Raw genomic sequence first — 144,179 nt, 5'->3', positions numbered from 1 at the left:
GGGGTCCCTGCTGCGACTCTTAACAAGATGGCATTCTCCGAGGTCACAGAGGTTGGCAGAGTTCGTGTCTACTTTTAAGGGACGTGAAACTCTACTCACGGTTTTCTAACAGTTATCTAATTGGATTAGGTCTCAAAGAGGCCCCCTTTTTCATCCCTGGCTTTTGTCCATTCACCTCAGTGCCGAATGGAGCTTAGAGGGCTCCAGACACTAAGGAGGACAAGCGATGGATTAGGCGAGGTATCCTGACCAATTAAGATGAGGCCAGGTGTCGTGCTGATTGCGGGAAAATTGAGACCTCAGCCTGAATTGTATCTTATTCCCCACTCACTGCCCCGCAACCACTCATTTGCCTCTCCGCCACACACTGCTTTCCTTGCTTCCCCTCCCCTCTCTCTCTTTTCTCCCTTTCCACCTCTGCGAAAGTAACCCGAGCTGCCTTCCCTTGACCTTACTCTTCCGCGGAGAGTTAATCAGATCCACCTGGAGCTCCCCAGGGCTCTGTTAGCGGCTGGCTCAGCTAGCAACAGCTGATCCAAGCTGGAATCCCTGGGGCAAACGCTGCAGGCCTGGCACCCAACATACGCTGACTCAGGATCAACCGGGGAGATTTCCCAACTGATGGTTCATTGAACCTCGAGCTGAATCACCAGCTAGCCACGGGAAGTGTGGAGTGAGAGCTTGTGTGTGTGTGTGTGTGTGTGTGTGTGTGTGTGTGTGTTTGTGGGTGTGTGTGTGTGTTTGCAAGTCAGTTAGTTAGTTTAGTCTAATCCACATGGGATTACAAGACCTTGCTGCATGTCAAACAGCAAAAATATAGAATATTTTGGTCGCATAGATACATTTATCATTCCTGTCTCACAAAATGGTGTATGAGTAACACATGGCAATTATTTAAGTCATTTTGTGTGGTATACTGAATTTAGTTGCATCGTGCTTTCAACTGTAAACGCATCCGCATCAGTTACACACATTAGATGTAAGGACACATAGTATAAAGATGGAAAATTCAGTGGGAGGGGAGATGGATGGGTTCAACAGACACAGGACTTTAACCCAGGAGATGTTTTTTTTGTTTGTGTTTTGGGTTGATTTGAATTGATAACGTCCTTATTTTGAGCCAAACCACAATTTAATTTCCTAACCTTAACCATCTAGTTTTGTTGCCTAAACTGAAGTTTTGCTTGAATTCACAAAACTACAACCGTGGTAAAGTGTCATAGTTTGGCGTTCATAGAGTGAAAACGGCTCCTGAAAGAGTCTGTATGTGACAAGTTGTAAATGCGATCAGGATGTAAAAAAATGGCATCCAAGAAGCATGAAATGCATTACAGAACATGGTGGTCACATTGACATTATACATAATTGTTATGTACAATCATGTATGTACCAACCAAATAGGCTATGAAGACAGAAAAAAACTGCTTTTGAAACAACCCTAATTTGTATCATAATTTTCCAGGCTTCCTCCAAGTTGCATATTTACTTAAATCAGCTACATTCAGCATTCACAAGGTGACCAGAAACATGACTCTAAATAAATCCCAAATGTTGCTCAGCATCTGCTGGATGTGTAAAAAGGCAACTGCTTGCTAACAAGTTCACCATAGCAACTTAAAAGGTGACGTCAGTGTTGTGTTTACAGCTTGTTTCCACTGCCTCCAAGAAATCACTTATTGCGGTTTTTAATCTTTTATATTGTAATTGTGCAAATGTTTCTCAACATTTAAGATGCTAGGTACTGCATGTGCAACAAGGCCTTGAACATGAGTCATAACCTTACCAAAACACCCAACCCTATGGTCTCTATAGGAGAAACAGTAAACCTCTAACACCTTATTGTTTCATTTTAAATATGTAGCACTGTACACAGGCAAATATAAATCAAAGAGAATGATTCATGTATAGTTCATATACAAGCTTTTGCGTTACACACTTTCTACAATGGCAAAGGCACCAGCTCACTAACATCCCAGTCAAACAACTGTCAGGTGCAAACAACCCCATATTCTATAATACGTTACAATGATTCCCTTAACTATTTATCAAAAAAAGCAATAATAACAAGAGCTATTTTCATATCATTTGGAGCATTAAATTATTTTAATATAGCTGAAGGCCAACTGAAATGGAAACGGAAACATGTAGATCCAGTCCATTATGCATTGTTAAACGTTGATCTATGGTTTAATATTTGCTTCCCAACAGCAATGACAATGTGTTATTACCTTGACAGAGGGCCATAATGTGTGCTGACGTGCCGGTGATTATTTAAATAAGCTACGACAATAAATACGGCGCCACATGATCCAGGAATATGAGCCTCAAGGAGAAAATGTGCAGAAGGGGGAGTAAAGCCTAAATTTGGAGCTGAGGATATCTAAGGTGGAGATTGAAAAATATCAATGAGGTGCATTGGAAAACCAGGTTATTGTTATACTATCATTAGGTTCAAGAATAATGTATAATGTAAAAGGAAACTATATGCATTAATGTAATATTTCCTAACCTGCAAGAATAACATGTTACAGCAAGCAAAATTTTGATTAACTTTGTTGTCAACATGGAAATCACTAGCCCTATATGCTTAAGGCCTAAGGAGCTCATACATTGTTTAATCCCCCCAGCTGGGCTGCAGTGTCTCTATCTCTCTCTCTATATATATATGCATAAGTCTCTTGTAAATAGTTACAGTAACTAAATCAACTTCACATTGTTGCTAAAAGTTTCAAAAGTGTCTGTGTTACTGTCATGTGTCCTCAGAGCAGTGGGCATCCACATCCGCGAGGGACGCACATGTTTCAACTTAACTAAGGCTGCAAAAGTATTCGTTTGACAGAGACACAGTAAGTAGCAAATCATCAGCCAAAACAAACATAAAAGCCTCTTGCCAAACACCAACTGTTATGAAAGGCAGCAGATAGCGAGAGCATGCTGGCATCCGCAGCAATTAGAGGAGAAGGGTTAGGGAGGACTCCTCCTGTCCCAGACTTGCACGCCCGCTCCCACACCTGTTTCTGCTCCTCGTCCAAAGCAAAGAGAGAGAGAGAGAGAGAGAGAGAGAGAGAGAGAGAGAGAGAGAGAGAGAGAGAGAGAGAGAGAGGAAGGGAGAGAGAGGCTGGTTACTTTGTCGCTGTGCCACCTTACACCAGCATCATCTAATGAGATTAGATGGTTCACTAATGAGCTCTACAGTGAGGAGAGTCAACTGTGAAGTGAAGGTCAGAAATTTCATCATCCAAATGTGCTGTTGGACTTCAGGAGTCATTAACTAATAACAAACAAATGATTTAAAGGAGCCATCGATGGTATATTTGTTGGCCCCTTGATACTTTCTCCCTTCTCTCTCTGTTTTTTGTGTCCTAAGTACGGAGAGTAAAATCAAAACACTGAGTTGCACCACTTTTACAAGCCAAAATTTACACGTCACAAGCATGTTTTTCGATAGCAAGCCGAACACGTACAAACAAATTCAGTAGATACTATGACTGCAAAGGTATCAATGCATTTATTGCACATTAATAATGAAACTGTGGAACCAATGACAAATATAAGCATGTTGGATTCATTATGGTCCTTTGAGAGGGCTCACTATCTGCAGAGAAGGACTGGAAGCTTTTCCAAAAACTTTTTTACTTCTTTTTTTCCTCCTTGTTCTTACCTGGATGGCCCAGTGGTGAGGTAAGCGTCACTAGAACCTTTAATAATGTGCTGACACAAAGTCATACATGTTTAACCAGGTAATAGAAGGCTGTGAAATAATGATCCATACTGGCCTTCAAGACAAGGTATTAATCTCCAGCATCCTTTTGCCCCTTTCCTCTGCCACTTCATTCAGCGGGGGTTAAAACAGATTGACCTCCCTTCAAATAAAATTAATTGTTTTTGGTATTCATTTTATTTGCTACAGAGAAAAGCTGCAATGCTGGTGAAATGTTTACCCATATGTCAGCATTTCCAGTTATTGGCACACAACTAGATGTTTGCATTTTCTTTTCTTTTTTTTTATCCCGGAAGGATTTCTTATTATGTGTAATACCCTGTTAACCGTTGATAAGAATAAATTTCCTTTTAGCAATATCAGGAAGATGTAATCAACATGCAATTTGCTTAAGTGCACAAAACTATCATTTTTGTTAGCACTGCATATTTGCTGAAGAAATATTGCATGCCAGAGTGTATTAACACAAGGAGGATGCCATGCATCTTCGCATCAGACCTGAGAGATCTTGTCACCACTATCTCCTGTAATCTGTTTAATACTGTTTATGTCTGTCCAAATTGAACATGTGGTAAGGAATGACTAATGTCAGTCTCATAATTTAGTCATAATACTCTGTACCCTATAGGGGCCATCTATGGATGTTCAGTCCATGAGTGCACTGCATGAATAGTGATCCATTCACCCCTCACCTTTAAAAAGCCCTGATGGCAAGCCCCATTCAGCTGCAACCGCTCTATCAAGCCCATACCATCCTTCAGATAAAACAATAAAGATCCAATGTGGACACCTGTGTGTGTGTGTGTGTGTGTGTGTGTGTGTGTGTGTGTGTGTGTGTGTGTGTGTGTGTGTGTGTTTAGAGCTAGTTCCTGTGAGGATGATCTCACTGACCCACGTGCTGAAGGAGAAAGAAAAAGAGAGCGCTCGAGGTGATGACTTCTCCACTCACTTAGAGAACTTTGACTTATGAGGTGCACTGCATTTAGCCAAGCTAATGCAAGTGAGGGCTGTGCCATTAACCTCGGGAAGAGAGGCAGGCCTAGGCAGTATGATGCATTCAGATTGGCAGAGGACAATATTTCACCATGACAGGCATTACCAATGAATAATTAAGTGTTTAATATAATGATCTAGAGAGAGAGAGAAAGGAAAGAAAGAGAAAGACAGAGACATAGTGGAGAAAATGGTAATTCCACAATTCATTGCCCTTAAAACCTATCTGGCATTATTACCCTGCAGCATTGCATGGGGGAGAGGGCTTTTGTTGAAACAAATAGGTTTTTGATGGCTCCGCCAGAGTAGTAACGGTTATTAGGTTTGAGAACTCTTTCATGATGGAAGTGGTATCCTGCCGAGCGGAGATCATGAAATTTTAAGTGGGGAATTTACAGCAGAAAGACTGCGGGACAGTGAGGCCGTCTGGGCCATGCCTGGGGACACATGTGTTTTGGTGAAGCATAATGCTGGTCTAATGTCACCTCAAATAAATAGTTAACAAGCTGGAGATACTTGTGCTTGTTGGAACTGCAGCCTGGCAAAAAAAAACATATCTTCTTTCTTTTATTTTTATGAGAAAAATTTGGGTTTAAAAGAAGTGACAAGGCAGCTGGGAGTGATGAAATACATCAACAACAGGGCCAAATCTAACTCTAACAAAACTACATCAAGAAGCAGAGCCTGTGAGGGAAGTTGTTCAATAAAATGGGATTAATAGAAAACCAAAAAAGATGCTGAGAGAAAGCAAAACTGCTCAGGCTCCTTCAGTAAGATTGGCATTGTGTCACTGCAGATATTGTACACCATGCACTTTAAAAAAAAAGAAAAGTAAAAGATGTAAAAGTTTTTCAGTTCTCAAGATTCTTCGAGGAGTGACTTAAATCAGTGACCATGGACCTTCCATCATCCTTTTCATAAATTATTACACAACTTCACAGTGGATTTTTTAATCGGTTACAGATTTTCTTTTTAATATGAACACATATGTTAAATAAACATGTTTTTATGTTTTTGGAAATTTGGACATTAGCAGCCATCTGAAATATTATCACTCTTTTGAATGGTCAGTGTTTATCAGCCTCATAGATATGGGTTAGAAGGGGCCTGCTACACCTGCCTGTAGTTTCAGAAGGCCGTTATCATCTATTCACATGGCAACTGTTTCTGTTAGCTTGTTCAACTCTGCTTTACTTTTGACTTTTTGGGTTCCCATTTTTTATTAAAAAACAAAGTAATGTTACTTAGTTAGGTTCAGGCAACAAAACTACTTGCTTAGGTTTACGAGAAGATTGTGTTTTGGGTTAAATTCTAACGTTCGTGATGCTACATTATTTAAAAAAAAGGTAACACTGACTTGATGCTGGACACAAACACCAGTCTCCCAGGTGAAAGTCCTGAATTTGTTTGACTGTTCCATCACCCCAACCTTCCTTCATATGCAGAGTTTCACTTTATAGTACTGCCTACCATTGTCATTCTTCATGCTACATAATTTTACAGCGCTGCGGTCGGACAGTTGCTCTGAGTATCAAATATTGACGTGGATGGGTGATCCAGCTTACTGAGCCAACAAGGAAATAGAGTAGGGCCTCATACCGCCTCATATGGCAGCGATAACAACTGATAACACCCATTCAATCGGCTGATAACATTCAAAGCAGGTGCAAACAGAAGGGTGCTAATACAAATCTATCTATCTGTGACCTTGGAAATTTTGGAGTTGTTAACATTACAATTACAAAAAGTAATTGGAGTTTTTGATGCAACAGATGCTTTTCCAGTTTAAATCCAGCAAAGATATTCTACAAACAGCATCACCTCGGCTTTAAAAATGCAAATAAGGCTGTTCCAACAATTGTGCCAGGAAAACAAAAAAAATGTGGAGCAGAATACCTCCAGTGCGGCCTTGGTGTATTTGCAACATACACTAATTGATTTCAACATGTTTCCTCTACCTCTAACAAAAACAGATAATACTAAGTGGCCAAACTTCTCAATCAATGTTGTCCTCTAAAAGTGAGCCAAGGACTACATTCACACATTAGCATGATTCACAGTCCGCCCACGGCTTCCAAACACAGTCTTACATGTCTCCAAATGCCCAACAGAGAGCTAATTTCACTCCTCACACTGGTGACCTTTGGCATCATATATATGTAGTGCTTGTTGCCTGTATGACAGATTCCCATGCATATTCATACCTACATATGGCCTGCCAGAATGAAGCCTGTCTTCGTCCTGCAGACTCTGTGGAGCACATGAGGCAGTTCATTACTGAGTGTTCTCAATTTGGTCCAGTCGAACCCTCAGGATTTATTGTGTGTGTCTGTAAAGGGCTGGTTGTGGTAGGATAATTCTTGGTTGTATGTATGTATGTGTGTGTGTGTGTGTGTGTGTGTGTGTGTGTGTGTGTGTGTGTGTGTGTGTGTGTGTGTGTGAATGGGATGTAACCATGTGTTTTGTTGTGGGTTACTGGGGAGAGTAGGATTGTGCTGGAAAAAAGGGGGGTATAAATGTGTGTTTGTGTGTTCTGTGTGTGGTAGAAGTGATGGAGGCGGTGGGAAGTGTGCATGTAAATGGTGGGGGTGGTCCATGCCTGTGTTTGTGCATGTGCTCATGTCTTTGAGCGGTGTGTGGGAGTGTGCTTGTGTGTGTTGTGGCACACGCTCACAGGCTTCTCTTGTTTGTGAGGTGAGAAGAGAGAAAAGTGAAGTCCCTCAGCATGCCTCCACCTCCTCTTGCTCCATCTGCCCATTTCGCTCAGTTCTCCATAAATTAAAAACGCTCTACATCTGCTTTGGGGTACATTGTTAGTTGTGTGCATTTGGTGGTTACTCTGTTTATGAAAAATTAAACACTTTTCTGCATTCGATTACCCCCCCCCCCTCCCCCCAACTCCCGAAAGCCCTTCTGCAGCAAACATGACAGAGGCCCATGCTTCACCCCAACACACCGAGAAGACGACCAGAATCTCCACCTACAGGAGTGAGGAGCATCTCAAGGAAAGTGAAAGGGAAAAAAGTAATTAACATCTGTTCATGGTAATAGTAAGCACATGTGTGAAGACTGGAAATGCCATTCAGCATTGGCATACTATTTTCACAGCAGTAATCTACCACAGCAAAAAAAACAGTTTGATAAACACTGACAACAAAATCAAGTGTTCTACATGTGTTGGTATATTTCTCTGAGCTGTGGTTTCACATGCACATATGAAAGTAAGATGGCAAAAGAGCAAACAAATGTTCATGTTAACTCAATAAAGAATGAAGGGGGGTGGGGTCTGCAAAACAGCAACAACTGTTAAAATGAAAAGAAGTGCTGCCACTATTTCACTTCAACTGCCAATTATACAGTCCCCCATGTGCTGCCAATTTCCCAAATGTGCACTTGTTTCCTTCCCCTAAATGGATTCACTGACGAAAGGACTGGCCTAATGTAATATGCTTTTTGTCGTAAGTCATCGCGTCTGAATGCAAGAAGATGTGTAGATGCAGACGAATGGACATTTTAAGGGACAATGTAGATAATTGGGACAAAAGGGACCGCAGGATGGACCCTCGGAGCAGCCAGTCTTGAGTGGAATAATGAGTGTAATCAGAGGTTGTGGTCACAGTGTTGCCCTATACAGAACACCCGGGCCACTGGGGAGAACCTGTGTTTGTCTTTGACATCAACACACGTGGCTCCAGGGCAGTCATATTTGGCCATGGTTTGGTAACTGTGAGCCTTGTGGCAAAACAGGTGTAGCGGGCCGACGAGGCCATCAATCTCTCACCGCCCCGTCTCTGTAGGATTCAGGGTTAATTATCGTCAAATAAGCCATTAAGGAGAAGGATGGAAGCACAGAGGATGAGGGGATGCTAACCTTGGCGGGAGGGGGGACAGCTGGATGTTTGCGGTAGGTTAAGTTGGCTTTGTTTGTGTTGCTAAGGTACTGATTGTAACTTGGTCATGTGTTTAAAATTGAAACATTATGTTTTCTGACAAAAATAATTGGCAAAAAATATTGTACCACAAGACAAAAGAATAACAGTGTATTTGTATACTATATTCTACACACAACACACAGTTTACTAAATTGGGCCACACCATTAAAGCTTTGGAAGTTACTGTATAGTCACAAGCATTAATATTAACTCGCAATGTTAACGAAAGTTAAAAATAATTTGTGTATCAACCCTGTGATTTGTTTCAAAATGTATTGGGTTATTCCTTAGCCTATGCTACATCCTCCCACCAAGGTTCATGAAAATCGGGCCAGTAGTTTTTCTGTAATTCTGCTGACAAACAGACAAACACAAACAAATAAAACAAATATAACAACCAACCAACCAACCAAACCGAAATCATAACTTTCTTGGCGGAGGGAATAACTGCCAAAAATTACCGCTTTTTGTATTAATATATACATACATGGAGCAATGCCTATGTTTCAGAGTTAGTAGTAGCCATGCAGTCTAGAATGAGTAGGGAATATCTGATTGAGCTAACCTAACCAATGCTAAGTCATAAGGATAATGTTTTGTAATTTGAGGTACATTTAGTTATATTTGTGAAACGTCATTTAAAAATATTTCCAGTTTATGTCGGTATTAAATAGCTTTTTGAGTGTCAGTCCAATGTGATGACCATATTCTATATAACATGTTACTCTTCAGTCCGAATGGGTCTAATTTTATTATCATAACTATTATAAGCTAACGTTTTAAGTTAGCTACATAACAGTTGACAGTTGCTGGGTCTAGGCTAGGTTTGAACTTACAAAGAGCTGGGGCATTTGGATCGTAGTGAGTCTGCAGAACAGACGCTTCGATCACTTTTGTCCAGGAGTAGCCTACGATGATAAACTGTAGAATAATATGACCACTGTGCTCAGGTTACCAGGAGGGAACACATGCTCAGGTAAAAAGTAATGACTGAAAGAATCAAAGGTTTGAGTCTATGTTAGAATTATATAGATTCATATCTATATAACACCCTCATAAAGTGCTCCTTTTTATTGCAGTGCCCCTTTAGTCTTAACAGTATCCATCTCATTGTGGATTACTTCATAATGCATAAATGGAAAATGCCATTAGGGTTTCTTTTCATACTCTTAACATATTAATTGGCATTGCAGCGAATGTGGGACCATACAGTAAATTGTATCCGGTAAAGTCAGCGACACCTGACCTATTGAAAATTTTACAGTGTACTTATACCTTCATTTATCTACTCAATGTGCCCATGAATATTTAAAGTTGACAAGTAAACCCCAGCTGACCTGCAGGATGGAGCCTGACCAGCGCTGTCAAAGTGAGGCAGCATGAATGCACCCACGCAATAACACTCATCAAAAAACCTGAAACAAAACCCCCTCCCCCTCCCACCTCTACACAAAATAGGCACAAAGGCATAAGAGCTCTGTCACAATGTCACACGGTCACAGTGACACAGCCAGTGTGTCAGGCACATCACATATGTGTCATGTTTATGGGGGCATCGGCAGACGTGGTTTGTGTTTTGTGTATGTAAATGTTTGGGCAGGGTCAAAGTTAATGCATGTCAGTATCCTGCTTCACCTTGGTTTGGTGATGCAGGGCAGAATGTGTATGGGGGTAGCAACACTAAAACTGAATACTGAACACTGTAAAATCATGTTGCATAAAAACAGCACCATACTGTGTGTTACAGCTAAGTTGGTTACACATTTGCGAAAATGACATACATGTAAGTGTAGGTATAAAAATTAGTTGCGTGTCATTTTTTATTATAAAGCAGGTCGAGGTGCTATATATATATACTTTGAAAGTATCAGAAAAAACTCCATTTCCATATGGTAGTGATGTCACAACTGTGCTATATATATTAGAAAGTGCAGCTACAGTGCCGTTAAAGTCATTCCCTGTCTCCAATGATGATGCAGAGACACAAAGAGGGCAGATGCAAAAGACTAGGAAACACTGACCAATCAGAGCAGACAGGGCTTTTTTCAAGAGGGGGGCTTAAAAACACAGGCGGGGTTAATATGGGTATATTCAAAGGGCCAGTATGTACCGTGATTTTTGTACATTTAAGCATGTGAACATGTCCTCGTAGAAACCCAAGATATAAATAAAAACATTTAAAGGTTCCCTTCAAAGCATTTATAATCAATATTTTCATATTAACATTGGATCACATGACTACTCATATGTGATATATCAAACACCAAATGGCAGACAGACACAGCTAGCTGGTGAACATAGCCGAGCGCTTAGTCGCTAAAGAGCCAGATATTTCCCTCATGTCTAGGTCCAGGTCCAAGCCCCCCCTGCAACTTGGACCTGGCATCCTGCAGAAGGGATGAAATCCGGACCCCGGGTCCATGGGTACGATGCAAGTCGCAGCTTGAACGCAGCACAGATTGTAGTTTTAAAAAGAAAGTGTAGGTATTTGAATTAATGATAATAATAATGCATACATTACGCAATTTTGCATAACAGCCCCAGCTTGTGGTCGACAGATAGACGATAGACAGATTTTGCACAGACCCTCAGTGCGGCATGGGAAATAACATTTCCAAGTTACCGTGCATTCACACCAAAGAAATGGAGGCGATTAAATCGCCTTGAACACGAGTATCGCGTCGCTTGCTCACATTTTTCACATTTTTTATTAACGCTTCATTCGGGTCTATCATAGGTAGCAGCCAAGACAGCTAGCTAACTGAAGCTAACCCCCGGCTCAGCCTACACTGCTGTTGTGCTAAATGGAAGTAATGCTAGTGCTAAGGGATATGAATGTTTCTAAAAAGAACAGAAATTAGCTCTCAGAGGAAGTGTGTGGCTCTTAAAAGAGCCATTGTGTTGTAGTGAGATCAGGCCATCAGTGATTTAACCTCCAAAGCTGTACAGGTGCTGCCCGATCTCCTCCTCAGCTTCACTCTTCACTGACAGCTTTCTTCTTCTTCTTCTGGATTTCCGGCAGACTAGATGCCTAAAGGCACTTCGCACCCATCCATAGTTCATAGTTATATCCATTATATTATATCCATAGGAACAGTCTGGTTTCCCCCAAGGACTGCAACAATAGCGGCTTTGGTGAGCCCGGTGAGCCCCTGGATGTCTCACGGAGAACTTTGATGGTGCTTACCGCAATCTCAACACTGATTGGCTGTGACATAGCTTCACGCGATGTCGCTTGAAAAGTTCAAATTTTTAAACTTCAAGCGACAGACGCGATCACGCATCATCGCTGCATCACATCGCTCTTATCGCTCAGAGCGCGTCACTGAAGCAACATCGCTTGTCATCACGTCATTTACATTGATTTTGGTTAGATGTTAGTCAGAGAAACTACTTCACAGTAACGCACCACTTCCTGTTTTGACTACAGTGTACAGAGTATTTCCTCTATAACCTCCACATTGTTTGGATTATAGAATTCCTTTGATAACTTTTGATCGTAGGGTTATAAAGATTATGTGTGCAAAATTTCGTGCTGATGGGACTCGGCCTAGGACGAGTTCGCAAAAGTAGGTTTTTAATATTTTTGGCATGGTTTGTGTATTATTCAATTTTGTGTAACAGCACTAAATAATGCTCCATGGACCTCAAATTTTGCACAGAGCCTGAAGTTCTATGGAGAACTACCAATCCGAGTTTAATGTTAATTGGAATTCCTAGACAAACAACCAAGTCCAGTTGCTTTTGACTTAAATTTCTTTGGGGATAATGATGACCTTGACGAATGAGAATATTCACAGGTTAATTGGACACTTCCTGTTTTGACTACAACATACAGGAAGTTCTTCCTTTATAACTCACACATGTTTTGGACTTTTACAATTATTTTGATAACTTTCGATCAAGATGATCAAAGCGTAATTCCTGAAAAGTTTCGTGGTGACCTAAATTTGTCATATACGATGTGGAAGTTAGAGGCCAAAAAGCCTTTTCCTTGATTATAGCACCACCTTGTAGTGGACATGTGTCACCTTTGGTGTGTTCTGTGGGGACAATATTAATATACCTCCCCTGAAAGTTTTGTTTCCATAACTTGTACGATTAATGCTCTAGTATGAGTAGTTTTCAAAACAGCACCATCTACTGGCTGATCGTCATATTTTTCTCAAAGCCTCAGACAAGGATCAGAAACTATTGTTCTAAGTTTCTTCTTAATCCGACTTATAATTGCTAAGATATGGTGAATCCTGCATAACAGCGCCACCAAGTGGTTTGTTGGTCAAATTTTGTAGCAGGCCTAAGTAAGACATAGGAAAATAGATTCCCAAGTTTTGTGCTGATCCGACACAATTTGGAGAAGATATGCAGCACTTCCTGTTTTGACTGTAATCTACAGAAAGTTGCTCCTGTATAACTTCCGCATTAATAAGAGTATCAAAATTCTTTTGAGAATTTTTGATCAGGACCTTCCAAACATTACGTGTACCAAGTTTCATCTTGATCGGACATTCGGCAGGTTTTCCATATATCGCAGTCCTGTGGAAAAAAAAGTCAAAGCGGAAATGGGTTGGGCTATATCCCGAGATCTATGTAGGTTCAGGGAACACCTGTATGTAAGAATTTTGAATGTGCAAGGTACGATGGGGGAGTAACAGGCAAAAAATGCGTTCAACTTAATTATAGCACCACCTGATGGTTAACATGTCTTATTTTTAGAGTCTGCCGTACATGCAGGGTTCTTTCAAGTTTCACCTCACTAACTTTTATGGTGTAGGCTGCAGTATGACCCACACTGCTGCTTGCATCGCATGGCCCCCTGCCCCCTTTGGCTTGTACCCCTTACTATGTCAGTGTTAGGGCGCACTCTCACTGTCCGTCCGTACCGTGCCCTGTGCTTTAGGGTACTTGCCCCCCCCTCCCTCTCCACCAGCGGGCCAGGCCTGTTTGTACTCACACTGCCTGGGCCTCGCGCTAATGCTTCTTGCCTGTCCATACGTCATCACGCCGTAACACGTCACACGCATTGACTGAAGTCATTGGATGCGTTGCTTTGTTTACAATCTTTCCATAGACCTCGGAGTTTTTGTGCGTCTTGTCGACTGTTTTTGAATATTTTCATCCGACCAAATTTGCAGTAAACACTCCACCTCCGCATCACACTGATGTGAACCTTTCGCCGCCATTGTTTTAAATGACGTGCTCGTACACGTGCGTATGCTCGTGCTCGTACATGTGATAACGTGTTTTACAAAAGCCCACCTCTCCCAAGCGGTCTGTGGCCAGCAAGCGTGCAACAGCTAGGCGCTGTGCAGTTGCACTCACTCTGTTCAAACAAAACAGGCTTTACCCTTTAAAACCTGTTTGGGCACGGTACGGAAGGACAGTGTGAGTGCGACCTAAGTGTTTACAGCTCGTTTCTCCTGCCCCCAAGTGGCCATCAGTTCATGCGGGGTTCACATTAATCAACTTGCTGAATCTTTGATGACATAACAATTGTTGGGTGAAGATACTGGCAAACATTTTATTAGGCTAAAGTAGTGAAAATTTAAACTGACACATTGCAACACTAATAATGTATAGAGTTCAACCAGTGTCTCCCTGGTATCAAACTCATAAGCTATATGTGATGTGATCTCACACTTACAGCATGCCGTATTCCCTGACATATCTCCATATATACAGCGTACATGTAATAACCATTACATTATGCTAGACTGACCAGGCTGATTTAAGAGATCTCTTTGCAAAGTGCCCATGCTGTCACCTTATTTTCATCTCCAACCCTGTATTAGTGCATTTGTCCCCTGGATATGGGTTATACAGTAGTCTTGGTTTTTAATGACGTAAATAATGCAGTAATTCCAGGAATTAAGCAGTCTTCTCCAGATGTCAGCTTCCTTACTTCCATATCCAGTATGAGCCACAGTGTCTATAGGTCAGATTACTTTTTGAAATGGTATGAAATATAAATGAACCAAAGCTTTTTCTATTCCTCCAATCACTTTCTTATATTTTTATCACAGTGGCCGCGAGGATAGAGGGGGAATGACTTCTTATTTTAATCATATTGTCTTACCCTCAGGTTAGACCTTCCATTTTGCATACCAGAAAAAAATGGCATTGAAGGAGAGCCTTGATATACTCTAAGTGTTAAATATATGTAGAAAGTATTTCACTTATTCATGCTTCAGTGGGGCATTATGTCAAATGTGAACCTATCAATCAAAAGGAAAGAAAAAAGAAGACAACCCAGTTGAAATCTTGCTCAAATGTCTTCATGTCTGTCAACAAGTGTGTGTGAAACTTTCAAACTGATTTTACCCAGGTGTGAACTCTATTACCTTAAAGCATCTCAAGCATTCATGATGCAGCAATTTAGTGCAAAAACATTCTCTCTAAATCGTGTCACACTTTGACATTCTCATTATTTTCAGGCCCAAACCCAAGTTGCAATTTATGAAAAATGTGTCTGGTTAGGGATCTATCATTTCGGCAATCACTGTTGTATCATTTCCTCAAACATGCATCTCATCTGAAGGTCTGTAGACAGTACCTGGGCCGGTATTCCAAGATACACTATTATTTTGCACAAACGGTGATCTCCACAGGCAATCCGCATCTAGCTGTGGAGTGCGTTTGCCATATGGGAATAGAAATCAGACACCTGTCGTGCGACGGGAGTTTCTTTTTTTTTTTCTACAACAGCTACCAAGCAGTCAGGCATATCAAAGCGGCAAACTGAAAATGCCTCCTTGGGGAAGAGAGAAAGTTAGGTTGTAAAATAGGAAAGGTATTATGGTTGTCAGGCATTGGGGACTAATATAACATTCCTCCTTGTTGCCTCCATCATCACTGACATCTGGGACAGTAATCATAAATGGGTATACTTCTCTAAATACTTCTACAGTATATTACTCTGTCAGTTTTCTTTCAGGTACAGAGCATCTGTTGAATAGTGAAAAAAGAAATAGGCATCTCTCAAAAACATTAAAAAATAGATCTTTCTGATGACTCTAAGTTTCTTGGACATACATACACATTGTATTTTATCTAAATTGGATTATTCTTTTTGTACAAAAAAAAACAAAAAAACAAATCAAATCACAGATTGTGGCAGCTGTTTAGGGATATACATGTATTGACCTATTTCGTTTTCCTTATCTTTCTACATTCCCCTTTTTAAAATCTGTTAAAGGCAGCAGGGTGACAGCGAGTTTGAGCTACCAACAGTTATGATCGGTTTGTTGTCTAAATGTCTTCCCAGAAGATTGTTTCAAATGTAGGATTCCATGTCCTGGGGGAAATAACAGCAGTTGTGAATGCCATATTGACGATGTTCTTTTTCCAAGGTATTTTCACCATGAGATCTGGATCCACTTTAAAGCAGAAGGGAAAAAAATGATGTCGTAGGGTCACAGAATTGAATCCATGGAAACTGAACACATAGATCATGTGAAGACCATATTAAGAAAGACAGCAGTGTGACTTTTACAGCACAAATGCTCCAAAACACAAGACAAAGAGAAATGAAAAAATACATTTAACAAAATATAATTCTGCATCACTGGGTTGGATTATTAATTGATCAATTTTTACATGCAAAATAAATATATTTTTAATATTTTCAAAATTCCTCCATTTTCTTTTCCTATAAAACGTAAATAATATTTTCGATGACTCATCTTGAATACCACTTGACCGCTTCTTTGTAGTTGGCAGACCAAATTCATTACCAGCCACGACAATGACGCCCATGTGGCAAAATGGGGTCCTGGAGACACCTACTATAGTGGGAACTACAGGTGGTTTTAGGTATTTTGCCAGGTGTTTACATGTCTGTCTGTCTGTCTGTCTGTCTGTCTCTGTCTGTGGCCAGATACAGTCACAAAACTTCACAGGTTTGCAGTTGAAATAAAAGTGAAAACTGAGTTCAATGGTAGGTGTGGTTCTAGCACAGGCACCTGAAGTAGAGGGGTAGGGAGTAGGGAAGGGGCATTTGCCCCACCAATTTACCCTGGCCTGATTTGGCAATATGGCTGGTGTGATCCCCGTTTGAGATGGTCTCTAGTTAAATGTTGTTAACATTTCCAAAGAATGTGGTTGAGGTCTCATTAATTCCTTTAAACAAGATGTGAACTACAGAGGATCAAGGGGGAGCTTGGCAACTTTTAATACGACATGAGCTCCCCTCAAAACATGATTTTTTTTCAAATTTGGGGATCTCTAAAATATTTTGCCATGCATTTCTATTTTTCTGTATTTCCATCGTCACTGATCATGCACAAAATGATTGATGTTTTATATGAGGGTGAATCATCACCAATTCACTCTAACAGATACCAGCACACATGCTATTCTTACCTTTACCATAGAAGTGTGGCTGCGCAAAATAATAATAATAATAATCACTCACTAAAAAGAAAAGAAAAATCCCACTCTAGTCAGTTTGATTCTGATTCGTGTAGGGAGGATACAGATGAGGTGGGGGAATGGATGGGTCAAACAAATACAGCACTTTCACCCAGGAGACCACTGTTTGTGTCCCATGTGAAATCAAAAGTCAACACTCACTTGTTATAAGTTACGTACATAAATTACATGACAAACAAACATTACTTATTTCAACCCAAACCATGATCTTTTTTTAAAACATAAGAAAGAAGCTTTTTTTTTTGTTGTTGATTCAAAAAACTGCAACTGTTTCACAACATGTGCCTGCTGCCGATACAAGGACATGTAATCTGCGAGAAAAATACAAATCCCTCAAAACTTAATTGAGAATGCAGTTTATTGTATGCTAAAGTTATTTTTAGGAAACAGGATTGCTATAAAATACAGTACATATATTTGAATAAAAAATAACACTTTGAAAGGAGGCATTCTGCACAATGAGTACTTTCACTACTTTTATACATTTTGCTGACAACATTTCTGTATTATTATAAAGTTACATGTTGAATTCAGGACTGTTACTTGGAATTTATTTTTTAAAGACAATTATATTTTTACTTTTACTTGAGTAAAGGATGGGAGTACTTCTTCCGTTGCTGCTAGTCCACAAGTTAGAAATCCATTAATTCTGCAGCATTTACATTGCCTATATTACATATATGCTATTAATTCTTGTTGAGTGTCTTATGCAAATTCCATCTGCTCTTATCTCTTCGACTTCATTAATCTACGGTTGCATCCATCCTGTCCTACTTCTTGTTCAAGCTGGGGCTTGATACTCTTCATTAACTGAACCTTTTTCCAGGGGATATTTAATCTCAACGTGAGTCAGGTCAAGAAGGACCACACAGCCGGAGATTCTGATTCTAATCATGTAGAGGAGGACAACATACAACCATACTTGTTTAATTGGCTCATATACCCATGTTGAGCAGGTGCTGATAACATCCCACATGTGCTGTTTTTCATAAGCCCGTGGCTCCTCCACCATCGCCCTCCTCGTGCCCAAGAGAAGCGAAGAGGGCAAGTAAATGGATGGTCTGCTTGAGATATCCTCTGTGTAATTTCACCCTGTACGTTTGAGGCTTTTTAGTTGCTTCATTTGGAGGACCCTTCCCTCCCTCCCCCTCCACTCCACACATACACTATTATATTAAAAACATTATTAATATTCACCAGAAATTACTAAAGAGAGCGGGAGAGGGTTGCCACATCCAGATGGATGCCTCTTAAATCTGTCTTCAATTAGTCTCCACTAACTTACATCTTCCAGTTGAATTCTGATTAGCTGATCTGGCAATTTACTCAGCCTGGCAGGAGAGCACTTGGTCCCCCTACTGAGTGCAACCTAGCTGCTTTTGAGTATTGTGAACCTTTGATCAGTGCCCCCTTATTACACATAAAAGCCAATACCATTAAATTCTGCATTGCCTCATCTCCTTGTCCACAGCACTTTCCCCTCTTCTGTATCAAAGATCATAGGCTCATGTAATGACAAAAAAAATAATCCAGTCATCTGTAAAAGTAAAGCAGATGATGATACCTTTTAGTTAATATATCTCACATCTCCCCAGTGCGATTATGAACCTGTGGCCCGTGTTCTGTCTCTGTAGCTAGCTACTTCCCTCTTGTGGCCAACCAGGACACTGAGACGCCTGAGACGCTGACTGAGGTCAACATGTTCACTTCCCTCCTTCTTGCATTTTTTAAAGCAAGAAGAAGGAGATTAGAAATGTGTATAACACAACAACAACTGACATTCATCTTCAGTGCCAGCTACATGCTCCTTTCTCCCTCTACCCCCCTCTATGTAGAAAGTGGCTCGCCAGGGGAGCTAAACCCTTTCCATTAACATATATAGTCTTTATTTAAATCTCATTCACTTTTCCATCCATTTAGAAGAGTAATGCCGGCAGGTTACAGTGATGGCATTGTGTGAGGCCCTGATTGAGCTTCAATCTGATCATTTTATTTGATTGTGAGGTAAACAATATCATGATGGATAAGATCTCATTACAATAGGAAAGTGAGAGTTTAATTTCCTGTACATGTTCCATCTTTATTAATGTCATAGGCAGCAGGTCGTCAATTGCATTACGGGCCTTGATACCCTGGCAAGGCATCCTGCTTGACACAAACGAGGCCAGCGAGGCAGTTAAGAGGTCTTACATTTGGCACAACCCTGCAGCCAATTTCGATTTGCTTTTTTGGCATTAATACTGCCTCTTACAGTGTAGAAATCTTTACAACTTTGTGTATAAAAATAGATGGCAGAGCATTAAGTGTAATGCCATTTAATTAATCGACACTAGTGCTGTCTCTTCCTGATGTCTTGATATGGTGCCAGAGTGGCAAGAGACCCACTGGTGTAGAAACAGCACACTTGTTGTTTGTCAATAAGGACACTACAGAAGAAGACAGTGACACCACCCATCCAGTGATAGAAAGAATGCAGGGAAAACTAACTTCAATAATAAACCTGTCAACACTCCAATCTGAATACCCAGGAGCCACAACTGTCTTAACTTTCCTCCCTTGGTGATAGTCATCATTGCGGACACTCTTGAGAGACGGCATCTCATATGTCAGGGACGTGCACACACACACACGCACGTGCACACACACACACACACACACACACACTCACACACACACACACACGCACACACACACGCACACACACAGCCCCCCTCATCACATCTTCTCTATTTGTCCCATTATATCCTTAACACAGTCTAAAATACCTCTGTTGCTCCAGGAAGGGATCTGTGAAGAGTTGAGGGCTGTTGAGGTGTGTGCGTGTATGTGTGTGTTGTGTGTGCACGTACATAAGTGTGCCATCAGTAGCTTCATTACTAGCACCGGCTTCTGCTTGTGCCTGTCGCCAAGACTCTAAGACAGCCTTGTTTGTTTCCCCTTCTGTAATCCTCAGTTGAGGTTTGACGTGCAGCGTGGAGCCTTAGCTGTGTTACCCACAGGCCTCTGGGAGCAGAAGCGCCGTGGCGTGTACCAGGAAAGGAAAGAGAGAGACGCATAGGAGACTTACACCCCCTGCACCTGATCATTACCATGCTAAATTTATATTGATTGCCGTAGCTTAAGAGCTAAATGTGAGTTATTCCCCCGATACGGCCCCCCTGTAGGATCTGTAGTGGTGGGCTGCTGGTAATCCAGAGAAACCACAACATGTGCACTGTGTTTGTCCATAGATATGCAGCACACATTATACAATGCCAGGGAGCATTTATGTAAACCTGACCACCCCTTCCAGTGGTGATTTTTAAATGACGGGTTGCTCTTGGATTTCACATTACATCCGACCCTGCATGCAGAAACTTACACAGGGAAGGGGCTGTCCTGGAGGGGCAGGCAGCGGCCGCTTCTTCAAGACGTTCCCAGCTTTTCCTGCCCTTGCTCTGCTGGATAAAGTTGTGTATTTGTGGTGTCTCTCCTCCTGCAGGCAGCTTTCATCACACATATGCATATGTGCTTGCCCTTGACATTATCATCAGCAGATTTGTGCTAGTGGCCCCGAGGTAAGGTTGAAATACTGCTGAGGCTTCTGAGAGAGTGGCCCGCTTTAGAGAGAGTGTCCAAGGGCTAAATCTGCACGCAGAGACGGAGGCAGAGGAAGGGAAAAAGCTCAGTAACTGAACCTAACAGAGTGCCCCTCAGGGGACAGCAGTAATTAAACAGTGATTAAATTAAGGGGCAATGCGGGCAAAACGCAGACTGATTGACACTCTGCTGGCTCCTCTCTCTCTTTCTTCCTCCCCCTGTCTCCCTATCTCGCTCGCTCTTTCTCTCTCTCTCTTTTTCTCTCTGCGGGTTCAGCTCTGTCGTGGAGCATTGGTTTCTATTGACCTCCAATTACTCACCCACTCTGAATTCTTCAAGGTCCAATTTTCGAAAAACAATTTTCTTAACTGTGTTAACAGCATGGATCACTGCACATTTCTTTCTGAAAAGGCTGAGCTGCAGGACTGGAACATATAAGATGAGCAAAGGGGTAAGAAAAACACTTAAATGCATGGTGCTTTCCAGTACTGTCAATGTTAACTTCAGATAAACTCACAAACTACAATCAATCTAGCGTTGTGCCCAGTACTATCAGTCTTTACTACGGACAGACTCACAAAAGTACAATCACAAGAAGCTGCCGGTGAGTCAGAAACCGCACTCATGCGGAATCCAAAGCGCGTCTCCCATTTTTCGAGCTTGTAGCCGGGCAGCTTTAGAAGTGCCTTATCAAATACTCTCCTCGGGGTGGTGGGTGGGGATGCTATAAATTACCTTTGGCGACTCCTTAAACCCAGAGCAAACAGACAGACAGAAGAGCTGAGCAACAGCAATAAAACGAGCTTTAACAAAACAATCAGACAAGCCGAGACACTGAAATTGCCTTCCTCCAAATCTGAAATTCTCTGCACGTTTCTGGCTTACCCTGGTTGCCACATTGCCCCAGGTCTTCAGGCCCTTGTATAGATTTTTATAAACCAGGTCTTGTGCTTATGAAAATACATACTGAGGGCCCTTAAACAATCTGTTAAGTCTTCTGATATTGAAGAAGGTCCTCTTAGTGTGTAATACAAATTCAAATAAGTGTATGGAGATGGATTACGGGGCAGACAAAGAACAGGGGCCTATTTTAGAGGATGAGTTCAAGATGACAGGTATTGATTAAGTGTTCAATGAGAGCACGACTATGAAAGGCCATCCACCACACAGCTCATGAAAGAATCATATAGCTCATACACAAGGCACTCAGCAAACATACAGGCGTGGAGTGTAGGCGTGAGCACATTCAAGCTTGTCATACCGTGCGCAAAATAGTTGACAACCTGCTTGGTTTTCTGTGGTCAAAACTCATTAAAAAATTATATTTAACTTTTCTTATGTGTTTCGAAAGCCTGTAAAGTACCTATATGTCTGAGGGAAGCAGACATCAGCGGCAAGCAGATGAGTGTGATTTCGTGGATGTGGCTTTTCCCCAGTAAGACAGAAGTGATTCCTTATTCCAGAATCCATTATTCTTCGGTTTGAACGGCGCAGTTTGACACCACACATTCCTTTACTCCTGACACTGGCATTGGAGGGGAAAAAGAGGAAGGATGTTTCCAAAGATAACATGTGAATTTAATTTCTTGGTGAAACAGCGGAACTGGAAGACTTAGCCCTCCCGAGCATAAATTGTGCAGTCGATGTTGTCAGGGTTTGTGATGATGCCATGCGAAGACAGCCGTAATCGCAACAGCACTGCCAGCCTGACCCACCTCATCATCCTTGACATTTAGCTCTCTTTCCCCTCCTGGCAGTAAACAAATGTTTTAACCATGATTTGCATCAGTGTAGTTAGAGGAAATGCAGTGACACAAAGTGTGGAAAACTTCTGAGAAAGGCAGAGAAATACAACGAAAGAGGGGGGAGTGAAAAGAGGAAAAGGAGTGAGAAGAAAAAAACGAGATAAGGGGAAATGGAAAACAGACTAAGAGGGAGAGAGTAGAGCAGCAGGGAGAGAGGTCTGGCCAGACTGCCACCTAACAGGGGGTATCTGAGACTAATCTCTAAGGAAAGCTGTCAGGTCTCTGCAGACAATGTTCTGATGGAGACTAAGGCAATAAATGCTTCTTAAAGCCATCATAAATATGCAGCTTTGTACCTAACAGTCAAAGCTCAGACCCAGGTCCGAGCTCATTATCCTTCGTCTGTACTGGCAGGTGTGCATGCCAAGTTACAGGCAGGACCACTAAAAGCCCCTTAACGTTAGCCTCAGTGGGACATGTGGCTCGCTCCTGGGACTAGAAAGGAGGCTCATCAAATCAAGACGCTGTTGAAAAAAGAAAAATCTATACTTCACTTGGTTAAATTTTGAATGCACTCAAACAAACTATAATTGTTCAATGAGCAGTAAGACTTTCAGAGTGAAAACCCAAACATTAAGTATGTATGGTGTCTATTTTTTCCATTACTGTATGGAGCTATATGTGCTTTAAAGGTGGATCATATGAATAATCAAACAGCATAGAAACATCTCCAGTTAAATCAAATATGTCAGAAAGGAGCATTTCACAGACCCGTCATCCAAATATTTTCAATATACAATTTGAGATCCATGAATAGCATTGACAAAAGGCACATTTGACTTGATTACCTCTTGACATTTTCCTCCGTGAATGAAGGCAAGGAGTAGATATGGCAATCACTGCGCTGACATAGTGTAAATAAATAAATATGCTCATTTATCCTGGTCTTCAGATAAAGACATAAGGGCACATAAACGCATGAATGGACAACGTCTCTCGGCATTCAGCAGGACCCTGCCTGCCTGTCTGTCTGTAGAGGCTGACAGTACAGCGGCGTGCCCTTCATTATCACCGGGTAATGCTCATCACAACAGCCGTGGCTTTTCTCCATAAAAACCCCAAGTCTCACTCACAATGAGAAATAGGGGAGATAAGGTGCAGGAGACCATTTCTCTTGACATTCACGACGGCAAACTCATCAGTCATGCTGTCAAAGGCACTGGTCCTGGCTAGTTTGGGATTTATGAGAAATAATGATGGGTCGAAAATAGCGGGTAAGGGCTTTGCTTTTACCTTTGGTTTGGGAGTGTTGTGTATTGAGGCACGCTCTGCATAAAACCCAATTTCTTTTGTCAGTGACCCTTGCACCGATATCACATCCAATCTCACCATGTTTTGGAGCTTTACCTAGGCCTGTTTGAGTTGCCGCTGACATTTCTGCCTCACGTGATAAAAGAGTACGCCGTCAATACGTTTATTTTAAAAGAGAGTGCATCACCAGGAGCATTAAGAATGGATTCCACTCCCTTTGATTCACAGAAGTGAGGGCCAAGGCCTCTGTGCTGCTAATAAACACACTTTAAATGATCTAAAGAAAAGCAAACTTCTCTGACTAAAGAACACTAACGTGGACCTGTCCTCTCCTGGACCCTATCTGCAAAGTGGGACGACTACAACAATAATAGCATGTGTCAAACACACACATTTTCTCTTCAAACTAGTGACAGGCAGTGACAGATGCTCCCAGTGCAATTCTCGTTGTAAACAGACACACTACCATTCATGTCGGAGCAGTTATTGTGATGTACCACAGGGTCTATAAATTTAACGTAAATTATTAATTCCAAAGTCATTTGAAAGTGGATTTGAATATTGTTGCAAGGGCAACATGGCTGAATTATATAGAACAAGTGTACAACTACAGATTATAGTCAGTAGGACTTTTAATGGGATCCCTATGGGACCACACTGCGGGGATGTCCTCAAGCGCCAAATTATTAGTCAATTTCAGATTATCAAGTTTATTAATTACTATTCTTAATATATCTTATGAGAGTGCCAGGAGATATAGCCTAACTACCTAAAAGCTGCAAATGAAATGCTCGACATACATTTACATTAAATATATTAATGAAACACTAGATTGGCTGAGCGTGTTGCCCGCCTTTACTTGAAAGTTCACGCACCAAAATGAAGGCGCACCTGCTAATATTCAAAGTGCAACATTGCTTATAACCAAAGTGTTATGTGAAATTACTGGACATGAGAGTTTGGGGGCAATTTTGATTCAAGTATGTGAATGAGACCTCTTAAAGCTCAAGGGTACTTGGATCTGTGTGGAAATTAAGCCATGAGATTGTAGCTGAGGGGATGGTGGATTGACAGCGACATTAGCCCCTCGGCCCCTCTGCTGTATCACAATATGGCTCTGTAAAATAGATAGACAGGAATAGCAAATTAAATCTTCTTCATAGTAGCAAGGAATGTACAGGCAGGTTGGTTTGAACCTGCAGGCCTGCGCAAGTGCAGGACATGGAGGGTGGTGTTTTTAGTGGGATAAAATGAAGTGGCTCTGAAGTGTTTTGGTTAATGGTTATACTCCAACCAACTTCATGCACTGCCATATTTATATCAATTTGAAAAGGAGATCCTTCACAATGCCTTCTGGCCTATTCCTGAAACAAGTTTGTAGGTCATGTTCCATTCTTTGCTGTTAATTTGGATGGGTCTATTAAATTCATTACATTACGGACTTACTCAGTGACAACAGAGTGAGAAAACCCTCGTAGCTCTGACTCTGAGAGCACTCTGAGCAGCTAGCTATTGTTGTGGCTTTGTTGATGGTTTTCTTACTGGCTGTTTATTTTTTTCCTCTCCGGGTTCAGCGACACCACATTGCTTCGCCTTATAGACTAACCTTAATGTAGACAAAGCCAAGTTGGCAAATCTTTGCACAAGCAACATGCATGCACGCACACAGTTTTAAAAGAAGGGGGTACACGGAGGGAACCAGGGCGTTTTTCAATGCATTTAGATGAGACCTTTAACAAAGGTCCCTAATGCAGATATCAATGAACCAAGGGACTGGGCCATTGGAGCGAAATTGGCTGACGGAGGGATGTCACCCCTGTGCATGAAAAATGATGGATCCCATTTGTAAACTTCTCCTCTACCCTACTACCCCTCCTCTACTCCTCTACCCCTGCACACGGACACATACAACCCCCCATCATCAGATTCTTCTCCACTGGTTATTAAACAAGGAAGCAAACCTATGACTTTTCTGACAAATAACAAGTGGTCTGGTAAAATTGGCACTTTACTGGCCATTTCATCCGACTGTCAGGGAGCCCACAGAGGACCTGTGAGATTTCAGTGATGACAGAATAGATTACCATCATGGACTTTGTTTTTCATCTTCCTTTCATTTTCCATACTATCCTCCAAGGACATCAACAAAATGAAACCAATATCTATGAACCTACAAACAAACAACTGTAGCATTTCAAAATATTAGATTTTGTGTGTTGGATTGGACAATGTACTGTTTCTTTTCACTCACTCCATGGTTGTGCTTGATTTTAGAGGCAAAGGCAATACCTAAATCCATCTAATTCAGATGAACAGACTGCTGCATTACAACATGTACCCTAAAATAAAATAGATTTATGCGTCGTATCTAAAACCTCTGACTTTTTGAAAGCGTGGGGCTAAGGTCTGAAGGCAAACACCAACACAGGGCCATGCATAATACAACAATTTAGAGAGCTTGCAGAAATCATGCTAAGCATATAAAGTTTAATAAGCAACATAATATGCATACTGAGCATTTCTAAGGAAACAATGATATATTGCTAATCATCCTAGAATGAATTACTGCATTTTTAAAAGCGTTGTGTTGAGTCAAAGGTGCTAGGGTTAATATAGGCAAACAGGCATCTCTGCTGGTAAATGAAAACTTCCCAGTGGAATGTGATGGCTGGCCTAAATGCTGACATTGTGTTTTCAGTGATGGAGTGACTTTGGGAGGGTTTGTGGTCTGCCAGTGAACAAAGCTGTGCCTTGAGGGTAAGGGGTAAATTTGCTAAGTTAATCACATAATGAGGCCAATTAAACACGGGAGAGCCCAGGTGAAATGGGAGCTGTCACAGAGCCTCCAACAAACGAGGCCCTGCTGATTCCCTCTCTGGACAGAGGCTGGACAAGCCAGCTTCAGCTCCAATAATCCTCTACTCAGTATTCCCTTCAACACTTTTACAGTGTATGTTATTAATGTTTGTACAGTATACTGGATTATGTGTGCAGGAATGTGCACATTAACTTCCAGGGTAGCCAGGCTTAGGGCTGAGACTAACCATTATCCATTAATGTGTAAATTGTTTTTGTAATTACTCTACTCTACTGCAGTCCACAGCAAAGTCTGTGAATAGTTTTGTTTGTTCGACAGTCCAAAAAACAAAGATATTACATTTTCAAATAAATAACTTTTTTTTAAATTTGTAAATTTGTAGGTCCTCAACTTTAAAGGGGTCCCATGTCATGCTCGTTTTCAGGTTCATACTTGTATTTTGGGTTTCTACAAGAACATGTAGAACATGCTTTAATGTTTAAAAAACAACATTTTTTTCATGCTGTTTGTCTGAATGTAACTGTATGCACCATCTATTTAAGACACTCTGCTTTTAGCACCTGTCTCTTTAAGCCCCCCTTCCGAAAAAGCTAAGTCTGCTCTGATTGGTAAGCGTTTTGGGGTTTTCCACATCTGTGCTCTCAGCATCTCTTCACGGTCAGTGCAGCCTGTGAATGACTGTAACAGCCAAATTACCACAGTATACTACTACAATACTACTATGGGGAGTGTATGTGGCACAACATGGCTTGCAGCATTGCATGGCCTTTACATCTAATAGATGCTGCTACATGGACCACAGAGGCCATGCACACCCGCACAGTTGCCACACTGCTCAATTCTACTTTTATGACAGGTAAAAATTGCTTAGAACTGTTTACAAAACAAGAACAACCTGCTTAAAAATGCTAAAGATACATACCTTATTGTACCAGAGGCCAACGTGACACAGCAGGACTATAAATGTATTGTAGCGGCACTTTCTACACTTATATAGTATAGTTGTGACATGACTGTGCAGAATTGCTAGTGGCTTTATAGACACAGTTTGACACAGGCTGTGTGCATCAGGCCAAAACATTTATTTATATAGAAACTCAATCAAACATAATCTTTGATCAAAACAGACATGGAAATCTCTTGACCCAACTTTTTATAATATGGGACTTTTAAGATGTGAAAAAATGTGTAAAAATAGGTGCAACAACTATTGGGTTCTACATGAACAGGAAGTAATCTGCCAAAGTCCAAGTAATTTGTTATTTCAAAGAGATTTCTGCATTCGTGATGGTGCTTTCTAACTACTCTGATGCGGCCATTACTTGGTTTGCATAAGGTGATGTCACATACTTCTGTACAGCAATCAGTTTTTAGCAATATCTTATTGAATTTAATTCAGATTGGACCAAAATCCTACTAGGGCCGAGCACCGACGAAGTCTGGCCAGTGAAAGCCTTAATGAAATTGCTTTGTTTCTTTGTTATTTCTTTTATACAAAAATGAATTGCCTTTTGGGGGCTTTATCAATTTAAAAAAATGGTGAAAATACACGTATTTCACTGGTTTCAGAAATAGGTTTTGCTTGTTTTCTTATGCTGCCAGCCAACAGTCGGTCTGATTAAACCACGCAAACACAGTTCTCATGTAGATTAGCTTCATCTGGACTAGAGTTGCTCTTAATGAATAATACCCCCCCACCCCACCCCCAATCACACAAACACACACACACACCAAACAAACACACACATGGATATTTCCTATTTAGTCTAAACTATTTAATATTTAATCTAATCATCGTTTCAGCACTATACTGGATTCATCTTGACAATGTTCAGGGGGAGTGTTACGCAGTCTCTCACTCGAACCTTGAACAACACCAGACCCATTTCAGCTGAACTTCTGCTGAAATTTAGCAAATAATCCCTGACATTGCGCCTCTCCATCACAAACAAGCATTTTCACAGCCAGCCTGTGCTCACTCCTATTGATTATAAATGCTGGGAAGTGTTGTTGACGGGAGTATCTGAGCATTCGAGTGCTCCTGGAGGGTCTACTGGAGAATAAATCGCTCCAGTGGCAATTAGACTTCCCTGAGTGCTTCCTACATACCTGTAACTTCACAGGCACAGCAGGCCTGAGGTCAGAGATTGTGAAGGTTATGCACTGAACAAGATGAATGGCAATAAAACAGTATATTCATGTGCCGTACTCTTATACATAACAGTGCTTATAGCTCTATAATCTTGGAGTGTCGCCCCCGTCTAAACCATTTCTACTTCACATACAGTTCGAAGGGTTGGAGCATTATGGCTCCTTGCTTTATGATACAGAAATTTCTACTTTACCTGTTCATCGACTGAGAGCCTGTGGGTGTGTAGGTTAATTTTAAATGCAGAACAGAACTAGCCAAGGAGAGAATATCTTACTTGCAAGCTGTAGGGCGACCATAAATGAAAAGCTGTATCACAGTCACACTGTCACACACACAACACAAAGCAATAAGGAACTGGGGAGAGAGCAGTGCATTAAAACATGAATACATGGGGAGATATATGGACACTAATGAAAGAATATTTCATCGCCATCAAGGGTTTATAAAAAGGCCCAACACTCTGCCTACCACGATCCACTAATCTGGATGTAGAGGATTTGCCCAGAGTAAGATGGACAAGGGAAATTAAGGCAGGCACATTTTAACCAGATCATATTGAGATGATTTGTTAATAAAATGCAAAGCGACAGGCTAGATGTGAGACAGCGACTAAAGCGCGGCCATGATTTAGACTTAATCCGTCATTATGCCGCCTTTGAAGTGACCTCGCCGTGCATGTTCCCACTGTGACCCAGAAGCACACTCACAGCGTCTTCATTAGCCAGGATGAAACAGCACACGGCACTTTGATGTCCCGTCCTGTCCACACAGAGACACAAACACACACACATACACACACACACACACACAGGACACGCACTCACATATCACAGATATCCTTATCACTGACTACACTGAGGCATGGAAAAACATTATGGTTTTTAATCAATTATGGCTCTCACCTTTGGGGCAGCACATTCATTACATACGATAGGAGCAGCTAAGGGACAATATTCCAATTGCGTGCTGAGATTGAAATGAAAGAAATTGTATGGTTAGAGGGTAGACAAAGACTGCAATTTCCACAGCTGAACATCCTTAGCTAGATTTACATATGTCCACAAAAAAAGGCCTATACCACATGTGATTTCACTGATATAATTTATGCGCACCCAGTGATTTATCATCCTTAGATCACTGTGTAGAAATCAAGCACAGATCTCCTAAAGAGGTCCACGCATGCTGCCAGTAAATGATAGCTGTTATAAAAGTTTATCATGGCAATGAAATGGAACAAATCCATCAAAAAGGCACAGGCCGCCATGACGCAAAACAGTGCCCAATCATCAGAGGTAGTTATTTGGTAGAGGTTTAAAAAGAAAAAGAAAAGAATGAACACATGCACCAACAACACCAACATCAATCTTTGTTTAAAAACAACTGCGATACTTACATACTGTAACTGAAAAAGGTAAGTGGTATGGAAGTATTATTAAACAGAAAGTTTCATTAAGTTAATCTAACTGTTCAAAGATGCACCCCAGATAAGATGTCCATACACAGCTGCCCAGTCAGCTAAACAGAAGACTAAATCTGAGATCAGTTGATGTTTAAGTTTTCTACTGAAATCACATTTGAAACTACATGCAATAACAGGCAAATTATGTGGGACCCTACATCTTACTTTAAGCGCACTTTGTTAAGCATGGAAGGTAAAGTATGGCATCAGGGTTAGCAGTAAAAGGAAGTGGGAATTAAAAATATCAACAGGCCACATTAGCAAATTGTATAGGGAAAATAAACATTTGGAAATTTCTGGAAGGTAAGATTTTATCTCAAATGCGTATATTATTTTCACACTCACTTTACTTCATTTACACACGTACTTTGGGTAATTAGTAAATATAATTGTATCTTTTATTGCATAGCAACAAAAACCAACATTCACCAGAGTGTAGCCCATAGGACCACATTTTTCTGACTTTAGGTGGATGGTCCTGAATTGATTAAACAACTCCAGAGTTCTTGCCCACTGTTGTGTGAGTCCTTTTGTCCAAACTGTCCGAACATTGTTGGTTTATTTATATAAGATACGGTTGTCTGAGCTGTATTTCTTATTTTCTAGCAGGATTTTTTTTAAACTGCTACTTGATCCCACAACAAAATGTGTGATCAATGTGTGATCAAAAATACAGAGATATTTTCTATGTATTTATTTCAAGTAGCAGTGATATCATCTAGCATTCTCCATTTGTTTTTATTTTTAGATCATTTTCTCATCACTGTATAATCAGTATATATGATTATATATGTAAGTAAATGTCAACAACATAAATGACTCACTATGTAAATTAATGTATGTATATGGAATGATCTCACAACAAAATGTGTGATCCTTAAAGAAAGAACCCATCTGTGTATTTGGCACACAGTCTGGAGTCCAACTCCCCTACAAAAAAGGTGTGAGAACCCATGCGGTTAGCTGCACAACACACGTTTGCTGCATGGTGTAGAAGTAGATTCCTTTCCCCAGGCAATGGCCCGTCAGGCCAGACAAGCAGGCCGGGTGTTAAAGTGTGAGCCGGGTACACAGAGTAACAACAGGGCCATCTGCCCTGGGAATGCACACATCCATCTTACTAAGGACAAGGCAGATAAAGGAAAACAAGGGGGTGGAGAGAGGAAGTAAGAGGGAGACAGGAAAGGAAGCTGTCGGGAAAATGTACGTTTGTGTACAATGTTGGTGGTGGACGCAAGGTGCAAAGGAGCAAATGAGTAAAAACAAGGTGAGAGCAGACAGAATCGAGTGTTTGGTACAACACTAATCTCGACAGGTGGCACCATCTGCAGACAGTGTAGGCTGAACAAATGACATAAGCGTAATATGGTGTAATATTTTTTCTTTCAGAATGCTGTGATTATCAGCAGGCATACAAAAGCCTGGAGTCGACATTAACACCAACAACAGTAAACAATAGTTGGTGAAAAGTTGAAACGTTGCTAAATAAATTAGGCAAATTTACTTTTAAAGCTCAATCTTGCAAATTACTACAGATCAAAGCAAAGCAGGAACTTTATAAGAATGTATTCAAGTTAATATTCACACTCATGTATTTGCAAAAACAGATTGCTGCCCTCTTATTTTTTTCAAGCCTGACAGCAGGAAGGTCAGCTCAGAGGACAGCAGTTAAGTCTCGGCTCCTACAGTCATCCCCGCTTCATAACCATCTGGATATGACTGCAAACACTGCAGTCAGCAATCTGGGTGCAGTGATATCATCTAGCGTTCTCCATTTGTTTTTATTTTTAGACCATTTCCTCATCACTGTATAATCAGTATATATGGTCTCACTGATATAGCACTCTTTCCCCCCTCACTCTCTCTCTGACTCTACCTTATCACACTGCAAGCTTTTAGCTGTGTTTCCAGCCATTAGCTTCAGACAGTGGACAGCTACCAGGCTGGGGGAGAGAGAGAGAGAGAGGAAGAGAGAGAGAGAGAGAGAGAGAGAGAGAGAGAGAGAGAGAGAGAGAGAGAGAGAGAGAGAGAGAGAGAGAGGCTCTTTGGAATTGAGGGAAAGTGGCCTCCTGGTGGCTCTGGATGATGTCAGTGGCAAAAAAGGTCTTTTTATAACGCCACCTGTCAATCTTGCCTGCGAGGAGGCTCAATACAGGTCTCAAGGCATGTGGAGACCTTTGTATAAAACAACCTTCAACAATCTTCATTTCACTTACACAACATACAAACGTTCATAGCCACTTTTGTCCTATTCAGGCTGCGCCTCTAAGTGCCCTATAAAAGTTCCTATAACAGCCACTATGTGCCCTTGAGCAACCTGAAATTGCTCAGCTGTACAATAGCTTGAATAGACATTTGCTGTAACAACACGTCCTCATACCTAAACGACAGACTGGGTCGGTTGCCAATGACTCCCGAAACAGCATATTTGACCGTTCTCTTTAACATTGTGAAACAGTCGCAGTTTTAAATACATAGTGAACGTTAGGATATGTAACTACTTAACTTTAGGTGATGATAATACTTCATTAGGGTTAGGAAAAGATCATCGATTGGCTTATAATGAGTCACGAACATAACTACATCATGGACATATCTACGGAACTATGTAACAAAGTTTGTTAACTTCACAAAGTCAGTGTTGCCTTTTGGATTCACATGGACATGGACACTGGTCTCCTGGGTGAAATTCCTGTGTTTGTTTAACCCATCCACCCACCAATGGCCACTACACTGACCTTCCTTCCTACATGGTCTTTGGGGCACTAATACTATGTCACCTAGGCCTGTATCCACAAAACATCTTAAGGCTAAGAGTAGGATCTAACTTGCTGATTTAGGAGTAACTAAGGAACTAGGCGTAAATAAGGGCCATTTCACCTAATTTTAGGACTCCTAACTTTTAAGATAAGCGCAATTCACAAAGCATTTAGTGTTAAAAGTATCACCTAAATCTATAAAAACGTAGCAGTCCTCGAGAGGAGGTTTTTTTTCAACATTTTTTTTGACATTTTGGAGAGATTAAATGATAGTGAGCTTTTAAAAAGTTATCGCCTTAATCGAGATGGCATTATGAATGCAGTATAGTTGGTCAGGGATGCCATCATATTGCCAACGAATAAAAACCGCCAGATATCAGCGGGGATTAAAGTTGTTACAAGTCTCCGCTATTTGGCCAGGAGAAAAATGCAGCTGTGCAACACAGACGATCTTGGCATCTCTCAGCTGTTGGTCAGTCGGATTTTGCACCATACGGTTAATGCCTTATCCAGATACCACATAGTGTGGGAGTTCATTCGCTTCCACATTGAAGGGTTTCTATTATCTCTATAATAAATTCAGTCTTCTGGACTCATTCCCTCTCAGCCAATCACTGTGGGCATAGAAGGCATGAACATGATGTCATCCATAGCAACAAGGTCAACCCCGCCCTCTAGTCTTAGCTTAGCAGTCCCTCCCACTCCTTAGTAAAAGTTGGTCTCAGGGGCTTTGTGAATACGTTTTAAGAAATTACTCTCAACTAAGAACTCCCTAAGAGTACTCTTGTTGCTAAGATAAAATGTTTTGTGAAGACGGCCCCTGTCTTCCTCGCTTGCTCCCGTGATAATATCTATGGCCACCAGAGGTTACTGCCTAACATAGGTATGGGTGTTTGTCGTTAATTTACCTGGATAAATGTTAAAATGTAAATCTGTTCTGTATATATTATAGAGCTAAAAAGTAAACTGCACACAATAATCCATCATTTATAATCACTGCCATCATATCACAGCAAGAGAACAGAATTAGTATGTGCCCATTATTTCCACACAGCTTTTTGGACCCCCGACTGAAATGGACCTGAAACACTTTAGCTTCAAGCCTCCTCTCAGAGCAGAATAGCTGATTTGACATCACGTTGAGAACAATTGTTCAGCTGCTTACTGAAGCGTCAGAGCCGGTCAGAGTGCCCGCCACGTGAGACGACTGATGTGTTATTGACAGATGGCCGGGCTCCTGCCCTCCACAAGAGACTTCAAAACCAAACAACTACTGGATACACCAAAGTGGGTGATCCTCACATCGATAGCAATCAATTATTCACATATTTGTGCTGGCCTCGCGAAAAGCGGCGCCACTGAATTTCACAAGTGCCAGACCGACATGCATTTTGTAGGAGGGAGCCCAGCTATTACCCTGTGTTTGATCCTACAGTTGTGGTGAACTAACTTTTGCACTGTCAAAGCGTGACACAGAACTGTGACTAAGTGGGTCAACAACTCTTTATTGTCTGCATTACAGCCATTAGCTTTTATGGAAGAATACATTGTGTGTGCCAGTTCTATATTTGAAATAACATGCAGAGAGGCCTGTTTTATTCATGTTCACTTTTTTTTTTTCATGTCACAAAACCGAGGTCAAGCCTTAAACTTTTCTGCATAGTAAGTGTACTTGAACCGAATACATAACTAGGGAGGGATATATTTTGTGTGGGCGCCTCAGTTATGGTACACGCTGGAGAGGAAGAAGCAGCAGTAGCAATAGTGCTGTAGTTACACAAGCAGCTGTGTCTAGTGGCTTTGGCAGTACTTGAGGGAGATCTAGTTTATTATTCCTTGTTTAGTCAGCCTCTCTGGACTTTTTCCTTGAAGTGCTTCATATGAAGTATAAAGTAAAGCACGACTACACTGTATTTAATACGAGGTGCTTTGGTTTGCTTTAGTACATACCATCACACGCTCTCATGTTACACAGAAATATTAAAGCTGTGCCCTGAGGTCAACGGGAATAGCCCTCATTCTACCCATCACTGTGCCCTTGTGTTCTTCATAGCCACCACTATGAGAAGCGATGATTCATTCTTTTGATCCACTCCAATATCATTAAGTTATTAGTTGATTTCAGTGGATTTAATCAGCATAGTAATTCCTCTCCATGGGAAGATAAGTCTCTCTCAAGAGCAGTTACGCTGTTCCCTATGCCTGCAGATTAGACACAAGCCCCCAAAATAATTCATCAGAAAACTGCAAAAAATAATTTATCAAAAGTGCTTCTCACAAAACCCGCTCAGGACCTTTGCTTCTTAATAATTAAACTCCGCAATTAGGCATCTTACCATGCACTCAGTGTGAGGCTCCATGTAATATTCATAACCATACATAATTATGCAATATATTCACTGAAATAAGAGGCCATATATTCACAGTGGGGCTGTCAAGAGGCAAGACATTTTTATTTGGTTTAACACTGTTTCATCTTATACATGAGCAGCTGGCTTCTGGAGACAGAAGAGAACGAGGACGTCTGGTCCTTAGCAGTCTGACACTGTATTCTATGGCTCTGGCTCGCAGAGGAAAGAGAAAGAGAAAGAGAGAGAGAGAGAGAGAGTAAGGGGGGAAAAGGGAAGAAATAAGCACTGAGTGGTGATGCTCTCACCATGGGATCCACTAATATCAAAGTCTATCTGCTGGACACAACAAAGACATACCTTAATGGTATCATATATTGACCACAGTCAACGCAAGATGCAGAAAAAAAAGAAGATGCATTAAATTAAAATGGAGTCGAGACGGGTGCTGTCTCTGGATGTATTGTATGATAAATTATACATAATGTTCATCCCAGCATGGTGAACTATAAAAAAAAAAATAGTCCCAAAGCCCTTGATGGTGCCTGAAGCAAATAAGCAACAGCAGCGGTCTACAGTGGACACACTGTGGACAAGGTTGGCTTTCATCTTGAGACGCAGTTCAAAGCTACGGGCTACGCACAGAACAAACTGGCAATCAAAGCTAATGTGTAACCGGGCAGTGGTGCACTTCACAGAGCCTGTCGTGTCGAGTGCAGCGGAGATCACACACAGACGCCTCTTTCACATCACAATGGCTGATTTTCAACACGCAGTCTCTGATAACTTATTATTTTTCACCATGTAAATGTACAAAAAAATAGAAAAGAAGAAACTTATTGCTGATGGGAGCTGCTGTCTTTTAAAGGCCTTTCATGACATATGGTACATGATGAATGAGAAGAAAAGCATACATTTCCGTCCAACTCTTACTGGAGTTAACAAAGGTTTCATTCTCCCTTAGCGAAATCATCCCCAAGGATACCATTTGCTCTACGAGGATGGGTGAATGAAGCAGAGGATAAATACAGTATGTATTCTGTATCATAAGATGAATTGTAGTGGACTTACATCCATAGAACATGTGATTACTTTAGTGTTGTTAATATCATGGAGCTCTTTGTTGAGTGGTTTCATAAGCAGTTAATATCTATACCAAACATCTGTACTGCTCACAAGATGTTATACTAACAATGTGGAGCATGATGTATCCCCATATGGTTGATGATGAACACTACATGCTCTGTATGGAGATCTACTACTGTACATTCTGTTTCATATATTTGAGATTACAAGTTAAAAACTAGATATCAAATTATATATATATATATTGTGTATAGAACATACCTTTGAATTCATGTCATGCAGATCAAAGTAACAAGTTAATGTTTCCTGTTTCCTGCAAAAATGAGAAGATAAAAAGAAGACTGTATAAACATTCAAGAGTCAGACCATCTCCTCAAGAAAAAACCTTAGTACCAAACAAAACCAGTGTGTTTTTCTGTCCCTGTCATATGCTGCACTGCAAAACAATGACCTTTTAGGATACGACACAATTTTACTGTCGGTATAATACAGATGTGATTAACATAAATAAGACTTAAAGTCAAATAGGCGTAAAGGTCGTCACTCAGGACTACTCTCGGGTCCGCGAGGTGATTTACAACAACTTAATTTGACTGTGTGGAGTAATTTATCTGTGACAGAGCAAGCCATGCAACTCTCTGCATGTCTTGCGCACGTATAGGCGACAATATGCCATGACTACACACATCTCATATCTACCCAATCAGTCAAGATGCTTTACAACTTCTGTCAGAGGCCCTAACAGTTCTCATAAATTACAAGGCCATTGTACGTGGTGCCAATAACTTTTGAAGGAGAATCTCAGCCAAACTGAACCAAGTAGTATCTCTCGCTTTTATACATGGGAGTCAAGATGGAATACCCCTGCTAAAGTATATGAAGGAGTAAGGGAACGTACTTTAATGGCATATTTGCTTTTTAGAAAAATGCCTCCTATTTTCACTCAACGCTGACAATCCCTTTCGAGGATAAAAACTGGCCCAGATATTGACATTTTGATGCAAAGCAGGTGGCAGGCAGGTTTGATTCTGTAAGAGATCACTTGCATTTCCTTTCACATCCCACTTCCCTCCACTACGGCTTTCCTGCTAAGCTTTGCATCTGTGTCATCTGCAGATCCACGGTGACAGCTAAGGAATGTGAGGTATGAATGATGCACAACCATTCATAAACAGCAACAACAATATAATGTGATAGGGACAGAAAAATGAGTATGTGGGTTTGAGTCTGCAAGCAATAATGTGCTGTGATTTATTTCAAATGCCCCCTGCAGTGTCCATTGATATTCTGCAGGGAAATCAGATCCAGCACTAGATTGTATAAGGCTGCATCTCAACCTCTAGTGCTATCAATATGAAGATAATTGAAAGAGAATACACATACATATATAAAAGTCATGCACACGTCACGTGTATGACAAAAAACACTTGCTGTCTGTTAGGTAACTGTGTGTATATGTGCCTGTACATGTATGTGTATTTGTGTTCTTCTATTATGGCATGCACGTGATAGAGGTAGGGACCCTGCTGTTAGCGCAGGATGCAGTGATTTTCCTGGTGTCACACTGACAGGGCGAACCTCAGATTGAAGGGCGGACAGAGATAACCATGTGCAGGAATTCACATCCCTTTCCATTTAGTCACTTTTTGAATTTTCACAAGGAACAATTGAGGATGCCTCACTAGCAAAGTATATGTTTTCTAGGCAATTACAATGAAATTGCTTGAACCAGCTGAACGGCATATTCCTCCAACAAAGAAGAATGTCAAGTTCGCATTATTGCTTTGGTTTGTGTTGTAACACTATGTTATCCCCCCCATAATCAAATGTGTATAGCAGTTATTTTTTGTATTTTGTCAGATGTGTTCTTCCCTAGATCAATCAAATAAAAGCCAGGCCATGCATTTCTCCTTAGAATAAAAAGTCATGGAGGAGGATATTCATAGTAACAAGGTACATATCCCTCTCATTCTGTCTGAGTGGTTCCAAATTACAAACGATGTGGGAAATATAAAGAGTGGTGAATAATCCCAGGCTCTCAGCATGGCACACCTTGATGTGCAGGTGCCTTTAATACTAGAATAAGTCATCTGAGATTGGGGAGGTAAAAAAACGCACTCAACCAGATGGTCTCCATAAAGCATGGCGTAAAGCTCTCCCAGATGTTGAGAGGTGGTTGCGGATCCGGTGACATGCAATGTGAGGGAGGAACTGGTAATGCAGAGTGTATTAGTGGTCTCTTTATGGCTGCATTAGGTGCTGTGGAGGGGAACGCGGGGGCCGCCACTGCTGCTGCCAGTGAGCTACTACCAGGCTTTATGCTTTGATGAACCTACCCTTGAAAAGCCGGGACACCCGTGACCGTATTCTGCGGAGCCCGGAACACATATCCCTCTCTTTAGCCTCCTGGAAAACATAAATCAGTTTCTCATATCATCATCTAGTCAGATTCAATGCATATGCAGCTCTAATCAGTAAATCTGTCAGCTTTCTCCCCTTTTAGTTATATATCAGATTCGTAATACTCTCCCACATATGCAGTAAATCCCTGACAAAGCCTATGTTTCTGAAAATTCAAAAGATGAAGCTGCATGAAGCAGAGAACTTTGCTTAAAACAGATACAGAAGTGGAGTAGCAGCTCAGTTTAGGATGTCTCTCTACTGAAAGCTTCAATGCATTCCAAAGTGTCATCTCTCTCCTTACCACTAAACAGTGGCCCAGACAGGAAACCAGAATAAATTTCCCCAGTTCATTGTCCCTGCTGAGGACTAGCAGAACATCTCAGTCTGATTAATGGCTGTACACTGTCTAATGAACAGTAATTGAATGGTATAATGCAGTGGGTCCTTAAAAGCCCAGAGGAGTTGTCTTCCTCTGCCTAGCTTTCTAGAAATGCAAGGCAGTGACATTGTCTAGAGTTGATTATAGTTGACCTTGCATGGGGAGAAGAAGGCCTTTGAAACGGCTAACCTAAGCTTCGGGGAATAGGATCATGGAAAAACAACGGAAAGACAAATGAAATGGACTTGCATTGGAAAAGGAAAGGAATGGATCAATGCAGTGCTCAATAAGGGTTCGATTTTTTTATCACAAAATTCTTAAGAAGAGGAAGACAATTGATCAAACATCCCTCGTCGTATTGGCATTTCTAACAATATTAATTAAGAAAAAATGCTTAGCTCACTGGTTGATAAATCAGCCAATATTGTTAAATCAAAACAAATGATAGTTGTAAACACAATACCGCACCAGTGAGTACAAATCTACCCTTGTCCACATTTCCTCAAAGTGTATGACATCTACAACATAGACAGAGTCCACCTTCATGAAATCAATCAACTCCTTAACAGAGTGCACTCTAAAGGAAAACCCAACCTTCAGAGAGCCCAACAAAAGTCAGTCAAGTGATTATAAGAAAGGCTTTGATAAATGTGCATCAGGCTGCAGCCCGCCATCCTTCGCTCTCTTCCACTGAGATAGCCTGCCTTCACTCCCAGCGGACATCTCCACTTGGCAGAGATGCTGAATCTCGTTATTCTTTATTTGGCCTAGACCACACAGGTCAATATCACATGCACATAACTGCCTCACCGGTGTACTGTCTGTAAATGTATTCACTATTTAAATTCAATGCAATAAATCATTTAAAGCTTGGGCTGAAAATGTAATCATGTAATTGAATTTGGTCATCAATATCTACTATATACATGCACATATACAGAGTACATGGGGCATTTCACGAACACATATGAGCACTGGAGTGGGAGGAAATCTGTCCAAACTCAGCTCAAAGTATGAGTCATAGCAGTGCATTTATCCTTCATTACTATTCACAGCCCTCTAAATGATGAGGTTGCCGACAACGAGGCAGCGACAGTCTGTTTGGCCTCAAAGGGAAAAGAGGAGAGTACGCATCAATGATGGTCAGTCGGGAAGTCTCACCTGCAGCATCATTATGTTGGTCACAGTTTATGACTGCACTGGCAACATGAATGAACATAAAACAAAGCTAAATTTGGGCAAGGAAAAATGTTTCCTTTATGTCTACTGTAACTTTCCAATGTTTTAGGGTTAAATGATGCCTTTAAACTTTGCGCTGACACAATTTGGACAATTCTAGTGTAAATTGGATTTTAACTGGTTAAAGGGATAGTTCAAATGATTTAAAGTGGGGTTGTATGAGGTACTTAATCTGTAGTCAGTGTATTAGTTACAGTAGATGGTGGTCAGCACATGCCCAGTTTGGAGAAACAGATGGAATTCCCGACACAGAAGTTAAGCATTTGCTGCTGTGGCCGGGGGCAGCAGCAAAACATACTTTAGCTACCTAAAAGTCCCACCTTAAAATATCTATATCCATTTCAATATTGTCCACTATATGTGATTATTTTCATCACTTGTCTTGCCATCAGACAGCCCTTTCCTTTAACACAACATTTTATGAACTGTTCTTCTGTATACTCTGGGATCCTCTTGTTTCTATAGTGAACAACATTTTGTTCAATCACTTGCGTAGAGTCTAACCCAAACAGCTGATCTGCAGCGTAGTACAGTCTGTAACAGATGTGCTAATGCTTATAATACGTAAGTATATGTAAATGAAATGTTTATGAAATGTAGTGCCAAAAGAAAGCGCTGTCTTACGGCAAGGTATTGAGGTGGCTAAAATATGGTGTGGTGGTTAGCACTGTCGCCTCACAGTAAGAGGTTTCCTGGTTCAAATCCCGGCTGGGGCCCTCCTGTGTAGAGTTTGCACGTTCTCCCCGTTTGCACGTTCTCCCCGTGTCTGCGTGGGTTTTCTCCGGGTCCTCCGGTTTCCTCACACAGTCCAAAGACATGCCCGTGTTAGGTTAATTGATGACTGTAAAATGTCCGGTAGGTGTGAATTGTTGTCTGTCTCTGTTTGTCTCTATGTGCCCTGCGATAAACTGGCGTCCTGTCCAGGGTGTACCCCGCCTCATGCCCGATGTCAGCTGGGATCGGCTCCAGCCCCCCGTGGCGACCCCAACAGGGACAAGCGGTTGAAGATAAATGAATGAATGCTACAGCCTGTTCTGCCCGCTTCAGCAGTAGTATATTGCTTAGCTTTCATGCCTGTACTCCTGTCTGCTTCACCAAATCGGGGCGTGCCAACTGCTATATACTGTAGGTAATACACTTAGGGCCTGTGGCCACATAGCGTTTCTGAGTGATGTAATCTTTTTTCAATTGTTACCAATGAGGAGAGTGCATATGCAGCTGCCTAGATAAAAGTCCTTCACCCAGCGCCTTTTTCCAGATCGCTCCACCTAAAGGATTTTACTCCGAAAGCTTCTAGTTGAAAATCTTTTAAATAACCCCTTGCGTTGTTACCTTTTGTATGAGCAGATCAGCCTGACGCTTAATGTTGGTGGTGATTGTTGTGCTTTAATAACTGTACATATTGTAAGCTTTTTGTTAGCTGTGTAGTTGTCCCCATTAACATAGAATTAAGCTGGCTACCTAGATAATGTTAATGTCGTCATAGAAGCAAAACCCATGGGCAGCGCTGGGATAAAGCCCAGCCAGCATCTTTCTGCCAGAGAAAAAGGCTAACTATGGACAAGTGCCTCATTCAACCCCACTTTAAGATGTGTTCTGGCAAGAGGTTTTCAACTGAAAGGGCTTGCAACAAAAAGCCTACCTTCTCCTTATGTCAGTCTTCATTACAAATTAAAAACTGCTTGGCGAGATGATTATTGCAAAAAGTAGCTGAGTCTGTACCAGGAATTATTATTATTATTATTATTTTCCATTATCTAATGGTCTTTCCTTGCAATCCATAGCCAATCTGAATCAGCAACATTCCTGTATGACTTAAAGTGATAAGTAATGAATTAAGCTATTGATGAGGTCTTTAGCCAGGGTCATAACTGGCCCCCAGAAGTCAATAATTACCCCGATAAGAATATCTTTATTGCAAAAGTGCATACGGCAGCAAAACCATCACCACACCAAAACATTCCCCTATGGTGTAATTGCCACTGCTTGAAATTATAGTTTTCATTAAAACAAAATGTTCAAGGTTATTGATTGCTTAAATAAGACTCAATATCTTCTCATTTCAAAGCCGAATGAAATTGCTTGGAATAGTAATATCACCCAACTATTGTGTGCATTCATCACAGTTACACTGCTTCATATTGCTGTCCCTCGAGGATTATTAGAGCAAAATAAGTGTATTTAAATGAGTGTAATTTCTAGGAACCACAGATCCATGCAAAAACATCTGTATACACAGCTAAGCCCTACTTCATCACTGTGAATCTACACAATCATCAGAGTTGAGGGCAGACATCAAATATAATCATATACTGTTATAGGGCTCTACTCTGTTCACAAATGCACACTACAATGCATTTTCTAAGCTTGGTGCTGTGATACATAGAGTATCTGTGGCTGCGGCTTCTCTCTGCAAAATCTATCATAATAAAGTACATATAGTCTGTAATACTAAATACATGTAGCTAAACCTCTGGCGTCTTTAATCCTGCGTCTCCAGTACCAGTATTGTGTCTCCTTGCCCGGAAGAAGGCTGTAGTGGTAAATGTACAGTACATGATACACAGAGAGAACCATGGGGACAGAAAAACAGGTTACACACAAATTAGACAAAAGTGTAGTTGCTGGAAGCAGGTCGCTGTGATGCTCTTGCAATTATGGGAATGGTAATCACCATAATTGCCGGTCAGACCATTTTTAAGTGACCTAATCCCCTAGCAAATGAAAAAATTGGACAAAATAATAAAGTAAAAATGAACTAAACGTGAAATAGTAACTGCATGGAACTTATAATAAGGGTACTTACATCCTCTGTGGAACCTGCAGACAAAGATCTCTGCAGGCACAAGCTTTCCAAATCATGGAGGGAAGCCTTGCAGGGACTCGCAGAACTCCCATCCTCATACTCTTCGTCAACTATCTTGGCCTCAACCTGCAGGGAGGGAGAAAACAAGATCCCCCTTGGCTTACACTGTTCTGTACTGTGGTATTGATTTTGGTAAATATTTATATATTTATGCAACTTGTTCTACTGAGCATTCATGGGTCTTATTCTGAGCAAAATATAATGTGATGCTATACTAGAAGTGAATTCCCAAATGTTTTTGAAGCTGAAGAACACAGAGTGGTAAAGCTTAATAGAAGGAAAAAGAGGATGCTATAGCGGAAGAAACTTTTCCGCCTAACCCAACGAAACTTGTACAATGTACAACAACTCTTATACCTCAACTGACAAACGTTTCTATAATTAGTAGCATATTTAACTTAAATGGACTCAACTCATGGTCAGGTGGCTTGCATTAATCTACGATGATGTTGATAATAGTGATTCTAGACTGGAATCAATTCTTACTTCCTGCCAGATAAACAGGACCCATCTGTTGAAAGATTGTATGCCAAAGACCTCATCAGGTTGCAGTGCTGTATGGTGTTGCATTTTACCTGATCAATAGGCAGGTCCACCTTCAACTGGCGGTCTTCCTGCACCTCTGCTGCTCCTGCCATCTCACTTCTTTTGTTTTGTGCATTGAACACGCTGCCCTCTGAGAAAAGTGATTAATCACAATTACCTCATCGGCTGGCAGTCACCGTCTCATTCTTCTGCACACTCATTCTCTTCCTCTCTATACCCCTCCATCCCTCACTGCCTTCTCCCTTTGCCTCTCCTGTTCAACTTCACAAGAGATCAATGTTGCTGTCAAGCCATTTATTTATTTAGAGTGGTCCCACAAACCATAAGAGCCAAAGAAAGCTTCAGCTGCCCTGCCACAAATATGACCAGCCAGCATGAACTTTCAGTTCAGGGTTAGTTCCTGACAGTGACAGGTTGCTCTTGATGCATGTGGGGAACAGCTTGTATGGCACTGTTTTTCCTTGTAAACAAACTCCTTTTTGTCTGTGGCTGCCGGACGAAGTGGAATGTGAATAATTAAACACACTATTGAGCTTGAATCTACTTCAATAGCCTTAAGTAATTTCATTTAAATAATAAATAACAAAGCATGGTAGATTAATCAGTGATACGACAAAGGAACAACATATAGAAAAATGTGGTTAGTAGCTCAAAGAGGCAATTATACAGCTACAGAGTTTGTTATGTTTTTCAGTCAGGCATTACTCTTTCTCTCACTCTTTCTAAACTCACTCCAGTTAGGAAAAGGCAAAATTATGCAATGAAGCTGGTGCCAAAAGCTCTGATCCTGTACCATTTGTTGCTAGTGAATACTATAATTTTTTAACTCTTGGGCTTTTAGTAATGTGTTTTGTGAGGGGGAACTTTTACCGTGTATGATCAAATGTGGCCCGGGAACTGCACTGACCTAGCTACAGACAACAGCATCATCACGAGCATAGCAGAATCAAGTCAAATAGTCACTTCTATTTAATGATCATAAATACTGTATGTTCATATGTTATATCACAACATATGAAAGGATGGCAGGTTTCAAATAGTAATAATTAGCCCACATATGCTTCAAGACCATGCAATATTCAGTAGAGTAAAGGATCAGTCACAGATGGTAAAAGACACATGAAAACAAATATTTAATGATTGGAAGGAGAAGCAAACACTGATAAACAGTGAACGCACAATGTTCTAACCTCTCAATATAAAGGAGTATTTTGTTGCTTTTATGATCTTTTGTCAGCCTTATTAGTGATGAATAACTTATTACCATTTTGATTCCTGCATCAGTAGAAAATTAGAGCATTTTGAGCATTTTAGCCCCACCATAGTAAACAAGACTTTCTGGATACATATTCAGCAAAATGGCCTGATTGAATTAATCTATGATTTAAGCCCCCTTTACAGTGTTTGAAGTCTTGTTCTATTTAATATTCACGGGAAAACACGTGTTTCAGGGAGCAGGCTTCTGTTTGGACTTAAACGAACAGGTTGAGAATCCAATGAAAGCCCCTTAACCTGATAAATGTTAGGTTTTTTTTGTGTTCCTGACACACACACAAAACACATATCTCCCCACATACAAACATACACAGAAGAATGTGCCTACATGTGTGCTCAAATGTAGCCCTACACATGTACACTTGCACACATGCATACTGTACCCAAACACATACAGTACATATATATATATAAATTTGTCTTCAAAAGCTAACAGGATTCTTCATTCATGTGTTGGAGAATAAAAACACACTATAAAGACTGATGGGCTGGAGAGAGATGCTTCTACTGAATTGCCCTGCTTACCCCCTGTCGGGAAGAGAACTGGGTTTCTGGACACCTGCCTCTGTTGTTTGGTTGTCTCCGGTTTGGCGTATTTCTTCTTCTGGCCCCTGGCTGTGTGCTCAAGGTCCTCTCTAAAGCCTGTATGGGCAAACTACACGAAGAGACCAAAGAGAAGAGAAAACAGAGGCACACGTTAGGGCGCATTTCCTCAGATTCTCTGTGATTCATCATCGACTTTCCGCTGTTGTTTTGTATAGAGGAAGAAGAAAAAAGACAAAACACATCAGGGCAAAACTTGTTTCTCCTCTCTTTTCAACACTTTTTTACATTTTCCATTGACCTCAATTTTTCATGAGCTGATATGCTTTGTAGCTCCCCCGTGACTCCTACTGTATTGAATTCATCTGGTTCCAATACATCCCATGCACAACCTATCAATCACTGGGGAGCGTGGCAAACTAATCATTTATTGATGAAACGGGGCAGCCATGAATTTCTAACTGCATTTGTCTTATTTATCAAGCCAGATCAAACAATGAAAATCCAAACAAGCTTAAAGGGAAAGGGAGGGAGTCGTAGGGAATAACTTATTCCTCAGCAGTAGACAGCAGAAGGTTATTGATGGAGAGGGGAGGGGAAAAAAAGAGGCTTGGGACTTAGTTGCATGGTGGGAGAGTGGAGGAGCGGGAGAGTAAGAGAGAGAAAAAGAGAGAGAGCAGTGGGGAGAGTTCAGAGTGATGTTCAGACAGCAGGGTACACATCTGAATTAATGCTTCCACAAAAGGCAATTTTCTCCTCACAGGCTCCTCATCCCCTCTGTAGGTAGTAAGGTGAGGTATGCCTCCCTTACAGAGACACAGACACAGACAGACACAGAGAGCAGGATAGAGCAAGCTTAATGTTTCTTTTCAGCTACAGTGCTCTTTACTGCAGCTGCCTGGCTGGATCCCTGGGCTGGCTCGGGGGATAGTGTAGTGATCTCAGGCTTCCACCAGAATACACTTCTGGCAATGGTGTTTGCAAGCTCACTAACATGGCCTCTGGGGAATAGCAGCGTTGTTTCTTCACTTGTTTGCTTTCTTTAATGCAGAGGCAAAGTCTGTTGGTATTCTTTTGAATTTCTACAGCCGTTGGTGGGCCGAGGGAGAAAAATAAAACAACAAAAGCGGAGTGAAGTTTGCCTAGTATATTCAGCGAAGGAGAGTTGAAACAGAGTTCACACTCTATCGCTGCAGTGTCCACACAACCGCACAAGATCAAAGACAGAAGAGCTGTGGCACTGTCGCAGTGGTAAGCCGTTAATTCAGTTTCATAACCTCAATTCGTCTGTGAGTGACGCGAAACGACTTTGTCATGAAGTTCAAAATCAAAATACATCTGGGCAATCAAAAATTGAACAACTTGTTTACCGTGTTTACAGCCTGGTGGTGAAAATGTAAATAGATCTTATCAGAATCAACAAAGTTAAATCAAGACTGTCTCACTTAGGGAGGGAAAAGCAGAGGACGCGGGCTGCTGCAGAGCCAGGAGAGTACAGTACAAGTAGCAGCACAACTGGAAACACGGCAGTGGAAAAGCTGAGGTCATTTCGCCTCTCGTTCTGCATTACATATCTACAGTACCATGTCTTGTGGGAACAGACAACTGTGTGTATCTGGAGGCCCCAGAGAGAGAGAGACCAAGATAGAGAGAGTGCTAGAGTTAGTGTGAAGGGGGCTCAGGGGGGCCGAGCAGCAAATAATCTGTGGCCCTCTCAAGTGGCAGAGAACAGGAGTCAACAAGAGGACACTGTGATATGATAGCCAGGGGAAAACGGGGGTCCCAACCAATTGGACCGACCAGCCTCCAGCCATACTGACTGTGGTATCAGTAGGAGCCACTCCCAGAGCCGGGTCCTCAGTGAGCAGACATGCTGGCAGCATTGAGGGGGTATAGTTTTCCACGGGGCATTGCTACTTCCCCTCACCAATGACATCATCCAGAAACAGCGGAGAAATGGAGAGCAGCAGCGAGTCACTGCTGATGTCAAGGAGTTAGCTATTAAAAGGTTTAGTCAGCCTTTTCTGGGACGTTTTCACAGGATGCTTCGTGTGAAGTACATGTGAAGCGCAACTGCACTGCTCATTATTATCCCTATAATATAAAAGTACTTTGCTTTGATGCACATCATTATTCCCTTTTTCTCTTTGCATTCCTGTCCCCGCTATTAATCTTCTCTTTATGCGACGTCTACCTCAAAAGTTTCTACCTCATCATGTCTGTGAACACCTAACTCAGCATATTGCTCCCAATGGGAACGTGGTGCGCTGGAGAATTTCAATATTACACTCCGCAGAGCCATCAGTTTAGACTTCAGTGGTTGCTCCAGACCAGATGTCCCATTCAGCAGCACAGATCCGCTCCGCCGCTGCCGGTGCAGACAGGACAGACACCGTTCCCATCCAGTGAGGTTGTAAGAGCAAGGTTACATTTTACACAGCCTCAGTGGGCATGTTTAAAGGATATTTTTACAAGCATTTCAAACCAGACTGCTGTTGTTTTGTGAGGTCAAACTGAAATTAATGACGGACATGACCCTATAAATGTATGTGTTATTAGTAAGCTAAACAGTCGACAGATCAAGACAGAGTGGGCAATTTTTGTCACATGTATCGTTCCCCTTTGAAAGGTCCTTATTAATTGTTCAAATCATGTTTACAAATTCATGAGGGTTCAGACTGGAGGCAAAGGGAGTAAAATGCGGCAGCATCATGTCCATTGAATGGCAAATACTACAATGAGCTGGTGAATGCAAAATACTGCCATAGCTCTGTCTCTGTCTCCACCTCATGGTGCTGTGTGAAATGGCAAAGTCTCTGGCCTTAGTAGTGTTAATTCAGATTTCCTAACCTAAAGACTGAACCTCAGTAAGCAACGTTTGATAACAATGAGGTTTCCATATATTGTATGATTGGATAGATTTGAATGAGATGAAAAATGTTCTTAACATATTGTAATATATTACTAATATTCATTGCATTTCTGAATAACTAACCACAGATACAGCGGGAGGTAAGGCACTGGGCATTTTTCTCCATCTGAAAAAAAAATGGCATCTGCCACAGCATTGTCATCTTTCATGGTTAGAAAAATCAGACGTCAGACAGATCTCTCACAAGGGCCCCCCCATCTCCACCTAAACTTGCTGAGTAGGCATGTTCTCATGTTCTCATCTTCACCGTGTGATTTGGTGTTCATCTCAGGGCCCACAGCAGCGCAATCCTCATATGGATTCAAAGCACTTCACTGTCTACTTAATCACAATACAAATTGTCCCGGTTCTGGTTTGAATAAGATATATATTTTTTTGTTTTCAGTCAGTGAAGCCCCCCTAGTGCATATGATCTGTCTATGAGGCTCACTGCACTTGATCAAGTGGGCCAGCCTTTCTCTGTGGGGATTACCCATCAAAGTGGAAAGCAAAGGTAACTCAATGCCTCCTGCAGACAGTGATTGATGATAGTGCTGTTTCATAACGAATTGCACCCCCACAACAAGTCTCACACGTGGGAGATGTTAATTGAAATGCTGTGTGTGCAAAGATACGCTGCTCAACTGTGATAGTACAAAGGTGTTACAGCAATGAACCAGAGGGAATTTAGAAAACAAATATTACAATTTAACATGCCGCGAGAAAGTGAACAACCAGATGGCAAACTGCACCCAACTCTTAAGGTATATACTCACCACATCCTTTGGATGTCTTGTCTTTCTAATAGCAGGCAGGATGTCTTGGCTGAAATAGAAAAAAGGGAAAACAAAGCTGACAAACATATTTTCTTTTTCCTGTTCGCATCAAAATAGGGATCGACTATATAAGGAGTCATACCCTTTGATCATATTGTTTTCCTTGATTAAATCATTGCAGGGTTCGTAGTGATCATATGGGAGAGGTTTAAACTTTGCTCCTGCACCAACTGCAACATAGTAGTGGTTGTTCTCCAGTTCAGAGGGACCGCAGACATCATATCCATCTAATGTGTAAAGCCTGTAAACTCGTGTAAAGAACAAACACAAATTGAAGCAATGTTTTTCTTTGTTTTGTTATGGGTTTTTTTTTTACTACTATGCTCATAAAAATTAGTGTTTCTTGGATATTAAAATAGACAAAGGTATCTCAAAAATAGTTTAAGTAGTTATACTCAGTGTTACAGAAGCAAACAAACTAATCTAAGCAGTGTTTAATATGCAGTTTTGAATTAACTCCTGTGAGCACATCATGACCAGACATGGTACCAAGCACTGAATAATGAGAGAACTTTGCCAGATTTTGCTGCATTTAAACTGATTTGAAAGTCTCGATGAATCATATTTGAATTAATCAAGATTAAGTAATGTAACTTTTTTAACTGTTAACTCTTCCAATGTTTTTTTTTTTTTTTAATGATTAGATTGATTTGTATTGTGAAACATGGTGAGATACAATATTAGTGTCATGATTCTTATATTTGAAACAAACAAAATACAGCAACATAAAAAATATGTATCCTTTAGAATTTGGGTCCAATTTTCTTAATACAGAAAAACTACAGGTTGTGGACCTTTGCTCATCGTGTGCTGATGTTGGACATCACCTGTACACAGCACCAGAGCAAAGACGCACTTTCTCTGTCACCATGGCTAAAACATTTTCCCAGCTTCTAAGAGTATACTTTGGAATCCGTACTCGAACTGGAGCGACCAAGACTTCTCCGTTGGTAAAGACACTATGCAGAACATAAAAGAAAGTATTTAATTGCCAAAAAGGAAACAGGAAAAACATTACTTCTTAACTACATAACAGTAAAGAACACTCTTCTTTTCACATACAGTTTAACTTTATATCCAGCGAAGAACCAATACTCACTATAACGTGCAAGACTCATCTGCAGTTTTCCCCCACCGAGCAGAAACTATAATTCTGCTGTGAGCAACTGGTCGGATCTGAAAATGTCAAAACTAGAGGTCAGAAAATGAATGAATGACCCAGCAGTGGTGAATAAGGAATTATTTTTTTGTGTCCGACTCAAACTCTGAAGTTATGTGTGATAACATTTGATCATCATCATTTGGCTCCAATTGTCATTCAGACCACTGTTGGGTCCGGGTTTAGGCTTCAGCCACCTGCAACCTCCCACAGAAAGACCCATATCATGGTAGTATCACACAATACCGCAGCTGAAAATAAAGGTCAAACTTGGTCTTACCTGCTCCTTTTTCTTTTTCTGTGGCTTCTTGGTTGTTATCTCACAATAGCTGGAAAATATGAAATAATAAATCATGTAAATGATTGAAACCCAGGGCTCGGGTGCAAACTTTAAGTACTCCAGTGACAATGCACCTCCATAAGGTGGCCCCTCCATAAATTTGAATTTTTCTGATTTTATTTAATTTATTTTATTGTTCTTCATATTAATATGTTTGAATTTTTAGAGTGTTTTGATGTTGATATTCAGATTTTGAAAAGTACTCATTGTGAAAATAACAAAAATGTGCACTTTTGAATTAAAAGATGTTTACATTTTGCAATTTTTTTGTAGTTGTCAGATTATTTATAACATGATGGTAATAATGGTTCGAGGGGCCTCAACAGACTCCGGGATCGCCTGTGGTAAAGATAATCCACTGGATGACCTAACTTAGCTTAGCCTATGTGCTGACATAAATGCACCTTATACTAGGCTGAGGGTGGAGCAGGTCCTCGGTTATAGTGGCCTGACCTTTCTGAACCACTGCACGCACACGCACACACGCACGATACAACTTACTTAAGCTTTTTTAACTTCTCATTGCCGGCTGCAACATAATCCCCCCAATGCTTCAAGTCGTCCAAATGCAGAACTTTGTGGCCCTCTCTGGCAGTGTACAGCTTCCTCACCGCGCCAAACGGAGCTCCAGTCCCTCTGGTCAAAAATGTCAAAAAATGATCAAACGTTGACATGTGTCGCAGGTCCACAACTACTTTTCTTCCAGGAGAGAAAGCGTCTCCGTTCTTGTAGACGATTATTGTTTTGGTCTGCGGTGGATGACCTTTCCCTGCTGTGCCCGGCATAACGTTAACGTTGGCAGTTTACACGAACAAACAAAAACAGCATTTGGTGTCAAAAGCAGTCCAGGTGTCACTGGCAGGTAACACCGGTGTCTTAAACCTCCACCGGAGACGTAACTGGAGATTGCATCTGATATGGAAACCAGAACTTCCACATGAGAGGTGTAGCATCAAGACCAAGCCACCGTCCGTCTCCGTTTGTTTCTTGTCAGCGAACGTTGATTTAGTGTTTGATTCCAAAACGTACGTGTTTCCAAGGCAACCAGCAGATTACATATTAAATTTGAGGTCTGCTGTGTAATTATATTTGGTTATAGTACTTCCAATGTAATACTGTTTTCGGCTATATTAAATGTCCAGCAAGCTAACGTATTTTGTTATTATTTTATAAGTTTGGGGGATCTGGCCCATATGCTATAAATATTTTAAAAGATGTAAACATTCATATTCTAAATGTATCCTTATTTATTTCATGTTGCAGTGAATGTGAAGGACATCAGCTGACAGGAAGTTAAAAAGGACCGGGGCTGTTGCCTAGCAATATAATTCCATTAGAAAAGGTCTATATGCAACCTCTTGGCTACTGTAAACTCATAATCAGTCTTTGATTATCTTCCTTTTTGAGGACTGATTCTTGCATCATGTGCTTGAACATGAGCTTATATGACCTTATTATTGTATTAAAGATTTAAACTCCTGTTTATCTCATTAGAATTTAAACTTTACCAAGCAACTTTGTTCTGTATGTCCAGGAGGCTCTCCACTTATAGGTGGCTGTTGAGAGTCATTGATACACTCCCATAAGGACTGCACAAAGCATTCAGATGGCATACCTATCATCCATTTACCACTTCACTTTTCTTTGCACCTACCAAACAGCTGACTTGTTGACAGTGCTCCTGAAGCATCTCCAAATGTTTACTTTTTTTCTGAAAACTTTAGACCATGTATTACTTACACAAGCTAAATATCACTAGTGGTATGAAAATTATATTTACGTGGTGGATATAGCAGTGGATGCATGGTGTATTTCGTGATTTTCATGCACTAGCCAGAGCCATATCTCCCATTTGTAGGGCATTTCTTTACTGCAGATTATCTGCCATTCCACCGTTAGACCGAGCTTTCCAAAATTCCAATTCACCACAAATGTAACCAGAGATTACACCAACAAAGGCAGCTAATTGGTTTATGCCAGACAACTCCTGGTCAATTAAATGCATAATTCATCTCAGAATTAATTATTCATTTCTTAAGGGACTAGTCTGTGTTTTTATTACGAGAACTGCATCATGCATATTCAAATTTCTCTTCTGAGAGGGGCTCAATGGGATGTCATCTCAGTTGGGAAGCCCGACCTAAAAAACAATAGCAGGCAGGGCTGTAAGACAACTTCTATTAATCACACAACTAAACCGTAGAGGATTTTCAAAGATTGAAATGCCATATTAACCTGATGTCTTGTTTTTGTCATTCAGCAAACATTGGCCTGTCATACTGTTGCCAAGTGTAATTATTTTATTATTTTATACTCTCTTGTGTTTAGACAATACATTATTTTTAAATAATATACATGTCATGTCAAAACTGTCAGTGTTAATTTAACTCAGTATAATGTGTTTGGATTAGATTGAATGTTTTTGGACTGGATGTAGAAAAATCAACAATTAGACCAAAAAAATGATTCCTTAACAAACATAAGTTAAATTAAAATGCTACAGCATGGGTAGATATTTTAAACAGGAGCACGACTGTTTATTTTACAGTAGGAAAAGTACACGTGTAAATAATAAAATGTATGAGTGCTGATTTTTTTCTGCTTCTGTTATTGTGCATACTGGCTCACTGGCACACTGTCATGGTTTACTGAATAGAACTGAGCCTGTTTATGTCACTTGACATCCCAGTGTGAGAAATTGTTACAATGCATTACAACCATCAGCCACTGGGTGGTGGCTGTCTCACTCGGCTGGATTTGGTTCAGCTGCACTAGAATAAATGAAGACAGCTCAGCCACAAAAAATACACAGATACAATTCAATTCAATTCAAATTATCAGTGAAATTTTATTTTACAACCACCGTCACATAATTTATGATATGAATATGAATATAGAATGCATATTGTATTCAATTTTTATTATTAAAACCATGCAACTGGAAGCAAATCCCCTCTTTAATTAATATCTTATGCACAAACTACAGCCTTCCACATTGGCTTATTTGTCTTGTTTGTTGATGGCCCTGCTCGGTGGACAATTTGCATAACATAAAACTCAATAGGTTGCTTGGGATGCTGTTTGAATCATTAATGAATCACAGAGTATGAGATTAAGGGTGTGCTTATAATAAGTAAATTCTCACAAAAGAACAAAAACTTGGGATGTTTTGTGAGTTAAGAAAATAAATAGCTTATAGGCGTATGAGGAAAAGTAAAAAAGAATGTAGAAAATATAATGCACAACTTTCATGTCATTTTGTCACCCTATTTACAGATAGTAGTAGCACAAACGCAGCGAATACATCTAACTTTTGCTCCATTTATCATAGATAACATAGACTGAACTCAGATACTGTCCTTGTCAAATTCACAAACAAAATACATGGTAGGGTGGCACGCCACGTCAGTCCACTCCCCAGAGGCCACCATTTCAGCACAGTCCTCATCATCATAGGCGTTGTTGGGCTCTCCCTTTCTCCATTTGCTGAAAGTGGTCATGGGAGAGAGATCCACATAGGTGAAAACACCCTCCTGGTGCAGGTCGTGAATGCCAATGTAGACTCTGTTCAGGCCCGCTACGGTGATGTATCCTGCAATGGCCGCGTTGGCTCCCTCGTCCTTGGGCATGGCCAGGTGCCCTCCCCTCGTCTGACAGTAGACCTCAGCGTCTGAGTAGCGTTTCTCCTCCTTCACCAACAGATAGACCTTACTGTCTGTCTCTTTTATGCCGGCAACAGCTGCAGGGGAGGGCAGTGCTGAAAAATGAGCACTTGTATTTCTATACATTTCACACTGACATGCCAAGTGAAGCAATCATGGATACAAGAACTGATAGTGATGGACATTTGAATGGTTTCAAAATGCTAAAGATCATACCATTTTTAATGAATTTCAGTTCAGAGGAGAGCTGTGCCACAAGAATGTCCATTTCTCCGATCATCTTTCTCATTGGTGTGCACTCACATGGAACACCTGATAAGGCAAAAATGTAGGAGATTACCACACGGAAGTCTTAATTACTTCACAGCTTTCACCAAATGTGTCCGTCTAATCCCGCAATAATCTGTTTGACAAACTGATTAGCACGGTATAATATCTCACCTGGATCTCCATTAGGGCCCTTTGGACCTGGATCCCCCATGTCTCCCTTTACCCCTGAGATATGAAATTTAAAAAAACTTAATTAATTCCTAAACTAACTAAATCCTAACTACATGGGAAGTATTTCTACTTTAAAATACATAGAAATATATTTTTTTAAAAACCAATGTGATCACCTTTCATTCCGCTTGGGCCTACTTTTCCATAACGTCCCATTATGCCTTTCTGACCTTTAAATCCAGGTTGACCTGGGGAAAAAAAGGGGAATATGACAGGGGTATTTTGTTACTATTCAATCTATTTAAAAAGCTTGCACATTATTTTGAATGAAAATAATAACTGAAGTTCTCAAATGACTAATTACTTCCTCTATAGGTACATTAGTTAAAATACAGAGTCTGTGTAATGTCTTTATAAAAGTATGTGAACACCCTCCACTCCTCATTAAGGTCTTCAGTAAACACTTGTCAACAGCAGTGGATTCTGCAAATAATTTCTTCTCCGACCTCTCACCCAAATGTAAACACTTGTCCATCTGTTGATAGCCTGGTCGTGATGTAACAGCACATTATCAGTCCAAGCAATGTGATCTTTACCCCAGTTCTTTTTTTTGTTGTTATGTTTTAGCAAAGTGGTAGTGTTGAAAAAGTGAGATGCGTAGGTTTGGGTGCATGGTTAATGTTTTCCCTTGCATAGAGAAGCAAACATATTCTATACCTATGTCTCCAGAAGGCCCAAGTCGTCCTGGTCTCCCTGGTGCTCCTTTTAATCCTTTCTCTCCTGGTTCTCCTTTTGCAGAAAATGGCAGAATATAACAATAACAAGCATGCATGAAGGTAGATTATATGTCTTGTTTTCTGTGTATGGTATGTGTAAGAAGGTATGTAGAACAGCATGCCTTTGAGTCCAGGGACAAGGATCTGAACAGTGCAGGACTCCTCTGCAAATTGCTGTCCATAGGTCTGTAGTTTCAATAAACTCAGCACAGACATTAGTACTATATACAGTAGCCGCTTCTCTCCTATCATCCTTTACATGGGCTGGTTGCTGGGTCATACTGAGGAAACAAGAAAGTTTAAGAAAAAAAGAATTTCAAAAAATAGCTAATGAGTTACATGAGTGAAACAGTGGAATCAGAAGTAAGAGTTTGTTTCAGCAGCAAAACCATGATCCTACAAGTCAATGCCATTATATATTTCAATAAAGTCATTATTCATTTCGTCCAGTTTGCAGGCTACTGAATTCCTGAGAGAACACGCCATACAATGAACATCCCATTTTAATAACATACCTATACATGCAGCATTTGTTTCACAAATATATATAAAAGAATATTTTTTTTAACCTGAGAAATATTTGATAAAAAAAAAAACACACCACACATTTGAAGCCAGAAACAAATTATAATGCTTTTAAATCAATCCATGCATATATTCTATCCATCTAATATAATCCTAAGAATCATGTTTGACTAAAACAAAGACATATTCAGCTATGTTTGTTATAAACCTAAAAAGGCCTATATCAGGAATAAATATAACCTCTGAGGAAAAACATATCATGGGTTAAACAGTATTCTGCATTTAAAAAATCAACCTGGATGGCCTACCAGCAGAGGTGTTCCCAGACAGAAGTAGAGAAGTTTAGCCAGATTGCAAAGACTTGCAGGAGTTCTGAACACTGGTGGTCCTACAGAAACATTTCATGTTCCTCCACAGGCATCACAGAATGTGTGTGATAGGACATTCGTAAACAGTTCAGAGATAAATCCAAAGCAGCTGGGGCCGCACTGATAATTGGCTGGGAAAGTAGTCAAGTGATTGACAGGGGAGGGGCCCCATAAATACACAGACTCAACTTCAAACTCTATCAGATGCAATGTCTACCACAGGCACGATTGTTAAATTACAAATAACAAAAAAAAGAATTTCTATAATATGCTACGGGAGTTGAAACATTCCTTTTCATAGTTTCTAAGGCTTGACTGCAAGTTTTCTGTAATTTTTGGTTAAACAATCAAGTTTAATATTTGGGATTTTAAATGAATATAATGATACTTCGCTTATAGCATTTCTGCCACTTTTGTTTCCCCAGAGTGCACCGGTTCCCTGTGATGATCAACTCTCCAGTGCATCTTCTCTCTTCTCTTTACTCTTTTCCGCCTTTCTGTGAGCTAATTGGTTTGGGATTTGGTTTCAGATACAGATCTGATTGTGGCCACCTGAGGGAGCCATTGTCCATGCAAGTACAGTAGTGGACCGACATTGTATTACGGTACTCATCCTTTTTTGTTGTTGCAGTTTATTATGATTACAGTGACTAAAATGACAAAAAATATATTTTCATACTTTGTATCCCAGTATTTGCCTTTGCTTATTAGTCATGACCAGAGTGAAACAGAATGAATAAATAAAAAATGTAAAAAGTTATTGCTTGTAGACTAAGGTTTATTGTAGTGTCCCAAAATAAAATGGCACAATTTGATATGGTCAAGTGGTGCTTGCCTTTGTCATGCATTATTTAGTATGCCATGCAGATACTACCTTGGACTTTTTTTTTTTAAACTTATGAACAAAAACAAGTAATGTTAGTGTTGACATGCTGTCATAGTGTCAGTAATCAGATATGGTCGAATGCAGGAGAGTATCAGATATCCTAATTAGATTTACAAACCCAGTGGAGGCTTTCAATGGTGGATTGGATGTCTCCTTCAAAAATCCCCCCAAAAGTTTTAGATTACCTGCCTCTGAAATATTCATGACTCTCAAGGCAACATTTGCTGTCTTTTTATTACAGCTGGTGAATTGGGAGAGTTGAGCGTGTGGTCAATGTATCCTCCAACTCCAGTTTTATGATTAAAACAAACAAACAAAACTAAATACTGTCCATTCTTTGACAATGAGTAGTAGAAAAGTATTCCCCACATTGACATACTGTAAGAAATACTTGTATTATATGGGTCCAAGGACACAGTTACCCTGGTTAGACATGTTTTATTTTCAAGATTCAATACTCCATTGCCAAACCAACATGCTTGATTGAAATTTGTTAATCGAAATTTTTTTTTTAATCGAATTTTACATCAAAGTCATATCTGCTAAATGGCTTTAACATGTCCATTACTGTGTTTTATTTTGCTGTGAGGGGGGAAAAAGACAATTTTTGAAATATGTTGGTGATATAAAAAGATAAGTGGGCCAAGTTAGTCAACTTTCCTCTGCTGCACGACGGGGTTCAGTGCTGCTGTTATGGTCTAAACACAGCCAGTAAAAACTACCTGACACAGGATCTTACGAGCAGCACTTCAACGCACCTTCAGCAGTGTACAGCGGGAGTGACGTCACATGTGCTCACCGGAGCACCGAGCACTGTCTGTCATCCAGACAGCCCACAGCTCAGCCCGTCTTGTCCTGGAAGAAAGACCGAGAAAGCTGGACTATTCTTTCAACTACACATCCGTATGAGGGACTTAAAACGAATTACTGTCGCCCTGAACGTACATTTGACCCCCTAAACGTAAGTGTCCTGCTTTTCTCTTAACTTTTTACACTTTTTAGCGAATAGCCAGGGTCAGAAACAGCCCGAGGCACTTTGAATTATCTCTACAGGTACATGAATGTATTGAGTCTCCTACCTTTATTACCTATACTTTTGTTTAATTATTAACAAACTTTGCTTGCATTATAGGCTTTTATGTTAGCTTGCCTACAGACTCCTTCCAGTAGTCATACTAGTTTATTTATAAGGGCTCAGTAGCCTACCGTTAGTCTGTTGTAGCCTTCAGAAGATGTTGATATGTTCAAATACATTTAATTATGAGGTCTCCTTGAACTTATTTGTCTAAGCTCCTCTGTGTGCTTGATTTTACAAATTCAGATATGTTGTTGCCACCCCTTGGCCAATTTAACCGTTCTTAAACCAAAAAGATGATCTTGTTGTTTCTTTTAAAGATACATTCAAAGTGTGACTTCATCCTGTTGGCCTGTAGTATATATCCAATACATTTTCCATGTCCCTTTTGCCTGGTAAAGAACAGGAAACAAGAGACAGGAAACAAGAGGCGTGCTTGTGTGTCCTGCTCTTGCTCTGAGCAAGTGTCCATTCATTTGCGTGCACATTTGTGTTTCCTTCTCTCTCTACTGTATGGGTCTGTGTTTCATGGGACATGCGACACCCTTCTGATTTGCATTGTCTCGCCACTAATCATCGACTTTTATTTGTTTGTTAGGCCTGGATCTCACTAGAAGCGTCTCACCTCCCTGCATGGATTAGGGTCAAATACTAAGAGGATTTAGGGCTGCAGAGTCAAAGTTACTGATGATAGGAGGGACTGGTGTCTGTAGGCCATCTCCCCAAGTGATATACCAGATTGTTTGGCGGTTTGCTTTGAAAGTAGCATTAGAACCCCCAAAATCTCTTGGTACATTGAGCAGCGCTGTATATTACAAAGACAGATGTGTTGTGTGTGGAACCGAGTTTGCAGCAGACTAACATAGACTGCTTTTGGTGTATGATAAATATCTAAAGCATAATTGTTAACTTCATTGTACAGTATATGAAAAATCTCAATCATAGCAAGTTGTGTGTAGTCATTTGGGCTTTTGGTGGTCATGTAGTTTTAAATTGAGAATATGCATTGTGTGTATATATAGTACTGTGACTAAACTTGGACTGAAAGTATGTGATAAAGCTTTGTGGTGATCAGTCATCTAACAAAGATCTCACACTTAGGTTAAAGATAACAGACTGGTAAAGAAATCTTTATCCTCCCTCCTTCAGTTTGCATTTTTTTTAAAACGTCCGCTTCTGTTTTAATGTTATTTTGTGGTTTTAACGTCATCAGCATTGGGGACTTCTGCACATTTGTATGGCATAGTTCACTTGTTGTAGCCAGCTCTTGTAAATGTTGTAGAATCAGATTTGTGTACTGACCTCAAGTGACTGTAGCTTACATTAGTGTGAAGACAATCTGTTGCCTCTGATTTCTACAAACAAGGCTTAAGAAGCTTCTAGTATCTCGTTGAATGCAATTTTGCTATGAGACTCAGAAGATTTTTTGGGTCTAGTTTTGGCCTTGGCAGTGTGGTACACTTTTAATGTGTGAAATCATCCACTTACTCAGCCGTCGGCCCACCCTGGGAAAAGGCAATTTTTGTATACAAAGATTATTGCCATAATAATACATGGGCCATATAACAGTGAATTGAGATAACAGCATGCCATGTGTCTTACATTCACATTGTGTAAGCAGCGATAACATTCAGCTCCGCTTTACTCCATTAAAGATAATTTACTTAAGAAGCAAACCAGGTTTAACTTCATTTTTAATTGAATACTTACAGAACTTCGTTGTGAAATATTAAATGCATTCTTAATTTTGACTCTTTTGCATTAGAACATCCCATCATACCATCATCCCATTATTGTTTAAATTTGTAACATACCTATATTCTCCTCCACAGAAATAACATTTATTAAAACATTATTGTTATTGTGTTTTGCTGGGACAACAGCGTTCCAACAGCTGGAGCTTGTATCTTCTTTTTATTGGGTTTACCATCTGAGCCTTGTTACAAAGTCCTCAGAGTGAGTGAGTGACTGACTGGAAGTTGCTGTAGCGTATTGAGGAAATCCAGATGTGGGTGTATTGACCAGACATGACACGCTTGTAAATGCAGTAAAAGTCTGACTGTGGTCACATTATTACTATAAGCACTAAGATGCAATGATCTACCCCTGGTTTAGTAGGACATAAATGGTTATGATGTAACACAAAGGAATTAGATATTCAAAAAGTCTTTCAGTTTCTTGTCAACTGAGCTGTAAAATGTTGAATAATGCAACATCATCAAGTCCAACCCCATCCAGGTCCAAAAGACAGAAAAGCAATGGAGATGGTCACTATAGGTTGCCAAAGTCCACCATTATACTGAGTTGATTTGCCTGTTGAACTTTGAGTCCTTGTTGACGTCTGCATTAGCACTTTCCAGCATCTATCCTCGCTGACATTTGACTTCAAACCCTGAAGCTAATGGGAGACTCATGCATATCAACACTCTTGCTCTTTAAAACATACAGCTTTCACCTGTGACTGAAGAGCACAATATTCAGATAGAAATCATTCCCTTGGTTGCATCTGCCAGGGTCCAACTGCTGCCTCCAATAAAGTTGTACAATTTAGATATACAGTTAAATGTATAAAGCTGTGCATTTTGGCGAAAATAAAGGTTCTTACAGGAGCCAGTTCAAGACAATATGTTCTTGGTGATGGTAATTGAGTAAAGCAGAAAGTACTACAAACTGTCATAGTTTGATAGAATTGTCTCAGTATTACCTACATCTTGGACACTGCGCGGTCCAAACATACACCGACAGACCTGTGATGATTCAAACTGGGTTGTTAAGCTAGGCAGTTTATGTCAGGTCACTTGTGCTGTCCTCGCTAGAGATTGCAGGACTCCCTTCACTCGTGACTCAGTGGTAAATCCTCTCTTACAAGATCAGTAGGATGAATGACAGGTTATTGGAAAGCGAAGCAGACAGCATCCGTGTGGTGAGGTCCCAATAACATCATGAAAATGACTGAGGAATGCCAATGTAGATCAGTCTAACAATAAAAACATTCTCATCTTCGTTCTTGTGTGATGTCACTTAAAGTTCTTTCATTCATAACCAGTTGACGATTTAGAGTCTAAGGGCCCGACCATGGCTCTGAAATATCAGTCACCTGACTTCTGATAAATTCTTGGCCCTGTTCGGGGTGTTGAATTAGCCTATGGACTTGTGATTGCAACCTTGTTCATGAGGCAGTTTGACAGTCATGGGTGAACAAAATGTTAAAAATGTATAAAACAACTACTGGCATCACATCAAACGCTTTGATTTTAGTCTCCAGGTAAAACAATAAAAAAATAAAATAAATAAAAATAATGTTTGCAGACAATACTATTTTGTTAAAAGGATTTTCATTACTTACTTTTCTTACTACTTTCGAGCCCGTGGGGTAAGGGATATAAAAGGATGTAGGAAAATGCTGCCATGTAAATGAGGCTCAGGTGCTCAACAATAAAACAGAACAGTAACACTAAGAAATGACCCTCACAGGGGATATGATGTTTTTTCAGCTGTTTAATTAGCAATGCTGACATCAACTTTTGTTTGTTAGCCATGAAAAGGTCTATCAGCAAATCTACAAGCCTTAGGGAGCAGGCAATGGGACCAACGTAGAAGCAAATTCAGTTTGTTTGAAGTACTTCAGTAGAAATGCAAAACTGTGCACTGTTCTTTGCATATCTATTCTAAGCCACACATGCTTTCCTTTATTCATATTGCATCTCTTCCCCTTTTTTGTCTCTCCTCTTCTCCCAGTTGTGTGGTTCTGCTGGACTGGAGGTAAGCCATGGAGGATGGGAAGCCAGTGTGGGCGCCACACCCCGCCGATGGGTTCCAGCTGGGGATGATCGTTGACATAGGAGCTGACGCACTCACCATCGAACCGCTTAACCAGGGAAAGAGCAAGGTGGGTCATTACTCACAAGCACACATGAACATGCACATGCATACACCCCATTCCATTAACAAGCGAGTAAGTCCAACTGGGGAAATGGATTCGGGGCTAGGTGCGCTTCATGTGGCTCAGTTTACATTATATGAGAATCTCTCACTCATTGAGTGGTTCACATAAATTGTGTGTTGTTTGCCTTAATCCCCTGAGGGTGCTCACAACATTCACAAATGCATACACTTTTATGGAGAATTACAATGCAGTCTGTAAGTAATTAAAACTTTTTTTCCTGCAATTTTGTTGCAGTCTGTCTGAAGTGTGATTTCAGCTACAAAGGCGTAAGCACAACAGTGTGTAAAATATTAGAAACACGAGAGACCACATGTACAGAGGCATGAATAAATAAAGAGAGCAGCAGCAGGTGTGCTGATAGTGTTGCCTAGAGGGAGAGCTGCTCATTAGGAGGTAAAGGCCACCTGTTGCACCTGAGCCGCCACGTGCCCCCAGCTAGCAGGCCTCTGATGTTTACAACAGACATGAACTATAGCAGTTGCCTCTGCATTTGTTTAGTTTGAAGTGTTCTAACTACAGCTATGTATAGACCTTTCTCACCTCACCTTGATAAAGTAAGCAATGCCGGTGAGACAGCATGCACAATACCAGGGCCCTGTTACTGGAACAGCTACATATTATGCTATCATTATTAACTTAAAGGTCCCATATTATGCTCATTTTAATTATAGCATGTTTACATTCTTTAATGTTAAAAACAGGTTCTTTTTTATCATGCTATCTGTCTGAATATAGCTGTAATCACCCTCTGTCTGAAGCGCTCCGTTTTAGCGCCTGTCTCTTTAAGACCCCCTCTCGAAAAAACACAGTCTGCTCTGATTGGTCAGCGTTTCCGGGTCTTCTGCAACTGCAGTCAAGTGTCTCTGCACGTCATTGTTTTGCACAGGGAATGACTGTAATGGCCCTTTGGTAGCACACATCTAACAATATAGCATAGTTGTGACATCACAACTCCTGACAGCTCATTTAAAGACACAGAGTTTGAATACTGGCTGTGTGCATGTGTTTTGATACTTTCACAGTATTTATATGCCACCTAGACTTGCTCTATAATAAAAAAAAAAAGGAACGTAGCTTTTTTATTGATCTTTTATATAGAATAGCTTTATGCTTATCTGGTACTGTAAAACAAAAGGAATTAGTAAATTAAAAGTATTAAACCTTGTACTGGAAAATTGTTTAAGTGGTCAGAACCTTCTGTTTGCAATACAGCCTCTCAGTATTTTAAAACCTTTCTGAAGATAGCATATGGTGACATTTTTATTAAATTGATGCTGTACTTCATTCTAATCTCAAGGTGTCAACAGTTACAAGAGACCTGCTGTATCAAAGTTGCATTAGAAATAAGCAATTATCTCACCCAACTGACAGATAACTACATAATATTAAGAGTTTGCACAAAAGCTCAATTATTTTATATGTGTTTGAAGTGACTCTCATTTGGAATACATGTGAACTTTGAATGATCATGATCAGTTTATTGCAGGGCATAAACTCTGTCCCATTCAGTGAGGTGATGAAAGGCCCATTGAGTGTCTTTTTTAACCACACAGTGGAGATCATTAGTGCCTCAGCTCAGTACACGGCCCTAAGCCTGGCTGCCTCCTCTTCTTTGTCAATTTTATTGGTTAGACATTTCTCACATGGTTGTTATTGTGGATGGACATGTGCAGATTGAGCCAAGGTACTGTAGCAGGCACACAAAGCACATTCTGTTTATGCTTACAGCCTGTTTGTGGTAATAAACCATGCATCATAGCACAGACTGGGGCACAGTCACAGCAGTAGTATTGATATAGAGAGTGTAATGAACATATAAATGGAGCAAAGGAGTGTTTATTAATGATAAATTGTCATGTCTCAACTGACATAGTCATTGTTCTGCCCTAATCATGCCACTTGGTCTAGTTGCTCTGATCAGTACATTCCCTGGGCAGGTTTAAATGTTAAAACTTGAGTTTGGTTGATTTTCCTAAGAGATCAGTACAGAGCGCCAGTAAAGTTTCTTCCCAACCCCAGCATACCACATATTCTCAGAACCTTACACGCTAATCCAAGACCACACACAAAGCCAAAACTCCAAAAAGCTCCTGCAAGATAAAACTCTTCCTTCAAAACGATGTTATGTCTTTTCAAAATGTTATTTTGTGTTTAAATGACACACACACACACACACACACACACACACACACACACTCACACACACACACGCACATGCACACGCACACGCACAAACACACGCACACACATCCTCACTTACTCACTCAGGTGTTCAGATCCGGTTTCTCTCCCACCAAATTATTCATTATCCTGCCATGTCTCCCCTTGTTTCTCTCACAGCCGGCTTGTTCCATTGAGTTTATTTCCATTAACTCAGACTCTTAAACAATAGAGTGAGAATATCAGTAACTAATTTAGCCTAGGAACATGGCGCACCAAACATCATTACTGTGATCTTTAACCACGATAAATGATTCATGTCATGTATATGACTTTGTATTATTCCTAATTTGTCTCTTTGTTTGGATGCTTCATTTTGTGTCAAAAGCTTTTCAGAGCGGCTAATAATCCTGTGCATTAAGTTGGCAGGGGTAAACCTAGACAGTGCCACTTGTAGCACATCTATCTATCCTGGAATTGACATCATGTGAATGTTATAATAATAATAAAAAATGGTTTGTGTTGCAGACCTTTCTTGCTCCGATGAGCCAAGTCTTTCCAGCAGAGGATGACGTCAACAAATATGTCGATGACAACTGTAAGTCACCACACAGTTGGCTGTTATTTTTTTACAGGCATGTTGTTATTCGTAACAGAGTCTGTTTTTCCCAGGATTCATTTTATTTTCTAGGTCTTTTTTCCTCTGTTTTCAGGTTCCCTTATGTACTTGAATGAAGCCACTCTTCTCAACAACGTCAGAGTCCGGTACAATAAAGACCACATCTATGTATGTTTTCTTCTCCGTCTATACTGCTATTTCTACTGCATTAGCACAACTTTAATGCCTTTATATATCTGCTCCTGTGATGGCTTAAAGTCACACTACTATCCAGTTGCATCATAAGGAGATAAAGTAACAAGTTTGAGGTCAGCAGGAGAGAGGATCCCGATCCTTGTTCCCCCTTGGGAAAAGTGCCAGGTGGTGAAGAGAGAAGGGAGGCTAGAGAAGGGTTACAAAGTCAGACTGGCAAACCCAATCCTGATCCCAGTCACTCACTTAGGAAATAAGGGACAGCTGGTAGATGGGAAAAACAAGACAGGGAGACAAGTTAAGGTGTGTCTTCGCAGCCTTCGCTAGGCTCATTTTCACCTCTGTTGTCTCTCATTATTGAATAATTCTTTTGTATTTTTGTCATTTGTGAACTCTCTCTAATTGCAGTGACACTAATCATACATCTATGTATGTCTCTGACAGACTTATGTGGCCAATATCTTAATAGCTGTGAATCCTTACTATGACATCCCCAAACTTTATGGCCCTGACGCCATCAAGTCGTACCAGGGGAAGTCACTGGGAACTCTTCCTCCTCACGTGTATGCTATAGGTGAGAGCTCACACCTTCCTATCACTGTTAAAGGTCCCATATTATGCTCATTGTCTGGATCATACCTGAATTTTCATTTTTTACTAGAAAGTGTTTACATGCTTTAATGTTAAAAAAAACAGTATTTTTCTGTCTGTTTGAAAATACCTGTATGAGGTGTAGCACCTCAGCCTGCTTTATCATCAAAAAAGACATAGAAATCTCACTTATTACTCACTATTATACTTAATATGGGACCTTTAAGTAAGGGGGTAACATTTATAACTGCACGCTGAAGTGATATTACTTTAAAAATAGAGTAACAGAGTTGTATTTGAAATACATCAATTGATGAGAAACTGTAATGGTGCGTAAAGACGCTTTGGTGTTGGTTTATTCCAATTCCATTTTTTTTGTTTTGTTTTAGCTGACAAAGCCTACAGGGACATGAAGGTTCTCAAGATGAGCCAGTCCATCATAGTTTCAGGTGAATCTGGTGCTGGGAAGACTGAAAACACCAAGTTTGTCCTCAGGTATGAGCTCACATGAATTGTCCCCCATCTTCATCTTTCCTTCACACTCACCTGTAGTCCTCTCCCTTCTGATTGTGTGTTCACAGGCTATAAAGTGGTGTTGAAATCTAAATGTGTCCTCTCTTTCCAAACAAAGATATTTGTACCTTGACTGCACTGCATTGAGTGTTAACTGCTTATACCAAATATCAAATATCTCACGAAAAACATTAGTGGTAGTAATTTGTCACTGAACTGGATGAAATTCACAAGTAAACTACCAGAAGTCTAGGTTATTTTCTAGAGTAAGCTGTTGTATTCATATTTTATGTGTGCAAACTGTGAAATGGGTTTTAGTAAGTGTGTTTATCTTAGTTAGTGTGTTTTTTTCTTTTAAACAGTTTTTTAATCTCCTGGTGATTTACTATACATATTCATCATTGTTGATGACTAATTTTACCCTCTTCCTGTAGATATCTCACCACAACATATGGAAGTGGTCAAGATATTGACGAGAGAATTGTTGAAGGTAATGCATTAACAAAACTGTCAACTACTCTTGACTATCTGTACAGTACAATATGGGGGCAGTGTAATCCTGATTTGTTTTTCCCATTCAAAATCTCAGCAAATCCCCTTCTTGAGGCCTTTGGAAATGCAAAGACAGTCCGCAATAATAACAGCAGTCGCTTTGGAAAGTTTGTGGAAATCCACTTTAATGAGAAGGTAAAAGATTATCGCTGATTACACCATAGGTTGGGTCTAATCTTCTGTGTGGACCATGAATTTTACAGTTCTGATTTTAAGACCCGATTCTTCTCTTGTGTTACCAGAATGCAGTTGTGGGTGGGTTTGTGTCCCATTACTTGCTCGAGAAGTCAAGGATTTGCATGCAAAGTAACGACGAGAGGAACTACCACATCTTCTACAGGCTGTGTGCCGGAGCATCCGAGGACGTAAAGAAGAAACTGCACTTGGACTCCCCGGACAGCTTCCGGGTCAGTGAGGGCTGAAGTGTCACATACACACATTGTACTGTATTGTGAGCCAAGAAAATTTCAACTGTAGAAATCATTTTCTTGGCTGTTTTCATGTAATTACGTAAACTTGCTTAACTATTTTTCTAAGTATTTTTGAATATATAATTGGTTGGAAGTTCTATGGAAGCCCTCTAGACGTCACAGAAGCTTATGTTAGTGATGTCAAGAAGCCCTCCCAAGTGAAATCAAAATCCCCTCAGGGACAAAATATTTCTTAATTGAATCCTTTCATTTTTTTAATGCAATTAACCAACTCAGCAGGGGCAAAATCAGAGGGCATAAAGGTGTTTATCCCAGCCTTCATTGTCTCCTACATGCTCAACAAAACAACGCTCAACGGAACGACAAGCAGCTCAAGCTGTTCCTTTAGATGTTTATCATTTTGACATTACATCAGGTCCCCGAGCTGACACCCACATCAACAGAGGCAATTACTTTATGCAATTCACTACTAGTCAGCTGTGGAGCAATATTAGAAAACAACAAAGTAAATCTTTGCGATGATGAAAATCAATACAAATATCCCCACTGGGTTTGCCAACTCGAGTGAAATGAATTTACTCTGTGTCTGAATTTAATTTCTCAAAATCACTGATTATGTTTGGATGTTTTTAAGCTGATCTGTCTCCGTTGCAGTACCTGAACCGAGGATGCACCAGATACTTTGCCAGTAAAGACGCTGACAAACAAATCATGCAGAACCGCAAGAGTCCTGAGGTAATGTCACATCCTGATCAGGCTTAATCACTCTAACCCAATGCGTGATTATCTTGGACACTTGTGTTATATTTGTCAACTGTGTGTCAAGAAGCAAAGGCGAATAACGCATTGAAATACATCACTTTTTGATTCTTTCCCGTCGATCCTTTTAATATATGTATATTATTCTTTTACCAATAATGATGAGTAAGCACTGAATGAAAGCAACTCCCAGACACATATTCATGGAAATCCGCTGCAAATGTGAAATAATATGCAGGAACTGGTCAATAAGAATATCTGATGTGTTTGATGAATTATGTATGACACGAAAAAGAACTGCAAAGCCTGCAAGAGATGTGTAATTAATATCATGAAACAATTAGAAGAATAAGTGTGGCACGTTACTCTCTATGGGATTAATTATGCATGTTCATTTCACTTCTTGTTTTCTAAGATAGAGTAATATCTTCTTTTATGTGAATCAAAGTTTCAGGAGAAGCAGGTGAGATAGTGGTAAATAAAGGAGTTGTGTTCAGTTCTTTATTAATGGATTCACTCGTGGGTTTATTTAGCCTAGTAAATGAAGAAAAGTTTTGTTCATATTAGAGGCCAATTATAATCTCAATTCTTTGATTTATAAATATAGAGAGAGATACATGTTCCATTTAACCTTTTTATATCTGTGAGAGACATTATTGTAGACTAGAGTTTCAATGAAATAAAGTTTTTATAGATGTCAATTATGTATTATATGTGCTTACCATGTGCGTACAAAGTATAACAATATCAGTAACTCATAACTTAATGATTGAAGCTCTGTAAACTGTGTGGTCTTAATTATTAATATGTCGCTAATTAAGTCATTGTACATCTGTCTATCCTTCCATGTGTCTGTGTTATATAGGACAATAAGGTGATGTTTCCTTTCTTAACAGGGCTTTGTGCTCCCTCCTCTTTATCCTGTATTTCCCTAAAGTAAACACTGAGACTCAGTTTTTTCAGGCTGCTGTTTGTCGTGCAAACAGGAAATTAGGTTGCATGCTTCCTCTTTGTCTGCATGTGCCTGCGAGGTTCTGTGGGGTTGGGACCTGGATTGTGCTTGGATACAGTACTATACAATACAACACAGTGGATGTTTGCTCTCTCTTTTATTTATCTACTTTTTTCAGTCATACAACACAGGGCTGCACAATCTTATACTTATCACAGTTCACAGATTATTAAAGATTGATGTTTTTTTAAATAGTCAACACATAAATGATGCATGTTGTGCCACTCAATGCAACAACTATAAATGGTTTGTTATATTACAGTATAATCAGTAGTATACAATAAATGTATACATTCAGTAATAATTGTGAAGCCCTTGTTAATTATCACTGCATGATTAGTCTTGATTCCTAATAAATATTAACGTGTACTTTTCCAGTGACATTTTACACCGCATGCCGTTTTTTTTTGGCTTTTATCATCCTTTAGCTATTTCTAGATATTACATTGGCTCTTTTTTTTAATAGGATAAATACAGTGCGTGTCAAGACATTTGAAGACAAGGCTAATGTAGCAGAGCACCCTTAGTTCATAATGCTTGCTGTGTGCTGCTGGTGGTTAGTTTATGCTGCTGGGTGCCCTCCAATTCAATTTAAAATCGGATTTACTCAATATTTATGAACACTTCAATTAAATTGCTAAAATATAGAACATAGATTTTCATTCGTGGTTGAGTAAATCATGATTTTAATTGAATTCTCACACATTGCTTGCCTCTCTTCTGATCTCTACTTTTTCTGACACCCTCGTGTTTTGTAGCATCTTAAGGTAGGCGCTCTTAAGGACCCTCTCCTTGACGACCAGGGCGACTTCAACAGGATGTGCGTGGCCATGAAGAAGATCGGGCTGGACGACACTGAGAAGCTGGACCTGTTCAGGGTGGTTGCTGGCGTTCTGCATCTGGGCAACATTGACTTTGAAGAAACAGGGAGCTCCTCAGGTTAGACAGATACCACAGTTACACATATTTACTTTTACTTTTATATTAATCTGTGAGGTTCTCAACATTTTGGAGGATCTTTTTGGTATTTGTTTTTGTGTTGCACAATTTTGTTTTGTTTTCAGACACACACTAATCACTGTTCATGCAAACCCCCAAGGTCTTCTTTTTCAGGTTTTCTGCCGCCAGGAATAAAAAAAAAAGTTTTATTTCAGAGGATTCTTCCTTTAAAAGACCTACAGTACTCAAAAAACAGGGGTTAATGACCATTAATTATCAAATCTGTATGAACTGAAAATGCAGCCCATTGAAATTAATCAAAAATCAAATAGCTTTTGTTTTTTTCAATAAATGCGAGAACATACAATTCCACAGTTGTGTGAGTGTAAGATCAGTGTCAAATATTGAAGAATACATGGTTTAAAGTTCTCAGTAATCATGCATAGAGCAGTTGCAAATTCATAAAATACTTACAATTCAATATACTGTGCACATTTCCTCCTGGACAACTTTCCAGGCTCACCAATTGTCCCTTGCTTTACCCTCCCTGAGAATAGATTTTTGCTGTCCTTGGATGTCATCACCATTTACATTTCAAATGGTGATAAAGAGAACCTGTGTTACCCTGGTTACCATGATCTCTCTCTGTTTTTCTGGCTCATTCTCTCTCTGCGTCTCTACAATCAAAGTCTATGTGGATTAAATATGCATACTTTACTTAAGATTTTCTTGAGTGCAGTTTTCTGAAGTTTCTCCTTCACTTCTGTTCTTGTATGCTGTACCTTATACCAACTGTGCCTCAATACTAGCTCTATGATGCTGTTGATTCACGGCTAAAAAGATTTCACCCTTCTTTCTCCCACCATTGACGATAAGATGTATTTCTGCTTATTTTTGGCTGGGACCAAGAATCTTTTTGTAGCTTTGTAGTTGTGTCCCCATTGTGGGAGGAATTTAGGAAGTATGACTCATACAAGGAGAATAAAATTATCTTCAGAACCTCAGATTGTAGTAGGATTATTTTTTAAGGCATGTGTCTCACTGTGCGTTTCAGGTGGTTGTATCCTGAAGAATCAGTCAGGTCAGTCTCTGGAGTACTGTGCCGATCTGCTGGGTCTGGACCAGGCTGATTTGCGTGTCAGCCTCACAACCAGGGTCATGCTCACGACAGCAGGGGGCGCCAAAGGAACAGTTATCAAGTAAGAACAACAGCAAAGCTCTTCAAAGATTTGAAACTTTGTAGTTTTTTTTGTTCCTCCAGAAGTACCTTTCATAGTTAATGACAACTTAACCGGTGAAGGCAGTGAATAATGATGAACCTACTAGAGTTAAATTGAAATGGGGAGTGGTGAGACAGTTTTTGCTGCACTTATTGGTATTATCCTGGAAAGTCTTAAGGTGATCTTTAACACTATGACTACTGAATTAAGTCTTTTATTTTATGGTCCTATTATAAAAAGTGATAGATCTTATTATTTCTTGCAGCCAAGTGCTCTCTTTCTCTGTCTAAATTACTCACTTCAAAGACACATTGACACAAATGCTGAGGTATTATTGAGGATATTTGCTGAGGTAAAGTGTACTCCTGCATGCTGTGTTGTGATTTCTTGCAGGTTAAGAAGAGAATGTGTTGCATTATTGGCACTGCTTCTGTGGACTTTGGTGATGATGTGGTGTTTGAATGATGGGGCTAGGTTTGAAAGATTAATATTTCAGGAGTTCCAGATGCTGGCCTGGCCTGGAAGTGTTTTCTCCACATAAATAATGCAGCCTGTATGTGAGGAGGCAGGCGAGCATGTCTGCAGTACAGTAAAGGCCTGCTGTCTGGGGAGCAGGTGGGGGAGTGGGTGTGGGGGGGGGGGGGGGGGCTTTGTCATTAAGCCCCAGACACATCCACCCTACCCCCGGGAGGTTGAGGGTTATCGGGGGGGTGGTGGATGTGACCGTATCAGGGATGACTGTGGCTCTAACTAGTACTCGTTTGAAACATTGCAATGGATAAAAATGTCTGTTACGGAGATAAATTGTAAGGATCTTATGTGCTTTTTCTAGTGTTACTGCAATTAACACTTGATGGCCTATTATCTGGCTGAATGGGCCATCTTAGCCTTAGCATAGGTGGACGATTCCTCTTTGTAATGGATGAGGGGTTTTTTCTTTTTTTCCTATATGGTCTGGCAGATGGAATATTAAAAGAAGAAAGTGTGTGACAATCTATCTAATCTTTTTCATTTGAAATTCACCCTCATTGCTGCTGGGACAGGTGAGTTGAACTCTGGGTCCCTGTGGAGCTGCTCTTTGCCCATACAGTCAACCCCTCTAAATAATAAAAAAAAAAATTGTGTTAAAGCACCATTAGAGATTTAAGTGGGGTTCAAGGTTCATATTTTAGTTTTAATACTGCATCTTTGGCTCAGAAACCCTCATTTTCACCTGACGGATCAAAAGGGGGACAATGTGGCAAAAACTCAACACAGCTTAGTGTGCAACAAAGTTTTGCTGCCAGATAAAATGTGGGTTGATTAGGAAAAAAAAAAAAGAGATAGGTTCAATAAGAGATGAGCATGTCCCAGTTTCGGACTGTCTCTCACTGCCCCACTTCTATGCGTCTTTTCAGGGTGCCTCTAAAGGTGGAACAAGCAAACAATGCCCGCGATGCCCTGGCTAAAGCAGTGTACAGCCGCCTCTTCGATCATGTGGTCAAACGAGTAAACCAGTGCTTCCCCTTCAAGACTTCTTCCAACTTCATAGGGGTGTTGGACATCGCTGGGTTCGGTAATGAAATGCAGTTAGTGTTTGATGAAATGTGGAAGTTTTAATTAAACTCAATACAATATGTGGATTTAGCTCCATGATACCATCACGGACAAACTGAAAATATGGGTTCCTGCAACCAGATTGATTGCATTTTGCAATTTGTTTTTCATTGGTTTGTTTATAATTCTGTCTACTAAAGAGATACTTGTCTGTGCAGCATGTTTCTTAATATAAGTACCCTAATGCATACACACACACTTGATTATCAGGGCTCTTGCTTGAAAATTAATTTCCCCTGACTGCATAATTAACACAGAAAAACATTCATTTTGGAAAATTAGTTGTAATATTTGATTTTCCTTCTGTTTTTTCCCCCTCTCTTCTTAGAGTATTTTGAACACAACAGCTTTGAGCAGTTCTGTATCAATTACTGCAATGAGAAACTGCAGCAGTTCTTCAACGAGCGTATTCTGAAAGAGGTGGGTGAGCCGGGTGCGGCTTAACGTGATCTGGTGTGGTATACTTCTTTATCCTGGGAATCCTGCCACGTCATGTCACTCACAAGCTAAACTCACTGACTCTTTCAAGAGCCAAGAGGAGGTGGTTGGCACAGTGAGCTTCTCTGTCCCTCGTCTGTTTTCTCACTTGTATTTTCCTTCCGTCCATCTCTCCTGCGCTCTCTCATTTGAATGCTAATTTCTCAAGGGACATGATGAGGCGTGTTTCTCTCCTGTGATCTTCTGGTTTAAGCCTCTTTCTCATTATGTGAATTGTGTATTGTCAGTTTGATGGTTTTTTTTTGTTTGCTTTTTTTGTTTATCCTGATATGAGACACATTTCAGAATCTATTTTAGTTTTGACTATCGGCCTTGTCTGTGCAGGAGCAAGAGCTGTATCAAAGGGAAGGCCTGGGAGTGAATGAGGTGCATTATGTTGACAACCAGGACTGCATAGGTAAGTTCTGCAGTATGTCAACTTCCTTCCATGAACTCTGTTGATCCGAAAATCACTGCAGCTTCCCGTTGTGAAAAACATCTGAAACGTTCCCTTGAAAATGACACAGTTGAAAATAAAAAAAAAGTATCTCATCATTGAATACTACAAAATAAAAGTAAAAAAAAAACACAATGCAGGAATGATAAGCTCATAAGATGAATCGAGCTGGTCAAAGATTTACAGGTGCTGGACTGTGTGTTATTGATTACTTAAAACATGTGGCGTTCTGTTTAGCCCACGCAGCACTGAGGTTGGTCCAAGTGTAACATCATCCCACCCACATGGCATTCATTTGGACCATTCCTTGTGCTGTGGGTTACTCATCAGAGCAGAGGAAATACACCTGTCATGGGTACAAAAATACCAACTTCTCATTATCCAAGGAGATGGCATATCCGTGTGTCTGAAGGGAGCAAGCGTAATGAGTATTTGTGGGTTTTATGGCCTCTTTTGTGCAAAGGGAAGCCGGCGAAATAACACCCCGTTGTTTTTGTTGTGTCTGTCCTCAAGTGAATCCTCACATTAATGGCACAGAATAGTCAGTGTACCAATGTGACGCAGTTTGATTTGTATTTCAAAGGCTGTGATTATTCAGGTGCAAGGTTAACTGACAGCCGTGAATAACATTTATGACTTGCAAATGACCATTTGGGTTGGCAATTAATTCACTCATCCATCTTCAGGATTCATGCACAGGTGCTTGTTCATGCAAAAAAAAAAAAAATCTGAGGTCCTTGGCTATTAGATTATATTCCAAAAAGCATGCTGCATGAATAATTCAGATATATAGCTAAATGAGCATCCTGATGAACATGTTTTGTGCCTTGAATATTCACAACCAGAAACAGTAAACTTTTTCAGATAAATGTCAGACTCATAAACTCAATGTTTAGTGCTTTTATTATGGGGATGCACGGATCCAACTTTTTCAGTCTTGACACCGATATCTGGGCTTTCTGTATTAGCCGATACTGAGTACAGATCCATTACCAGTGTTTAATAAGCTGTATGTGTCACTGTGTGGAAGTGACTGGGATCTTTTTTTTTAATTGTAAGGCAACCTCAGGCTTGAGTAAAAAATTGCTTTCCTACATTTCTTCAATAAAATGTAATAAATAATGTGTGTCGGAAACTTCTTGGCAGGAATTACAATTCAAGAATAACCCTTTTATATGCAGCAACAAATTGGTCAAAACCTTAAACAGGAATTAAGATTCCAGTACATAATGTACTGGAAAAGCTCTGCCCTATTGACACCGATACCTGATTCAGCTATTTGAATCAGTGTCAGCCCAATATTAATATCGGATCAGTGTGCTTTTATAACATCAATTTCTACTGCCCCCCCCCCCCCCCCCCCCCCCCCACACACACACACACACACACACACACACACACACCTTAGTAAAGATTTATGTCTTTTGTTGTTGTTGTCCTTAAAATTTTACCAAGTTGGACATATTGAGAAGAAGGGTTTTACCAACTTGGCATTGTAGGCATTAGGATGCTTATTTTATCAGATACTGCTGCTTCCCTGTACATTGTAGAGCTGGACTCACACATAAATCATAATAGTGTTGCTGATACACATATATTTGTTGTTTTCAGACCTAGTGGAGGCAAAGCTGGTGGGAGTCCTGGACATTTTGGATGAAGAGAACCGTCTCCCTCAGCCCAGTGACCAACACTTTGCACTGGCTGTTCACAGCAAGCATAAAGAGCACTTCAGACTGACGGTCAGATGGCGTCTTTGCCTCTCCCTCCTATTTCGTCTTCCACTAGTTTTTTTATTCTGCTATTATTTTCTTTCTTTGTGCACATAGTTCTTTTGTGAGACTAGGCAGCGATGTAACTGCACACTGGTTTTGTCATTGTGATCATTTTTACTCTGCCTGTTTATAACAGCAGTTTTGTGAATGACGCACACTCCCAATCCCTCCCTCTGTCTCTGTCATTGTCGCTATTGTTCGTCACCCTGCCTGTATCTCTGCAAGCATGAAATCCTTTTAGAAATGTAGCCTTGACACCAATTCAAGCTTAAGATTTGGCTGCAGCCACACTGTGCTGCAGGAGAGGCTGTTCTATTCATTTAGTAGGGTGAAAGACATTAATCTAAATCTGAATTGCTTGAATATGCCTTAACTTAACATTTCTGCTATACAGTTTTCACTCTTAAATAATAACTTATTAATATAATATAATAATTTATTATGTTTCCCCTCACTGATGAGGCTAATGGGGCTTAAAGATACTAAGTGCTACATTTGTTTTTTTTATCCTGAAGTGTTTTTGGTAATGTATTTTTGGGGTCCATTATAATACTTGAACCAGATAAGATGAATTTGTCTGCCTGCAGTTATTATTTCCTTGCAAGAAAACATGTTACACAACTACAAATTACCCTGTACAGAGTTTTTGGGAATATTTATTACATAATGTCTGGCTTTTAACTGAATGTGACTGCACTTGATGGTTCCAAAAGTATAATTCTCCAAACCAGCCCTCCTCATTCAATAGTAGTGTGGTGTGGTGATTGTGATAGTTATGTGTTTATCTCTGTCATTAAATATTAATTGCTTTTTTCCTCTCCCTCTTAGGTTCCTAGGAAGTCAAAGTTGACCATTCACAGGAATCTTCGCGATGATGAGGGTTTTATCATCAGGCACTTTGCTGGAGCGGTCTGCTATGAAACGGTAATTCTTAACACAGATCTTATTTCATAGGGGTGTTAGGGTTGGGCCCAAGGTGATGTCTTTAAATAACTTGCTTTGGCTTGCTGATAATCTTTAATGATTTATCAATTATCAAAATCAACTAATTGACTAATTGTTCTAGCTCTTACACATTGGTTGCCCCGGTTACAAATGTCATCATACTTCACTAACAGTTATAAATAAGTTGCTATGGTCATGTGTTGTATGCTGCAGAGGTTGGGGTATTTTTCGTTTGTCTTTGCATTTTCTACATCTGTATAAAGGCATGCTACATAAAGGTATGCAATTGTCCACAGACTCGGTTTGTCGAGAAGAATAATGATGCGCTCCACATGTCCCTGGAGAGCTTAGTGTCTGAATCCAAGGACAAATTTGTTCGTGAACTGTTTGAAAACTCCATCACCAACAAAGACTCCAAGCAGAAGGCTGGCAAACTTGGCTTCATCAGCGTTGGCAACAAGTTCAAGGTCAGAGCTTTTGTTAAAGTTTATCATCACTGATTGTTAAACAAAGTCGCTGAACAGAAATACAATTGATTAAAACCTAGTTTATAATAGTTTTTCTGAATTTAACTATCACAAATAACGATAAGAAAATACAATTAATTTTTTTTATATGAATGATAAATCCTCACTCATATTTTGACCTACTGTAGACTCTAACTTATTTTATTGTCAACAATGTATATTATATTTCAAATAGCTCTATTTAATTTTAATAGATACATTTTTTTGCCCAACTGTACAGTAGTCGATCCACATTAAAGATGACACATAGAAACAATTTAATTTGATATATGTAGATGCAGTCATGTAGATGTGCTATTTGAAATACGCTAATTTGCCTCAGTACTGTTGTAAGATGGATCAAAATACTCTTTTATCTTTTCTGCTTCTTTTCAGACTTTTCTAACTCTAATCTCTGGACCTGTTCTGTAACTTTGCGCCTCTCTTCTTCCAATCCCATTTTCTCCTCCCTATTTGGGGTTCCACTCTCTTAGTTTTTCCTCCAGTCTCCCACCTCTTTCCTCTGAGAAAACCGTCCTTGGTGGATAAAGCTGGATAAAGTCAGCTTGAGGTATAATAGAGTGTAGAAAAGGGGGAATGGAGAAAAAATCAAAAGAAAGAATGAAACACTGTATCTCTCATGTTGCATCAGCAACCAAAATAAGCATATGCCTAGGTTTCTTTTTCACTAATGTAGCCTTTTTGCTTTCATCACAAATGTACCAGACATGGACTCAAGCAGAAAGATGATGCGTGTGTATAAAAAAAGCCCTTTAATGTTTTAGCTAGAATGTGTTACATGGAGAGGAAATGCGGGACTAGTTGTCTTCATTTTCTACCATTTGAAACCTGATATATAAATGTGTCACGACTACCTCATATGAAATGTCTGTATGGGCCGCCCTCATCACAAACATTAAAAACAAATCATGTAACGTTTCCTTTCGTCTGCTTGCACACACACAGACTCAGCTGAACCTGCTGCTGGAAAAGCTTCGCAGTACCGTGAGTAATGTATTACTTCTATTTGTTTCATTGTATATTTTCTAGTAAAAGTTTTTTTTTCCTGCTCAGAATCAATAAGTACTTACGGTGTTAATATTTGTGTGCATAGGGATCAAGTTTCATCCGCTGTGTGAAACCCAACCTGAAAATGGTCAGCCACAAGTTTGAAGGAGCTCTGATTCTCTCACAGCTGCAGTGCTCGGGTAGGAACAAATACAATATGGGCAAAAATTTACTTTAGAATTTTAAAAGATTTCTTGTGGTCATAATTTAAAATTTTTAGGAGGTAGATATATTAAGAATATATTCACCCAGCGGGGCTCAACTGAAAGCAGTGCAGATTGACTCCACTTACAGTGTATTCATCGGATAGAGGAGATGTGCAATAATACTGAAATAACTTATGATATATAGTAAATATTATATCCACAATAGGCAATGGACTGAATATTGGACTTTTCCGCAAAAAGTAAAGGCTCCAGTCTTAAAGGCAAGCAGGATATGTAAAGGAACATTTCTTCCCACTGGTTCCCACAAAGGTTAAATTATGAAATTATTAAAACAACAGGAGGATTTGACTTGTACTATATTTCAGTGCAGTTTGTCCTTGTTTTCTTATCACATTAGACCATTTGGATGTTTTTATAAATGTTGCACCAACACTAATGGAAGTGGAAATCTGTATTTTCTTCATTCTTTTCTAATCAAAACGTAAAACTAAATGATGTATTTTGATGTCAGTGCATATTGTTACTTTAATTGATGCACAAAATGAATATGATCCTACGACAGCCTTTGTGATGTGGTGACATCATGTAGTGCCCTTCTCCAGTAGATATGGAGTTATCCTCACTTGCACACACACACAAACACACACATTAGATATTGATAAGGTACTTGTCAGAGATATTACAGAATAGTGTGTGCTGTCTGCAAATAAACAGATTTTAGCATTTAAGCTCATAATGTTCCTTTGTTAGAATGTGCACATTTTACAGTGTATTGTTCTTCTGCAGGTAGTCATGCTTCTCTTCAATAGCCCTTAATATGTCAAAACTTTGTTAATTTGTTTTTGTGTTTTTCTTGATTAGGAATGGTGTCTGTGTTGGACCTGATGCAGGGGGGTTTCCCCTCCAGAGCTCCTTTCCATGAGCTCTACAACATGTATAAACAGTATATGCCGGACAAGCTCACACGCCTGAATCCACGACTCTTCTGCAAGGTGGGATTACAGAAAAGTAATAGTTTTCCTATTCACCATGAAAGTCCGAAGTGTAATGTTGGTTTTAGATGTTATCTGTTTAAAGCAATTGTTACCTTCCTGGCATTTTTACACTTATCTTTTGTAATCTTAAAATGCTCCTAATTAGCCTATTGTACACTAAAATGTAAATTGAATCAATATTCAATTCTGATATATTTCTGATAAAAGTCTGCGTCAGAGGTCAGGCAGGGGGAAGATAATGGGACTTTGGAGGGAGGCGGAGTTGTTTATGTTCAAATGTCCAGATTTTTACTAATTGCTGTGCGACATGCCAGAAAGGTAAGAATTGCTTACCAGGGGGGTAAAAAAAGAAAGACTTTAGCCACGCCGACCCATTTTGGAACGATTAACGATTAACTAACATGGACTGTTTATTTCCTCCACATTATTAGTTACATACGTATACACACTAAATGTGAATTTGTACCTCTGCAGGCTTTGTTCAAAGCTCTCGGACTAAATGACAATGACTTCAAGTTTGGATTGACCAGAGTGTTCTTCCGCCCCGGAAAGGTATAGAGAAGTCAACTGAATCGTTTATGCATTAATGTTACAGGTCATTGTGCAGAACGTGCTTGATTTGTGTTTTTGTGTCTGTGTTCATCAGTTTGCTGAGTTTGACCAGATCATGAAGTCTGATCCAGACCACCTCGCAGAGCTGCTGAAGAAAGTCAACCAGTGGTTGTTGTGCAGCCTCTGGAAGAAGGTCCAGTGGTGCAGCCTGTCTGTCATCAAACGTGGGTTGAATCCACTGAACATCAGAGCTTGTGATGTGAAGGGGAACACAAGCAGCCTCAATACAAGTATCTGCAGTATAGCTCAGGCGGGAGTTAGATTGTCTCTCTGCCTAGTCATTTCTCTAATGGCTAAACTTATATTAAGCATATTTTACTTGGATTGAGATAATTTACTTCACTTGGTCAGGACATTGAAGAAAATATGTAATCATCATTTTGGTAATAAAAACATTGCAGTCTCCAATATGCCCCCATATCAAAATCATATCAGACTTCTACAGAAAAACTGCAACTGAATAAAAAAGAACAATTGAAGAAAGGCCAGTAGCACAAGCTATTTTCGTTAGTAAAGCTATTTGACTTTCCAGTGAACTATGTATAAGATGCTTTGTCATTTCCTCACATTTGATTATATAACTCTGATAGCTATACTAAATCATATTTCATGCTTTTCCATTCATTCTGAATATTGAAAGAAGCAGCCTCTAGCAATGTAATAGTACTCTAAAAGCAGTTCCTTGAACCATTACACTCTGTGCCAAGTTATTGATTCCCACCATTTAACAAAGTGCAGGCAGGCTTCTGCTTATTTGTGTAAAAGCATCAAATGAAATTACTTTAGAGTTATAACGGAACACACTGTCTCTGCTTGGCCACAAATTTCTTGCAAAAATGACCTGAGGAAATGTATGTCCCGGGTCCTGGTCATTTATTTCCTTCAACACTTCACCTTATCGCAGTTTAATTTGTGTGTGTGTGTGCGTGTGTGTGTGTGTGCGTGTGTGTGTGTGTGTGTGTGTGTGTGTGTGTGTGTGTGTGCGTGTGTGCGTGTGTGTGTGTGTGTGTGTGTGTGTGTGTGTGTGTGTGTGTGTGTGTGTGTGTGTGTGTGTGTGTGTGTGTGTGTGTGTGTGTGTGTGTGTGTGTGTGTGTGTGTGTGTGTGTGTGTGTGTGTGTGTGTGTGTGTGTGTGTGTGTGTGTGTGTGTGTGTGTGTGTGTGTGTGTGTGTGTGTGTGTGTGTGCGCGTGCGTGCGTGTGTGTGTGATAGAGAGAAAGAGAAAGCATTATAAGTCTACATACAATACTCTGCACTTGTTGTTTTTGTGCCTGGTCACTATTATCCATTATAGTAGTTTATACATAGCTGTAACATTTTCTAAGCTTAACCTTTCTCACTGCAATGTTTTAGATAATTTTTTAATCTAAGAAGGACATTGCTGAGCTATTTCCATGGAATACCTTTTGGTTTTTGTAGATGAGCATCTCTGTGCATTGAAGAACATATGCGTCATCTGTTTAGAGAGCCATTGCAGAGATGACAGGCCACCACTATAAGTTTAATATCTTACTTTAAAGTCATCTTTTTCCTCATCTTTTACAGTTCGGAACAAGATGAGTTACAGAGCACTGGCCTGCATTAAGATTCAGAAGACTGTCCGCATGTGGTTGTGTAAGAGAAAGCATAAGCCACGGTGAGTCTCCTCCTGGTTCTTGTGCCAAACACACGTACAAAAAGATTCACACACACACACACACACATGTTTATCATTTTTACTGTCTTTCTGTTTGTGTCCTTTGCTATCTGATTTTTTTTCACCCTGTGATCTCTTATGTTTTTTATTTAAACTGATTCACGCTTGGTGGGTTTCCCATATTGTGCATTTAGGAGTTCAAACCAATCTAGAAAGTCATCTGTGGAGAAGTGATGTTTCACTGGCTTGCTGTGTTGGGTTACATCTGGGAAAAATGGCTCTTGTGAAAGCAGCCATCCAGATGATGGGTTTTCAGATTTTCTGAATCAGATTGTGTTTGTGATTGGCAGCATGTGTATGGATGCATGAGGAAATCTTTTATACCAACATACTAACATGTAGTTCAATATGAAGGGTTTTATTCGTAACAATGATGTATCTATTTTTGATTTAAAACTACTGTAAGGTGTTAAAGTTCCTGAAGTTGCGATGTATTTGAGAGTGAGACAGAATATGTGGTCAGGATGCTCTATCCGCTCAACCCTTTTAAGCAGCCATTTGCTCTAATTTGTTTATGGCATATTCAGGTGTAAGTTTGCATTTTTCACTTCTCCCATAGCATCGATGGTATGGTGAAGGTTCGAAACCTGAAGAAACACATGGAGCGGTTCAACAAGGTGGTTAACGGGCTGAAGGAGGGCAAGCAGGAGATGGCCAAACAGGTTCAGGAGCTGGCTGCCTCCATAGACGCTCTGTTAGCAAAGATAAAGGTGAGTCTGTGTTCACCTCCTTAACATAACCCAAGGATTACTGCTCCTGTGACTTTGAAGCTGCTCAGGTCAACAGCTTTTCAGGTGCTTTGAGCATGATACAGTATGAGCAATGAAACATTTTGATGTTCTTTTTCATGTGTTTATCAGGGAAAGATTTATTCAGAGCACACCATGAGCCATACCATGCTTTAAGCATGACTGCCTCAGATTTATATGGTTCTCTGCATTCAAACCTGTAACTCCCTGCCGACACAACCAGCCTTCTCATGTTCTACATTATGCTCTGGTGTGCTATGGCCTTTCTCATTCTTTCTCCCTGAATCAATATTTGCAATCAACTAGGGATAAAAATAAGAGCTAGGTGAAAAAACAAATCCTCTCCAATAAGATAATATAGAGAAACGTTTGCTGAATTATCAAACTTGGTTAGTGAAATCCCAGTTCTCCCTGTGCAATAAGTACACATCTTATTGGACCCTGTAGGTACAGCAGATTATCACAAACCCATCCACATGCTCTCCAGTCATCTGGGCACTGACTTCCCCAATAGTGCTGGTTTTCTTTACATTGACTGTACTCTGTAGTTACATGTATGCAATCAACAGGTATGATAAGATTGCTCATAGCTTCCTCCAAGTATCCTGATTGACACAGAAGCACCTCTTTACCCAGTAGGCGATATCAACAGTCAGTATTTTAAACAGTCATTCACCCCAGACTAGTAAACCACTTCATGAACGACTCTTTTGGTTCTGTATTTTTTAATACCACCCAAACTCCTGTACCCCTGCTAACAAGATATAGATATTGTAGATCCAAGATGAAACTGACTTGAGTGCAGGACTTGAAAAAGTCACAATTACAAATCCTTCTGCTAGGTCAGCATCACGGTTAGTGATATTTCAGAGCCATGGTTGGGTCCACAGATTCTAACTTGCACAAACCTCAGCCAGATAAAGGATCAATGAGTCAGACACACTAGATTAAAATATTCTACTAAATAACCCCTTTGCTCCTGTACTCTGCTACTAGGGGATGGAGAGGGGAGGAGGGCAGGTTACAAGTGGCATGCTTTTTGGTCCTTTTTAGCTAATGAGGCGGATGACATCCCCTCTCAAATTGACTACTGCCTCTACCCCAGTCAGCCTCACCCACTCCCCTATCTTCCTCTGTTAGCATATAGGTAACCCCCATGGCGTTCTGAGTCTTAGAAATTGCTCCTTGCAGGGCGTCTGGCATGGTGAATAATGCATGAGATGCCAATGGCTGTCATTCAGACCTCTATACGTTTGGGACAAGACCTTGTCATCTTCCCTCCCTGTGTCGCTGTAAGAGACTCACTCTAATGAATCTTTACAATTCTGTGACCTCTTCTCTTCCCACTGATTGTCTGACAAGTATAGTGGGGAATTGAGCATTGTGGCTGCAGTGTGCAAGTGACAGCCAAGAGTGTCAGTCAGTGTTGTTGTTTCCACATGGGAACGGTGGAGTGTGTGCCGAGTCAGGCTATAAGTGCACTCGAAAATGTTACCTCTCCTGATTGCAAGTAAACAAACTCATATCCAAACAAATTTATAATAGCATGTATGCCATCCTGAGGGAATCTTATCAGTTGATAAACATCTATTATTAATGGCATTCAAAGCAACTCATGGCTTTGAACTCCACTGTGCTTGAGAATTGTTCACAAGTTGGATAAAGAAATGTTTGTTTTGTGAATGTTCTGATCTTTCTCTTGACCCCTAGAACACAATGATGACCTGGAAAGAAATTGACACTGAGTACCAGGGCCTGGTGAAACGCTCAGAGCAGCTGCTGTCCTCAATGCAAAAGAAGAAGCAGGAGGAGGAAGAGCTCGAGAGGCTGAAACACATTGAGGAGGAGATGGATAAAGAAAGGAAGAGGATGGAGAAGGAAGATCAACGGCGCAAACAGGAGGAAGAGGACAGAAGACTGTAAGTGATGGTGGATGCAGAGGATAATCAGTAGAAATTTTAGTAAACGCAAAGTTGTCTGTCAGTCTTAGTGAAGAATTCTTTTGTCCAAATGTTTCAGGAAATCAGAGATGGAGCTGAAGAGGAAGCAGGATGAGGAGTATAGAAAAAAGAGAGAGGAGGAAGAGAAAGTAATACAGGTTTGGACCATGCTAAAATCTAATATTTTTGTGTTGGTCTACTGATATACTTTCCTGCTAAAAAGTTGGGAAGTCCGGGGCAGAAATGTAAGAAGATAAGGAAAAATGACAACTGCCATACATGAGGTTGAATATCAAGTTGCGTTTACTCTAATATGTCTTTTTTACCAGGGGGAGATTGTATTCATTTTTAGGTGCAGATGTTTATGAACTCATGGCTCCCTGAAGTCTATTCTAAGCTTTATGTTTACTCCCAATGGGCTAACTGAGCCCTACACCCCTGCAGCGACTGAGTGCTCATACCCTGCCATTGTAATCACATTTAAGCAACATGGTTTCTTAATCCTAATCCCAGACTGAGCTGGGCCTTCATTGGGTCAGTTTCTACGGTATAGTGTGCGGTATTGTTTGTGGGAAAATGAATCATGTCGCTGAATTACTATGGTTTATCCCTTATTACCAGGTTAAAAGATTAAAATGAATTCCAAGTGCTTGATGTTACTTAATGGATAAGTAAAATATATGTATAGAAAATAGAAAAATAATTTTGACAAAAGCCAAAATTTCCCAGCTTCCAGCTTCTGGAACATTTATCTTCAGACAGTAGGTAGGGCCCTTCAAAATAAGCTATTTTGAAGACATCGACTTAAACTCATCAAACTTTGTGATGAGTATTTTCACTGTCTTCTGACCTTGTATATTAAAATCATAATTAATTAAAATTGACAATGAGAAATAAACTCTAATCACTAGTTGCAGCCAAAATGGCAACAAACAAGTGGAGTGGGGTGTTCAAGCAGGCGCCAACATCTGAGACTGAAATGATTTGTCTTCATCCGTTGTATTTTGGAGCTGCAGTACATTTACTGGGTAGTAAGCGGGAAAATCAACCTCGGAAGTCAATTGGCAACTGTACGTTTTCCATAAGCATTTGAACACACCAAGAATGAGGTTTATTTTTTAAATATCATGCTGACCATACAAATGAATCCCATGACTGCTATGTAAGAATGTAGTGTAAAGTATGTGTGTAGTTAATGGGCAGTGGAGGAAAAAAAAAAATCACACAGAACCACTGTTACGGTTCTAATGTTTCCTCTCAGTGTCAGACATTGCCTGCTCTCCCCTCTGAGTGAAACATTAATTTGGTCTCTCACGGCAACACGACATCGGTCAGATTCCCAGTGGGTTGCCCACTTGATTGATGATTCCACTTCCTGCCGCGTTTCTCCTAACTGAGTTACTTTAGCGCTGCCCTGTTTTTTATTATCATGCCTTTTACTGTCATTTACACTTTGTCACCTTTATCCATCTCTGCCTGGTTCACTCACTCACATTTAATTTGTTACTTTTTTGTGTAATTGCCATTTCTTTCCACTCCTTTCTTTCGTAATTGTTTTCTTCCTTTGGTCTTGTCATCCAAGTCTTGTCATCCAAGTACTAACCCAAGGCCAGTTGGACATTTGCATGCTGCCTTTTTTTGAGTTCTAGTAGAGACAGTTGATACCAGGCTGCCGTTAGCCAGATGTCTCAGCAGACTCTCTGCAAAGTTTGTTTATCCACTGCTCCAAGACTCATAGCTGCAGCAGTAAACTTTCTAAGGATGTCTGCTGTGACTTGTGGCATTGTGTTCTTTGCTATTTTCTGCTGTGTCAAAGGTTAGTCTAGCACTATATCTTGCTCCATTCAAACTTTGTGCCATGATGTCTTTCAAGCTAACCTTATTTATTGTACAGTATCCTGTCTTCAAATCTGCAGTTTTTCTTTTTCCTTAAAGGGAAACCTTACTCTGTTAAAGACTTCCAATGTTTTATCCCCTCAAATGTTTGAAGGATAAGGCTCATGAGATGCATTGATTTCCTCACTCACATTTCACGAGAGGATCCTGACAAAAAGGCTTAAATCTGCCTCAGAAGCTGTTCATCTTCACAAATAATTTCTATTTTTTAACGAGGTTCAAATATCACTGGGAGAGTGCCAGTAGTGATTTTCAGGTTTAATATAAAATCTGTGTAAAAAAGCTATTTTGAGCTGAATACAAGGGCGTCTATAAAACCTGCTTGCACCAACTTTCATACTGAGGCCATCATCACAATTTAAAGTTCTCCTGCTTCACCTTGGCCATGTATCACAGCTGCCGATTGGACCATCCTACTGTATGAATAATATATTATTAACTGGAGAGGCATTCATTTTTAAAGTTCCTCCGAGAAGAGTATCCATTATGGACTTCATTAGTGGCTTTCAATAAGGAAATAGGATAATAATAATATATTTTACATAAACATACAGCTATATATAGTTATTGCTTTTTCTTTTTTATATAAATGCCCACTAGTTGCCTATTGGCTAGGTATAGTAAAGTATGGGCTATTCTATAAAGTGAAAAATAATCTGGGTCAAACTCGTAAAAATTAGGTTTGTTGTATGCCCTGTTGTGTCTAGACAAATGACCAGTAAAGCTTCATTAGCAGCAACAACCTGGATAAATATGTCTAATCAGGCTTGGGCACACCACGGAGCTCTAATTTTTATGAATGGTCTGGCTCACAGTGCAGCATCAGTATTTAGACAGGATCTAGGTTTATGTAGATCACATTAAAAGCTGTGCGGTGTGTGTGTGTGTGTGTGTGTGTGTGTGTGTGTGTGTGTGTGTGTGTGTGTGTGTGTGTGTGTGTGTGTGTGTGTGTGTGTGTGTGTGTGTGTGTGTGTGTGTGTGTGTGTGTGTGTGTGTGTGTGTGTGTGTGTGTGTGTGTGTGTGTGTGTGTGTGTGTGTGTGTGTGTGTGTGTGTGTGTGTATGTTCGCAGGCGGAGTTGGAGATTCAGCTGGCTCTGGAGCGCGAGGAGCAGGTCCAGCGCACCACCATACTGGAGCAGGAGAGAAGGGACAGGGAGTTAGCCATGAGAATCGCTCAGAGTGAGGCCGAGCTCATCACTGAGGAGGGGCAGATAGACGCAAGCCTGCGCAGGTATTGTATATGTGAACGCAATGCACACCTTTGATTAAAACAGCTTTTGTGCAGAATGCAAGTGCGCAGTTAAACAAGCGGTTTGAACACTAACCTCCAGGTTAAACAAATTGTCATTTTGACCTAAGTGTGCCTGTGTATCTGTATTTTTTTTTTTTACCTGTTGCTGTGTTTTCTCCCAGTGACGAGTCTTTTTCAGGTCTTCCTATCTCTTCATCCTCAGCCAGAGCCATGTAAGATACCAGCACAGGTTTCCGTAACTGCCCGTGTCCAAGTGTACCTGACACCAACAATAATCACTCAAACCCTCACTGTCTGTCTTATCCTCTGTGGTAGTCATAAATGCCTTAGCTCCCGAAAATAAGTGCAGGATTATACCAGCAATGCAAAGCCAATGAAAAAAACCCTTTGATTTTAAGAAATCATCAGTCAAATTTAGATGTCTTGTATGTGCCATTTGATATGGCATGAATAATAAAAAGATATGCCATTGAAAGGATGATTATGTGTGCTAATCGCTTACTCAAAAATGAAGATGGTGCGCCAAATCATAAATGACAGGGGGATCAGAATGTGCGGTATGTGTTTGCAGATTTCTCTCTGATCTTAATTGGCTCTGCATGAGTCTGCAGTGGATAGAGCTTGTCTGTGTCCTTTGCGGTGAGCTCATGAGCTTGACTATCTATGTGCTTCCCCTGACTCATACATTCAGTTAGGTGTTCCTGCCCTCTGGGTACATGCATAGTTTATAAGTGCGCTATAAGTTACGTAAGAAGTTTTTGCTTGAATCTTGATGAAAATAAATATGTATTCCCTGACAACAAAATTACAACATTCAAATTATTCTTACCACTGTGATATCAAATGTAAAGTACATTATTTATACCATTACAAAATAGTACTGTAATTATTCACTAGTGTTGAGAGTGAACTCAGCATTACATGCTCTGCTGTGTGTCAGGGAACCACAGGTAACAGGTTATGTACAGGAGCACAATGCATAGTACTGTTCCCATGGTTACCTACAGTTTAATGTATCTTGCACAATAACTGTTTTCAAAATCAGTCCCTTGTTCACTCATCCAATATTCTCTATATAGGTCACTTTTGTCTTTATAGCACTATGTAGTGAACAAGGAGTAATTTCTAACACACTAGCACATACATTAGCTATCCACTTCATACCCCTAAACCTTCATTATAATTTGAACTCCATAGTGTAACTGGGAGTGAATTTCCATTTTCCCACTCCTGTTTAAAGCCAGGAGAAGTTCTCTCAAAGCCTGCACGGGTCTTATCTGCAGGTTCGGTGAGCACAAAATTACATTTGATCCAATAGTCTGTAATCCTGTCGGGCAACAAGGGGCAATGTTACATGTCTCCTGCTATCCCTGTGACTCAGCTGACTCCCGGAAACGAAAAGGAGATCTGTTGCAAGAAAGAAGCTCCAAAGGTCACGTGTGGTACATGTGCACACTGCTGAGCTTGAACGCATTAAAATCCTGCGGGCAGTAGCAGTATACACACTGACTAGCACTGCTGGCGTAGTAGCTAAAGGACTAACTTCTTCCCTCTACAACAATCCATTTCCTGTTCACTGACTGCCAACAGCAAAGCCCTGGCCATCGCTTCTCTTCCACTCCTTCTGTCCTGGCCTCAGCCCCTAGTTCATCGCAATCACACACCACAATGACGATGATCCTGAAATTTCCAGTCAGTATGAATTATAAATGGTAATGGTAATCTGGCTCATGATTCGTAGATCGGTAATCCTCTTCTCTGAGACATTAGCAGCTATGCCGACTGTAAATAGAGGAGGTAAATCCTCCGCATTATTGAATTAGCAGCCTGTACTCAGCAGGGAAGCTGTAGACGCGGCTGACATGAGCTCAGGCCTGCTGCAGCAGTCATTAAAGTAGCTGAAACTCTGCAGCAGTTCAGATTCATTGCTGTATCATTTCAACTTTATTTTTTTCTTTCAGTTATCTCTCATTCCCTGTTAAAACAAGCTTGGAAGAAAAAAACACATAATGCAAGCACACCTAAGTTGTAACATTAGAAGAGCTTTGTATCATTTTAAGTGGAGTTGAAACAATAGGCTGCAATGATATGGACAAACTCTACTCCTTAGCTCCCCTGCTGACCGGCCTCTAATGTGAATTTAATCGGCTGAGACAATGAGAAGGGGTTGAAAGAAGTGAGGCATCTTGTTTCATTTTCTCACCAAGGGCAGTGAACTTAATCAATCCGGTTTTATTTTTTTAATATTCATCTTTTTTGTCTGTCAGCATAATTCCACATCACACTACGCTTAAAATTCTTAGATCCGGTATAATTAGACTTCTTAGTGTTTCTGAGTAGCTGTTTCTGCTGTTGTTGTAGAAATTGACACCTCCCTGATTGTGAAACTTGAAGCGCTGAACAACAATCAAACCCTTAATCTCTGTTACTCCCACCTTGTCACACTCTTACCTCTTTTTACACCTTGTTCTTTTTTCTCCCTCTAACACACCCACCTTCATCTGTACCTTGCTACAGGGGTCCTCAAGTGCTGGCAACCAAAGCTGCTGCTGGTGTGAAAAAGTATGACCTCAGCAAGTGGAAATATGCTGAGCTGCGAGATGTCATCAACACTTCCTGTGGTGAGAACAAGTTCAGCATAAGGCTGCCTTTATCGTCTGAACAGAGTGTGCGTTTACTCAATTGTACTAACAGACCAAGTTGGTAGAGCTCTCAGTGAAATGCATGATACAGCTATTTTCACTCATTTATTCACAGTTTTCAGCCCCCACATTACATAATTCAGCAGCTCATGTTTTGGCACTTTTGGTCCCCTAAAACAATTTTCATTTGCACTCTGTGCCATTTTCCTCTCCGTAGCCAAAGAGACTGTTAAAAAGCTCAGGCTACAGCTGCACAGAGTGTGGACACAAGATGTCTTGCCTGAAAAATCAAAAGGACGATCTGAGGATGCTACCACAGCTGCTACGACTCATCTGCATGTATTTTATTGGTGGAGAGAGGAAATTATCACCATTACTGCCCTTCCTAGTCATTCCCAGCCAACTCTCTCCTCAGTCAGCATGAAAAGCAGATGCCTTTCTGCTTTCACACTTGTCAGTGCCTTTATTTCCACTGTATACAGGACTCTGATTAGTAGGGACTCTGATATCCCCTGTGGGATTCCAAGGACATCTGGCTAATTTGTGGAACCCATTTGCTTTGTTGGTGATACCAAAAAGCTGTGTTTAAAGTCTGACTGATTATAGCCTTATGTTCACTAAAAGCACTTATGCTGTGAATGTTTTTCTTTGTATTTCATTATAGAGAAGAAAACACAGTACGAGTCCCTAAACCCCTCATTATACTCTGTTACAGCTTAAAGGTCCCGTATTGTAAAAAAGTAATTTTATTATAAAGCAGGTAGAGGTTGTATATATTACTGTGTGCCAAAATGCAACATTTATGCTATGTTATATGCACACGGCCTGTATTCAGAAACTGTGCCTTTAAACAAGCAGTCAGGACTTCTGTTATACATATAAACGTGGAAAGTGCTGCTACAGTGATGTTACAGTCATCCCCTTGATACAATGATGGTGCATGGAGTGTAGATGTGAAAGATCCATAAATGCTGACCAATAAGAGAAGACTGAACTTTTTCTGGATGGGATCTTAAAGAGTCAGGCGCTAAAATATAGAGTGAATACAGGTATTCAGACAGACAGCCATTGAAACACACCATAGAAATATGAACCCGAAAAATGTCCCCTTTAAGTTCATCAAAATGAACTAATGTCCGATAAATAATACTTTATTCCCTAAATGTTCTCCCTGAACTATTTCAACTAGCAGAGAATCCAGCTTTGCGTTGTCAAATAATACAGTTTATTTGGATGCTGATGGAATTGTTCATTTCAGCCTTTGCCTGTTGCATTTCCTGCATTCACTGTTGTCATGTTGTGTGAACAGACATTGAGCTGCTGGCGGCCTGCAGAGAGGAGTTCCACCGTCGTCTGAAGGTCTATCACGCATGGAAGTCCAAGAACAAGAAACGTACCGATGACGGGAGTGATCAGAGGGCTCCTAAATCTGTTACTGACTATGGTGAGTCGAGAAATTTTTCTTTGTCGTTCCATTCTTTGGCTGTGGTTTACTTTGACTTAATGCTTCACCTGTGGATATGACCACAAATCTGTATATTCACCAACACAGCATATAAATAGACCGCATTCATTTGACACATGCGCGTCTCACCCCAGGCACCTCTCGCTGTCATTAGCAGGAAATAATGACCTCCACACAAATAACCCGCCCGTGTTTTCTAACATTCAGTTAGCCGACGGGACGCCACGGCCTGAAAATGTAGCTGTCTTCTGCCTGGCTCTGTCAGAAATATTTGTTCTAATTAGCAAGTAAACTGCCAGCCACGCCTTGTCAGGTTCAGTAGCTGCTGCTAGACAGCTCACTGCTTTGCTCATTTCATTCTCAACTCAACCAAGCATAGTCTGTGTCAAAAACACACACACACACACACACACAAACACACACACACGTTTTTTAGCCGCTTTAAAGCTTACCAGTGCTCTGCATTTCTCTTCTTTTTCATCTTAAAAACAAACATTTCATTTGGTGGGGACATTCTCTGTTTTCACTGTGATACACCATCGCTTCCACTTCACTATATTTACTTGCCTTTGATATGATAGCTCCTGAAAGCCGTGTGTTGTTCTCAGCCTCTGCTTATGCAGCAGGGGTCTTATTATGGCCATTCCGTAACAGGCTAAAATCTGCTTTAGCTGGCATTTCCATGTGATATTTACTTGGGCATTTCCTGTGTGCTTTTTGATTTTGTATGTTTTGAAAGCTTCATACTTTTATTATTCGTACTTTTCATTTTCAGTCGTACTCAGCTTGTTCTCTGTTCCCAAAACATGAGTACTCTATGGTTATTTAAGACCAAATTCTTTGTTGTGAATGCTACTCTGGAGATAAACAACAATATCCACTGTAATTAAAAAATAAATAAAAAAAATCTCTTGTACAATCACACTCACACTGCAGCTGAACAGAACCCAGCTCCTCCGATGACGGTCCAGCATCAGGAAGTGGCCATGAACCGCCAGCAGCGATATTTCCGCATTCCTTTCATCCGGCCTGCTGACCAGTACAAAGACCCGCAGAACAAAAAGAAGGGCTGGTGGTACGCCCACTTCGATGGGCCCTGGATAGCCAGACAGATGGAGCTTCATCCAGACAAACGACCTATTGTGTTGGTCGCAGGTGAGTCGGCAACAGAGAGAGCATCTCATTCAGTTAACCATGTAGCCCAGAGGTTCTTGACCTTTTTGGCTTGTGAGTCTTTAAAAAGAAGCAGTATTTACTTGTGACCTCATCTCAGGTCATGGACTGAGTTTGGACAAGAGTTGGGAGCTTTTCAACCGAATACAGATTTTTTTTTTTTCAAAGCAAAAAGTTTTTTTACATAAAGCCTACTTTTGTGAAAAAGAAATATACTTTTGTATCTCTTTATCTTTAAAGGTTCCCAATCTTGGTTGGTTTAGTCTAAAAAGTTATTAGTTCGTTATTTACTATTTCCAAACACCCAAAACATATGAAATAATTTAGAAATCTATAAAAATCAAAGTAAAGCAGCAAAATCCTTTACATCCAAATTTTTAATTTCTGTACATCAACTGATTGTTTGAGCACAATTTGATATGCACAGATATGCACGGTGAGTTATTGTACAGTAAATGGATGACTGAATAAAAATATGTGTGCACCTCCTTTCAGTAAACTTTCTCCATATTTATCCACCACTCAGGAAAAGACGACATGGAGATGTGTGAACTGAGTCTGGAGGAGACGGGTCTGACCAGGAAGAGGGGGGCAGAGATCCTGCCCAGGCAGTTTGAAGAAATCTGGGAACGCTGCGATGGAATTCAGTACCTGAAGAAAGCCATTGAGAACAAGCAGGCCCGCCCCACATACGCCACCGCCATGCTTCAGAGTCTCCTCAAGTGAACCACAGCAGCGAGATAAGCGTCCTGAAACATGACACTGATACAGACTCACAAACATAAACATGCACATCCAAGGGCAGTGCGGCGTACCTGCGGGTTTGTGGGATGAAAAGAAGTAACCACAGAAGAAGATACTCACTACACAATCTCAGTAGGCACGCTTCATCTCATGTTCTTTTTTTTCACTTTTTATATCTTTATTTTGCAGTGTAACATCTTATTGGTGTAGCGTTAGCATTTGAGTCTTCTTCTCATTCTGTGCTTGAATGGAATATCCCACTGTGAAGCCTTAAATTTACATTATCACTGCAGTTCACCCAGAAAGTCTTAATTGGTGCACAGCTTATTTAGCTTTTAACCCTTAAACCTTAATAGTCTGGAATAGGGACAATAAATAAGATTCTTAGAGAAAATATGAAGATTTAATTGTCAATCTTGTCTTTTAATTCATTCTTTATGGTCATCTGAATATTAATATTTTTTTCTATAACTATATACTGTATTTCATAAGAAGTATGAAGAAGTATTTATAATAATATAAATTATTATATTTCAGTCGTCCAACTACTGCAAGTTTGACACAAACAATTACATGATGGCTAAACTTTTTCAAGACTCCACACAAAATAACTTCAGTCATAGTCATAGAATGTATTTTCTAAGATTGATTCAGTTGCTGAGTTTATTTTACTCTTAGAAATGTAATCTTTTTATCCATCTATTATGTTCCTTCTGCGTTTAAAAAAGTCTTAACTGTTGAAATTCTTGAAAGAGGAAATCGTTTTTTGTATTGTTTATTTGTTACGCAAGAGGGAAATGTAGAAGTTAGTTTTCATGTTTGCAGTTTTGTTGGTTTGGGGTTGTTTCACAGACAATGTAGTGTGTGTGTGTGTGTGTGTGTGTGTGTGATATGTGTGTTTGTTCATGTAATATTTTATTAAGCTGATTACTTGAGTCCTGTGTTGCTTAGATCAGGAACATTCAATCATTTCATTGGACAAGCATGCAGTACCTTTAATTTAGGCTCACACTTACTGGAAGATACAGTAGCCGGCTGTAACTAATTCACTTTCAAAATGAGATCTGGTTGTATGTTGGCCTTAACACTGGAATACTGTAGACAATAAATGTATCACCCCCATGTTCCTGATTGCTTTTCCGTGCTAAGTTACTATAGAAAACTGACGAGAGAACACACTTTAGTAGAAAGTGCCCTGTAAATGGATCTGACATCCTGATGGTAACAGCAGCAAACAAGATTACTGTGTAGTTTAATTAAACACCAACGCTAATGTGCTGCTTATGTCATCACTGAGCTGAGGCTCACACCCACAAAGTGATCAAGTGGATTAAAACAGACCTAAAAGGACCTATATTATTACATTATTATATACTTTATATCCCAATCTTGCATTTTGGGTGTCTACTAGAACATGTTCACATGCTTTAATGTTTAAAAAAATGTATATATCTCATAATGTCCTTTTAAACATGTGAATTCATCTTCTCTGTACCATCGTTGCAGCCGGGGAATGTCTGTAGTGGCATGTTGTGACATCACAACCATACAGAAATCCTGGAGCTTATATAGAAAAGCAGTTTCTGAACATGTGCCATGTGCATTTCTCTGCTGATTGAGCATTTTCATACTTTCACAGTATTTATATAGCACCTCTAACTGCTTTCTAATAAAAAAAAGACAGGGTATTTCACTTTTTATTAAAAGTAGGTTTTTGATTGAACCCATCAGTGTTTAGTTGGTTCCTAGAAATGTCTATTCATATGATGATGACATACGTTTATTTTATGTTAAGTATGGTTCACGTAAGGTTGGAAGAGGAGACACCTACAGTAACTCTTCAGTCTCTGTGTGTGTGTGTGTGTGTGTGTGTGTGTGTGTGTGTGTGTGTGTGTGTGTGTGTGTGTGTGTGTGTGTGTGTGTGTGTGTGTGTGTGTGTGTGTGTGTGTGTGTGTGTGTGTGTGTGTGTGTGTGTGTGTGTGTGTGTGTGTGTGTGTGTGTGTGTGTGTGTGTGTGTGTGTGTGTGTGTGTGTGTGTGTGTGTGTGTGTGTGTGTCATTTAAACACAAAATAACATTTTGAAAAGACATAACATTGTTTTAAAGGAAGAGGTTTTTTCATCAAGGAGGTTTTTGGAGTTTTTGCTTTTGTGTGTGATTTTGGATTAGTGTGTAAGGTTCTGAGAATATGAGGTAAGCTATCGGAAGATGCGCGTAAAAAAACTAGAAAAACTAACAACCAACAGCGATAGATGATTATGATAAACACATAATAAAAACACTGATGAACCATAAGTAGACCTTGATTTGACTGCTGACGTGTTTTGTACTTAACGGCCTCTTTAGTGCATATTCTCCTCATATTATAGGTATTTTAGTTATTCCAAAGAATTCACAGTAGTGATCAGTAGATGTGTCCTTGTTTTGAACACCTTTTGTCCTTTCATTCCAGAAATATTGTTGACTTGGAGATCTTTGAACAGTCAAAAAAAACAACAATCATAACATTTTAATGCAAAAACATTTTATTATTTGCTTTTAGATGCAAAATATGTAATAAAAAAGGGGTGAAAAGCCAAATGATTAATGCAAAGAGTTGTTTTGAAGAGGACAGACTGATAAATACAGTTCAGCAGCCAATACTTCTATAAACAATAAGTCATGACCCGAGTCAACAGCTTATACATTAATTCTCTTTTTGAGACACAACAATGGTAAAGTATAGCATTACAATAAACAACATTTTACAGACTAAACTTCAGATACCACCATGTGTATCAGTTTGTAAATAATAAATACCTCATTGTGAGGAAAGAACAACCTTTGCCAAGGGTACACAGGAAATGTTCCTACCATTCAATACAAAGAATAAATATTAGGTTTCACCTCAGTATCCATAGCTTTCTGTCTATCAAGACACTTTGATCACTATGAACAATTAATCTCAACACTTTTATCACCATTTGACTGGTCTACCGTACTGTACCTGCTCCTGTACCATAGCATCCTGTATAGCGTTAAACAGCAAAGTCGGCTGTCATCAAAGAACTGTTACTTCGAAACATTCGTTATCTGATGCCCTTAAAAGACAGCAGGTTCTGTATTCATTTGGCGGTCGCCACGTCTAGAGGAGAGGGGGGAGAGTGAAAAATAGTTTATATCAGGGGGAATTATGATAAAAGACAGAATACCCTTATAACTATACCTACAAGATATTTGCTTTGTATACATCAATCAAAAAAATACTTCAACTCAAGAAAGGGAATATTTTCCATTGCAGAAGCAGAAGACACTTTACTACATGCAAATCATTTCAAGGTTAATATTTGATCATAAAACTGTTCAATGAGTGGACATTGATTTGGTTTGTTAGTGAGAAATCAGCAAGGGCTACATCATGCACATGTGTTTTACCTTTGTGCACATCATAGAGCTGTAAAATATTTGATGTAAAGGTCATCAGTATTGAATATCAGCAACACTTAAAATGCATATTGAATGTCTGAATTACAAGGTCTCTGAAAACCCTTGAATGTCCTATTTTCTGAGTATGTTTCATCATGGCACTACATGTGCCTACATGATCTCCCTTTAACTTTTCTGATAGGACGTTTTGGTATTTGGGGGACGAGTGTATCTTTGCATCTTTAAATCTACAAGATAAACAACCAGATGTTACTCTTCTCACCTCATTGTGTGGTATACAGTGATGGAAGTCCACCATTTCTGAGACTAACTTTTCTGATCTTGTTGTGTAGAGTTGTCTGGGGATCTGTGGAGACAGAGAGCACACAGTGTTCACAGTGTGCTTCATTAATATATTGTAGAACCAGAGGCAATGTCAACAAAAGCTGGCAACGTAGCCAATATCAGGATCTGCCGGAAAGAAAGATCTACCACAGGAGATTAGATCTACAGCTGCTACTGAAGAGTTCAGGGTTAAAACTTTACACGTTTGTTGAATTCAAAGTTGTGGATAGTGTGTACATTAAAAGTGTTTGATTCTGTGGATCAAGGCCTCTCAGCGACTACTGAAGTTACCAGAGAATCTCCATCAACATTTAATTACCATTAAAGTCACACTGAACACTGTTTAAAGATCCCATATTAGGCGCATTTTCAGGTTCATATTTGCATTTTAGATTTATATCAGAACATGTTTATATGATTTTAATGATTATTGTTTGTTTCTTAATATATATCTGCATTTACCTAAACACGTTGTTTCCTATTCCAGCATTGTAAATGCCTCCGATACTGTCTAAAATGTTGGTATTGGTATCCGTATAGGTATCGGTATCAGTATCTGAGTCAGTGTGTCGGTGACTATGCACTGATCCCATGCCACGTAATTTACCTACCCCCGAAAAAACTTAAGTGTATTTATGTTGTTTTTCAGTTATAACTCACTGTCAAACTAGAAAATAAAAGAAAGTTATATGCCATTCATTCTCTATATGTACTACATACTGTACGTCTGCTATTTCCTTGCTGGAGTGTACAGGATTTGTGTAGATGGACGTGGGTCATGTACAACCAATAGGGTGTCGGAATGGTATATGTTTATACTTCTCATCCAACCACAATCAAATTCACTCTAACCAGAGCGATAACCACAAAATTGCAATAGCGATAGATAGGAAAGGGGGGAAAGAACACAAAACTGTAAAGAGCCACTACAGGCTTCCTTAAGGAAATAAAGCACTAAGATGATAAACTCAACCATAGCTGCCAAGCAGGTGACACAAAACCAAAATAGTCCAGGAGACCCAGAAAACAGAAGACTAAAGGCAAAGGCTGCTCGGGAGACCTTTGATAAACAAAAAGGCTGAAGACACAGCAAAACACTCCAGCACCACTACTATACACTAGAAAACATGCAATGGACAACATCCTGTATATACACACAAAGTTCTGAGATAGTGTTTGTATATACGGTACTACTTGGTTCTTTTTAGAGAAAACGTTTTTTTTTTAATAGAAAAGTGTAACAAATTGAGAATTGAATGAGCAACTGCTTTATTTTCTCTCTCCTTATATTTTTGAAAGCCAAATCATCAGCACAGTTTTGAAGAAATATCAGTATGATTACTGTGGATCACGTAAGGTGGGAAGATGAGACACCTACAGTAACTGTTCCGTCAGTGTGTGTGTGTGTGTGTGTGTGTGTGTGTGTGTGTGTGTGGTGGATTTGTGGTTGTGGACTATCTGATGGATGAACACAATCTAGGGTCACCCATTCATTCCCTATGACCGGAAACACCACAGATGTTACAAAGTTGACCAAACCACTCAAAATTCAACAATTCAGTGATCAGCAGTTGTATATGTTCAAATGCGTAGTGTGGATGATATCATAAGGCCTTGAGACAATCAAATGTAAAAAAAACTATATTTGGGATTGATGAAAGTGGTAAATCAGTCAGATTTAACCCGGACGCGACTGAAAGGTTAAAGGCACCATTTCTGAATACAGGCTGTGTGCATTTCTCTGTGGATTGAGTGTTTTGATACTTTTCACAGTATTTGTAAAGCACCTTATTAAGCCTGCTTAATCATAAAAAAAGATATGGAAATGTCATCATTTACAATACGGGACCTTTAAGTAATACCCACACATCCAGCATTCAGTTTGTCAACTTTGATGGTGAATTTAAATTTCTAGATCCAAAACAACGATATAATATGGAGCAATGAGAGAAAGGAAAACAAGCCAAATGTTTGCGGAGAGTTTGTAAAAGCATATTAGTTGTTATTGTTACTGTAGTTGAAGTCTGAGGTTAGTAGTTTAGTCATTTGTGCACATACAGCACAGTGTACCTCAATACTCAGATGTATGTTTTCAATTGAAGCAAAATGTTCCTGTTCAGACTGTTGGGACTGGGAAGAAGCAGAACTTGAAGGATATGGCAATGTGGACACTTGACTTAAGACACCATCATCATTTTCAAATGCGGGGTTCACCCTCAAAGTATTCTCAAAGGCATAGGGAGCAAGGGTGTGCCTACAATGTAAAAGAGATTAGGTGGTGAATAAAAATGCTTAGAACACAAAACGTCGCAAAATCACCGAAAAAAGACACACCCTGGAACAAAAGAAATCAAGAATATAAGGTTTCATACTTACACCAAAGTTACAGCTCGTTTGATCTTCATACATTTCTTGTTAATGAACATCAAAATGCCAATGATGGCACAAACAAAGCAAAGGCTTCCCACGAGGCAGGTTAAAATTAGCGGAGGGTCTACTGGCACTGACACTAGGTCGTTGCAGCGCACTCCGTGGTAGTGCCAGTATTTACCTACAGGGCATCTGAAAGACATAAGAAAACACATACAGGTAAGTGTTAATCGCCCTGTAAACACAACTTTTTCACTTTGATTACCAGGCAGAGAAGAAATGCCAAGAAATTTAGATAATTAGTACTGTATGGACAACCTGATGTGCTCATGATACAGTCATAAATACACAGGAAACTGTCTAAATCTAATTAAATCATCACAGATTTTTTTTCTTCATAATTCCAAGCTTTCCAACACGAAGAGAACCACTTTCCTAATTTAATAACCGAATGAGCCCTGCATTAAGTCCAGCGAAGCAAAACTATCTCTAGATGCTTTTCCGTCGTGACTTTAACGACGCGTAGTTGTTCTCACCGTTGAATTCTTATTGGTGTATTCAAGAAAGTATTCTAGGGAGTTCAGAAGATTTCTGAGCTGGCTTCCAAACAGCAATAATAAATTATGAGAAACTTATACACACGATCCTCTCCACAGCATTGATATTTGAGTGTGAGAATGTTTTTCAGAACTTTTAAAACTTTAATGTCCTTGAATGCAGCATCAGTGAAGGGTTTTCAGTGGAGTCCATGCCTGTGCTTGCAACTATCTCACACAATAGAGGAAGTTTATAGAGAAATGGGTGACTGGCTGACAAACAACAACTTTTCCAAGACTTAAGGTATGCATTTGAAATAGTTTGCAGTACATTCTTTAGATAAAAATGCAAACCCTTTAAACAAGCCAAGGTCATGCTGTTTACTTTTTTTTTTTTTCTTTCATTCGTCATCTTTTGTGTACCTGCAGGTGGCTCCATGCCCTGGGATTATTTCACACAGGCCTCCATTCAGGCAGTAGTCCGGCTGCAGAGCGCAGGTGCTCTGACACGGCAGGCCATCCACTGTGGTGTAGCCAGGATCACACAGACACTCCGCTTCTTCCGTCCAACTGTTTACAACGCAGCGTGAAAACTCGTTGCAGGACAGGAACTTACAGGGGTCTCCTTGGTCAGCTTAAACCAACACAGGTGAGAGGAGGAGGGACGGGAAGAGAGGTGGAGAAGAAATGGAGACCAGAGAGAGGAGATAGCTCATTAACATTAAATTAAAGGGCATTTTGATTGGCGTGAATGGCAGTGTCTGTTTTTAATAAGGTGCGTTAAATGAGGTCAAATACACTCATGAACTCTTCCAAGCAAAATTATGCATCACATCAATACTGCGCCTCACTTTTAGACTGCAAAAAGACAGCAAAGTAAGGATGTGTATTGTGAACAGGCCCCCCCTTGTACGAGCTTGCAGCATGATTCATTTTTTCCCCTCTGCATGAGATGTCTGCATCCTGTACTGTAATCACATATGACACAACAGTGAGCAAGAACATTGCACCTGGTTCTATTTCCAAAGAACGACTGTCAATCTCGATGTCAAGTCGTTTAGATGCCGCGCTGCAGAAGTCTTCGAGCACACAGTGAACAGCTTCTGTGACATTATAAGGTACCGGCTTGTCCAGTTTCATCTTGCTGTTCACTACAACGCTGCCGTTCCTGAAGTTGAGAATTTCCAGCTGCTTAAATCCAGTCAAATTGGATTGTAGATATGGCAGAAGCTGTGGGGAAAGCGAAAGGAGAGCAAATTACTATCTATTTGCTCAACCATCCTCTTTACATTTATCAGGGGGTGTACTGAATTTCCTCATTTTAAAAGATTAGTTTTCTACACAGTTAGTGATCAGTGAATAGAGTGTTCCTGGAAAGCAACAATCAAGCAAGATTGATTTCATCTTACAGGGTAAAAAAAAAGATGCATTCCCAATCCGAGGAGGACAAAAGATTCCCACTTGGATATTTAGGTTAATGAAATGATGTCAGAATAATGTCGGTGTCAAGTGAAGATCTGTGTCCTCCCGAGAAGAAGACCAGGGCAGCAGAGACCGCACACGTGTGGTTTTACTTCCTCAACGACACGGCTGATTTTGAATTATTCAGGTCACATTTTACAGTGTGAACGCTATGAATAGTTCATAATTAAATTTTGATACAAGCATTAAATCCTGACGTTACAGTGCTGTGTGTGTAATTAGATCTAGAACAAAATTAGTGTTAGGTTTATAAGCATTAGTATAAGAACACAGGGCGTGCTATTTCTAGTCGATGAAGAGCCCGAGTGATGAGAAAAGACTTGCATGGCATCAGAGCTATCACAAGTCCAAAATAAATCTATAATATATGATGTTTGGTGAAGGCTTTTATCTAAGTGCCTGACAGTAATATATGCATGTCATATTGTCGGGTCAAGTATTATCCCAAATACACTGCCCTACAAAGCCAAAACACAGTAACTAAATAGTTGACATTGACCAGAATCTTTGTATTATTTGTATTATTCCTATATGAAATATGTAATGTAATAATAGGACAGTTTGAGGGGTGAACTTATATCTTTTGTACAGTTTAGCTTAGTTTCTAATTGCCCTCTGCCTCTGGCAATACGGAACGCAGCATCACCAACTCCTGGTTAAAAAACAAAAATCAAATCTACACAGCCACATTTTAACTCTTAACTCTCCCATCTTACAATGTGCCACATTGTTGTATTGAAAAATATTTTCCCGACAATATCAGACTTGCAGCTCAGATAACTGAGAGACCAATCTTTTAAGACCACAGACTCGGACTGATGACGGTGGTGATATTTAGGCATGGAAGAAGTCAACCAGCTCAAGTAATGGACCCGCATCAATGTTCATCGATCTGAAGCGCTCTCCTCCAGCCACTTCATGTTCACTACTACAGAGGAGGCAAACATCAAACAGCCGCAGTCAGAGTGAGAGGGAGAGATTACGATGCTTTAGCTGGCATGGCTGTCGAGCGGGAGATAAGAGGCCTTAAGGAGCTCTGCTCTGATCGAGTTACTTCACTTATCACTGGCAGACAGTTTACTGCGGGCTAGTTCCCTATAGCTAATAGTCTCTGAGAAAGTACGAAAATTGTCCAACATTCCGAACAAATGGGAAACAGGACACACGGCTTGCTGTTTGGTCATCCATTTGTCTCAATGCCAAATGTCAAGTAGAACATGTACACTGTAGATTAGATATCAATCTGTAGCTCTGTTGCCTTCCACACAAGGTCAAAGCCGAGTTCTTTCACAACAAAATTTAGTGCAGTTTGTATTGTGACCGAAGAAATGTAGACTGCTTGACCCAAACACAACCATAAATCCACTTCTCTGAGGTTACACATGTATCTACTGGTTCTTGTTTTGGGAAACCTGATGAAACATCCCTTCTCTGGTGTCAAAAAAAAGAAAATAACACATGCTGCCATGAGAATGTTGTTTTTTTTTTTAATGATTTGCCGTGGCAAATAAAGTAATTCCAACCTCCTTGTCCAATTTTAATGGTTGCTTCATAAACCAGTAGGTACAGGAGTAATGGGGGCAAAGGCAAACAGGGGGAATTGCAAGCCACTGTAGGTTAATGTAATGGTTTCTATATATATATATATATTTATATATATATATATATGAGAGAGAGACAGTGAATGTACAGTATCACAAATGGGGTCCAATATCCAGCAAAACATTACATTATGTCCATTTAAATGGGCTGCAGAATATATTTTTGACATTTATTCATTATTGTTCCTGCTATTTTTCAGTGATTCACTGACCAGTTTGAAGTATTTGTATCACATTGCCCTTTCTCTGCCTAAATAGCCCATTTAAAGGAATATATTTTAACTATTCCTAATGGGATTGTGAGAACAGAAAGTATATGGTAAATACGTACCTTCTCAAACGTCTGACCACATTAGTTTTGCCAGGAAGCTAAATATATTGATTAAGGAAAAGCTGCAGTAACCACAGTTTGGGCAACCATTAAAGATTGGAGATGGAGTGTTATTATATTTATAATATTGCTGTATTGTTGCTTTGGATCTTTGCCTGTAATGTGCATTGTGTCTGTGTATATTCTGTCTATGTAGTCCTACTGCTTCGTTTTGTGTTCAGCGATCCACTGCAGACATTCCTATATGTGCCAGAAATGAATTGGAAACTTCAAACTTAATTGGGAAAATAATGCATTCTGTTTCAGAACCCATCAAAAAAGATCAAATTAATATTATGAAACATGAAAAACATTTTTACAGTCTTATTGTGAAATGATCCAAACATAACACATTAGTAACTATTAATCTTAACCCAGAAGGCTAGTAAACCTTGAGTAGCTCGCATATTCCCTCTGCTCCTTGACATTACAGAAAGCACACAATCCAATTTGTATCGATGCACCTCCTCAATCTGAGGCTGAGGCCTTTACGTAACACAATGCCCAAGCCTAAAAATATGTGTCCTCCGTCAACCTCAAGGTAGGCCTCCAAATTAGCTTCTTGCTTTGATGTAAGCTAATAAGGTACAGGTTTTAAGAGAGGTAGTCCTCTCCTGCTGGCCAGCAGCTAATGCAAAACTAAAAAAACTACAGTTTAGAGGAAAATCCATGTAGCCTATGTTGCCATAAGATTCCAGCATTGATTAAAAAACATGTAATTTAAAACAAAATGACCTTGACCAATCTGTGATCTATTTTATTTCATTGCCTACAGTAGTACATACAAACAGTATGTCTATAACACCAGATAACTAACACAGTAATACTACTGCAACATGCATACAGATGTGACCTGACTGATGCCGCACTAAGCAGATTGGAACCATTAATAGCACAGTGTGTGTGGTGCTGGAAATGACCAGAACTACTTAAAGCTTCTTACCACAAGTCACAAACCTCTGAGCCCTACAATGACTATGGCAGACCCGGGTCTCATGATTCAGACTATCCCGGGCTAGGTTGTGCTCTACCATGTACAAAGCAATACAGTTTTAGGCTACTAAGCCTATTATCAAATTATTCTGCTCTACATTCATTCACTCTGCAAATGTATCTTTAAGGCTTCAAAACATAAACACTGGGTAATATAAAAAAAACAACACATATGAGCAACAATTGTACAAAAATAGAGTCACGGTTTTGTTGAGAGACGTACTAGACTTGCACTGTTCACAATCACAGACTTACACCCACCGGCCACTTAATTAGGTGCACCTGGTGCTTAATAAAGTGTCAGTGTGGTCTTCTGCTGCTGTTCCCTATCTGCTAGAAAGTAGGTCATGTTGTGTGTTCACAGATGCTCTCCTGCATTCCTAGGTTGTAACCAGTGGATATTTGAGTTACTATTTCCTTTCTATCAGCTCGAACCAGTCTGGCCATTCTCCTCTGACCTCTGGCATCAACAAGGCATTTGCGCCCACAGAACTGCCACTCACTGGACATTATCTCTTTTTCGGATCGTTCTCTGTAAACCCTAGAGATGATTGTGCGTGAAAATCCCAGTAGATCAGCAGTTTCTGAAATACTCAAACCAGCCTGTCTGGCACCAACAACCATGCCGCGTTCAAAGTCACTTAAATCACCTTTCTTCCCCGTTCTGATGCTCAGTTTGAACGGCAGCAGATCGTCTTGACCATGTCTACATGCCGGAATGCATTGAGTTGCTGCCATGCGATTTGCTGATCAGAAAATTGTGTTAACGAGCAGCTGGACAGGTGCACCTAATAAAGTGGCCGGCGAGTGTAAAGTCCCACAATGAGTGCATGCTACATTATTATACAAAGCAACTCCAACAAGCAGCCTCTCTATAGTGTATCACACCAGAGAGCTTGTCTGTACGAAGAAATGACAACAGATATTTTGCTTACAATGTTTCTCTTTAAAAGGACTTTTTGACATTTTTGGTAAGCATGCTTATTTGCTTTCTTGTCAAAAGATGAGCGAATAGGCTCACTCACACTGCCAATCTGTGTCTACTTAAATATAAAGCTACAGCTAGTAGTCACTTGGCTTAGCTTAGCATAAAGACTGAAAACGGGGGGAAACAGCTAACCTAGCTTTGTCCAAAGGTAACAAAATCCACCCTTTTGTGTAAAATTGACAATTTGTGATTTTATGGTGGGTTATGTACCAGACCATTTCTTGGCTGGAAACTTCCTGTAGTCTTGTTTTCACTTTTAGGTTTCCTGGCAACCAGTAGCAACACAACACAGCAACAGAGAACCAAGCCCCGACCACAGCGATTCCCTGGTTCCCTGGGCAGTTCACCCAGTGGTCACTAGGGGCTGGTTTCATAATAGAACAATTTCTCATTGACCCCCATGTTAAATAGGCCATTTTTCACAGCATCATTAAACCTGTTTAAGGCCTGGTACAAAAACATTCTAGTCTGTATGTTTAGGTCATATCTCCATAACAACACTGAGGTGGCTGAATTTTTTTGTACCAGGCTAGTTTTTATTTTGTTGGAGGTTAAAGTTTATGAATTATTAGGGGTGCGGCCTCTTGAGTGACAACTAGCTGCTGGCCCTCACTTCGCTTTGTCCATCTGGCTGACGTTTCTCCCTCCCCCAACGTCACATCGATGCTCTTTTTTGGTAAGAGGAAATGAGGCGTCAAATTCTGACTGCACCTTGGCTAAGAAGATGATTCAATTAAAAAAAATTTAAAAAAGCAAGCACCTATATGTAACACTCTATAGATCAGCTTACTTGAAGCTACCGCACTTATATAACAATAACTTGCAATAGCTTGCTCTTCTGGTTTGTACAGTAATTGTTGAATGTATCGATTGGAAGTCGCTTTGGACAAAAGCGTCAGCTAAATGAAATGTCATGTAAGTAATGTCTGATGGCGATTCCCGTAGGCGATTCTATGCAGAGAACACAAAGAGCTTTAGAGATGCTGGTAGGGATCTTTTTTTTTGACTAGTGGACACAGCCATGCTAGCTACAGAGCTTTTATGCTAAGCTAAGGTGAGCAGTTGCTGGCTCCAGCTACATATTGAATGGACAAATGTGAAAGTGGTGTCTTTCTTTCCATCTGTTTCACTATTAATTTAGACCATTTTACACGTGAACCTTTTAAAATCAACAATTAATCAATCTTTTGATTTTACAGCCCAGGACTATGCAGACACAAATTGTACAAAATGAAGTGCGAAAATACTAGTCAAACAGAATCTAAAGTAACTGAAAGAGACAAAAATTTAGCACAATTCAAAATTAAGGCAACATACACAAAAACAAGCTTGCCACAATAGAACCAGACTCAGATAAAACAAATAGACATGAGCAGCTGCAGCAGGTAGGTCTATATCTAATGTAAGGACAAAAGCAAAGCTGAAAACTAAAGCGGAGTACTTCAGAAATGTTAGGTGCTTTCAGATTTTAAGATACTGCATATCGAAAAGGTTAGTTAAGAAATAGAAAGGTCATGCTCTCTCTGAGGCATTGGAGATGTAGTTCCAATATGGAAAAAAAAGTACCGGTATGGAGGCTAAAATCTTCTGTCTCCCAGGCCCAGATTTACTGGAAGCTCCAGGGTTTGGCGAGTTTCTGGACCCAGAGTGCTGTGTCTAAGTAAAACAGAATCATTTCTTTATACTGTTGACACAATGGCTCTTCTTAAATTAAAGCATTACCACAGCCTACTGCAGATCTGATCAAGAATTTGGCGATTGGTTAAAGCCTTATCAAACCTTATAATACTTTTATAAAAAATAAAAAAAATTTGAAGAAATAATATAAATTTATTATAATTGACTGCTCATTTTTGGGTTAAAAAATATGAGGATAAGGCTTCCTGCAAAGGGCAACCTCACTTACGCAGGACAACAAGATTTAGATTAAGCACAAACTTGGGGCTACTGTAAAATAGTTTCTCTCTCACTGAATTAAATTTAAGAATATATGTATATTGCACGAATGTACTTTTGTCACACCTGTCAGCTCAGGCTACAAAAGAAAATACGAGAATGAAGCATGTAAAAGCATGATATCCAGCACAAAAGCTTGTGTACCTACCAGCTCAAGAAAGGTATTCTCCAGTGACTTATACTCTGGGGAGCTCTTGTTGAACAGGTCATCAGAAAACATCATGTTAGTGACCCTCAAGCTAAAGAAAACCACTAATTCTTTGCCCTTATCCACTGCTGTCATCAGAGGGGTGCTGGCTTGTCTCATAGCCGGTGCAGCCGTGGATTCATACGGGCGTTCGTCAGATTCTGAGGGGAATCCACTACCGCTATCTTCTTCCAAAGGTTCTGTCACTTCTGCCTTTGTCTCATTCTGACTTGAGCCTACATCATCTTGAATGTTTGAGTTCTCAAGCGGCAGGTCAGCCGAGGCCGGGGTCGCTCCACTGTGCACTCCACTAGACTCCTCTCTGTCCTCTGGGGCTTCGCCACTCTCTGCAGGGGATGGCAAAGACTCCACATCTGTTTCTGGCTCAATGCCTTGGACGACAACTTCATGAGATGATGGTGTTGAGACTGGGACTGCTGCTTCTGTGACAGATATCTCATTAACTGTGGGATCTGTAGACTCGGGTAAGTCCAGTTTAAACTCATCAGGTGTATCAGTAATCACTTCTTCTGGATGGTAGTCTGGAGTTGCTAAGGGAAGGTCCTCATTCTGTTGCTCTTGATGTTCATCAGTGACCCCATCAGCTGATTCAGGTTCTTGTAAAATAAAAACATACCAGAAAAAAAGTTTTATGACCAGCAATAGTTATTTTGAAGAGAAACATACGGATACTCTAATTGTTATTCAGGTATTATTGCAATTTAGGCAGGATAGCTTACCAGAATCATTATATCTAACTGTGTTGATGATTTGACTACAAACTTAGGAGTTTGGACATTTGACCAGAACTCAGATAAGAAGATTGATAGAACTCTCATGTTTCTAAGTTCAGTATAGATTGATTTAATGTAGAATAAAGATGGCAAGCAAACAGCTAGCCTGTCGTTACGCAAACAGTGACACAACGTAATTCCCCACATATCATCATTTTTTACATTACTGTATGTATAGAAATGCTAAGGTAAGCTAAGCTAATCATTTCTTGGCTCTAGGTCCAAACGTGACGGACATAAGAGGGGTATTGACCCTCTCATAAAACTCTCACAAAGAAAGAGAGAAAGTGTATTTCCCCAAGTACAGTTTCTATAAAAGCTTTAAGGGTATTATAATAATGACATTTCCCACTGTCGGGCAGTGTAATAGTTTCTATCAGGTTGTTCCAACTCTTCATTTGAGGATTTTTTAAAAATACAATGAGTCAAATATTAAAACCTGAGACTTCATGGGTTTTTTTGTGTGTGTGACTTCACCCCTCCATCAAATACAATACTGTAGATGTCTTATGCATCATTTTTTACACATTTGCCCACAATTCAGCTTGGCAAACCTGATACTTTTGCTTTTATTGTTAACCCCGCAGTTTAAAATGTTTAAAGTTGTGCAGGTTTGAACAAAATGTAACTGCACAGTATGAGTGTGTTATGAATCGACTACCAGCCGGGTTCTGCTTGTTAATGGGTTTTAATATGATGTATCGCCTCAGCAAGTCTAATTGTAATGCCATTTCCATTTCCCATAAGAGGTAAGTTTTCTGTTCGGATGTTTTAAAAAAAGTAAAAAAATAAGTCACTCGTTGGACAGTCCATTGCTGATACTCACTTTGGAGTGACTTGAATGTGTCACTAGGAAGTCTGTGGAGTTTCATGTGAAATTGGCAATAGTGTAAAATTAAGTTGTACATTTAAACATAATACACGAAAAAGGAAAATGATCACCACTCAGTAAGTGTGGATCAATACTAGACTAATCAAGTAAAGTGTTGTTAAATGGTAATAAATAAAGTAGAATTTAAGTCAAATCAATCAAATTAATTTAATTTAACTCCCAGTTTTACCCTCTTACTTTTCGATATTTACTGTACATTTCTTTGGCAATTATCCACTCAATCCTTATTACCTTTCTAGCCTTGGGGGGTGTTCTTTTTATATACACCGATCAGCTGTTCTGTATCTTGTGTCTCTAGACCATAACAGCATCCTCTCACTGCTTTCCCACCATCAGCAAAATCAAGATTTAGAAACAAGAACATTATACAAAAATTGTGGTTTGATCCTGTTTTTCTTTCGATAGCTCTAAATAAATCCAAACCTCAACCCAATGTTTTGCTACTCAATAAAGCTTCAGTTCCTGACTGAAATTCAACATCCTTCTTTAAAAACAACATTTAAAATGGAGTAGCCTTACCGTCTGGCACCTGTTCTTCAGGTTTGTCAACAGGCTCAGTTGGTGGTATCTCCTCCATCGCTGGCTCTGCTCCCTCGTCCTTCTCTGTGATAGTGTCCAGTTCTGTGTCTGGTGATATAATGCCACTGGGCTCCTCGGCTGAACCTTTTGAGGATTCCTCCTCTACTGCTGACATTAAAGGAGTCTCATCAGTGGCGGAAGAAGCGCTTTCTGGGATGACGTTTGGGATGAAAGGCACAAAGGTGTGTGTTTCTGGTTCGATGGTAGAAGCTTCCAAAGAGTTTTCTATCACTGCAACAGTGGGGAAGAAGATCTGGATGGGAGTATTGTCCGCTGTTAGTGCCTGTGTGGTGTCATCCCCGGATATGACGCCCTCAACTGGGTTTATGCCGAGCTCCTCCACTGGATACACTGTGGTTACTGAAAAGATGGAGTTATACAGCTTTAAAATCCTATTCTAAGGACTAACCTATTATTTTATTCAGTTAAATGTGATATTATGCTTACCAGCCTCAAAGCTGAGTGTCTGTATGTCCAGTGGTAGGGACGGTTCCTGTTTAAAGGCCTTTGCGATGATGTGCTTCAGTTTAGGAGCGTTCACATCCTCGTCTGACTCAGGCTCCTCAAGACCCTCAGGTTCATCGTTGAGCTCGGTTTCTCCATTAAAGACCACAGCATAACGCACAGATGCATCTTCTGAGCTGATCAAAGCAACAAAGCATGTCAGAAAACCTCATAACAGACAGGTCTCACTGGTAATGGATGTCTGCTAAGCCAGACATTTCTGAGTCATTTTCCGAAAAGGGTATATTTTTGGGGATGTTACAGTTTCTCTTGAGACTTGAGCAATAAAACAATAATCAATCAATCAATAAAAGTCACATCAGGGAATTAGTATAAGATGTTTTGAGTTTCTTATCTTATTTACTGTGCTGCTTTGTCAAAATCAATCATTATTACAAAGCACAATTACAGTGGCAAGCCTTTAAAAGAAATATTTTTTTTTTTTAAAAAGGAAACCCACCGAAATCCCAGAACACGGATCTCCTTGAATCCTGGAACTTTTTCTAACACATGAAGCATCTAAAGAAAAAGAAAACAAGTGAAAGAAACATGAGCATTTCCTCTCCAATCTGGAGTAGCAGGCAGGAGTAATGACACAGGAGCTAAGCAATGCACTACTGTGAAAAGAGGCAGTAGCAAAAAGGATTTTTGACACCTAAAAAAGGCACACCTAAAAAATCCATTCCAGAAAGCCCTTTCCTTTCCACATAAGTTCTCTCTCTCTCTCTCTCTCTCTCTCTCTCTCTCTCTCTCTCTCTCTCTCTCTCTCTCTCTCTCTCTCTCTCTCTCTCTCTCTCTCTCTCTCTCTCTCTCTCTCTCTCTCTCTCTCTCTCTCTCTCTCTCTCTCTCTCTCTCTCTCTTTCTTTCGGCTGATCAGTGTCCCTTAGCAAAAGTTCATCTACTGTATACTCCGGCTCATAAAGGTATCCACTTGTTTCCACAGTTAACGGCATTTTGTTGTCGCTGTCATATCACTCATTTTTATTCTCTTGTACTTGTATTTCATAAACCGCTGAAAGTCTGAGCCAAACAGCTAGTCTGTGGCGTGCGTAGGAATACGTCGAGAAAATTTAGCACCAAAGAACAGTGCGGTTTGTCGGCAAGGTAAAGCAGTGAAAATATTTTTACAGTTTGCTGATGCCCCCCTTCACAGCAGTTTCCACGTCTGCTTCTGCAAAATAACCGTCATCTAACACACTGACTATCATTAAATCGCCTTCCTCATAGAATCCCACTTCAGAAAAAGCCAAACTATCCCTTTAAGCAAAAATGTCTCTGAAGTGACAGGAAGAAAAAAAACAAATGACATACTCATGGTTTTACACCAGTAGAAGAGTAAAGAGCTGTGTTAGAGCCTCAGTCAATGCCTACTTAGTCAGTGACTATATGATTACATCTACTATTTCAGGCTTAGTCACTTAGAAGTCCCTTGGGTGTGACGTTAAAGCTGTTAAATCAACCAGGGTGAAATTTATACTTAACAATACAATGCGATAGAAACTGGATATCCAATTCATCTCATTGTAAGATGTCTTGCATAATGATAGAACACTGCTGTGAAAGAAGAGTAGAATAAGAGGAGAGTAATCGAGGATGAGACGGAGGAGGATATTGTCTGGAAAGAGGTTACAGCTGTTGTGTGAAAAAGTAAAATAATGCACGCATAATTGGACTATAGTTCTCACTTGACTCAGGGTTTCAGGGTTTCATCACCCTTAGGAAGATCTTCAAAAAGTTTTTAAAAAAACAAAGCTCTGCTATCACTGGGCCTCGAGATAAAGAAGCAGACAGCTAACATTTACTGCGGGTCTGAAAACTTACACTCGGCCCTCACCTTGTCTTTGAGTACTTGTGCGATGTCGAGGTAGTGCACTGACTCTGGGACTCTGAGCAGCTTGCTGTACGCCGGGTCCACGATGGTGATGCTGAATTCGACAATGTATTCCTCTAAGTTCTCTTTGATCATGTTGGGATCTTCTGGATTCTGGAAAAGAAAAGACAAATCGTTGTGAGAATAGCAGCACTTGATTTTGTGTGTGCTTCGGATGTTAAATATTCTGTTGGTAAACTTACGTCAGCGTCAGTTGGTAGCAGAATCAGTGGGGGTGTCCAGGTGCCTGAGACAAAACAGCAACTCACTAATTAATGTATGATGTTGCTGTTAAAATGTATGATAGCCGGTCATTTCATAAAGTCATTTAATTGCGTTCATTAAACAGTTTTGTTGCGTTAGTGTTCAACTCACAATCCCTTCCTGACTCTGTGGTTTCAGCGATAACTCTGGAAATAAAATAACATTTTTGTAAACATTTACAACAATACATTTACATACATATACATATATTCAACTGGCTTTTTGGTTGAGTGAATTGCACGGTATGTTATTATTTCTAATACAAATCAGTCTTTTTTAAATTGTTGACATAACTGTAAATACAAAGTAAATTCAACAAATAATTTTTTGGAGTGTATTTATTACTTTTTATTGTTAAAAACAGACAAAACGTTTATTTTGGTTTAAAAGGGTATTCTAAAATAGGAAACACAAAATTCAAGAAGGAAGTTTGCACATACCCTTCAATTGCAGCTTGTTCGGATACTCTCTTGAAATAAGAAACAATCAATTAACTATCACAGATAAACACTGAAGACTACATCACATTATGAACATATTGCCACAAAAGTGGACTTGTGTTTAGCTGCAGGACTCACTCTGGCCACCATGTCCAGATGCTCCTGAGAGCTGCTGAAGTTCTGGGCCAGGTCATCCATGCAGAGGTTTTCATGCTGGCAGGTGTAAAGCCAGGCTCTGTACTCCTCTGAGTTTGGAACTCTGTCCAGAAAGATTCGAAACGCCTCCCAAATGGCTTCCTGACAAACTGAAGAGATGTCACACCATTTAATGGATGTTTCATTTTGACTTTTCTTAGAAAATACATCAACTCACAAGTAAGTATGAATATTAGACACCATCTAATCTTTTGTTAAAAAGCATACAAAGGTTGACCAGACATGGCATTACATATATTTGCAATAAGGGCAGCCAGGATGGAAATTACGGCATGGAGATATCAAATGACTACGGATAAAGAGGATTGATTTAGTGATAAGATTATAGTTCCCTTGGAGAAAACATTTTAGTGCAGCTTTGCATATGAATGCACAGCATATTTATGCCAGAATTCTATAATAAATCACAAAACATATTTAGCTTGATATAATTGGGACAGCAAGAAAAGGTAGGAATGCCTGTTTTAGTAAATGTCAAACTGTATATTTAAGTCTTTGCATGTCCATGACATTTTTGCGAATATTAAAATCATGAGCACAAAGACCCCCTGAGGCTACAGTTTGTTTTATCTGCCTCTGTGAGGGTAACAAGCTCCACATTGTTCAATATCTTGATGCCTGTGGGAAATTTATTCTATGACAAACTCATTTCTGGAGCGAAGCGATTACGTCCAATACACCAAATTAATCTGCCTCATTTTAAAATAATACGCCATAGCAGCTGTTGTGGAACAATTTGTATTACCATGCCATTGTTCACAGCCAAGGTGGCAATCTTTGCCTCTTAAATCATCCACAATTCATCTCTCTTGGACAAAGAATATTTGCATATAACTTTATTATATCAAGTGCTCCAATATGTTTATCCCTGCAGCTTCACTGCATCATGTCAGTCAATGTCACCAGGCTCTAAACAATAAAGACAAATAACAAACATCTATATTGAGCTTCATGTGTATGTGCATCCATTGATAAGATTTAAAGAGTCATACACATTTGAGAGGATTAGAATGTTTTTCTTATTATCTTTGCAAAAAGTTTGCACCGTACAAAATAGACAGCAGAAGTAGCGGCTATTTAGCCAACTGTTTGATGAAGTGCTTTATTCTAATTTGACACAGCGTCAATGTTTGAGGAAAGGCTAATTCATTTCGCTGTAAGATTTGATAATTATGCAATGAGTTAAAACGTTCCTTTATAAGCTGACATCAAAGTTGAGCAGTGTACCTCTCAGCTTGTAATAGGCCCGATGGCTGCCAATTACTGCTTTCATCGTCTCCTGTGGACACACTTTGACCCCTGTGGTGAGGAGCGCCGCCGACCTCTTCGTCCTATGTCCGTCCTGCTCTGCTCTGACATTTGTTGTGTGTCTGATTGGTCGGGAGGCTTCTAGAAAGTGTCTGTACTTCACATCCCTGAGTCCAGAAAAACCATGGTCATGAAGGTCTGCAAGAGTGATCAGTGAATTTGTAAGTTTAGGAAGAAAATATAATAACTTTTACAATACTCTGCCCACAAAGTTTGAGTAAACATAAAACATGCAAGCACTTCCTGCCGTTGCAGTTTGCTCATGGGGGAATTGTTGGGTCTCTGTAAATCATAAATGAATCATAGAGTGTAGTCTAGACCTACTTCATATGGAACAATAAATTAAATTGAATTTTATTGAAATGTCAGATTTCTCACTCAGAGGTGTTTTTGTGGATTGTTATTATAATTAACAACTGTTTTCTTTAATTAAATTCAATGAAATGTTATTTATAGTGCCAAATCATTACAAAAGTTATCTCAAGACACTTAACATATACAGTAGAGTAGGTCTAGACCACACTGTATGACTTATTTATGATTTACACTCTCATGTCTTATACGGCTGGGGATGGACTCAAACTTGATGAAAGGGTCTTCAAATATTCGCTTAAGTGTACGTGTTTTAACCACTGACCCATCACAGAGACCCAACAATTCCTCCCAATGACCACACAAAGCCTAAGCACTTGTTGTACTAACTGGTCTGTAGTTAGTGACATACTACTACTTACGGTGAATTGTATGTATTAGTAAGGAGTTTGCTTCTATGGCAATTACAATATTAACAGCTTTACAATTCAGTTATGTAAAAGATGCAAACACAAAAACTTTGGTCAAATCTTCCTTTGTTAGTCTTGTAGTGTATATCCAGCAAACAGTTAACAACAACTACCACTGAGGTGTATTCAATGACAGGCACTTAATCCAACAAGTGACCCTAAGGGCATCTGTCCAGCCCTCTTACTGTAAGAAAACTCCTGATTGCTCTCCTGCTGCGTATACATAGTTTCTGGCTTTGCAGTGAAAAGTAAATTATACACAGAGGGTCTCCAATAGTCTATTTGGGACAATTTAATAGAAGCAAATCCTCCATATGTGTGATTTTTGTATCCCTTCATTGTATTGTAAAATGTCTGGGGTATGAAGTCCGTCATTTTGAATGCTTAGAAAGTGCATAGATTTGTATAGAAAGCAAAGCCAGCCGTGTGTGGATGAGGTTGTGCAGGGCAGCGTCCAGGTGTGAATGTGCAGAAATACACGCGTGAGGATTACAGCTGAAAAAAGGATGTGTGTGTTTCAGCATACCTTAAAGAGATTAAATTGAGGTACAGGTGAATAGCCAGCTGATTTTAGTGGTTGACAAAAACAATCACGCCACACGAAAACATTCACGCCGAAGAAGAAAAACAAGCTCAGCCACCCTGGTCAGGCATTACAGGAAGGTATTTCCAATCATTAGACAAGCCAGTGTGCCAGTCAACTCTCTCTAACACAGTAACCCCATTGAATAAAGCTATTTCAGAAGAAAAGGACTCATTGTGATGCCAGGTGGCAAACCTCAGGGGACTTTCTAAGACAATAAGCCAGGATTTATGAGCCCCAAAACAAAGACTCAAGGTCATCTGACCCAAATAACAACTATGCCTCCTCTGAATTAGGTAGTGCAAGCAAGTGAGTGTGAATAATATAATCACTGATATATTGGCATCAGACGCCAAACTTTTAGCTGGCGTGGCTGCATTTCTATGCAGATAAACAAGACAATGAAAAACAATACAATATTATATAATTTGTATACTGGAATTTTAATGATTCCTTGAGTTTAACAGGGATTTATTTCCGGAGTTTGTTTGTGTCATCGCCTTTGTTTTTATGTGATGTTAAATTACATTGTATTGTCATATTGTTATAGTATGTATATTAATGAACTCAATGCTTAAACATGGAAACATCATGGTAATTCTCACACATTGTATCATGTGTCATTGTGACTTGAATATTTACAGTTAGTGAGTAGTTGGGGATGCTAACAACAAACTACTTAAAATGTTTTGCTTTGTGAGATTGATAGACATGTGTTCAGCCCCATAGGTTGTTGCATTGCATTAAAAAGTAAAGGTGTGTTATGTCATAGCATAACTTAAGGTTCAGGCTTTCACTCATATTTTGCTTGACATAAATGGTCCAGCAAGAACATAAAAAAAACTGTGTTAATCGCTGTACTAAATGCACATAATAACCTCTACAATGAACAATATTGTTTTACTCAAATCCAAATTTGGACCGACACCAAGAACATGCAAAGAATGTGTGGGCATTGACACTGCAGCCTGTAGCTTTGTCGGTAAAAATCCCCCAGTTTAGTGTCTGTCAGGCAAACCCGACCAAGTCACCCGACAAATCTCCCACTTCCAAACATTTCAGCAGGTCGGAAGGTGGCCTGAAATTTAGCTATATCATGTGTCTCCATTGATAGTCATGCCAGCCTGACTTGCACATGTAAAGACACGAGGGCCTGGCGAGAGGAAGGAGTGTTTGAGCGGGCATTAATGCCCAGTGCAGCCGCAAAAAGGCCTCACAGGAGAATTACAAGCCAGAAAAGATTAGCGTCCTGCAACACTGTGAACAGAATGGCTTTTGTTTCCTTCAGGATAATGAGCTCAGCCGGGCACATCACACTGAACGAGACAACCAGTGGGGACGCAAATGTTATCACTAGTGAAACGATGCTATCGCTCTCAATGAACATCTATTATATGTCCCTTCCCATCTGATTTATAGTGAATATTCATGACCTCAAAAGTGCCTCATGGCTGATGATATTATTCTAAAAATTATGTTTGGGCATGAGCTTACGTTTTGTAGTTTGCAGACAGAGACCTTTAAATAGCAGCAGAGTCACACACTATTTTAAATGGAAAACCATGTTGCCTTTGAAGTGGATCACCACCTCTTGGAGTCTCCTGTCATGCAGTAGAACCTCATTGATAGCAAACCTGCAAGACAGGCTTTACACCAAAGTATAATGTCATTAACTAAACATAAGGTAATGGGAACTTTTCATTTTCCAAAGTTTGGCTCTTCTTGAAGGAGGTGTGTAAACGAGGTACGTAGAAATGTATTACTACGTTAATTGCTGAATTATATCTGTACTTGCTAAAAGTGCAGCCTTCAAGAGTTAGATTGTTACAAACATCCAGATATCTTTTGTGTGAAAACAAAAAGCATTACTTTCTCCAACCATACCACAAAGACAATAACTCAAAGAAAACTCTCAACCATGTTAACAGGAAAAACAGCCTCCCTACAGGATTCTTACCTTTGATTTGACTTGCTTGGAGGGTAAAGAGACACAAAGTGAAGAATAGTCCTGACTTCAAAAGCATGATGGGTTAATTTTATGTGGTTTTTAAGCCGGAAGTCAAGTCATTTGTAAAGAGACTTTTCAAATAGAATCCAGAATCTCTTTATCATGAGTCCATTAGCAGAGTGTACACCAGTCTCCTCATCTGTGCAGAGAAGCTTTTCAGCTTGTTAGGATGTACCAAAGGAGGGTGTCCGGTCCACTCCTATCTGTGCTCCAGCTCAGTTCTTCACCAGCAGTTAGTTCCTGGATGCTTCCGGATCCCTACAGACAACCGAGGTGGCTGCATGGATGGATGAGCAGAGGGAGCGAGGGAGGAGAGGTAGAGGAAGGAGAGGAAAGATGGAATTTTGGCTCGGGGGTTTCCTTCTATGCTTTCAGTGTGACAACAGTGACGAGGTTAAAAAAGCAGGCTCTGTTTTGAGTCTAATCCCTTTACCTTCTTCTTGCTGCTTGTAATCCCTGTGGGGCCACGTGGCCGCCTGGCCTCATCCTGTTAGCCACCTTATGGACCCTCATCCGTCAGCTGACCAAACTTGGGGATCTGCCAACCAGTTTAGACCAGATAACTACTTCTCATAGTTGCTCCAAGTGGATCACTGACACCCGCAATCTTTGTGTGGTCTTATCCGCCTCTACATGTTACTGTTCGACTGCCTAACTCTTCCTATTATCTCTCTCAGTTTAGATCCCTCCTTCCAGGGTGCCCACAGCAAATCCCTGCCTCTCAGACCAGCAATTTTGGGTGCAAAGCGAGGTCAGGGTTGCAGTTTTTGTTCTGTACTGCTCACCCAGCTAACAGTCTAACAATGTGCCTCATTCCTGCTCTAGCGGCACAGCCAAGATCAGGCCTTTCTTCTTACTGTAAAGAGCAGCGTCTATATGAACAGTAGCCCTGCTTCTTCCTTTATCCTGTTTGTTTGCTGTTGGATATGCACTTGATCCATCCTCCTCCTCTTTTATCTGCACTGTTACCTGCGAGATGTAGGAACCAATGAACTCCAATTCCTGAGGTGTCTTTTTGACTGCTCACTTATTCCGTAATCGGCCCATCCAGAGATATTTTGACGATGCTTCACAGACAAAAACAAAAGCAGGATCAGGACAGTCCCCGCCAAGGATTCTGTTCCTCCATTTTCTTTGCAGGTTCGAGTACTGAAGGTGATGGCTGTGCTGAGGGAAGTGAGTTAAGACAGTGATGGCATGTGTGGCCTCTCCTGTTATGGAGTACCAGGGTGGGAAGGCTCCATGTTGTTAGTCTCCACCCTTGCCTCTTCCTGTGAAGAGGATTATCCGCCCTTGTTGGTTGTTAACAATTTGCTGCAGTAAATAAGCCTCCTCAAGTGTAACATAATCCTTCCAGGCTGTTTTCTGACACAGTAATCTGAACCTTTAACTAATGATTGTAGCTCCATGAACAGTGATACATTTTGAAGCAGTATTATTCAGTTCTTTGGCCACTTTGCGGCAGAAGTTTTCATGGCTAAAACATTAGCAAACATCATTATTTTCCTACATGTTTATATTGACCTGTTTGGGAAACTTATTTGATTATTGCAGTTAATTTCCTTCATTTAAAATTAAATTCCCTTCTGTTATATATGTATATGTATATGTGATCCTGTGTTGATTATAGGCTTATGAGGGATATATTTTTGCTTACCTCTCTCCAAACGTTAGTAAGAGGTCAGGGTCAGATCTTGAAATACCACGTGTAATTCTCAACTTGGTACAGAAAATGTTATGTGGGGCCGTGTGCACGCTTACAGGTCCACAGTCTCCACACCGCTGTGTCAGCACTGGAGAATGCAGCTCTACACTCCACATGGTACCTTTAACTTTGTAGTCATTAAGCAAAATGGCCGTCAGCAAAAACAAAAGAGAATACATTTCATTTAAATGTGTCCGAAATATAATATTTAAAGCTTTTGTTGCACGTAAGACCTGGACGTTTCACAAAAGCAGTTTAGAATGTCCTTTATCTCTTCTTCACTAGTGCGGTCTTCAACACTAACTAATATCAGGTACAGATTGTCACAGTGGGGTTGATGGGGGTTTATCAAACCCAACTATCTGCATATATATACTGAAAGAGGCCACAGTACACCCAGACTGACATTTGTGAGGATTGCTTTTTTTGCTTACTTTTTTCCATGCAAGATTTCACTTCCCTCGGTAAATTAAATTGAAAATTTACATTTAACTGTATCAACAAAGTTAAGAATGCTGAGTCTTCTCTTGTACACTCTGCTTAGGCCTATAATTCAACCTAACTATTCAAGTATGCGGCCATGACCCTAATCTTTCAGGATTAGGTTAGGGTCTTGGGTCAGGGATACAGATCAGGTCTCGGTCAAGCTTAAGTCAAACATTTTTTTGGTTCAGAGTGAGGATTAAGAGTAAATCTGACATTCAGCCCTAAGCGTTATCAAGTGTAAGTCTAAAATAAACTGACACTAATGCAACATCCTAGTTGAATTTAAGCATCATTTATGCATGAAAGAAGCCTAATATTGTATTTGAGTCATGTAGATTAATAATGTATTCTCAGATGCACTGAATATTCATGAGTCACAGTGATATTTTTCCCAAAGATAAACAAATCCTTCTCAGTCTCAACCAAGTTTTTGCTCAGACAAGCTTGACCTTCTCCCACTCGCTGATGACTTGAATCATTGTCCAATTAGATAGGTCAGTTTAAATTATGCAACAGAGTGGAAGTGGTACTTGCCATCTGTCAGAAGGGGTTATTTCATTAGGGACAGAGCCTAGGTGTCTCTGGCTGGCTAGGAGTCTGGCACAGCAAAATACGCCTCTGCTGCTCATCCATGATGATGGTGCAAATAACTTTATCAGCTAACGTTAGAAACTAACGCCAGATCCATACAGTGTAGCTAAATTACAACTAGCTGGCTAACCTTGACCTACTTGCTCACTTTCATGATTGCTGTCTGTGGCTTAGCTGTGCAGCATTTATTCTAAATATGATTGTAATTTACAGCATTATGCTGGCTAAACACATTCAGTCACAGTCTCTTGTTTTGGCAAATGCTTGCTCATACCTACGGAGCCTTACTGCAGCTCACTAACTAATAAAAAAAGTTTTTTGATAATGTTTTTTTTCTTTCTTTTTTTTAAAAAGTGAAATAACACATTTTGTTTGTAGATACTGTGTTTTCCCCTGAATATTGAATAAGAAGTATAGCCTACCTCGACATTTTTCAAAATAACAGGCTATAAAACCTCTGATATTCATTTCCAGTGAGGTCCCAGCTTTTAACCTTCCCTTGGAGAGCTGAGAAAGACAATTGCCTCAGGGCTACGGTCTAATATTAGTCATGTTTGTTGTAGTGCTCCTCTTTGGGTAAATCCACTCTAGGCTGATTATCGGTGTGATCCACTCTACTAGACCTTCAGCAGTGAAAGTGCCATTGCATAGTTTGGCGACACATCAGTCTTGTATTCAGACGCTCCTGTAGGTACCATTAAGGAGACTGATTTCATGTCCAATGTTGTCTCTTTCTTGAAATCTCGGGGGTCCAATAGGCCTATGTTTAGGATCAATGTACCTAAAATTGCACCAACAATAAAAAAGACCAGTTATATCAGTACATATACAACACTTGTCATGACCGAAAGAACGAGGTCACGGGTGCAAGCAGCCGAAATGAGTTTTCTCAGGAGGGTGGCTGGAGCTTCCTTAGAGATAGGGTGAGAAGTTCAGCCATCTGTGAGGAACTCGGAGTAGAGCCGCTGCTCCTTAGCGTTGAAAGGAGCCAGTTGAGGTGGTTCGGGCATCTAGTAAGGATGCCCCCTGGGCGCCTCCCTAGGGAGGTGTTCTAGGCACGTCCAGCTGGGAGGAGGCCTCGGGGAAGACCCAGGACTAGGTGGAGAGATTATATCTCCACACTGGCCTGGGAACGCCTCGGGATCCCCCAGTTAGAGCTGGTTAATGTGGCCCGGGAAAGGGAAGTTTGGGGTCCCCTTCTAAAGCTGCTGCCCCCGCGACCCGACCCCGGATAAGCGGATGACGATAAGATAAGATGAGATGAGATATACACTTGATTTGACTTTTCAAATTTAAAAACAGTCTCAATGCTTCAGTGTTGAATTAAAGTTTTGCTTAAATAAAATGAAGTCTAACATGTTTTGATACTGGTTGAAATATTAACACATTTTACTCGGTACTCCAAACATATTGAGGGCCAATGAACAGCCCATAAAGGACTCCATTAATGCATTTATATTTACAGGAAATACATACAGTATACAGTTAAGTGAATTTACAATAATAACACATAAAAAAAATGAAGGGGTCGGGTGAATTAGGGTGACAGGATACATAATCCAAAATCAGGACAAAAAGAGCCCTTCTCATACTGAGTGATGCTGCTGTTCCATTAGATTGCCAAGTCAGTAGTGCTCTACAGATATCCAGTAAAGTGTGTCACAGAGAGTTTAATTGCTTTCCATTCATGATTTAGTGCAGCAGTGGGTCCCCATTTGCAAAAAAAAACACCAACAGAGGGCAGCATGTTGAACTGTCCCGGCAGCAGGCAAAACCATACCTGACTGTTTGAAGTCAGTGAGGAGGAAAAGTATGTTCAGGCTCTAGAGCTACACAAATAACTCATTCAGAAATAAACCTCTTATATCCCAAGCTACTTTTGAGTAAAACTCATGACCCACTCTCTTTTCTAAACACTCAATAAAGGACATATCTTAGAAAAATTTGGAAAACAATTATTTCTGTTGAATAAATGAATTGATGGATTATGTGAAGCGAAAATCTGAAAGTATGTGCTAAAAGTTGTCAGGGATCTGAAGCAATGTATTTTAGTATTTCATTCTCACTATACATTTCTTATAGAAATATAGTGGTTAATGATGTGCATGCAGTATGAATCACATCATTTCTTTCTGCATTTCATTTAAAATGTTGCCTTTCTTAGAGAGTTGGTCATAGAGAGTTGACAGTAAATGAGGGAAATGAGCTTGTGTCTGGACTCCAACTGGGGGATGTTACATGTTCAGCGCCCTAAACCCCTTGGCGACAATGATGCCCATAAATTTGATATTCTGATAGCCCGTTTTGCAAGGCACACTGTAGCATTTAAAATTCAAAATGTATTTTCTTCAATCTTCTGTTTATTATAAGCTGAAGGTTCAAGTGAACATTGTGTCTGTGTTAAATTATTATTAATAAAGCAATCGGCACTTACAGCTACCATCAAACATAATAATAGCACAACTAGGAAGATAGTAAGTTCATAAAATCCATAAACTAATGGGAACCAAATATTACACTAAACACTACTAAACCTGCACTTTGCATGACTGCCTGACTCAGTAAATTGTCCTACAGTGCAGTCTAAATAATGGAAAGAAGCTGAAAATGACTACATGGAGGAAGTCGCAGTGTAAATTATGAATGCAACATATTCTGTTGGGTGGAGAGCTAACAACCTCAAACTGTAATAAATGAAGCTATAGCGTAAGTTCAGCCAAGAAGACTACACCTTCGCTTAGGCCTGTTTTATTTTTCATACTTCCTGCCATTCACTCCTCTCGTGCATGCTCACTCATTATTCTTTTCCGCCATGGTCAGGGGCTGTCATGTCATCATCTGATCACATCTATTCAATAGCGCAGCAACATGCCTACAGTACATTATTAGCTTATCACCCTGCTGTTGCCTCTGTTTAAATGTGATTCTCTCTGCCTTAGTTCATTCATGCTGCTATATGCTGTTATCCGTACCACTCTGTTGGAGGATTCTTGGCCCGGAGAAAGGTTAAGAGGAAGTCTTGGCCTGGATATACTCTGGCTAAACTGGAGAGTCTGAAATACTAGGCGCTATTCCCAAAGGCTAAATTGTCATCAGACAAATAATCTCAGCTGCCTGTTCCAGCAGAGAATGATGGCAACTGACATATTGTGGTGCATGGTGTGCACTACATTGTTATCAGTTTAATGGAAAGAGTCTGTATTTTGATGGGATTGCAAATCATACCATTGGGATTTGTAAATACCCTGGTATGTCGTAATACTGGGATATCACCCAGTGGCATATCCTCACTTTTTTGAGTGGGTTGGCCCATGTGAGGCACTGAGTGATCGCAGGGGTGGCATAAAGTATGGGCCTGTGCGTATACACATTGAAATAACACTCAGAACTGACAGGCCGCCAGCAGGTCCCGTCGACTATTCGTCTTTCAGAGGCTGTAAAAGGCTCAGTTAAAAAGCTAGTGATGACTTTTGTTGAATGCCCTACGTCTCTAGTTTGGGGTTGTAAAGTTCTGTGCGACTGTGATTATCCTAGACAGTTACGACAGTTTGTTTGATACAGTGAGGCAAAGTTTCAAAAAATGGTCCCACTACAATGAAATGGCTACTTTGGGAAATATCTCTGTGGGTTGAGCATTTTGATACTTCCTCTCTTACTTTGAGCATTTTGGTAGCACCTCAATCTGCTTTATAATTTAAAAAGACATGGACATGGCATTTTTATAGGAGGGTTCAAAAGAAATACAAGGAAGTTAAGTTACAGTTAAAACTAAATAATTAATTATATTGGCCAAATGCCATGTCAGTTTGCGTTTGTCTCACTAAACCGAAATTACATCTATGTGCATCTTACATAAGATACGACAGGTTGACCCTAAACTCACGTATAGGTATAAGATAAAGGCTCATATGATATCTTTGCACAAGGACAAATTGCATTGGGAGCCTTGTGCAGGAATCAATCTCTGATTAGATTAAATATTTAAAGATGCTGCAGTTCTGAAAAGACTGATGACATCAAACATCAGGGACGTCGCTCCTAAAGAGATATCTGCATATAATCCATATAATGAATCAGATTGAGGCAGCTGTAGGATCATTTTAAATGATCTATTAAAGGTGTCATAAGCAATCAGAGCTTAAAAAGACTGATGGTCTTGTGAGGAATTATATACAAAACTCTCTACAGTTGACAGGTGGATGTCTAAAGATGAATCACTCATGTCTTTGTTCTGCGTGAGATGGAGAGCTGTAGATGCCCAGGAGGGTCCCCTCCAGCTGTCCGAACCAAAGAGGAGTAAAAAGGCTGTGTTCCCATGCTGGTAGAAGAAAGATGGAACCGTGACTCCTGGTATCCAGTGAAATGAAGCCTGTTTATCATGTTCCCCATGGGCAAGCTTCTTTGTTTCTGGTAGGTAAGGGGGTGGGGGGAGAAGGGCATGGTGATGGAGGGGAGGCAGAGTGAGAGGCAAACATGAAAGGGAGGAAAAGATGGAAAAATAGTGAAATTAACCTGGAGAAGCAGTGCTACATGGCAGGGCAACACAGAGGGGAAGAGGCAGAGAAGGAGGTCTGATCAATAGACAGCCCATCAGGGATGCATTTGCGTCCTGGTATATTAATCCACACCTTCTTACAGCCCACGGCAGCATGACGGAGACCATGTCTAAATCCACTGCAGAATATAAATCTGTCAAAACCAACCAAAGGCTGACACGTGCATTACTGGAGCGCTGCTGTGATTCTTGACTGATGTGGTGCACTCATATTTTTAAACCAAAGCAGACAGCATCTAAGAATGCCATGGTTAGCTATGCTCTTGCGTTCATGTGCACATTCTCCTGTTTGCGTGCTTAATTTGAGATTAAGTGAATCAGACGTTTTTAATCATAACAGCGTGGCTTCACTGACAGTGGAGATCCCTGCCTTTGTCTGAAAATGCTCATCTTTCTAGCTGCATTTAAATTTTGAATTGTGAAACGGCCAAAATGGTATTCCTTTAGGAAATGTGCTAATAAGTAAGAAAAAACACGTACCTGTCAGAATACAAAAATAAGAGCGCCCGGCCGTAACCTCTCACTGAACATTTTCACCCCATTGCAGCATACTGATTATCTACAGAGAGCCACGTGCTTTGTGACAAAAAGAGACCATTTTAGATTTAGATTTAGAGTAAATAGACCTTTGGATCTTGGTCATGTGTATTTTTGGTCAAAGCTATTGGTTTTACCGGTCAATCTATGTAACAACCCCAGGTTCTGAGGTTTGGATAATGACCAAAACTATTCAATCAGGCATCAAAGAAGCAGTCATGTTTTAACCTCTAATGGCTTCTATGTCATTTTAGGTCACTTATCATCGGCCAAAATGTTCGTCCGTCCTTCTTCAGGACAAATTGATTACCTACTTACCAGTTATACTATAAAAAAAAATGTGTAATGGAGGTTCAACTAGTTAAGATTGCAGTGAGGGCTGTAACACCTCCGACCCCGAGGACACCACCCCGGCAGGTAAATTGGGCTGAAATGAGTTTTCTCTGCAGGGTGAGCTCACCTCACTCTAGGGGTGACCTCCACCTCCAAAGTGAGATGCAATTTAAGATGGTGTGGCATCTGGTAGGAATGAACTTGTGGACCTCTGGAATGAGAGGAAGTTGACCTGGATACTGCTGCAGCTGGATGGTAAATATAACAGACTGCATCTTATCAACCCTCCAAAGACACTGAGATTAATTTTTTTTTATTATTATTATTATAATGAAGAAAACTTGGAGGTGGTGGTATGGTTGCTTGGGTGTGGGGTGGGTTGGGTTGGGTTGTGGAGTCTCTGGTTCAGGCACAGTAACCACAGTTTGAACTCCAGATTTAATGGGGCTGTGAGTCCATGCAGCTGCCTCAAAACATAGTATTTTCCATATGATCTCACACGGGCAGATATAACTCATGCTTCATTTAATGATTTCCCAAGAGTCTGTTAAGTATTTATGGCATAGCTGCAGGAAAACATTTATTTTGATTCAGGTCGAGAGAAATGGACTATATGACTCAGAAAAGTGTCAATATTACAACTTTCTACAACAGCTGCATCTCCAGTAATGTCATATAGATATTTTTAACTTGAAAGAGATATGCATAACATACAATTCATTGTATTACTGTAAATTACATTATATATCAATATTGAATAGTGATGTTAAATAAGCTGCCATCAGCTACCTCAAAATGTTGTATGTTAAGTCACAATTGGATTTGATTTATTTGACATATAAATAATAATATAATAAAAATAACAGGCAAATAGCAATAGCCTACATATTCAATGAAAATGTCATGTATATCATAATAGAGTTATAGGATAAAGTAATTCCTTTGTAGTCCTCATTTAGAGGAAGACAAAGATAGCAATCAAACATAACATCCTTATCAATAGAATTATTACAGTAAGTGGAAACTATGTCATTAAATCCAAGAAATTCCAAATTTCATTTGTAAAATGATGTAAGAAAGTAGGCGACTTCTCAACACAAGATAATGTACATGCCTTGATAGTGCCATTTTTTATAAAGCCAGCCTATCAATCGTTTTTAAGCCCAATATAATATTTACTTTTGATTTCACACAGGACATGAACAGCGATCTTACGATGGGTGAATGTCTGGTGTTATTTTTGCGGCCTTAAAAATGCATTTGTGATATGCCGAAGACAAACGGAATTCGGGACAAAATAAGTTTCCCTCAAAACATAATTAAGAATGCATTTGTATGTCATTGTATGGGGACGTCATTTTTAGGAGACTGTTACTAGTGTAAACTACAATGGTGTAGGGTTTTAAAGCTATGGCTAAGTTAAAAGGTTGAAAAACACACACGAGGGCTACTTTCAAACACCGAAGAGAAGGTTAATTAGGGGAGCTTACCAATTAGCAGCGCCACTCTCTCCAGCCAGGTCTTGCCTGCACAGTGTTGCCAACTCCTTAGTAAGGAAAGTAGCTATTGACTGTCCTAAAAGTCACTAGAAGTAGGCAAATGATGCCATCGCCTAATTTGCATAAGTGACCAATTGCGAGTTATTGTAATGGACGCGGTAGGCGAGAGGAATAATGTTGTAGGAGAAACAGAAAGTGGGTAAAAAAAACACTCTAAATGTGTTTAGAACTACAAATGAACTTTCTTCTGTTTATTCTTGGTCTTTATTTTTATTTTGCCCCTGAAATAGGCCATCACTTCTCAAAATCTTTTTAATGATTTGTCTAGACTCTAGATCATTATTTTCCTCTATTGTTTAATGTTAGAATATCAAATTAAATCAAATGACTGTTATGTTATTTACATCAGTGTTGGCTATGCACATGCGTGATTCATTCGCATACAACTGCATTTTGCAGTCTCAGTCACTTCGCCGGGGTTTTCTCAACTTTTTCTCAACACCGGCTAGGCGAGTCAAGTGCAGGCACTCCCGTGTCTCTAGCAGTGATAACACCGGCTCCGGGAGTCAAGTGCAGGCAGCCAGCATTTATGATCTATGATTTAACATTATATTAAACACAGTACCATGCCCATAGACTGTAAAACACTGACCCTCACAGCCCGAATCCTACCGTTGCTCCAGATTAGCATCAAGTGTATGTGCCATAGATAGTAGGTTGTATTGCAAGGCATGGTGCAAGTGCGGCCATTTCATTATCTTAACAAAGCTAACGTTAACACGGTGTGTTCCTAAACCATCTGTTTGTACAGTTGATCGAAGAGCATACCATCTTATTGTAACACCACCACAGAAATACCACACGAATAACCTGCTAATCCTGACAACTAGCCTCCGAGGGGAAGTGAGGGTCAGAGGCTAACTGCCACTCAAGAGGCCGTACCCCTAATTATTCATAAACTTTAACCTCCAATAAAATAAAACCTAGCCTGTTACAAAAAAATTCACCCTCCTAAGTGTTGTCATGGAGATATGACCTAAACATACAGACTAGAATGTTTTTTTGTAGCAGGTCTTAAACAGGTTTAATTATGCTGTGAAGCGTCCTGTTAAACATGGGGGTCAATAAGAAACTGCTCTATTGTGCAAACTACTCCTAGTGGACACTTAGAGAACTGCAGTTTTTGGCACTTCTGTATTGGATCAACCAGGAAGTCGCTGTGCTGGGGGCTTGGTCTGTCTGTGTTTGTCTCTGTGATGCATTCAAGTCCCCCTCGTTTACCACAGTTCTCCTTTTGTTAACTGCACCCTGGCACACAGGTTAACCACACCTTCAAAATCTCTCAGCATGAAAGCTGCCCAAAAGACAAATAAAGTACTAAAAAAAAAAAAAACACAGTGGACCTAACTCCTAACACAGGGCTAGGACTTAAATCAATTTTGACTCAATACAGTATGTTGCTGCATGTTTGCTTGGTTGAGTTGATTCCTACCTGAGCTGGTGGAGAATTGGATGTTTCCTGTAGGGTTAAGAAATGCTTGGCAAAGGTCACCTTGACGCACTGTTTTGAAAAGTATGGGTACATTCCTCAACTTCTTTTTGTGCCGAGGAGAATAATAAATGTTGCATTTTCACTCCTATCTAAGAAATTGTGTGACAGCTTTAGAGCAGAAGACCTCTCTGTCCCACCCTGTCCTATTAGGAAGGCTGAAAAAGAAACTAAAAGTTTGGTGGTGGATGTTTAAGGTTAATATTAGCATATTCAAGGTAAATGTCTCTCATTCTGAACTCAAGCGCCATACTTGTGTTGAATTGTGTGACATGAGCAGGAAGCTTGTTTTTAATGCGGGTCGAGGTACTGGGAGGGGGTATGTGAGGAGAAAGTTGCTTATTAGAGTGACAAGAAGCTTCAGGGTTTGCAGACGAGGAAAAAAGGCGGAATTAGGTTGTGTCAGGCGAATTTCATGCTAATAGCTTCAGTGACATTTTGTGTTGTTATTGCTTGTGAAAACGGGAAATTACAAACATGCTAGTCGTGTTTCCATCTCAATGCACCTTCTCATGCTTTATATCAAAAGGTTAATAGACAATATGTAAATTATCCCCGAGGTGAGGGCAAACTCTCATTAATATTCTTCAAAGCTCTTTATGAAACAGGAATCCATCTATGTGTGGGGAATTCATTCATTAATATGTTGCTATATTAAATTGCACCTCTGACAAAGTGATCAAATAGTCTCTGCACTTATGAGGCTGGAACGAAGTTTAGTGTGCTTGACCTCTGAGCATTTCAAGTTCAGCACAAATACAAAAACAAGCAAACAAACCCCCACCAGCTCCTTATTAGACAACAGTTTAATTTATCTCTCACTTTTAACTCTGTGTGCCTTAGAAGTCTCAGTAATGGAAAGCACAAGTGGCAGGATATTTGTTAAATGTAGCAAGTTAAGTTCAATAAACAGGACCAGAACAATTACGCACATCAGACAGGCCTAGTTTCCAGATGCTTTGTCGTGTTAAGAAGTTTATTTATCCCTTAAAGGAAAATCCCAGTATTTTAAAACTTTGGTTCAACCTGTTTGTCTGTTTGTCAGGTAGTTTGATTAGCCGTCAAGTTACACCAGAAGTCAATTCCTTTTTGATATTTTGAGAAAAACGTTTATTTGCTCTTTTGCTCTTAAAATAATAATATGAAACTAACAGCTGGCTAGCTTAGCTTAGCATAAATACATATGTGTGTGTGTGTGGTGGGGGGGGGGGGGGTTCTTACACATTGAATTTCTTAAATAAGCTTTAGAGGTATTCGTATAATTTTTGAGCTTTGAAAAGGGTCCGGCTAGTTGTTAACAGTCGTGTAACAGTCTATATGCTAAGCTAGGCTAACCACCTTCCACCTCCAGCTCCACATAGGTACGAGTGGTATCGACTTTCCCCAAATGTCCTCATGTGTGAAAATGTATGATACTACATGTTAAAATCAATGTTTCTACTAGGTCTAGGTCAGTTTTTTAGGAAATACTGTGAGAAACTCAGTAGACCAGATCAGTTTTGATGAGATTGAACAAATCTCTGCTGAATCATCAAATACAAAAAAAGAAACCATAATCTGAGTTATGAGGTTTTGGCATGACCTTTACGCAGGTAAACAGACGACCTTCTTTGTCTCACTCAAGATAAATTGAGTTCCCATTACCAGTGATGCACATGCAGTATGTATGTATGGATCATATAGCAACCGAATCCTCTGCAGCATGCACACCTCCTCTATACCACTACATATAACTGCCTAATTTGGTAATATATACTGCTTGTCAGTCCAGAGTGAATATTAAGTGTGATAGATTCACCAAGGTCCACTGGTAACGGCCCCAGGGGGTGTAAACAAAGCAAGTCAATCGGATCACCAGTGTGGTGAGATTATTTTACCAAATTATTAGGATTTTCTAACAAAAGGCTGGCAGCCAAATATGGTGTGTCTTCTATTTTGGACTGCAGGGGGAATGCTAGTTTATGGTTCAGAGAAACACATTAGACATAAAAGGTGAGTTGGAGGAGAAGCTAATGTGAAGTGCTACGAGCCTTTAAACAAACCCACTTTGTTGAAAATGCTTGTGGCAATGGCTCTGCTGTGAAGCACGCAAAAAACACGAATGACTGAAGATTGTGATTTAACTCACACACATTCACGATAGCATGCACATCTCAGTGAAACCTTCATCCACACATGAGCTGAGGTGCATTTGTAGGCATAAATAAGGCAGCAAATTGCTCTAGCTTTGACTTGTGTCCAATTTTAGTTCCATATCATCTTGTTATCACCGGGTATTGATGAGTAGAACATAGATTTATGGTTTTGCCAATAGGTATTGATTGCAATTGTTTTAATATGATGAACTTCCATACCGTGAAGGCTATTATATCTCTGCAACTAATCTACCTACAATGCAGGTGAACAAGTTTAACCATACAGGGCTATTCTTGGTACACCGTAGCTGTAATTCAGTTTAAAAAACAAAACATGTTTTTTGCTTCATGCCTACAAACCTTTAAGAGTAGATGTAAATATTAAAAAGCCACAAACCTTTCACACATGTGCATGACAGGTTTTCATCCAAAATGGTAACTACTGGCGTCAGAATAAGGATGGCTGGAGACTAATATCTAATTGTTATTCACGCTCAATCTCCTTACCTTCACATGTTGCCTATTAGATGACTTGCTGACTCGTTTTCATTCCTGTCAAGGTCAGTTGTTATCACTTTGGTAAGGTAATTTATTAACAACAGAAAGACCCCTGTGCCTCCGTTTTTCAGGTGGTGAATGCCGCGAACCTTCTTCGATCAGAAAGGGTGAAACAATAAAGCTGCTAACCAAAACTACATTCAGCGAAAGAATATTTCAAAGGTTCATTATCCATGTGTTCAGCCTCACTAGCTGTAATATCAGTAACATCCTTCACTTCACAGCAGACCTTTAGCAAACCAGTAATGCAGCACATTCAGCTAAAGACGTGCCTGTATAATTAATGTAGTTGCTTTCGCAATGCAATCATCCTGTGTCAACAAAACGGAAATGTGCACTGTTCTGCAGCTTGAGGTAAAGCAGTGTTACCTACATGAGAAATGCAATACTTCTTTGGATACAGAAAATCATAAACCCTGTTTGTTAAACATCAACAATCTCTATGCATGAAAGATTTATCTTGTCCATAGTGGATCGACTGCCTGCTCTATATCCACCTCTGCTTGAATTCAAATGGACTGTGACATGTACATTATGAGCGCTGTGCTCTCCTGTATTTGTAATGACATGGAATAAAACATTCAAGTGCCCACAATTTTAAAAGGGAAGCCCCACCGATTAAAGCCTGTTTACAGGTATTGGGAGGTTTTACTGCATATGTGTAAAAGGGTGTAAAAAGCATTCCAGAGGGAGCTGCATAAAATTTGATTAATTACCTCAAGTGATGCCACTTGACTCAGAGCAGTTAGGTCAGAAGACTTCAGATTTGAAATGAAAAGTAATCTGGTAGTGTGGATTTAGGGCGAAACTCCATTGGTGTGTCAGAGCTCTGGAGGCCAATTGAAGCAGCTACATGGGCCATGGAAGCGTCACGGAGCTCAGCCCTAGTTTTACCTGGCTCGTCTATTGTTCTCTTTCTGTTTGCAGCTGGCCCCTTCAACAGGTAAAAGCTACTTAGAACTGAGTAAAAGACAAGTCCAATTGGTTTAAAAATGATTGAGATACATAACTCATTGTACCAGAAGGCAATGTGAGGCCGCAGAGCTTCCAAACCTGCATAATAGACTATCTGCGTAGCTGGTAATAAAAAAAAACACCGTGTGTAGGTGCCAGTTGCTGATAAGAAGAATGTGTGAAATTGAAAAGATATCTCATGTTCTGTTTTCTGTTGGGTTTTTTAAAACTGTCCATTGTAAATCCGACAATTACGATAAATAACGTGTTTCCATTCAACTGTGAAGCAAATTTTAAGTGAACTTTTGAAATGTCGCAAAGAAAGGATATCGAATTAAGAGTGTCTCCATCAACTGGCCAGGAGTTGATCAACAAGGCTGCATAGCTTCATCACAGATGGAGCTATAGGCTATGCATGGCTGTAATCCACCAATCAACAGAGCAGTAGAAGTCTAGGTTGCAAACCGGAAACAAAACAAGAGGCCCATCTAACTGCATATACAAGAGAAAAATGCAAAGAGGGCTTCAGGAATTTATTTCAGTTGTGCTAGTTGTATGGTTGTATCGTTATGTGAATATCTGGGAGGACACTGACAGTGGAAACAGCTGCTCATTCATGTGGGTTAAATTTTCACTACGTTAGAACTTATTCGGCAAAGATGTTTCCATATCACGTTTAGTGCATCAACCCTATTTCAAAAATCCGAGCGTAAAAACGTTTTTGCGTATGAGGATGTTTTCATCAAATTTTCATTCAGCTCTTATAATGTGAATCTGCAACATGCGCATTAAAATACTTTTATGGAAACATGGCCAATGTTATCGGAATGCAAATGATAAAACGGTGGAGTGTTCATTTAATTCAACATTTAACATCAGCCTGTTTTCCATGTAAACAAAAAACAGGTTTATAGACAGACAGAAACCCACTTGATACAAAATAACCCATTACCCGCCAAAAAATGTATGTATAAAATAAAAATAAAAAATGTATAAAACACATAATGTACAACAGAACATACTGTAGACTAGATACAAAATATGTGCTACACATTCATTTATCATTTATAAGCAGTAAAATAAACCTCAACAAACATTTAATAAATGCTTGAAACACACTATAATGTAGTTGTAACGGATATAAATATTTATTACTGTATTTTTCTGTATTAACAATTATATTACTACTCCTGCTGTGGGCACCCATAAAGTGTTAGCATATAGTTGCCAAGCCAGAGAAATAAAAAGTTTGCACTCTCATGCTGTGCTAAATTCCCAGTTGTACCCCATGTCAAATTACGGTCAGTGACCAATATAACAGCAGTAGGTCATGACTTGTCTCGGGCAGAGTGATCGCTGAACTCTCAGCTGCATTGACAGGAAACTGTCTCACCCTCAAGGACATAAGGAGTTACACTGAACACAATACACACATACAGAGTTTCCAGGACATACATAGTCCCAACACATGATCTGCCTCTCTGACCTGGGATGTGTCCTGGGATAACTGCACCATGACTCAGATAAGCATAACCTGGGTTTAGACTCCAATAATATTGTTACATAAATACTGTAGTTAAATGAGGTCAAGAAGGACCGCATCTGGTTATTTCTAATATGTTTATGTCCTGCATGAGTTTAAGTACTTCTTCAGGAAGACAAGAACCTTCAGGGTTGGGATGACGCTACACCCGGGTTGACTTTTACTGCTTAATCCAAATTTTCCACAATCAGATAGCAACAAATGGTCCAGTTATCAAGGCTCCTTTTCAGCCTCCAAGTAAACTGGCTCTCAGATTTTTCCACAACAATATTTTTTTTTTTGATAAGACAGAAATGCATACAATGGTGGGCCCCATTAGACCACGTATTATCATGTATAATCTCTACATGGTACCTATTTTTCTTTTTTTAATTAAAAATGTGCATCACCTATGGCCTGTTTGGGCTATAGTTTGTTGTTATGTTACATTCTGTAGTGTGAGCCTCTTTTTTCTGGCAATGGATTGTTTGCCTGACAAAGACCTTGTAGGTCAAAACATTGCATTAACATTTTGGGATCTTTTCCTGTGCTTGCTGGGTTTTTTTCCTGCACCTGGATGTGCACACCAACTTCTTTGCAAAGAAAAAAAACATATTAAATACTTATATGAATAAAGGTCAACCCCAGCTGTAAATCAGATTGTTCAGAGACCCTGTTTATTCACTTTTTTCTTCTGTAACTTGAAGTGTTTTTATGTTTATACTGTTTACTTTTTCTTATCATTATGTAGCATAATTGAGGACAAAATGAGTTGATGGATAACTAAACAATTATATAAATAATAATGTTCAAGGAGCACTTGTTTATATTCTTAAATATACAAATGATCTGCAAGTTTGAACCCGTTACTCAAAATCCAAAAAGGATTGCCATTGCATATTGTGCAACAGAGGTTTCTTTGTTTATGTCCAACACTCCTAATGTGAGATATATGTACATATCATATATATAAACACACTTGCAGTCAGTCTTTCAACATACTGTCAACAGCCACAGGAAATCCAGGAGATGCTTTGCCTGCTCAGGTGCTCTCATCTTTCATGCATGACGAGCCATATGGAATATCATATATGGAAAGCGTGTGTGCATGTGCGTTGACAATACGAGTGGCCCCTTCTGTGTATGTGAAGTACAGCAGAAGAGCAAAACCCACTGTCACTCTCATGACTTATTGAACTGTGACATCCGTTCACCACGCCAGATTGTGTCCTCCTCCACCTGCAGGAGGGCAGCAAAGAGAGATGAAAAAGACAGGACGATGGTAGAGAGATCAAACCTTATTGAGAATGTCAGTCACAACAGACTCTCATCGTGACATTAGAGAGCCACGTCGAGGGGAACTGATGTGAGGTGACGCACATCCATCTGCATTAATCTGCCATATTGAATGCTCTGACACGTTCTGAGAGTGCTTCAAGAGGTTGTTGGATTTTCTTCTGGCATCATCGTGATTTCATTTTAAGGTAACACACTACAACAAAGCTGCAAGTCTGAACGTCTTTAGAAAGTCAAACAATAAGGAAAGAATATGTTTTTACTGCTGATTTGGAAACAGTTTTGACCAGTCTTGATTTAAAATTGCATTTAAACTCTCACTCATAAAACAATTGTGCCAAACAAATATTTTAAAGCCTTTATTGCACAGCTCAGTGTGAACCGATACATTTCTAGAAAAACATACCTTTATTTCACTAAAGACTGACAAATCCTCAGCATTATTTTCTTAGCTCTGCAGGCCACAGTCGAAATCGCTCTCCATAGCCAGGAGATGGCGAACCATGTCACACATGAACAACATACTGTAGAAGCAGATTTAATGTAGCAGCAAACAGCCCCCCCCCCCCCACACACACACACACATACACACACACACACACACAGTAAAACAGGATGGTGTTTGTTCAGCAAAATTGAACTTATGATCAGCTTTCAGCTCTGCTGGGTAAATATCACCTACAGTTTCTTTGTTTGACACTGATATGAATCTTTTTTTTTTTTCTTCCCCCAGCTGCATCAGTGAGCCTTTCTAAATAAGAGAAGACAACCATACAGGGTAGCAGCAGAAGTACATGACCGTAATAAAAATATATCATCATCTCAGGATACATATCGTGGATGTAGATTTAAAAATGAAACTACCATATTTGTACACACAAAGCAAACAGGATCCTGGGTAGCCATTTGAAAAAATATATATATTTGACTTATAATGTCAGATGTTAGTGATCACTGCTGTTTAATTAATGTGCACTGACTAATTATGCTGTACCATTAAAACAGGAATCCATACAGAATACTAACAATCCATCACTGAAGTTATCCTACAACTTAGAAAATGTGCTCAGCAAGAGGAGCTTATATGTTTCATTCTTTCTATATTATTTTATACATTTATTTTGAAAATAAGCATTTCAAAATAATTTTGCCTTGCGGTGATCTGAGCTTTAACATCCACGGAAATTATATGAAACATTTTTACTCCAGATTTTATTTCAAATCTCTTAAATGGACCAAATAACTAGAGATGATGAAGATGGATTGTTTTTTTTTTCTTTTGCATGCACATAATGTCCATGGGTTCAAGAAATCATATTGTTTTTTATGGGATTCTTACTATTTTCTATTGGCATACATTTTTAGAACTTCACAGTCCAAATGAAATCCATAATAACTCTTATTGGAGCTTGAAGGAAAATTCGTTCACGACCCGAAGCATCTGAAGCGCACAAGTTTATGGAAAGCTTTCTTGAAGTCCTCATTGGACATTGTGTATATGATCGGGTTGATGAGGGAGTTCAGATATCCCAACCAGGTGAAAAAGTCAAATAACTCTGGGCTAAAACATGTCTCGCACGTGGCCACCACCAATGTGTAAATGAAAAACGGCAGCCAGCAAACAATATACGCGCCGAGGATTATCCCCAAAGTCTTCGTCGCTTTTCTCTCTCTGGCTGCTGAAATACGCTTTTTCTCCAAAAATGCGTCCGACACCGTCACTTTCACCTGGTTCTCGCTTGTCGAAGACCCGGTGTCACTGGACGGGGTGTCGTGTCTCCCGCACTGCAGAGAGCTTGTGGACGCCACGGACCCGGGGGAGTTGGTGACCAGATGCGCTGAGGTGAGTCTCTTTCCCACCTTCTTGGGGGACTGCTTCAGGATTCGTTTCCGAGCCTCGACGTATATCCGTCCGTATAGGACAATGAGCAGCAAAGTGGGGATGTAGAAAGCCCCGAAGGTGGAGTAGATGGTGTAGAAAATATGATCCGTGTTGACGCTGCAGCTGGTCAGCTCCTCTGCCTTCACCTGCCTCCAGAAGAGAGGCGGCAGGGAGATGGAGATGGCGATGACCCAAGCTGTGGCCACCATCCCAGCCGCGCGTCCCGGCGTGCGCTTTTTGGAGTACTCCACCGCGTCCGTGATGGCCCAGTACCTATCCAAGGCGATTACGCACAGGTGGAGGATAGACGCCGTGCAACACGTTATGTCCGAGGAGAGCCAGATGTCGCACACGATTTGCCCCAGCGTCCAGATGTGGATGACCGTGTACAGGACGCAGATGGGCATCACCAGAATGGACACCAGCAGGTCGGTGATGGCCAGAGAGGCTATCAGAAAGTTCGCGGGAGTTTGCAGTTTTTTCGACTGGGAGATTGTTGCGATGACAAATGCGTTGGATAAAGTGGTGGCGAGTGTGATAACGGAGAGAATCACCGCCAGACTGATCTGATAGGCGAGACTCTCTGCGCTCTCATCCACAGTGGATGGATATGTAATAAAACTGTCGTTTGTAGCGTTCAGCAGCTGAAATGGCTCGCCTTGACCGGAGCGCTCCATAACTTTTAGTCACTTTTTCTCATATTTTGTCACCCTCTTGAGATGTCCGACATTCAAGGTGCCCTGTCTTTTGAAGGACGTCGCCTTACCCGTGCCATCCGGTCGGATAAATGACATAATAATCACGGTGAAACGTAAAAAATGATTCATTTCTTCCCCATTATCTTCTATTTTTTTGTTTTTTTCAGGTTTTAATGTGTAGATGCCAAATTGTGGAAGCAAATATCCATTCCTCGCTATTCAAACTTTTCCGTTTTGTATCCATAAAAGAAAACTTCCTAACTGTTGTGCACAACAGACACAAAATGTTTGAGTGTAAATGTAAATGGTGAGCAGTGCGTCCTGATGTCCCAACATCTGGGAAGATGTCACCGATAATCCGCATGTAGGGCAGAAGTTCTCCAGAGCTGTGTTTCCTCAGGCCCCCTGTGGTTGAATGGTGAGCCAACCCAAAGTCTCAGTTTTATACAGACTCTGACATCAAGCACCACTGATCACTGCCTGCTCCCCCCCCCCTCTCTCTTTCTCTCTCTCTCTCTTTCTCTCTCTCTCTCTCTCTCTCTCTCTCTCTGAAGACTAGGCTATCTTCTGGGTCATAGTGCCCAATCGGTCTTATTTGTCACATGTTGTGCACCAACATTGTGATTTGAATTGCAGAAAACCCCATCTTTTATATCACAGAATGCAAAATCTGCCACCGTGTCATTATTGCGAATTAAACCGGGGCTCTAATTCACAATAAGGACAGCCTCCACTTATCAAATTAACACAGAAGGAGTTCTATTTGTTGACAAATATATTAATACACCCTGCTTACAACTACATAAAGGGCTTGTGTTGTTTATATGTTTATATGCTCATGAATGCTAAATAGGGTGATGAAGTGTTGCCATATTTTGATGAAGCTCACACAGTTGGTACAGTTGTATGCTGCAGTGTTCCACAAATTAAACTCAGAACACAGGTCATGAGAACGCATTTGTAAATGATTAATAAAGCTGTACTTCACAACTTATAAATCCTCTATAATGAGTGCCTTCTTAGGTGGTATCACAATACTCCATGCATTTCATCTTAACATCATAGCGTTATTTTAAATACACATCTTATGTGTTTCTTTTGATATTTCATGGATAAAAGGTTCAGTATGAGGAGTTCACACGCATTGACTGCTGTCATTTTTGACACCTCTGATGTGTGAAAATGGCTTTCATAGAGACTGACAGACATCGGGTCATGCCAGTTACACATGAAGGTATGAACCTCTCACTCTCATTCAGTGTTTGATGTCAGTTCTCTCATTACCTCCACTGAGGCTGTGAGATGAATTTTTAGTCTGGTTGGGTAATATATAAATAATGCTGTCAGACTCTTACAACACACACACAGACAATGTCCATTTTCCAAACTGAGGAGCTGAAATGAGCCAGAGTAATGAATCTGCTATGATATGTTCTTTTCCCATCTCAATCGGCTGTAGCAATCATATCTCCCCTTCTTTTATAAATTTCCTCATCTAAAACTTTTAATAGAAATTGACGTGTCACTTACATTACGCCCTATATTCTTCAGAATCACACGTAACTGTCTACATCTGTGGGGTTCAGCTGGTTTTGTTATCTGCTGGCTTTATAGTTTGACATTTTGAGGCAATATTTTGCTTTATTCCTAATTTCTTACTTATTTTATTAACATATACTACTTTAAACTTTTCTGGGGACCTTGGACCTTAAGTCAGCTTGACTCATACACCGGATGACCATGTTTTAATTCAACGAAAGAGACAACTATGTGCGCTTAATATGTATTATCATTTTGAACTGTTACTAATTCAAGCTAGTATGGAAAACATAATTCAAATAAACATTGTACAAGAAATATAAAGTCCAAATTATAGGCCCATACTCCTTTTGACAGCACTCTTCCCCAGAAAGTGAAGCATTTGAGTGACCTAAACTACCTTAGTTTTTATACAAATTCTTGGACATTTTGGACTTTTCAGCAGCATCCAGTTAGTCTGGGAAACAGGCGTATCTGCAATCATGTTTTATTTGGTAAATTTGCATTTGGTCTGGCGATGTCAGGCTGACATCCAGTTATGTCAAATCAGATCCACGGACAGCTCCCACTTTTATTTCCCCAAACACCTCTATTCTAAATGTAAAATCTACTGGAGCTGAATAATAAACACCTTCATTTTTCATTTGACACTTTTCTTTTAAGTGCCATGTTGTCAAAGCCAAATGTCTCTTATATTTTAGGATGTTGTTCTTGTGATGTTTTTATGTCAGGCAAAAGACTGTAGACGCATTTGTACTCTGCTCTGCTAGAGGTGCTTCATATAGTCATATGCCATAGCTAAGTTATTGTGTAGTCATGTGGATGTATTTGAACGCACCTAAGGGGGTTTCTACTAATCTTCATGTCAGCAGTCTTTCCTTAGGTCAGTAGGTCATACTTTTGAGGTTGTCCGATTGACCGCATGTTCAGGTCACATGTTTAGCACACTGATATAATAGATATAAAAAGCCTTGAGCATTTAAAAAAATATTTCAAAAGTTAGTACTAGAAGATCACAGTCTGTTCTTTAAAAACTAACTGCTCTCATGGTGATATGATGGCACATTATGATATGCTATTATATGATAAAGGACAAGGGGAGGTAATTTTCTATACGGGAATAGGTCAGTGTAGATTTCTGCATGAGTCTGTTTTTAATCCCACTTTCACTTAGAGGTTGTGATCTCTTTCCGCTACCAAAGACCTCAAAAATTGATTTAGTCATTACTACTTTGTTGCTGGCAGGGCCATAACCAAGTAATGGGATCATGAGTTGCAAGTCACCACCACACCCCAGGAAAACTTTGGCCAGAAACCAAAAATAAATTATCTTAATCAAATGAATTATAGAGTTTGTGCTATTTCCTTTATTTGGTTAATTGACGAGGATATGATGAAAAAGCCTACTATACACTGTCAAGAATACAAGGTTTATTGGGGGAAACACTAAAAAGTAGTCAAATACATAAATATAGTAAAGTAAAACTCTTACATAAGAATACCCACTAAACTTGTCTATTGCTCTGCTTGCCTGTGTTTTCAGCAGTCACATTAACCTTTGTTGTGAACTTCACACAAGCCCATTAAAAATAAATAAACTGGCAAGAGCATTTGTGTCAAACAGTTGAGCGTCATTTAGGGTTTGATGTAGCATGAAAGTATCTCACTGAGGTAAAAATTAACGATGCATTCAACTGAACTTGGGAGTTTTAACAAATAATCTATGGCAGGAAAAAAAGGTAGCAAAGTCTCTAAACCACATGTGCTACGATAGACCGATGTAGTAAATGTCAACCTAGAATAACAGTATGACGGGGAAGATTACAGAGTGTGGTGAGATATCTGTTTTATTGACTCAAACACTAAAATAATCCATACAAAAATACATTTGACACCTTTGAAAAATCACATCAGTGATGTGCTTTTTCTCCAATCCCAGATAATTGCTTTTGGTGTTAATGAATTCTCTCTGTGGAGACTGCATTTGTTGCAGAAACCTGTCAAGAACTTTGTTGTAAAGCTTGATTATGCCGTATATTTAGCTCTTGTTGGCCATCATTGTTGTTTGCTTTTCAGTGAAGTTAACATACATGTTGGTAAAGTAATTCTATGTCCTCAGTGACTACATGACTGTTGTTTTGCACTTGAATTCCCCTGCAGACAGTGACAAACAACTGTTAGTTCTCTGTATCGGAGCTCTGCAGAGAGTGTGTCGGGGTAGTACTCGGTGAAACAGACCCTCCTGTGACTTTGTGATTGTACCCCTTGGCAGACCGTGACCGTCTGACACCGCTAATGCATGAGAACTGGGCACAACACAGCCACCATTACCACCGTTAACACAAAAATACATGCTCTTTTCGGTCATCCTAATGTGATATTTTGTTTTGTTTTCCTAGTTGTAGTTTTCTGTGTGAAAAGGCTTCAGTGTGAGTGACCCAGTTCAGTGGCAGCAGCAGCAGGGGCCAATTTCTGTGACTCGGTTTCTGTTATCTCCCCTCATCTCTAAACACATTGCAGCACAGTAGCTAGCTTCCTCTAATCTCACACTGGCCCTGAAATTCCTATTTTTAGTTAGGTAATTAGGTATCCAGCCTGACTTAAAGTTGATTCATTATACCACATACAAGCACAGGATGATACGTTGTTGTATTTTACTTCTGTTTACAATGTGATGAATGCCGCATGGATATTACAACTAATGGGTAGCCAAACAGTTCTATTAATATTAACAGGACATACAGTGGGTACGGAAAGTATTCAGACCCCCTTAAATTTTTTACTCTTTGTTAAATTGCAGCCATGTGCTAAAATCATTTAAGTTCATTTTTTTTCCTTTTAATGTACACACAGCACCCCATATTGACAGAAAAACACAGAATTGTAGACATTTTTACAGATTTATTAAAAAAGAAAAACTGAAATATCACATGGACATAAGTATTCAGACCCTTTGCTGTGACACTTGTATATTTACCTCAGGTACTGTCCATTTCTTCTGATCATCCATGAGATGGTTCTACACCTTCATTGGAGTCCAGCTGTGTTTAATTCTAATGATTGGACTTGATTAAGGAAGCCACACACCTGTCTATATAAGACCTTACAGCTCACAGTGCATGTCAGAGCAGATGAGAATCATGAGGTCGAAGGAACTGCCTGAAGAGCTCAGAGACAGAATTGTGGCAAGGCACAGATCTGGCCATGGATACAAAAAAATTTCTGCTGCACTTAAAGTTCCCAAGAGCACAGTGGCCTCCATAATCCTTAAATGGAAGACGTATGGGATGACAAGAACTCTTCCAAGAGCTGGCCGTCCAACCAAACTGAGCAATCAGGGGAGAAGAGCCTTGGTGAGAGAGGTAAAGAAGAACCCAAAGATCACAGTGGCTGAACTCCAGAGATGCAGTGAGGAGATGGGAGAAAGTTCAAGAAAGTCAACCATCACTGCAGCCCTCCACCAGTCAGGGCTTTATGGCAGAGTGGCCCGACGGAAGCCTCTCCTCAGAGTAAGACACATGAAAGCCCGCATAGAATTTGCCAAAAAACACATGAAGGACTCCCAGACTATGATAAATAAGATTCTCTGGTCTGATGAGACAAAGATAGAACTTTTTGGCCTTAATTCTAAGCGGTATGTGTGGAGAAAAACCAGGCACCGCTCATCACCTGCCCAACACCATCCCTACAGTCAAGTGTGGTGGTGGGAGCATCATGCTGTGGGGGTGTTTTGCAGCTGCAGGGACAGGACGACTGGTTGCAATTGAAGGAAAGATGAATGCGGCCAAGTACAGAGATATCCTGGACAAAAACCTTTTCCAGAGTGCTATGGACCTCAGACTGGGCCGACGGTTCACCTTCCAACAAGACAATGACCCTAAGCACACAGCTAAAATGACGAAGGAGTGGCTTCGGAACAACTCTGTGACTGTTCTTGAATGGCCCAGCCAGAGCCCTGACTTGAACCCAATTGAGCATCTCTGGAGAGACCTCAAAATGGCTGTCCACCAACGTTCACCATCCAACCTGACAGAACTGGAGAGGATCTGCAAGGAGGAATGGCAGAGGATCCCCAAATCCAGGTGTGAAAAACTAGTTGCATCATTCCCAAGAAGACTCACGGCTGTATTAGCTCAAAAGGGTGCTTCCACTCAATACTGAGCAAAGGGTCTGAATACTTATGTCCATGTGATATTTCAGTTTTTCTTTTTTAATAAATCTGT

At 40.0% G+C, this 144,179-nt stretch overlaps 5 protein-coding genes across 5 annotated transcripts; 1 reads left to right on the top strand and 4 right to left on the bottom strand.

Moving 5' to 3' along the window:
• Window positions 1–38,649: 38,649 nt before the first annotated feature.
• dcdc2c (doublecortin domain containing 2C) lies at window positions 38,650–51,615 on the bottom strand (the record flags this gene model as incomplete). The annotated part of the gene is made up of 10 exons (XM_083924582.1): window positions 38,650–38,760; window positions 43,161–43,286; window positions 43,796–43,896; window positions 45,567–45,696; window positions 49,272–49,320; window positions 49,414–49,572; window positions 50,159–50,290; window positions 50,431–50,507; window positions 50,771–50,819; window positions 51,332–51,615. The coding sequence occupies 10 exons, from the start codon at window positions 51,613–51,615 to the stop codon at window positions 38,650–38,652; spliced, it is 1,218 nt and encodes a 405-aa protein (XP_083780708.1).
• Window positions 51,616–54,177: 2,562 nt separating this feature from the next.
• On the bottom strand, window positions 54,178–55,961 carry colec11 (collectin sub-family member 11; the record flags this gene model as incomplete). The annotated part of the gene is made up of 6 exons (XM_083923830.1): window positions 54,178–54,587; window positions 54,709–54,804; window positions 54,934–54,987; window positions 55,110–55,181; window positions 55,651–55,722; window positions 55,832–55,961. The coding sequence occupies 6 exons, from the start codon at window positions 55,959–55,961 to the stop codon at window positions 54,178–54,180; spliced, it is 834 nt and encodes a 277-aa protein (XP_083779956.1).
• Window positions 55,962–58,357: 2,396 nt separating this feature from the next.
• Window positions 58,358–93,670, top strand: myo6b (myosin VIb). The gene is made up of 34 exons (XM_083923681.1): window positions 58,358–58,449; window positions 62,302–62,452; window positions 65,198–65,267; window positions 65,383–65,456; window positions 65,925–66,054; window positions 66,461–66,566; window positions 67,019–67,074; window positions 67,174–67,271; window positions 67,379–67,543; window positions 68,222–68,302; window positions 69,192–69,200; window positions 70,097–70,277; window positions 71,332–71,476; window positions 72,895–73,052; window positions 73,422–73,513; window positions 73,916–73,988; window positions 75,639–75,766; window positions 76,628–76,723; window positions 77,041–77,211; window positions 78,217–78,255; window positions 78,365–78,458; window positions 79,347–79,477; window positions 79,955–80,032; window positions 80,127–80,256; window positions 81,635–81,725; window positions 82,345–82,495; window positions 84,245–84,453; window positions 84,554–84,632; window positions 87,441–87,601; window positions 87,784–87,834; window positions 90,140–90,243; window positions 91,574–91,708; window positions 92,666–92,884; window positions 93,429–93,670. The coding sequence occupies exons 2-34, from the start codon at window positions 62,333–62,335 to the stop codon at window positions 93,626–93,628; spliced, it is 3,825 nt and encodes a 1,274-aa protein (XP_083779807.1). The 5' UTR covers window positions 58,358–58,449; window positions 62,302–62,332; the 3' UTR covers window positions 93,629–93,670.
• A 3,014-nt stretch (window positions 93,671–96,684) lies between these two features.
• Window positions 96,685–118,133, bottom strand: impg1b (interphotoreceptor matrix proteoglycan 1b; the record flags this gene model as incomplete). The annotated part of the gene is made up of 15 exons (XM_083924581.1): window positions 96,685–96,768; window positions 97,333–97,416; window positions 99,465–99,648; window positions 99,771–99,956; window positions 100,724–100,934; window positions 101,311–101,530; window positions 107,301–107,390; window positions 107,839–108,494; window positions 110,083–110,502; window positions 110,590–110,783; window positions 111,107–111,165; window positions 112,481–112,630; window positions 113,359–113,525; window positions 114,664–114,882; window positions 118,067–118,133. The coding sequence occupies 15 exons, from the start codon at window positions 118,131–118,133 to the stop codon at window positions 96,685–96,687; spliced, it is 2,991 nt and encodes a 996-aa protein (XP_083780707.1).
• Window positions 118,134–137,262: 19,129 nt separating this feature from the next.
• htr1b (5-hydroxytryptamine (serotonin) receptor 1B) lies at window positions 137,263–138,396 on the bottom strand (the record flags this gene model as incomplete). Its single annotated transcript, XM_083923811.1, has 1 exon — window positions 137,263–138,396. One exon carries the CDS (start codon window positions 138,394–138,396, stop codon window positions 137,263–137,265), a length of 1,134 nt encoding a protein of 377 aa, XP_083779937.1.
• Window positions 138,397–144,179: the final 5,783 nt, after the last annotated feature.

Source organism: Echiichthys vipera (assembly GCF_963691815.1).
Source record: "Echiichthys vipera genome assembly, chromosome: 12".
Classification (NCBI taxonomy): domain Eukaryota; kingdom Metazoa; phylum Chordata; class Actinopteri; order Perciformes; family Trachinidae; genus Echiichthys; species Echiichthys vipera.
This window is presented reverse-complemented; position numbering and strand designations above follow the sequence as displayed.

Excerpts from the sequence above, each read along its gene's own strand:
- myo6b (XM_083923681.1), top strand. The coding sequence starts at position 62,333 with ATGGAGGATGGGAAGCCAGTGTGGGCGCCACACCCCGCCGATGGGTTC. Across the intron at positions 78,256-78,364 it reads TGGAAAAGCTTCGCAGTACC|GGATCAAGTTTCATCCGCTG; the intron begins GTGAGTAATGTA and ends TTGTGTGCATAG. Across the intron at positions 87,602-87,783 it reads ATAGACGCAAGCCTGCGCAG|TGACGAGTCTTTTTCAGGTC; the intron begins GTATTGTATATG and ends GTTTTCTCCCAG.